The sequence below is a fragment of the Centroberyx affinis genome, unplaced genomic scaffold (assembly GCF_046629955.1).
Source record: "Centroberyx affinis isolate AG114_WGS23_722 - 3 ecotype Tasmania unplaced genomic scaffold, CSIRO-AGI_Caff_v1 ptg001306l_1, whole genome shotgun sequence".
NCBI lineage: Eukaryota > Metazoa > Chordata > Actinopteri > Beryciformes > Berycidae > Centroberyx > Centroberyx affinis.
The window spans coordinates 1-121,743 of record NW_027279812.1 but is presented as its reverse complement, the minus strand read 5'-3'; the positions used below and the strand labels follow the sequence as shown (position 1 = coordinate 121,743).

The 121,743-nt window shown below is 41.0% G+C and overlaps 10 protein-coding genes and 1 non-coding gene across 12 annotated transcripts in view; 8 read left to right on the top strand and 3 right to left on the bottom strand.

The window, feature by feature from the left end:
- The window catches only part of LOC139649247 (phospholemman-like), a 16,792-nt gene extending 10,788 nt beyond the window's left edge, over positions 1–6,004 (top strand). The window contains exons 2-8 of one of the 2 annotated variants that reach the window (XM_071525596.1): positions 1–55; positions 1,110–1,142; positions 1,809–1,832; positions 2,022–2,096; positions 2,257–2,293; positions 2,543–2,583; positions 5,223–6,004. The exon at positions 1–55 is cut by the window's left edge and continues 2 nt beyond it. In XM_071525596.1, coding sequence (XP_071381697.1) covers positions 22–55; positions 1,110–1,142; positions 1,809–1,832; positions 2,022–2,096; positions 2,257–2,293; positions 2,543–2,583; positions 5,223–5,242 — 264 coding nt within the window. In that variant the 5' untranslated portion in view covers positions 1–21 and the 3' untranslated portion in view covers positions 5,243–6,004. Of the gene's footprint in view, positions 56–1,109; positions 1,143–1,808; positions 1,833–2,021; positions 2,097–2,256; positions 2,294–2,539; positions 2,584–5,222 lie in introns of both variants that reach the window. The other variant, XM_071525595.1, reaches the window with a different exon arrangement.
- Positions 6,005–13,820: 7,816 nt separating this feature from the next.
- On the top strand, positions 13,821–38,038 carry LOC139649245 (proline-rich transmembrane protein 1). Its single transcript, XM_071525593.1, has 3 exons — positions 13,821–14,123; positions 15,508–15,744; positions 35,681–38,038. The coding sequence occupies exons 1-3, from the start codon at positions 13,989–13,991 to the stop codon at positions 35,831–35,833; spliced, it is 525 nt and encodes a 174-aa protein (XP_071381694.1). The 5' UTR covers positions 13,821–13,988; the 3' UTR covers positions 35,834–38,038.
- A 10,327-nt stretch (positions 38,039–48,365) lies between these two features.
- On the bottom strand, positions 48,366–59,935 carry sdha (succinate dehydrogenase complex, subunit A, flavoprotein (Fp)). Its single transcript, XM_071525573.1, has 15 exons — positions 59,858–59,935; positions 58,934–59,017; positions 57,517–57,678; positions 57,067–57,210; positions 56,229–56,393; positions 55,910–56,058; positions 55,580–55,704; positions 53,825–53,993; positions 53,243–53,438; positions 52,261–52,432; positions 51,604–51,722; positions 51,073–51,184; positions 50,690–50,820; positions 50,039–50,152; positions 48,366–49,818 (listed from the first exon to the last, which is right to left on the bottom strand). Exons 1-15 carry the CDS (start codon positions 59,918–59,920, stop codon positions 49,732–49,734), a joined length of 1,992 nt encoding a protein of 663 aa, XP_071381674.1. The 5' UTR covers positions 59,921–59,935; the 3' UTR covers positions 48,366–49,731.
- A 268-nt stretch (positions 59,936–60,203) lies between these two features.
- ccdc127a (coiled-coil domain containing 127a) lies at positions 60,204–64,104 on the top strand. The gene is made up of 4 exons (XM_071525586.1): positions 60,204–60,280; positions 61,086–61,220; positions 61,612–61,856; positions 62,218–64,104. Exons 2-4 carry the CDS (start codon positions 61,091–61,093, stop codon positions 62,656–62,658), a joined length of 816 nt encoding a protein of 271 aa, XP_071381687.1. The 5' UTR covers positions 60,204–60,280; positions 61,086–61,090; the 3' UTR covers positions 62,659–64,104.
- A 1,283-nt stretch (positions 64,105–65,387) lies between these two features.
- LOC139649246 (telethonin) lies at positions 65,388–66,705 on the bottom strand. Its single transcript, XM_071525594.1, has 2 exons — positions 66,572–66,705; positions 65,388–65,754 (listed from the first exon to the last, which is right to left on the bottom strand). Exons 1-2 carry the CDS (start codon positions 66,703–66,705, stop codon positions 65,388–65,390), a joined length of 501 nt encoding a protein of 166 aa, XP_071381695.1.
- A 4,130-nt stretch (positions 66,706–70,835) lies between these two features.
- Positions 70,836–73,051, bottom strand: mrpl32 (mitochondrial ribosomal protein L32). Its single transcript, XM_071525592.1, has 3 exons — positions 72,893–73,051; positions 72,318–72,538; positions 70,836–71,740 (listed from the first exon to the last, which is right to left on the bottom strand). The coding sequence occupies exons 1-3, from the start codon at positions 73,002–73,004 to the stop codon at positions 71,492–71,494; spliced, it is 582 nt and encodes a 193-aa protein (XP_071381693.1). The 5' UTR covers positions 73,005–73,051; the 3' UTR covers positions 70,836–71,491.
- A 1,343-nt stretch (positions 73,052–74,394) lies between these two features.
- On the top strand, positions 74,395–79,557 carry psma2a (proteasome 20S subunit alpha 2a). Its single transcript, XM_071525588.1, has 8 exons — positions 74,395–74,454; positions 75,082–75,158; positions 75,650–75,782; positions 76,106–76,228; positions 76,602–76,683; positions 77,069–77,142; positions 77,911–77,968; positions 78,271–79,557. Exons 1-8 carry the CDS (start codon positions 74,414–74,416, stop codon positions 78,385–78,387), a joined length of 705 nt encoding a protein of 234 aa, XP_071381689.1. The 5' UTR covers positions 74,395–74,413; the 3' UTR covers positions 78,388–79,557.
- A 467-nt stretch (positions 79,558–80,024) lies between these two features.
- Positions 80,025–99,196, top strand: LOC139649229 (ATPase family AAA domain-containing protein 2-like). The gene is made up of 30 exons (XM_071525571.1): positions 80,025–80,357; positions 81,025–81,164; positions 81,707–81,762; positions 81,932–82,130; positions 82,682–82,763; positions 83,584–83,671; positions 83,889–84,071; positions 84,477–84,597; positions 85,844–85,858; positions 87,005–87,106; positions 87,838–87,946; positions 88,128–88,243; positions 88,403–88,577; positions 88,936–89,024; positions 89,724–89,883; positions 90,447–90,537; positions 90,982–91,159; positions 91,317–91,453; positions 91,598–91,733; positions 92,194–92,380; positions 92,920–93,105; positions 93,555–93,690; positions 93,955–94,151; positions 95,181–95,340; positions 95,556–95,678; positions 96,315–96,488; positions 97,198–97,851; positions 98,238–98,371; positions 98,613–98,741; positions 99,015–99,196. The coding sequence occupies exons 1-30, from the start codon at positions 80,163–80,165 to the stop codon at positions 99,045–99,047; spliced, it is 4,485 nt and encodes a 1,494-aa protein (XP_071381672.1). The 5' UTR covers positions 80,025–80,162; the 3' UTR covers positions 99,048–99,196.
- On the top strand, positions 92,433–92,569 carry LOC139649257 (small nucleolar RNA SNORA5). The gene has a single exon (XR_011695595.1). It is a non-coding gene; the product is annotated as a small nucleolar RNA SNORA5 (small nucleolar RNA).
- Positions 99,197–102,728: 3,532 nt separating the features above from the next.
- LOC139649230 (zinc fingers and homeoboxes protein 1-like) lies at positions 102,729–111,664 on the top strand. Its single transcript, XM_071525572.1, has 7 exons — positions 102,729–102,942; positions 103,251–103,717; positions 105,388–105,591; positions 106,426–106,641; positions 107,497–107,661; positions 108,055–109,293; positions 109,631–111,664. Exons 1-7 carry the CDS (start codon positions 102,729–102,731, stop codon positions 109,925–109,927), a joined length of 2,802 nt encoding a protein of 933 aa, XP_071381673.1. The 3' UTR covers positions 109,928–111,664.
- A 5,012-nt stretch (positions 111,665–116,676) lies between these two features.
- On the top strand, positions 116,677–121,742 carry LOC139649240 (fucolectin-1-like). The gene is made up of 7 exons (XM_071525587.1): positions 116,677–116,726; positions 116,982–117,022; positions 118,254–118,277; positions 118,744–118,999; positions 119,712–119,869; positions 121,261–121,610; positions 121,710–121,742. Exons 2-6 carry the CDS (start codon positions 116,989–116,991, stop codon positions 121,527–121,529), a joined length of 741 nt encoding a protein of 246 aa, XP_071381688.1. The 5' UTR covers positions 116,677–116,726; positions 116,982–116,988; the 3' UTR covers positions 121,530–121,610; positions 121,710–121,742.
- The last annotated feature ends 1 nt before the right edge of the window (position 121,743 follows it).

The following is a 121,743-nucleotide window of genomic DNA, read 5'->3' as shown; positions in this document are numbered from 1 at the left end:
ATAACAGCCTGAAGCCTGAAGATGTCAAAGATCTGTGCTTTGGTGTTGATGACACGTGAGTAAATAAAAAAAAAAACTCAGTCTTTTAATTTAATCAAAGAGCTGCTCAACAAGTCATTTATTTCATCAGTGAATTGATCTATTGAAAAGTCTATTGATTTATTTGTCCATTGTCAATGTGTGGATCAATTTTAGTCAGTCGTCCAGCCGATCACTTAATCAACCAGCCAGTCAGTCAGTCACTCATTCAGTTTTTCATTATTTAAACAGTAATTTTTATGTCAGTATTTGTCAGGAACCCAAACTTCATGATCTGTTAGTTCCACTTCCTCTTTAGTCAGGAAGTGCTGTTTCTGTCTGGAGGTCAGTCTTCCCACAGCACATTGGTCAAGTTTTGGTCAGTTGGTCAGTGTTTCCACCACACTAAATATGTCTGGAGAGCGAGAGAAGGCAGCAGGGTGTCTGGTGGTTAGAGAGAACGTCCGCTAAGCTCACAGGTTTGATCCCCACAGCAGTTAATATGTCCAACCCTGCTTCAGCAGCGGCGGTCCTGGTCACCCCTTCTCTCTGAGCCCTATGTATATGTAAGTGTGTCCCAATAGTGTCTAAAATCAGAGAGAGACCAGAACGCTTCTACAATGTGGAAAAGGTGAGGGAAGTAAGAGGTGCAAGAGAGAGAGAGAGACACAGAAACAGAGAGAGACGGGATCTTTGAGGTCTATGCCACTTGTGTGACAGGGGGATAAGGGAAAAGGTGGAGGAGAGAGAGACAGTGAGGTTTATGTAACACTTTAAAACAGATCTGGATTGTGTTTGGTTCCCTTCCAATAAACGGAACAAAGATTTATATGCTTCTAAAGATGTCTTTTATTCACTGACACTTATAAAACTTGTGCAGCAATTTGAATTTCTAACTTATTCTAACCCCCAAAGTAACATAGTAAACTACCTGACTTGCATCCTCAAAAGTACTAGTACTCTGAAACTGTAGGAAGCAACTTCAATATGTCATTAAGTATGTACATGGTCTTAACCCTGATGAGCTAATGAGACACCTCCAGCTGTGTTTAACTATTGTAAAGTGTGTCTGTCTCTCTGATCTTTTGCAGTTGTGTCCCTGGTGTTTGCAGAGGAACAGAAGGGTAAGGACACTGACTTTTCCCTTGTTTGATTTGTTAGTTAGCATTTTACTCAGTCAGCATTTCCACCTAAACACATTAATAATAAGGATAATAGGTCATATATACTGTAGTAGTAATACCGGTGGAGTCAACTCAGTCAAGAGGGGACTTCAATGAATTCAATTCAGCGATTGGTGCTTGTTCTACTGGTCTTTTGTTCACCTAGGAGTTTAACATGATAGTGAAGGCATGCAAGCACAGGGAATCGAAACTATGCAGAATATTTTCACTTTCATAGAACCGAAAAATAAAAATAAATGTTCTATATTAGATAGTCCCAAAAAGTTGTAACTTTGTTTAAATTTCACCAAAAAAAGGTTCCCGTATGTTTACATCAAAAAAAAAAACTCTGAGGAATCATCTGTTGTTCAGAATGTAGTTTGTAAAATGTGGTTTAAAACATATATATTTTTGAATCATCTAAGTGTCTTTTTTTTTTTTTTGACTTGACATGTATTGATCTGGACGGTCAGTTATGTCAATCATTAGTTAGACAATCAAACTAGGCCATCGACTATATGCCCATCTCAGTTTGTACTGTTTACTTTCTTAAGTCATCATTATTTGATGTCTAGATGTTTACATCAGCTTTTAACTGACCTTATTCATGTGTTTGTGTCCCTACAGCTGAAGATGACCCATTTACCTTTGGTAAGTTTATTATTTGTTATTTTCATCAAAGTATTTCTAATGTAATGGAAGTGTTGATTTTATGTTTTTGATTTATGTTTTTGTGAAGCCCTTTGTAAATTTGTTATTTACATTATGGGGTTTACAGTAGTTTCACTGTAGTACGACTGTCACAGCACTTCATACTGTAACCATGTCCTGTGTGTGCAGACTACCACAGACTACGTGTTGGAGGCCTGATCCTAGCTGCCGTCCTCTGTCTCATCGGCATCACCATCCTGCTCAGTAAGACAAACACACATTCATCCACACATACACAATCATAAACAGACTGCTGCACATACATACAGACACACTCACACACATGCACCTACACACATCGGGGCATGAGCGCACAAACACACACAAACACATTAATTGTTTCTTGTCTCTCCTCCTGCTCCAGGTGGCCACTGCAGGTGCAAGTTCAACCAGAACAAGAGGTGAGAGTTTCACATCGTCAACAAACTCAATATAGACTTTGTGATTTACAATATGCTGATCTTAACCTGGTGCCTGGCTGTACTTGGTGCACTGCACTAAAAACTCCATTTTGCTATACATTCACATAATGTAACTATGTGATTACCAAGTTGGCTAAGCTCTTGAGAAAGGTTTGATCGAAAAGAATGAAGGAAGTCTACTGGTTTTGCTCTTTTCTTACTTCTCTCCCTCTCCTCTCTCTGCAGAAGGAGGACAGGAAGCAATGCTCAGCAGATGCTCAACGAGCAAGGTAGCCTACATTCACCTGCCAGTAAACTCTTCTGCGATTGGCTCTCATCAACTACTGAGGATGTGACACCTCCTCATGAGATGCATAAATTTATTTCAAAAATGTATCCAAGACTTAGGCCCATCTAAAAGGGGAAATCCACCCCAAAAGAGAGCTCCTGTACGTTATTATGATGACATCCTCTGGAGATGAAACCTGCATTATTCTATTCTATTCTATTCTATTCTATTCTATTCTGTTCTGTTCTGTTCTGTTCTGTTTAAATATTCATTTTCCCAAGAGAAATTGTGTTTGCAATAATGCTTTAAATGTAAACGGAAAATTCAATCAACCACAACCACAGACGCATCACAACAACAACAACAATGATAACAGCAAAAATAGAAGTGCAAACAGAGATCATATCCATTACAGAAATCCACAGAGCAATTATTATCGATAAATACCCATCATCCCACTTTCTCCTGCTCACTGCACTGTTCATGCATCTCCCAGAGAAAAAAACTCAAATACCAAAGCAACATACTGTAGATTTCTACAATAACGTCCACTGTAGCAGAAAGATTCACAGGTTGTTTTATTCTCAAGTATCTGTGATTTCATTTAAGGTCGTGCTGCTATATTGTATAACAGCACTCCCTCTCGTGGGATATTGCTTTTATACACTTCTATAAACAAAGTTATTTATCATGTAAGAGTAATGGTAATTTGAGACACCAGATTATGATTTTTGTCTTGAATTCATCTCTGCCAACAATAACAGTTCCCTCAGGATTCCACTAACAGTTCAAGTGTTGCCTGTAAAGTGGAGTGACACATATAGTAAAACGTCCCAGTGCTGTTATTCTGTATATCAGCACTCACGGAATGCCTCCTGTCCAATCAAATCACTCGACCGGAACTAACTGTTGTATAATACCCGATCAACTGCCTGCCATGGCCGAAGGTTATATTTACTCTCTCCATCTGTTTCATTACACACGGCCTCATGGCGCACACACACTGGCACAATATGGAAGGGGTCCGTTGTGCTGAATGAGATGCGTGGATCCTGCTGTCCCACAGGTGGCGGGGCTCAGGTGGTCTGGCAGGGAGAGAAGGAGGGAGGGAGAGGAAGAGGCAGCTACACCCATAGGTGGCACAGCGAGTGACCAGAGGGCCTTAAGCTAGCTCAATATCCAAACCTGACATAGACACGCAGGCATTAGTCTGACTAGGGAAGGTCGGTAATTTGATTTTACCCATGCGCCTCGGTCATTTCTGTCAGTCATCCGGATGGTAAAATAATTTATGTGGACCGTGGTAATTCAGACTTTATTGTCTGACTGCTGCAGTACTACTCCATGATACTGCAGATGCAAGATGGAGGACTTCTACTGTTCTTCTTCTACTGAAGTGACACAGGATAGATGCAGGAGGGGGACTTTTACTAAGGTTACCACATTCGCACTAATACAGGATAGATGCAGGATGGCAGACTTGTACCATGGTTACTAATGCAGCACTAATGCTAATGAGAACCTCTACAATGGCTTCTACTTCAGAACTAATGCAGGATAGATTCAGGTTAGAGAGATTTCTGCCCCAACTACCACTATAATGGTAATACAGAGTAGATGCAGAATGTGTTTGCTGCCACTGTAAACCTGTGAGCTATAGCGTGAATATTCACAGCTTTGGTATAGATGTAAATGCAGGTAAGGGAAAAACACAGAGGGCGTGTCAGCTTGGCGACTTGGAGGAGGCCTGGAGGGACAAGCTGCACTGACAGGGCAATTTCCATTACGACTCAGACACACACACACACACACACACACACACACACACACGCACGGCCACACACACAAACACAAGCATAAACATACACGGATACACATACTGTATATATACACACATGCATACAGTAAGACACATGCACACACTCTCCTCCCTATTCCTCTGAGAATGAGCTGTGGGCTTGTTTGTTCTCCACCTCACTCTGTTGTATCAAAACACATATAGAAGATTCTGGAAGGAAATGTGATTAAACGATGATCACATGACAGAGGATGACCCAAAAATATGAGATGAATTTCAGATGCTAATATTGCAGTGGATGTTAAAAGACAGAATAATATAAAGGGATGTGATTAAACACTTTTCATTTCCAGTTTTCTCAGGAACTATGACTGACACGGGCTCCTGGTTGCATGGTTGGGGAATAAATGATTACATGCATAATGGGATTATAGTAATCTGATTACCAAAAAGCTTGTAACTGTGATCTGTTGCAGTTACAGAAAAATAAAACACAGTAACTCCCTACAGATAGTTTTAAATAAAATAATAATTGTTGGAATTACTGAGAAATATGTCTGAAAGTTGGTTGGCTGTGAGGTTATGGATGTAAACATTGTGTTGTACATCTTGAAAGATAATCATAGCTTTAAATAACAATAAAATCACAGTTCAAATTACATTGTAAATTGGATAAATTGTCTAACTCATTAATTTTGACTAAGTAACCCAAAAGCAACTGAAAGTAATAGATTATTAGTTTGAGTATTCGACTGTATTATGTTATTGATCACAGTTTCAAGCAGAAAATCAGTCATCTGAATTCCATGTTGAAATTCACCTCCCAACCCGTCTGTCTGCAGGTCGTGCCAGCGAGTGCTAGGAGCCAACCAGAACTTGGCAACACATTGACTTCCTGGATCTGCAACCAATAGAAATAGATAACACGGAGGGGCGGGAGCTGGCTTTGTGACATCCAATGAGAGGCTTTTGTTTTAGAGAGCAACAGGTAGTCTGCTGTGTACCTGCAATGAGGTGTGATGCGATAAGCCTGGACACCTGAGCTACTGATCTGCCGACTGCACCTCCACACACACACACACACACACACACACACACTACAGACACACATGTATGCAAGCATAGATTTTTGTCACCCAACATCCCATGCATACAAACAAGGATTGTGTTCAATTCACTTTCACGTCAATCAACTCAATTCAGATGTTGAAATCGTCTATCATTCTTTAATAAATTGTGGTTGAAGTGAGAGTTGTAGTTGGTTGAACTGAAAGTGACCTGACAGCAACCATGAAACAAACTTATTACCAAAAAAAACCTAATATAAGTGTCCACATAATTTGTCTCCATGTGTTTCACCTCCTCTGCTGTCTGTACTGTATCTATAAGGTAAACGTTGATGTAGATATTAGTGTGACTTACTGTGACCATCCTAACCCACTGTCAGTGCTTTTGTGTCAAATATATTGAGTCTAAATAGCCATACACAACTAGCATGGCACTATGATAATTCACGATAATCTCTTGATTCATGTGTTTAGCTTTACAGAAGAATGTAGTGTGTTGCACTGGTCAGATAGAGAGTCTGTTATGTTTCTATAAAAGAACCAACTATTGGAACCACTTTGGCTTGTGGACTTTTCTTGTGTTCTTGTTGTGAGGGAGAACATGTGTATGAGTGTGAGTGAGTGTGTGTGTGTGTGTGTGCGTGTGAGTGTGTGTTTGGGGTCCTGAGATTCCTAAAATAGTCGTACAAACACACATCTGTCAACGTTTACTAGACATTGTTAGCAGTTTTTCACGACTGAAATTCTCATCTACGTATATGCATACAAAGATTAAAGATGTTTGTTAAAATTTTATTGTGTTACAGTTAATTCAAAGTTATTGCATCCATCCGTTTTTAAAAGCTGTTGCAGGCTAAATCCAGTCAATGCATAACAGCTGGACTTGGATTTGATTCGCTCTATTCACTAAACTAATTGATAAAATCCTTCCAAGCAGACAAGTTTGCAGCGTTTGAACTGACACCCCCCTAAAACAAGCCTCCACTCAGCTGCCCTGCGTTCAGCCCCGACAAAGCGTAGCAAAACGTTTATTTAAACGGAAACGGTGGTGCGTTGAACACCCTGTTGTGTTACGCAAGCGTTGCAACTACAGCAGCTGAGGAGGCCATTCTTTGCGTCCTATAATACTACAAAATACGCTCAGTGTTACAGTCACTGCCCTTGCCGTCCAGAAAAGCAGAGAACATCCCAATGGAGTGAATGGGTTTGTGGAAACTGTGGTTCCTAATTATAGTGATCCAACATTTGCCTCATTTGCATTTCAGGATAACGAGGCAAACATTTCAGGTGAAGGATAATCCACTTCTTACCTTCGAGACTGCGTTAGGATCTATATGAGCTAATTATTTTATTATGAGGCCTATCATTATTGCTGATCACTGTTGTTGTGATATGATATTGTAATATTTACCATTATATATTTAGAGGAGTAGAGTGGAGTAGAAACGTTTATGAAAGTGTCACTCCACAATGGTACAAACAATAGCAAAAAATATGTCTTCTAATTAGTTTAGTTGTTGCAGACACCAAGCTGCAGCTGACGCATTTGTAAAGGACTTTTGTTGGATCCATTGTGCGCACTGCCTTTTTAATGCGGCGGGGTTTATATACACGTCGCTGCTGATTGGGTAACACCTCTGACACACCCACCAAACGAGAGACAACACCTCAAAGCCCGTTGCACACCGTTTCGAGGAAACATGACGTTCAACCCGGAAACCGTAGCAAAACAGTGCACACCGTATTTAGATTGAACGTGCCCCTGGTTTGCTTCATTTAAATCAAAGGAGATGGTACTGCTGGCCAATCAGAGTCCAGTATAGTCCTGGCTGTGAGGACTTCAAAATCTTAAAATTCATTCAAGAAATAGCTCTTAATTAAGATATATTTATTTATATATTTATTTATATTTATTTATATAACATTATGAAGAACGTAATTTGTATACTGAGCCAATGTTTATTGTAAAATGCAATCATGAAATATGAATAATATTACGACTTTAAAGCAAAGCAGAAATTCTGGCTCTTAAAAAATTAAGTTGAGGGTGTAGTTGAACCTCCAGTTCATGTTTTTGGAAGGCTCTGGGTCCATCTAGTGGACATCATTAGTTACTGCAGTGAGGCCCGTGTGAGGTACAACACCAACATGGGAGAGTTTCTGCCTCGTTGTACGAGCTGAGAGGTTTTCACTGTTTTGTTGCAATTGTTGTGAAACTGAAATTCTTCATGTATTAAAATTGTACCTGCTGGCTTTTGAACGTCCTGTCCTGAGGAAAATCGAGTATTTTACTTCCATTTCAAATAGGCAAGTTAGTAGATAAAAAAAAAAAAATCCAACTTGAACGAACTCCTTGTTTTATTGGAATATCAACAGAAGATGGCGCCATGAGGAGGCGGTATGGAGTGAGTGTGTACATGTGCTCTATTGACTGGTTGATTGATTGATTGATTGATTGATTGATTGATTGGTTGGTTGGTTGATTGATTGTCGCCCGCATTCAATTACATACATCGTTTTTTTTAATTTCTCATTTCTACAATTATGAGCTTCTAAGCAGCCTCTATAAGACTATAAGCACTACAACATATTTTCTTGCAGGCTGTGTGCACAACTTTTGATTCACTTTTCATTAACGGACATAATGTTTATGTAAATCATCTTTATTTTCTCCAGTAATAGGCTAGGGAATAAATTGAATTGCTGTTTTCAATTCTTTGAATCTTCAATTTACCAGCCTACAGGCTATGCTATTTAATATTGGTCACCATTTAATAGTATAGGCGATCTAATGGATCGCATTAGGCTAAATATTTTACTATGCAATAAACATCATATGTATATATTTTGCTACAGTGTTTGGCATTTTTAGGTGATTAGTAGTAAATGGGTAGAATTAATGCACACTGTTCAATTGAATTTCCTTTACTGACCATTTAGTTTACATTCAGAGCAATTTTCAGACTACTGTGTCCTACTGTTTCACCCAGCAGTGTTTTCATTAATTCTATGACATTGCCCAAGGTCTCCTGAAAAAAAACTAGGTGTAGTGATTTGTAATTAGTGAAGGGTGTTTGTCTCTTTTTCAAGTGTATATAGTCTCTCTTTCTCCTGATTGCCTCATTCCCTCTCTCGCATGTCTAGTGTTGCTTTTGTCAGGTCTGACGCCTCAGTGTGTGTAGAGCTTGGCTGGATCTGTGGCCGAGTAGCCCCTCCATGCGAGCTGAAGTGGATGGGGTTTTCTTCTTGTGCTTTCAATACTAGACTACACACTGCTACCCTCTGGTAGAATCATACCATTACAGCTCACACACCTCTGGACTTAATTTGTAAACCAGTCATTAAAACGTTTGCAAGAAATTAGCATTTAAAAATTGAGTCTTTAGGTAAAGAACCAGATTACTAATATCTTACTATTTCCATATCTATGGTCATTATGTTGATTCTATGGGATATGTTTACTATATTTTGTGGGCCAGTGTAACAGTGACATATCTCATATCCTATTTCAGGTACAGTCATGAAAAAAATGTGTGCATCTCCTAATGTGAAACAAGTTGGTAATGAGGCATGGAAGAAATCATTAACTTTTGGTGAAAGTCTGACATGTGGAACTGGCATATCTTGACAATTCAATAATTAATACTATAAATACATTGTAGTCTAGGTCAAGGCTGTATCCATGTTTGAGCAACCAGCCTCTTATAATCATATGGGCTAACATACAGTATGTATCACTATAGGTAGAAACATAGATGAACTGTGAGGCAGAAACAACATAACACATCATTAAGAAGTGGTCACATCCATGTAAAATATCCACTGGAATGTGGCCACATCCACATAAAGGTTTGATAAAACTGTTTTTACATGGGTTGGCTATATGTGACCCTATATGTAGGCATGTCAGGCTCATGTTCTCTACAACCAGTAGTCGATTTGAGGAGGGATGCGAGGGGATGTCATCCCCCTTGAAATGAAAATTGTCAAAAACCATCCCCTTTGTAACACTGTCATCCCCCTTTCATCCCTCTTTATGGCACAAAGATATAATTTAATCAAGAAATATGTAAGCCACTTATTATTGATATGTAATCATTTAATATAGCACATCTGGAGTTTACAGCAAATCCGAGGGCGGGGGGGTCACACGCACCTGTTGATACGGATGCATGTTTTTTTATTGGTTGATGGCACAGCAAAACCTGCAACGCGGCTATGACACCTTGAGGATATTATTTTGGCTGTTATAAATGGGCTGGTGGGCAGGTAGGTCTGCGGGAGTCATAATGATTATTTTCTATAATTTAGCCTACACTGTTTGAAGTGGGGAAAAAGAGAAACAGAGATTAAGCAGAGATTAGATAGCTAGTTGACATTTTAACACCAAAATTATATTAATGAAGAAAAAAAAATACACTAGGCCATACATTAAGCTACATTTCATCTTCAGCGGGATGTTGCCAGGCAACAAAATAAACGGGAAGTCAAGATTAATTTGAATTTTGATTGAATTTTGTTGTTCAAGTGGCAGGTAGTCACCGTCAAAGGGAGGAAGCTCTTTGTGTGTCGTTCTCACATAAACCCAAATAAAATCTGACTAAGGATCACAGGACTTAGAGCACAAAGGTGTTTACAGCGCTAGTATGTGCTGAATTTTGTGCAGTGGCTCCTAATTTGATTACTGCAATGCAGGGACCAACTCCAGTTCTGAGAACAGTGCCTTGGTTCAGGGCATTGGCAGGAGTATCTGATACCTAACATCCCTAACTTGCATGTCTTTTGAATATAGCATTACCTTTGTGCTGTTACAATATAAACAAAAGGGTAAACAGCTGGTCTCCTACCCTCCATGCTGTCGCCACTATCAAATTGTTTGTCCCCACCATCCCCCTTGAAATTTTTGTACAAATCGACTACTGCCTACAACTGTAATTTTACTCAGTCGGTCAGTCTGTCTAGTCTGGTGCGTGAGGTGAAATCCTCTGCAACATATACTCCAAATGAAACATGTCCAGTCATAGTGCAGGAACAAACCCTCAAAAAGGGCCGTAGTTTTTGTATGCTATTCATGTCCTAATTAATATTCTAGGTCAATATTAGATTAATCTAAATATTCTCATGAAATACTTAGGCCCATAGATTCAAAATGTTATTTTATAATGTTAGGAGTGTGAACTGGTCAAGATGAGCTGTGATAGTAGGACTGCTGGTAGCTGAAGTTCTCCCTCAGTGTTATGAGGAGTTTTACAGGTTTTTGAGGTCTTTGCCGTCTCTTATGTTTCCTCTTCTCTCCCTCTCAAGACACTTAATTGAAAGCAGGTGGATTTGAAAATGGCCAGGAGGATTAGAAATGAATGAATGAAATGAATGAATAAATGAATGATTTAACTAATGCAAGCAAAATAATTGTTCTTTGGAAATGTGTCTGTCTGATGTTTCCACCTATGACTGCACTCTATGTTGCTGATTCACAATGAAACCATATTTCGAGGGCTTGGAGCCAAAGGGGCGTAAGTGCGTTATAGTAGATTTTACAGGAGCGCCAAAACAAATTTTGATCAAACTTGGATCAGCTGCTGTTACCACATACTAAGCACAATATTTTAACTTTTTGTTAAAAAAGATTGAGCATTACTATAAAAACAATACTGCTACAGTTTAAGTTGAATTATATTTGTTAACTTTTTTTAAAATGGCAAAAGAGTGAAATACGCCTTTTTGGCACAAACATTGTCCCAATACAGCCATGCAGAATATGGGCCTATGTAAGTAAACAATTGTAAAGCACATTCATTTTAATACAAATCTAGCAATTACACTTCAATCAACACTGAAATATCAAACAAGATCAGAATGAATATCTTTATCTTGAAGTCAGCAACTTTCACCTTTAAAATCGGGCCTTTAAAAGGCCTTTAAAATTGTAGGCTACATGGAACATTCAGCTACCAGCAGTCTGACTATCAGAGCTCATCTTGACCAGTTCACACTCCTAACATTAACTAACATAGCATTACTTACGTCAGCATGCATTTTGAGCTGACCTAAGTGCTGTTAGAATCCTCTACCCACAATGCTTGTTCAGTGTCAAAAGTGGGGTTCTGCTTGGTGTCAAAAGGGCATAAGTGCAGTTACGCCCTTTTGACAGCAAACAAAACCCTACTTTTACTGTTACGGCTTTCAGTTTTTGGTTCACAATAGAACCATATTTTGACATTCTGGTTGCTTTGGAGTGTAGGGACACTACCTGTAGACCACCAGTGCAAATATGATGTAAATACAACCAGTAGGTAGAAAATGACATGGGATTAACTTGGTACTCCCTCTTTCAGGGCAGGCGTTTTTTTTGCACTTTTTTGCCTATGTGGTGAATCACTTCATTGATGAATTTAATGACTTCTGCAGTAAAAAGAAAAATTAGGACCATCCATTTCATGAAGGGGACATGTCAAAGTTATGAAAAAACAAGGTCATGTTTTGTTCTACCCCGGGTAGGGGTATCTCAAAATTTTGTGGGTTTGGTTCCTGCTCTATCAGTGCCACAGACAACAGTCAAGCGGCCCTACTCAGTCTATACCATAGACTGTAATTATGTTTCTCCACCTTTCCAGAGTCAGTGTGCATGTGTTAAGCAGATTTATTTGGGTTTTTTTTTTTTTTCAATTAAATGCTTTTTAAAACTCTCCATCTTGCCCTTGATCAGTGGTGTTTGATATCATCCAATCAGCACCATGGACAGTGTTCAAAAAGACCGGTGTCTGTTAACCTCTCTTCACTTCACTTCACTTCACATCACATCACATCACATCACATCACCTCCCTCCCTCTCTCGCTCTCTCTCGGCTTTTTTGGAATAATTTATGTGACGTTTTTTGTTTTTTTGTTTTTGAAAAGTAGGTAATAATACGATGGAAACAATATTACTTTTTTTCTCTCTCTGTGGCCCCTCCCGGGCTCCGTAACTAAATGCACCACACACACACACATACAGCTATAAGTGCCTATAGCTGTATATATGACTGTGATTTCCACTCCCATCGCCCCACCCTCTCCTCGCAGTAATAAATGTGAAAACAGCATCAAGCTAGTCAACGGTAGCAAGAATAAGACCGGAAGGTAGGCGATGTTACCTTCAAATTAAAAGCGTAAAATATGGCATTTTCCTCAGGCCTATTTGCAGTGTCGTGGAAGCTACTTCGAACATATACTAGCTGCCAGTTACTTCACATTAGAAGAAGTTTACTATGAAAGAATAGAATAGGTCATTTTCACAAACATGGCTGCCGTACTTCCGCAGGGTAAATTAGGTTATACATCGGTTCTCACCATTGGCAGCAGGATTGGCAGCGATGTTAAAAAACGAACTTTTTTCTCACCCATAACTGTGTGATCACTTATTTTGTGTTTCACCATTATGTATAACACAATACAGGTGTTGTCACTGACATATCTTTCTGTCGAGAGATTTGATCGAGGGTCAAAAAATGCTAACTACAGAGACAGAACCGTTAGCCAGTTAGCATTTTGTGAGCCTCGGTCACATTTACTATATATATCGCCCATATAGTCACAGACTATGTGGGCAGCCATGTTTGTGAAAAGGGCCTATCTATGGCCGTTGTATTTACAGCAAGTAAACTATAGACGGTGTTTAACTTTACCAAGTGGATTCCTTCTTGGGTTTTGATATCTTTCCAGCATGATTGGAGTTTTAGCTAATTTCCTGCATCCCCTTAATTATAATTTATTGTTTCCTACCTCACTGTAAATCGTTGACCAGAGCTTTTATCACATAGGAGTTGTGATGTGAGCTGTTATCCAAATAATTACTCATTTTTAAAGACTAAATATTTTGAAATAAAGTCTGTCTAAATTTTACGAGGTACTCCCAGATTGTAAAAAAAAAAAAACCCGCTAACGTTACTGAGTGTGACTGACGATTTACGATCGCCGCCATGTTGACATTTTTTGGAGCCAGTTAATATATAACCTCCATAGTTGGTAACAGGTAGCAGGGGGCCTACTCCCCATCCATCCCCGTGCTCCCAAAGAAGAGGGCGCCAAATTTAAACCGTTTTTGTGGAAAAATAGTTTTATTTTCCGTTTCATAATACATCTAGCTGGCGGAAGCGTCTTGCTTTGGTTTGTCTGTTGGGTTGAATTGGTTGTGATTGACAGAAGGCGGGTCCTAACTGCAGAGAATGTTAGCTATTGGCTATATTAGCTTCAACATATTTTTTTTATTTTCTCTTTGGAACAAACACGCATTGCAGCGCATGTCCAGCAATAATTATTTTATTTTGAAAGTGTTGACCGGAAGTGTCCTTCTTTACGTTGGCTGACTTGACACTGGTGAGTGAAACTTATCAAACCACCAACTTGTTCACTTCACCGCAGGGGCGAAATCAAAAAACTAGAGTGGAAAGTTACCCAAAGACAAACAGCAACACCAGGCCACTGTGAGAAAAGGGGGCGTGGACGTGGTGTAAAAAAGCGACAAAATCTTTGTGAGAACTCAGAGACCGAAGCTGTTGCAGGATGGACCCCAGCAAGTCACCGAACGCTCCTGGATGGACCTCTGATGAGAAAACCACGATGGGCCAAACGCCCCCTCCACCCTACCAAGACCATCCCCAGTACCCCAACCCGGGATACCCCCCAGCTAACCTGCAGGTAGGCAACAACCACCAGGCCCTCACAGATGAAAACCACTCAGCCCTTTTCTTGGCATGAACTAGTACATCATTCTTAGAAAATATTAATCCTATAATAAAATTTCGAAGTATACTATACAGTTATTACAGCAATTAGGCCTAGTCCATACACACAGCAAAAGATATCTTAACAAGGCATTTAGTCTTTTTTATTATGTATCAAAATCTTTTTTTTCTTAAAGCAAGTGGAAAAAAAAATCTGCCAATAGGGAAAGATAATTTCACATGCTTCCAATGCAAAGCGACTTGTTTCAAGAATTTTCTCGACGAGTGATCTGCTTTAGAAAGATAGAAAATAAAAAATGACTGACTCTGTGACTCTCAAAACGGCTGTGACTGCATTGGCAACAAGTGAAATTATCTCACTACTTATTAACGCGTTGCAATTTTTGTTGATGCTTGGATTTAAACTAATTTACTGATCCAACCTACTCAATAGTGAAATTATATAGACTTTTCCGAACTCTATTTTATTGTTTTCACTATTATATTCCTATAGCCTGGTATTCTTTTACTATACACCGTTTATCGTTACATCATCTGTTATATAAAATGCACCATAGCTCTTTTAAGTAGAATAAGAGCGCCTACTGATTGATTAAAAGGTAAAACGTTTGGAAAAGTTTTGAAGAGCCTCCGAAGTGAGCAAACGACAGTTAAAATTACGACATTTATGGCGCACATAAGTAAGGCAACTAGAATAGAGTAGAGCTCCTGATGAAGACCTTGAAGTCCTGTGTGACGTTCTCCTTTTGCATGATTCATTTTAAGATGCTACTCTCCAGCACCTGCTAAACACTGTCATCAGGATATGCATCTGTACTTATCTCCTCTTGAAATCAAAATAAAACCCTGTCTTACATGTCAAACTTGGAGTATGCCTACATTGTTTAGAACGACAAGAACTGGAGCAGTAATGGCAGTAACTGTTGTATACTTTATTGCAGTGCAATAAAGCAGCACTAAAAGAGACTTTGTACCTTGGTTTACATTGCTTAAAATGAAGATTATCTAGTGTATAGTGTCTCTGCCTCTATTTTAAGTTCAGGAACCACAGGAGGAGCTTTGTTTTGCTAAATCTGATGTTATCATGAATGAATGAAAACCTTTATTGCCCCGGGGGGAATGTGATGTGCACATAATGGGCACATACAATAATTATTTCACCATCCATCCGGACTCAAATTGCAGTTTCATTTCTAGTGAAGGTTCCCAATGCCCTGCCCTGCCCCCCCATGGCTATCTGCTTTTGGCAGCCACCCTGTTTGCTCTCACATTGCACAAGCCTGTTTCGTTTTACCAGAAAATGGATTTGAATTGCGTGTCATGTCTTTGGCACACAGGGCTACGGATCCCCGCAGTATGGGGGTCCAGCATATGGACAACAGCCATACCCCACGGGCGCTGGGCAGCAGTACCCAGGATATCCTGGGGTCGCCACCGTCACTGTCCAGCCCACGGTGTACGTGACTCGCCCCCCGCTGGAGCACCCAGTCAACGACTACCTTTGCTACTCCGTCTTCACCCTGCTGTGCTGCTGCCTGCCACTTGGAATAGCTGCCCTCATCTACTCCATCTCAGTGAGTTTCACCGCTGATTTCAGTAGGATTTATAGTCTGTCAGAGTTGCATGTGGTCATGGTAGTGGCCTGGTGCAGAGCCATGGATAGACAGAGTTTGTCCATTGCAGTTTCCCTTGGCAACCATGTTAAGGCCCATTCACATCTAGATGGATAACTATAAAGATGACTATAAACTATAAAGTAGGCTAGGCTGTTGCTCAAGTAGGGCTGGGCGATAATTCAATATTATCGTTTATCGTCTTTCAGTGGAATCATATTGTGATGATATGAAGATATTTTGATATCGTGACACATTTCTGCTGTCTAAATTGATGATGACAAGCAAATTTTACTTAAAAACTCTCATAAAATGAGGTATGGTAGAAATATTATTTGAATATTTCTGTTTTGTTTGACATCACACCTAACATTACCATTCGATTCAATGAGATGAACATTAATTTGATTATTTAATGTGATTTTGCATACATGAATCATATCGTGATATATATTGATATCGAGAAAAATCCTTACGATTATCATGATATTGATTTCAACCATATCGCCCAGCCCTATGCTCAAGCATTGTTGCTCAAGCATTCATGCTACAATGAGTTCAAACACGAACTACTAAGTTCCTCAGAAACAAAGCCTCACTGCTGTGAGCTACCGAATTCTCCCGCCCCCTTCCTCCTTAGGACTTGAATTTGATTGGCTGAAAATGTTTTATCATTGTGTCTGCGTCTAAAAAATAACTGAGATCAGACCAAAAAATATAGTTATAGTTTTGGATGTTTAGAACGATTTAAACCTTTTAATAGTTGTAGTTATCTTAGTTATCTTAAGGGCTTTTCACACAGCACACGCTACAGTTACCCTACAATTAGCCTACAGTTATCTGAACCCTGGGCAAACAGTTGGCTGAGAGTTAGCTTAACCCCTTTTCACGCACAGACATTTAACCCATGGCTAACTCTCAGCCTAGGGCTAATGATTCACACAGAGTTCTTCTTAGCCCCGGGGCTAAGTGAAAGTACATGTGGTCTTGTGGTTGGCTAATGACAGTAGATTGATTTGCAGAATTCTCACTTTTGTACTGTAAGCAAATCATCTTCTCCTTAGCGTTAGTGTTCACTGCACTGTAACGTCCCTGTTTGAAAAAAATAATGTCAAATTCAGACTCAGTTCTCTTTAGATCTACATTACTAAAGTGAAAAAGTGGCGTTTACAGTGCTAATACAAACTAGAAGACTGTTGGGAAGCCTTTGCCATGGCTGCCACTGTAGCATTAATGCAGGATAAATACAGACTTGATTCATGAAGGGGAGTCTTGGCCAGAAGCAAGACTAAGATAAATACTTAATTATTTTGGCCAAACAGTGTACTGTGTGTCTTGATACTGCTAGGCTAAGTGTCAAGTCACTCATTTCTGATACTTGTAAATAATTTATCGTGTTTATAGCAGACGTGTGTGTGTGTGTGTGTGTCTGTGTGTGTTTGTGTGAGTGTAAGAGGGCAAAGTTTGGGAAAGCGAATGAGAGTTCCAGGAATGGCGGGAGGGGATGGGAGGAGGCGGGGGGAGGTTTGGAAGAGAGAGATAACAGGGAGTGAGGTAGATGTCAACAGGAAAACGGTGAAGAGGATCTGTCGTCCCAAACGTTGTATTGTACAGTATATTATCCCCTACTGCTCTAGACGGTGTCTTGGTTCAGCCTATCATCAAAATATCAATTTCTTCTATTCCAAAGTACACACAGTGGTTAAGTAGTTGTGGGAGAAATTAGTTTAGTTTAAAATGAGTTTAGCAAAACAAGTGCCATGGTTCATCCACCAGCACGACCCAAAATATTGTTTTAATTTACTCCTAAATTCATCAACAAGTTCTTAATTAAACCTTACAGCATGTCTCATTATTTGAATCGTAACCTTTCATGTCATCCCTATACGTATGTCAGCCTCACTTTCTTGTTTACCAAACTACAGCTTGGTGGTTTTTGTGTGTTATACAACAAACAGCTGGTTTAAAAAAAAAGTACATGATTAGATATTGATGTTAAATTACTGTTTTGAATGACAGGAGCAAATAAAAGATGGGAGATTAGTGAATAAAATCATGGATACATTATGAGAGGTCTTCAAAAAGTGTCAGTTTCATCGCATCCATGAGTGTAGTTTGGGTCAACTGTTAGTTTTCAACAAAGCATGCAGTAATGTTAATACTTAATGGATTGTCCCAAGCTTTATTCACAAATTTGTTAAACATTAGACATGCCTTTCATATTACATTGCCTCTCCAGTCCAAAAGTAGCCAGATCTTTTGGGTCTGTGAGGTATTCCAAAAACTTAATGTGTTTGTTTTTACCTTGTGAGTCATGGACGTGGAATGCTGAATGGAAAATACACTTCTTCAGGAAGAGAAGTTGGTTGATTGCAGCCATGTGACTGAGTGTCTTTAATCCTCAGAGTGGAAAAACTCTTATGGGACTTCTTACAGATTTCCTAAACTAATTAAAGCCCCAATCCAAAATGTATTAGACCATATAAATAAAAAGTTTATTCACCAAGATTGTTTACGAATAACCCATCTTAACTGAAAATACAAGTTTTGCAATTTTTTACTTACTGATTACAAACATTTAAAATGCAGTTTTTACAGCCTTATATAGATTCTGTGGGTCCTTGTATCAATATCAATGTCAATCTATTTGAGATTGCCTAAATGACTTCAATACAACAAAGATTATGGTGGGATGCTGGATAAAAGTAGACCTGAATCACAAATGGGAAAGAAATTCAAGCTGGATATAAGAGACTTTATTTCAATTAAGGATGGCACGAAAAAACACATAGAAGCAAGATTTTCATACGGAAGGGCAGCATTGTGTTTAGTTTAATCTGTTGGTGTTCTTCCAGCATTACTTCCTGGTTCTCTGTTGAGTGCTGATTTTAGGTTTTAAAGGTTTCTTATTTAATTATATGTTGTTCTCATCCTGTGTTGGCTGTGGGTGTGGCGAGATACCACCTCCTTCACTGTGTTAAAAGCTTGGAAAAACACTAGCTGCAGAGTAACATCTGCATATTTTGTTAGGCTACAAACATATTTTTCTTAAGATTAACACAGTGTACATAGATCCACAAATTCTGAAAGGGAAACATACAAGCGGTTAATACAATCTAAAAACAACATCTGAGTGGCATATGGTGTACAGTGCTGATGGCACAAGGCAGGGAGTGAACCCAAATGCAGAGATAACGCAGGAGGCAGATGTAGCAGGGATCAAGTAGACTTTATGGGAATCGGTAGGCAGAATATACGGTCAGCCAGGCAAGAGTCAACGACACAGAGATGACATAACAAGATAGACAGACGAAACCAGAGAAGCAACAACTATGCCAAAGCAAAGGAACTAAAGACTGGCACAGACACAGAACTTACATGCTACTCAAAACAGGTGAAAACAATCAAACCTAATAGTGCAGGACTAAACCCTCAAAAAGGGCCTTAGTTTTTGTTCTACCCCTGCCTGGGGTAGAACAAAACATGACCTTGTTTTTTCATAACTTTGACATGTCCCCTTCATGAAATGGATGGTCATAATTTTTATTTTTACTGCAAAATCATTAAATTCATCAATGAAGTGATTCACCACATAGGCAAAAAAGTGCAAAAAAACACCTGCCCTGAAAGAGGGAGTACCAAGTTAATCAGGGGGTTCCCCAAATTTTTGAGTAGCCAGCCAGATGGGAAAAGTAGCCGGCTAAGGGATGTTTGCGATGGCAAGATACATTTTTCTGGTGATGCATTTTTACCGAATTAATAAACAAACCTGTTGTTTGTTGTTTATGAAAGCATGACTTAAAATAACATAAATAAACATTTTTATTACAGGACCAATGCTCAATTGAAAAATAAACTGATAATGTTTTTTAATTGTGAATGTTTAATGTACTTTCTTCAGTCAGTGCAGAAGAAATAAGTAGTCTAAAACAAAAATATTATTACAAATAGTAATAAATATAATACCAAATGCATATTGTAGTCTTCTCAGAGCAAGACTGGATCTCTCTCCTACTACTGCAGTACTACTGCACTCACAGAACTAAGATCCAATAATTATGGAAACATAAATCAGTTTAAATAATGATTTTACATGGTCATGGTAATGAAGCCCCTAAAATGATCTCCTCAGCTAAGGCCTTGTATTTAGCGTTATACAGTAGTTTCAGCTGTAACACTTCAGTTGAGTCCGTCGTTACCATGGCAGCCGTTCGCTATTATTTTGAAACATCTAAAAAAACTCACAACTCCCCTTGCAATTTCACACACAAGTCAGTTCTTAAGGAGAGTGATAACCACATTCTATAACCAAACTACCTGAATTTTTCACTACCTGAAAAATTCAGGTAGTGATACTGAATTTGAGAGCAGATTCGGATAGTCCGAGTAGTGTGAACCAGAATCTGTGAATCAGCAGCCTTTTATATAAGGCCTTATTATAGGTGAAAATATCAAACATCAATTAATATCAATTATGCTAATAATTCATTTCAGGTAGTCACTGACATTGTCTCATCAAAAACAAGAAGTAATAGTTTGCCACTGAGCACTATTATTGTGACTATCCAGTGAGTATAACCCCAAAAAGTACACAAAAATGCCTGCCTTGTAACAGGGAATACAAAGTTGATCCCATGTTTTTTACCCACTGGTTGTATTTACATACTTCATATTAGCACTGATGGTTCTCAGGTAGTATCTCTAGACCTCAAAGCAACCTTAAATTAACCACAATTTCCAAATCGAGGGCTTGAAGCCAAAGGGGCGTAAGTGCGATTTTGGTCGAATATGAGTATTATATATCAATTGAAAGGTCTCAGTGAGATCTTTTCAGTGCCAAAAGGACACAACTGAAACCATGACCCATAAGTTTTAATTAAACAAAAACTGAAAGCCGTAACAGTAAAAAAAGTGAGTTTTGAAATCCAGAAATTTCAACAGGTGGTGAAGTAACCGTTGAGTCATTGGTACTGAGAAATATCTGCTCACATACACACACAGTCATATGCATCGACATGAACTCTGTAATGAGATCACCATTGCCTTCCTCATCATCACATGACACTGTAAAATCTAAATAAAGACAATTATGACTGAAAAAATCCTTTTATTTCTGAGGGAAAACTAAAAACAAAAAAGTGCAAACCATAAATAGGGTGACTATAGGTTTCTGCAAGTTAAATTTAAACTTTATAAGCCCTTTTTAATGCCAGTTAAATATCATTTTAGAATTATTTCATCCCCAAATAAGCCTGAAGAGTAAAAAACAAACAAAACAAAACAACTAAAAAACAGTAAAGTATACATCAGCGCAACCAGTGAAATTTCTCACTAGAAAAGTAGTGCAAAGAGACACTGATACGTTTTTAAGTCTCTGAAACCATATTTAAGACTCAAATGCAACATTTAGCCATATACCACCAACAGTAATTTTTCATTGTGATTTTGTTGTACATGGTGCAGCAAGTTACCTGCAAGGCAAGCTCATGTTTACCAACCCGGCTGGTCTGTGATCACTTTATACCAAAGGTTACCAAATGGCAGAAAAAGGAACAAGATCTTGCATTCGTGAGACCAGCTTCCTCTGGACAGAGGGCTAACTCACTGCTCTTTAGGAGACAGTTTGTATTTTGCAGTTTGTGTTTCAGTGCATCACTACCTGTGGGTGTTAGTGTCCTTACCCAACACCAGAATTTCATTTGGGCAGCTAGGGCGAAACTACTGGGTCTCAGTTAGGGGAATGGGACGCTCTTCTCTGCTGCAGCTCCACTTTGTGATTCAGGCTGATAAGACGAGTGTAGTTTTTATATAAAATCTTGTCCAGTGCAGCTTTAAAACATTAACTAACACTATTTTTCAAAGTACCATTTTGCCTGTGCCTTTTCATTTTATGGTCATCAACATAGAGTTCATAGTTTGGCCAGCTTCTATTTTACCACTACATTATATGGCAGTTGCTCTGCTGTCACTAATGGCTGAGGAAGTCCAGAGGCCGGGAGAAAATATTTTTCTAAAGTAGTCTGAAATGTTTAAAGTACTTGAGTAGAGCTTCACTGAACCACTGAACTAAGCACCAGAGCAGCCTCATAGCTCTCAGGGTTTCAGATAGTGACGGCCTGCTATGAGGAGCATGAAGGGAAATATCATAACCATTGTTAGGAGATTCTGTTTCACTCAGCCTGACTCATCTCGCCTCAGGTTTCTATAGACTTACAACTATAACTCTCTTCACTTGCTAACCTGTATCTGACCCTGTACTCCACCGGCCCACATCCTCACCCCCCTCCACTACATAGGGTATGATTTACAGTGCATGTGGAAAGGCCTAATCTATTAAATATTGAATATCGGATATCCACCGCCAATGTGATGGAGGTTCCACCCTGACCACCGACACATAAAAACTGTAACTGTCTGTACCTGCAATTATGATTTTTCACATTTTATTCTATTTAATTATGAATTCATTCTTCATTTAAAGGCAATAATGTTAAATAGTTGTCATTTTGGGGGGCATAAAACAGTCACATTTAAAGATATTGAATATTGGCACAAAATATCGACTATTGGCAGCATCAGGTAAAAAAATATTGGTATTGGCATCGGTATCGGCCTTCAAAAACCCATAGTGGTCGAACCCCAGCCTAATCGCACCACATGCCTCATTTACGAGAGATTCTTAAGACCACATCCAAGCCAGAGTCTGTGACCATATACAGACATAGTCATCATAGATGTTCCGCTCAAAGTTTAGTACAATACACAACACTGCGGCATCTATCACCGCAGCTCAGTTCAGTGAATTTAACTTTGGCTGCATTTACACGGCAACAGAAAAATCTTTTGTCTAACTGTTTGCAGCATAGATCGACTCTTTCATGGCACACACGAATCATGGCTGTCTAAACAGAGGAAAAAAATTCCATGTGGTTTTGCTGTTTAAACAGTCACGGCGAGATCAAGTGTGTGCCTCCACACAGATCTTAAGTGTTGCTGTGCATTCAGCTGTAGCTAATAGTAGTTTTAGCTAGTAGTAGTACTTTTTTTCAGTTGAGCCATGTGGGAAGTCCCAATATGAGTTGATGTGTTGCTTTATTGAGTTACTCAATCTGTGTAGTCACATTCTGTTCGCTGTCAACAGGATGTCAGATGGAGTGATTCATAAACAGGTTCCGTAAACTATTGATCAGGGCAAACATTGGTCATATGTCTATCTGTGGTAACCCACAAGACATATCTACATGTATATTTCAAGGGTGTGACTAAATCTCTTTTCTGGATCCTATGTTGAAAGTTGAAAAACGTACTAACTTGTACTCTTAGCCCAGTGGTAAAGGACTGATCTAAGAGAAAGGCACTGGTCAGATTTGATTCATTTGACTTTAAAACACATTACATAAACAAAATCATTGAGGATATTACAGTCAGGGTCAGGGATTCACTTCATATGGCAAAGCTTGTTAGGTAAAGGACAATCAACATCAGCGGTAATGTGTGAATTGACATTAAAAATCAAGTACAGTCATAATCATGATACATAAATATAGATCAGAATTGACATGATAATACCAATGAAGTGTGGTCAACAAGGAGCCATTTCTCTGCTTGTTATATGTTGTTTATCTCAACATGGGTCTCAGCCCAGTTATCCATCATGAAGCCTTCACTTAGGTTTTGATTCCACCAATTGCCCAAGGCTCACACCCTCATGCTCTCTCCGTAGGTTTCCTTTTCTTCTAAATTCAGTTCAAGGTAATCTGTTGAAATGTGTGTGTGTACGTGCATGCATCTATGTGTGTGTGTGTGTGTGTGTGTGTGTGTGTGTGTGTGTGTGTGTTTGTGTGTGTGTGTATGTGTGTGTGTGAGAGAGAGAGAGAGAGAGAGAGAGAGAGAGAGACGGGGGGTAGTAGCACTCAGAAGGCCTCAGAAGGCCTAGGCACCTGTGTGTGTGTGTGTGTGTGTGAGAGAGAGAGAGAGAGGAGGGAGAGAGCTGTGAGTGAAAGAGGAGTGACTGACTGTAACAACTTTCATTTTCCTTGAAAAGACACATGCCATTCCTCAGTTCCTCAAACCTGTTTTCTCTCATCGAAATCAGAAATACTTTTTGGATTTTTTCCCAGGTGTGTGTGTGTGTGTGTGTGTGTGTGTTTGCTCCATGTAACATCGGTGCCTCCCATGAATCACAATACCAGTATCAATCACCGTTCTTGCTTCAGTCATTGTTCTGGCAGTTATAAGTGATGAAACGGCAGTGATGTAACAGTGGTGTTGACAAACAGCATGCGTGCTCAGTAAACTTTCCAAGCTTACATAAAACTTAAAAAAAAGAAAGTATTTATAGAGTTTTCTGTGTGGTGAAATGAACACACAAACATCCCTGTGTCTCAGACTCACCTTCTCTGAGGTGTTTTGGCCTGATGTGAACTCAATAACAAGGAAAACCCATTGAAAAGGGAAATGTTGAAATATTGTGTGCAAAGGTTTAGTTGTGGGAGGGTTGAGGTTCTGTCTATGCCGTTTCTCCTCAGTTCACACCACTGTAGGTTACTGAACTTTCCTGTTCCTCTTGTGTTTGCTGGAAGCCAAACATGAACTGATACTGTTGATTTTCTGTCCGTCTCTCTTTCTCTGTCTCTCTCTCTGTTGAATGAGAATGCCCACTCCCACTCAAATACACATGAAGGCAAGGCCAGGCCAAGCAATGGGAGGGTACAGCAGCACATTGGCACAAACACTAATCAGCTGCAACCTGAACGCTACAATTTCTGCACAGAATTACAACAATAATGCTGTTTGAAATCTTAGTTTAATTCAGAGCTTGCTCTCTTTTAGATTAAGTTCAAGTTCAGGTTTATTTATATAGTGCTTTATAAACAAAACAAGTTTGTACCAAAGTGCTTTACAGAGATTGGTTAAAAAAAGCAAGAATAAAAATGCAAGGAGAATAAAGAAAAACAATAAAATAAATAATAAGATAAGGCTCTTGGTCACTTGTTTTCTGAGACTGTGTTGTTTTATTTATTGTTTAATTGTTTAAATATTTGTTCGGTCATGTCTCTATGTATATGTGAGACTTGCATAATTTGCTGGTTATTACCATGGACTTCACCATATGACACATGTGATAATCCATGGACCATGGTGTGATATTGCTGTGAATCATGCAAATGCTGTCAGTTGTTGAATGTCTCACTGGATGATATCAGCAAATGCCTTTAACTGTAAATTGCGTAAACTGAATGTTGCTGATCACATGCTCATGAGGATCTAACCAGTCTGACAGAGGCAAACAGAGGAGGGAGAGAGAGGGATTGGCTAACCGAAGGAGAGAGAGAGAGAGAGGTGAGGCGAAACAATATGACAGAGAGGAGAGACAGACGGACAAAAGACAAAGCAACAGAGTGGAAGGCTAATTGAAGGCTGTGGGATTTTGTTAAAGTTTAACTTTAGATTAGATGAGACATTAATGATCCTTGTGGGGAAATTGAGTAAGAGCAGATTAGAGATTAGAGATCAATGCATGGTGATAAACGCTTTGTATTAGCCGTTTCTGTTTCCTGTCCATAGGCACTCCTTTGACCGCTTTAAGTGAAAACAGAGAGAGAGAGAGAAAGAGAGAGAGAGCTTATGGCCCAGTTGTTTTCTGAAGAGCTTGAAGCTGCTTTGTATAGATTGGTGGGAGTGGACACCTCACTGTTACTCCATTATGCTGTTATGCAGTTATATAAAAACAGGCCTGGATAATTGGGAGGAGATAGAGCCTAGTTTTCAGTGAGACGCACAGAGGAAGAAACAGAGAAAGGACAAGAGGGAGAGAGAGCAAGAGAGAGGAGTTTGGAAAGGAAGGAAGGAAGGAAAGAAGGACAGAAAGATAGAGTGGATAGCGAGCGAAAGTTGTGGAGAAAGGGATTGGCAGACAGTTGAGGCGACAGTCGTGTTTTGTTTAGGATTTGCGTCAGAATGCCATGTGTGTGTATAAGCGTTCGTGCGGAGAGCAGGTGGAGGGCCAAACAGAGAAGAAGGATACAAGATAGAGCGAGAAAGAGAAACAAGGGGAGAGGGGATTGGATAGAGAGAGAGAGAAGTAGATTGATAAAGAGAGAGGGGGGGGGGGGGGGAGATCTGGAATCTGTCTCACACTTACCATTCTCTCTCTGGCATTTCCAGTATGGTGGACAAAAGAGCAAAGTCACAGCACAAACAATCCCCGTTTAGAAACTGACCCTCTCTCTCACACTGGCCTAGAATGGATAGAAAGGACTCCTCCCGACATATCACGCTAATCTCCTTTTCTTCTGCCGTAGGTACCATAGAAATGCGATAATATCAGGGAAATGTGGATAGTTTCCTGTGTGGATGACACACTCGGAAAGTTGGAATCGTAAACACAACCGCCACTGGAGCGTGCGGACAAATGGCGCTTTTGTCACGATAAGACATCAGCCCTCTGTGACTCCCACTCCAACCCGTCGCCTCATGTCTGTGACAGATCATCAACAGTCTGTGGAGCCTTTGTTGCCCAACACATCAACTTTTCCTCGCAGCTCCGCTCTCATAGAAAGTGGATGAACTTCCAGTAAATGACTGGTTGGGCTCCTTGTGGTGTGAGGCCATGGTTTCCCTCCCCATTGTTGTTTATTTTTTGCTTATCACGATAGAGTTAAGAGTTCATATCCAAAATAATATGTATCCATTTTGGGGAAAAAAACATGAAGTTCATCATTTAATATGTCTAAAATATACAGAGGATCGTCCGTAAAAGTTATACTTTTGCCATCATTTACTGGATGTTTGTGGTATCATTTTTTTTAGGAAGTGTCACTTCTTCTAATAGTCTCATCTCATTGTCAAACAAACCGCTTCATTTTTAAACCAGGTTTTCTAACTGATTCTGGGAACAAAAAAGTAGAGTAGAGCTTCCTTGTTTCCCTACTGATGTGATTCAGTTTGATGAACAACAGTTCCACCTGGCAAGTGCAAAATGGATGAGAGACTGATTACAGCCATTTAAAGCTTCCCAGCTCTCCACAACTAATTAGCGCTTAGTTTCAATACAAAATGATATCCACCATACGAAAATGATGTCTACTCTTACAAAATGATTGGTGGAATAAAAGTAAAGCACATTACTTGACATACTGTATATCAAGACTTTAGCATAAAACAAGTTATGGTTTTCACCATAGAAGCCATAATTGAAATATTATACATTAAATAAATAAAATAAACATGTTTTTTTTTTGGTCAAATATAAACATTTGACCAAAGCACTGCATGTAGTTGTAGTATGGGTGGCTGCAGTGGGACTGGAATCTCTGTCTCTCGCAGTGTTGGCGCTAGAAGACAACATGATTACAAACACATGTCATTAGTCAGGCAAGATGGCCGTGAGGTCATGAAATACTCCATAGAGTCCTCTGAGTACTGTAAATTGAAATACTACGAATACACAAGAACTCAAGCCAGCAGCCTTGCCATCACTGAGGTGAAAATAGGGAATTTTCTTACCTTACCTTTTCAAAAGATCTTTTCCAACTTTTTCAGTTTGAGACAAATTCAGTTATCATTCTGTAGCTCTAAGATGTATAAATATGATCTAATCTTATATTCTGATTGGCCGAATCACATTTGAAGACGTAATATACCAAACACACACCTAGCTGTGACCACATAAAAGTGAACTTAAATATTAATTCACCAAACGAAAATCGCCACTCATACCACTCATACTCATATTATCTGCTGTTGACAAACCACATGCTTGGCAGAAGCATAACATCTAAAAATTATTGTCATTTAATTACTGTTGATCAAAAATAAAGAGTTAAAGAATCCACTCTGCTTTACGTCATGCCTTATCCTAGCTGTAAATCACTGTGGCGCCTGGCCTCTCGTGCCTCGCTGTTTAAATATATCTAGTCTCACCTAGGGACTCAGGCTGATGGAGACATTGTGCTTCTGTTTTTTTCTTGTGTGTGGAAGCACCAGGGAAAGGCTTGTGACCCCTTCTAGCCAGACTGTAATAAATCCCAGATGGCTTTTTAAACAGCTACCTACTGGACCTTTGAAGTTTGAAGTCACACAGAGCGCACTTTGAGGAGCCAGACGTCCCTGAAATAAGCTGCGGCCTGGAGGCTGCGCCTGTTTAGCCTACGTAAACAACAGCAGCCGTGTGCACGTGAGCCCCGGACGCTTTCAAAAAAACCTGCTAAACACAGAGCCAGTGTTCCTGTATCTGTGTGTATCTGTTCTAGTGTGAAAACAGCTATGTGTGTAGGGTGCAATTTCATGGAATGGAATGCGGTCGCATTTTCCCCACCATTGGCCCTTGCTGACCCAGCCGTCAACCAATCACAGAGGGGAAGGCTCAGGATGGAGTCATAGGTCAAGGGGTGGGGGTGAAGGGTGGGGAGCGGGCAGCTGAGGTGTCACAGAATGTTCCAGCACATGTGGACTGATAGGGCACCCATACACACAGACAGGAAGACAGACAGACAGGCTTGTGGACAGAGTGATACTGAAAGTGTGGAACGAATGACAGACAGGCGGATACAAAAACAGTAACTGAACATCAGTTCAGTTCAATATTATGTTGCACTTTCCACTTTTGTGTTTTTGCACAGTTTAGCACTTAATCTTTATTTTACCTGAACTGAAAGGAAATAGTACAGGACTGTGTGACAGTTATGTTATCATAATGTCTCTCTTCTCTCTGGTTAGAGAGATAAACATTTAACAGGCATCTCTCTCTCTCTCGCTCTCTCTCTCTCTCTCCCTCTCTCTCTCTCTCTCCCTCTCTCTCTCTCTCTGAAAGCCCATGCTTTTGATATCTGTTCCGTCCTGTCTTTCATCAACAGTATTCAGTTCTGCGCTCAGGGATTTTCTCACAAATATCACCCACCACTCTCTCACCCACTCTCTCTCTCTCCCACTTTCTTTTTCTCTCCTCCCCATCTTTCTTCACAATGGCACAAACAGCTTTCACATGAAGTAGGCAGAAAACCGCAGGCAGACATATCGACAGCCAGACAGGCAGAGTCACGCAGATGAAACAACAAGAGCGATAGACAGACGGCCAGCTAGGCGGAGAGACAGACAGGAACAAACAGGAAAACTGAGCCAATAGCAGAAAGCATCAAATAGAATTGAAGTGCCAGTGTGTCATTCAATATAATAATATCATTATAAGATATTGGTTAAGATTCATACAAGGGGCTTCACACTGATTATTCATCTGAACTGACTCTCTAACAAAGATTTTCACAATGCTCTTATGTTCATTAGATATTTCACTGTAAGTCTTAGTTCAGATTTATTGTATAAAGTAACAAAAACAAAAACATTAGAAAACAATATTCCTCCAGTAGGTTTTAGGCCATGCTAACCTATTGCGATATATTGAATTTCAACACATCCTCCCATCCCTTTACACTTTGTATGCTACACGTCAGTTACTAGGTTGAACGCTACTGCAAAATAATCAGCTGGTAGATCCTATGCTCATCTTGGCTTTAGCCCCCCTCCCTGTCATGGTTGTGACTTTTTGCCGTGTTCATTGTCTAGGTTTTGTATTTCTTTGTGGATTTTGTGGATTATGTTTCCCTGTCTAGATCTTTTAGTTCTACGTGTACCTCGTTTCCTGTCTGCCCCAGCTGTGTCTCATTTGTAATCACCCCCCATGTGTATATTAGTCTTGTTCCCCAGTCAGTCTTTGTCGGATTATTGTTCTGTTACTTGTGTCAGTTTGTGTGACGTGCTCTTGTTTTTGGTTTCCTGTGTCACCTGCTATATGTTCAGTAAACACCCGGGGTGCATCCCAAGTCTCTTATTTGATATTTCCTCGCTCGAGAGGAAATATGAAATATCCCTCCTAGAGAGGAAATATCAAATATCAAATATCTCTGAGGAGCTATGAGCGAGGAGAGCAGCCTTCCCGGAAGACTTTCAGCTGAACACCATGACGTCAATTCTCCGCCCCTATATCTGGCTAATTTGAACGAGATGGCTGAGAAACAGTACAAGTGTAAATGCCTGTTATTTTATGCTTTTTGTTATATAACGTTAATGCATGTTGAAGTTGGACTCACTAAAGTATTAAAATATTCTACTAAATCCTTCTTGTAATGCGTAGACGAGCTGGGAGCTCCCAACTCGTAGTTTGAGAATCGCTTATGTAGAGATTCAGCCCAAATTAGTTATTTACTTGCTGAAGACCTGAGTGAGTCTTTTAGTAGTTGAGCTGAGCAACAAAGCTGTGCTGAGTGCTACAGACAGATACAGGCTTACTAACAGGCTCGACAGTTTGGTGTAGTGGAGACATTAAAGATCTCTCACACACACACACACGCACCATTCATGATAGTGGCTGTTAGGAGAGACGTCACTCAGGAGTATATAAGCCCAGACGGCTGTGAGCATGCACACAAACACACACACACGCACACACTCACAGTCACGGGATTAATGGATGTAGAGATGACGGTTATTGGGGTTGTCGATTCAATATGTCTTCCTGTAATACATCTTTGGATGAGGAAGCTGTGCGCCACTTTGAGGTTTTACAGCAGTAGTGAAATTGATCCGAGGGTTTGTTAAACTTTAATGCTCTCTCCCTCATATGATTGCAGTATGCTTCGTTTACTTTGATATCTTCAATAAAGTGTTCTGCCTTTAATATCGCTGATGACAGATGTTGCTTCGAAAAAACTTCTTTCAGGAAGTATGAGCCTGAATTTTAGATTGATGCTAATGGATTTTATGGCTTTTATGGCCCACATGGTCATGACATTTTCTCAGCACATAATGGGCTGTCACTTTAATTCATTTAGGCCTATCAGTTAAAGAAACAAAAAGAAAAACACCACAGTTTAAGTTGGAAGAAGGTTTTCATGCCACGGTTTTGGTTTACAAAGTGTTCCACAAACACTGCAGAAAAATCCTTACCTACCCTGATATGAGTGAGATTCCTCTTGGAACAGCAGATTAACAGACATGACCAGTGTGTTTACCATGTCCCTGTTCTTGTAAAATATATTTTTACCTTCTTTTATCCTCCTACTAAAGAACTATAGATGTTGGGTGTGTCCAAAAGCACACACTGCATACTAATTGATTTTCCTAGCTACAGTGCATGACTGTAGCTGCTGATTTTGGATTAGCATTGATAAGTGTTGAAAGTCCTTTTGCCTTCCTACTGCTTAATAGCTTTTAGATAATATGCAGTATGAGCAGGAAGATATACCTGTGGAAGTAGAAGTACTGGAGAGATGGAAGTAATGCTAAACAACTACAGATGTGATAACAACTTTCCCCTTCTTCTGAGAACGGATTCATTTTGTACCTTTGACCTTATATCTACATATTATCCAGTTTGGAGACTACGGGTGCCTATAGCACAAGACTGCCACCCAGTATTATATGTTTGCTATACCATTTAAAGATTATGTTGCTCAAGATGCCTTTTGATATAGTTGATATATTTACGAGCACAAGAGTATTATTTCCTTCTTGAGGCTGAAGTGTGACACGTGGGAGTTCAGATGTGCAGCTGTCCCTATCTCTTAGATAAAGGGAGGCTATGAGTCATTGGAGAAAAATTTGTGTGTGTATGCCTAGAAAAGGAGTTCACCTTTTTCTTAGAGTGTGCATGTAACAGTAATTATTGGACGGCATAATGAAGAAGTAACCTTTAATCAGTGGTAATAATAGAAATTACCTGTATTATCATAAACCTGAATATTCAACACTATAAAATTTGGTTCCTTTCAGAGTTTGAGTTTCTTAGCTCCCAAGCTGCAGCTTGAATAAACTGTTTTCTTCAGCATACCTTTTTTGAAAATCAGGACCCTCCCTCACATGGTGAGGATGGGAATGTGAAACTAGTCTTGAGGTTAGAGCTTCTTCCATTAATGACTGTTTATCAAGACCGCTCAGGGAATTTCCACCTGACTCTATTAGCCCACAGGTAGCAGTGATGTATGACTCACACGTGATTTGTTTGGTTTAAGTCACTCTGGCAGTTTGGCCTGCTGCTTACAGAGGCCTTCCGGACCTCTGACCTACAAGCGTCTACAATCCCTGACTGTCAAATATTCTAGCAATGAAACAAAGTAAAAAATCTTAAAACCGAGAAGAACAGAGCAAGTGGTGCCTAGCTGATCCAATACAGAGGTTGTTGTTATGTAAAATGAGTTTCTAAGTGAGTAGGAAGGCCTAATTGGTGCTGAATCAAAGCCATCTTTTGTAGTGTTTCTACGCCCCTTGATGCCACAATCCACAATATATTTGACCATAGAAGTCTACGTACATTCATAAAGACTCTTGACTTGTGCATGTAAACTAAGCTTTTTGCTAACTTTCATAACCTATTGTAACTCAAGACACAGATATGTAAATAAACCTTTTGGGAGCTACAAACTACATGTAAAAAAAACTTGCCATATACTATCATATAATATCAGTCCATGTTTCAGTCCATGTTTCAAATGTTCAGTCAGTTAATTTGACATTGACAACAACGGATGCCATGCTGTAAAGACAGATTGGGGCTTTGTTGAAAAAGAATCAGAGCAGCTCCTGACTGTCCTTTCATGACTTCTCTGGTTCGAGCTTTGAGAGGGAGTTGCTCATGTTTACAAAAACTGATTCTAAACTGAGTCTAATTTTACTGAAATAGGGCAGATTTTTGTTTTACTGTAACAGAGTGGCCATTTGAGAGGAGGAGAGACGAGGCAGTGGCATCTAGATGATCCAATAAAGAGGTTGTTATACAATTAGACCTCGGCCATGTTCCATTCCTCGGAGATGCTGCCTTTGTTAGTGTCCTCGACCATTTAAGTTCACAGATCTGAAAGGATTATAAGCTGTTATAAACTGTTTGACAGGTTATTTTATAAACTCGTTGATAAAGAAAAATTGGTGTATTCCTTCAAGGGAGTGAGCAAAAATGCTAGAGAGCATTAGGAGAGAATGCTAGAGAGTGTTAGGGAGCAGCGGTGTTGGAATGGGATGCAGCCATGTGTAAAGTGTGTAGGAGCAGGAGAATGGAGCCACATTGTTGGAACGGGACACAGCCGTGCATGAAAGCAAGCCAGACAGCTGCTGGTAATCATGACCGGCTTTACTATAGTCGACAATGCCTTCTCACGGCAGCTACAGAAAATACACACACACACACACACACACACACACACACACACACACAGATGCATTCAAGTACACACAGAGACAGGCGAGTGCAGGAACCAGAGCTTGTTTTAATAGGGGTTTGTGAGAGGGAGTGGGAGTTTGATTAGATTAAAACTGTGGACTGGTTTCTGGTTAAAGACACAGAGCGGCTTTATAGACGAACTTGGAACTTTGTTTCTCAAACCAGGAGGATGGCATCCAAAATGGGTGGCAGGCCAATTGCTTGTTATCTTTTTATACAGAAATTTAGGCACGTGCCCAATACTGAGGCTCGCTCTCTTTTTCATAATCCTGTTTATCAAGGCCGAAAAAGTTCCTCTTAAGAAAGAAAAGGTCCAGAGTGCTCGGAAGTTCAAACAGGTGTGATGAAGGTGCTCTTTGGTAGGGAACACAAAAGTTCAAAAAAGAAGAAAGGTCCAAGGCACTCTTCTGGCAAAAAGTTTAAAAGCCTTTATTCAGATGGCTATTTCATGGTGAAATTCTTAAAAACATAGACAAAGCTTGTGCATGTTAAAATAGAACCGGGTTCCTCTTAAATCTTTCTCCTCCCCCTCATCTACTGTACATTAAAGCTTTTGCCTGGATTCACCTGGTCAGTCTTTTTCATGGAGAGAGTAGGTGTGCCTCGTATTCAGCACACTCAGCGCATCTACCATATCTCATAACCAAGGCTGTGAAGGTTAATTTGTAAATGTAAGCTCCTGCAGATTACTGTTTACCTGATTAAACCTGTAACTGCTAATATACTCTGTTACCCTCAGTTCCTCTTGGGTTACTTTACCTACAGACTCTCGTGGCGCTGGGAGCCAGACTGCTGGCTAAAGAATGTGTTTCATATCCTCCTGTCGTGTTTGTTTGACTCTGCTGCGTTGAATCTCAATGTTACGCTCGCAGGACGATGCTCTTTGTGGCACACAACTGTTCCTCCTGCCTCAAAGTATGCTAGATAGAAGAGAGAAACCAGACCAGAGCAGATGAGGCCAGGCAGGGGTTCTTCTTGTGATATCATTATTATTTGAAGCCATTTCTGTCTCATTTGCTAATAGTGTAGAGATAAATACTCCCAACACTCCCTTTCCAGCATGAATACTCTTATCAAAATGTTTGGTGTGTAGGTTAATATGCTGGCTAAAGCTTTAGGAAGTATTTAGTATAGTAGTTCTGGCATTACTGTGTGTGTTTGCCCAATGGGTGGATTTATTCCAGCTGTTGTTTTGGGAATGCACTGCGGCCATAACACTTTAAACCATTGTTTCTGATTGCAAGGACTCATAATAGTGTGCTAATACAGTAGAGAGAATGTTAGGAAACGCAGGAGAGTTATAGGGGATGAGATGAAACATTCATCTTTAGTCATACTCAGACTCTTTACTTTGCAGTACAATGCATTGTTTGCACTTTAGCTTGCTACTCCAGGGAGTTTCTCAGGCCAGAGCATTTCTCATGTCAACATATGAAGTAATTTGCTGGTTGTTTCCCAGACTGCTGTGTCTGTGTTATCAGACTGGCATTCTGCTACCCCTCCTGACACTGGAACTACCAGGCTATCATGGCTCTGCCCTCGCCTTTTTAACATATTAATGTGTCTACCTAGAGAAAAGACACATCCCGCATTACTTTTCAATGCGTTCATAAAATAATGTCATGATTAACCCTTTAACACACGTTATGTTGAGAAGTAACACAGGATGTGTTGTCCCCAGAAAGACTCATGGATGTGTTGAGAAATGACGCATCCGTTTTTAAATGTATGTTTGCATCTCTGTTATATGAAAGTTAATGGTCAAAGATGATCTCAGGTTTAAGATGATCTTATCAAAAAAAGGATAATAACACCCTCAACTATGATTCTGCCTGTTGACACTACTCAAGAAATCTCTTTGAAAAGAAATTTGAAAAGCTGCATTCATCTGACATTGAGTCTTGCTGTGGCTGCACTCCTTTTGTGTGTTAGTCCTTCAGATCTACAGTATTTCCACAGCCAAGCTGCTAGTGCTATCAGGCCAACATAATACCATCTCAGTGACTTGCATGCAGGGTCCGAAATCAACAGCCACCCAGCGCCAAATACCAGTAATATTAGTCTTTGGCACATAAATCAAGGTCGTTAACTTTTTAAGACAATAACATTTGAATGCCTCAGTTATACTGAGTTCAGTTGCACTTCATGATAAATTACAAAATTGATCTATAGTATATAGTGAGTCATCTTAAACGTTTTAAATTAACACAGTATCTGATTCTAAACATGAAATAGCACTGAAAATGAGTAGGGTGACATACTGTATTTCTATGAAAAATGTATATTAATTATTTTGGCCCATTGAAAATTATTCTTAGCAGATTCATTTTTTAGGTGATCAGCCCTTGGCAGGTGGGCCAGACAGTGAATTTCGGACTTTGCTTGCATGGCCTGCATGGTCATCCTCATGCTCCAAAATGTTCAGTCTTTCTTTCCTTACATGTTCCTCTTCCCCATCTGTTTTCTGTCTCCTTCCCTCTCTCACTCTGTACCCCTTTCTTGTTGTTCACCTGTGTCTATTTCCCATTCCTCCATTCACTCCTTCACATCTCTCCCTCTGTCGCTGTCACACATATTCTCCCTTTCACTTTAATTTTGACTCTCACTGACACGTCGCTCCCCCTCATTCATCTTTGCTAATTGTTTTTTTCTCTCTAATACCACCCATCCCCTCCCTCCCTCCTTCAGGCGCGTGAAGCCAACCACGCGGGGGACCAGCTGGCGGCGGAGCGCAGCAGCAGGATGGCCAGGATACTGAACCATGTGTCTCTGGGAATCGGCCTCACCCTCGTCATCCTCTCCATCATCTACGTCGTCGTCGTCTCGTCCTCTTTGCACTAATTCCCTTTTCCGTGTCTTTCCCATAGTCCCAATCCCTTTTCTCATTCTACACTGGCTAACATTATTGATCTTCATGAAGCATTTCTATTGGACATTGGTACCCCTGAAGAAAAAATCACCCGATTGGTTAAACTGCCCCATTGGTACATCACCAATATCAGTTATGTGTTTGGTTAAATTCATTCCAGGGTGTAAAATGGAGTGAGTACCTCTCCACCACAACCAAGGGGTTTGGCAAGGTTAGTTTCAAGATGTAATCCATTACAGATGATTAATTACATGATTAAAATTGTAATCCCTTTTGAAATGAAATAGATTACTCAAATGATCACACTGCTGAACCACTAGCACCCAGTGTTTCAGTCAAATGCCTTTTTGCCTTCAAACATTTTACTGCGTAATCTAAATATCTGCAATTTAGATATCTGTACTCTGAGATCCTGCGTTTTTCTTATTTCTGTGTCAATAAGTAATTGATTATATACACACACACACACACACACACAACCAAAGGGAGCAACTGCTACAACTTTTCCAAAGATGCATATTTTCATCCAAATTGTTTGTTTGTGACTTGCTTTTATGTTATCCCACGTCTAAAATTGTTGTTAATGTTGATGCCTTAAAAATTCATCTGAGGAGTTCAGCTTCAGTTCAGTGTCATTCCACCACACATGTAGATTTCAAGCATTATCCAAAGCAATTCAAGTTTTGTGTTCAGTCTGTTAAAATTGCAATATTTTGTTTTGATTTCAGTGTTGCTTAGCTCAGCCTCTGATAACAGTTTGATTAGATTGTACTATGGGCAAAATGTAGCTGCCCCTTTAATCGAAGTTGCTGGCTGTAAATATGTAACAACACCCTCTATAACATCAGCATGGTGAGAGGCCCGACATCCTAAAAATATTCTGACAGAGAATAACCAATATAGAAACAACTAATGTAGGACACTTCAAAAATGCCCATGGAAAGAGAGACAAAGGCGCTGAAGAGTGTGTCAGCCTGTTTGTCATTAGATCTGATGTGAAAGTGCTGTAGCAGTACTGTAGAGAGATTTGTCTCTCTTCCTCCAGTCATTTTTGAATTGTCCATGACATGACACTTTGGGCCAGAGTTGAGCACCAGAGTCAGAAGACAGAAGCACGCTGCTTCTCAGAGAATCACCAGAGACTTGGCAACAGCAGCTGTGAAGTAGGATTGTGGAGCCAACATGGCTGCCGCTGTCAGCTGTATAGTGTTAAAACTCTCAATCAATGGCTCCGGCTCAATTATTTTGAAAGCTGTAGTGGCTTATCAATCACCTGACTGGGTGTTGTTCGTCACGCCATGTGTGTATGTTCTTTTCATAACCATAACTGAAAAAGGATTTTACTCTATACTGAATTTCTTTATAAATAAAGTTCAAAGTATATTGAAAGAAAAAACCTCTTGTGCTCTCTTGTTCTTTAATATGATATTTACCAGACCAGCACTAACGAAGTTTGTCCCATTACATAAGAGCATTTATCTTTGTCCCTCTGCTGTAGGGGAAAAATAAAGTTGAAACTTATCTGCTTTATCTACTATTTGCATCTCTGCAGTAATAACACGGCGGGCCAGAAGCAGACAGAATACAGTGTGTAGTTGGCTGTGTACTTAAACAGCCTTGTGATTTCATGCCTGACCTTGGCAGCAACAGTGCTGAACTGTAGATGAACATAATAAAGCAAAGATTTCTTAATGGAGTTTCAAAATTTGGTGCTTTGAGTTGTAATCACATGAACTGCTCTTTGGCATTTACAGAACTTGTTGGTACTGTGTACAATTCCTTTTGATGGATTTAATTTAGTGTCAAACAGCAGTTGTTTTCCAAATTTACTGTTTGATCTCACTAGCCAGATTGTTCCCTCTCTCTCTGTTGACTTAGCGTTTGATGGAGAGAATCTGGCTTCATTAGAGCAAGTTAGAGACGAGAAAATAAAATAACCAGCTACTAATTTCAGGATGAGTGTCCTCTTTCCTGAAAGTGTCGTACCAATCGTCCATGTCTGCTTCTCATCTGTCAACTTTATTCTGTAATTCCTGAGATCTGAAATTTGTCTGGATTTGGTTTTAGATTTATTGGAGATGCGATGGAACAAATCAGTATTCTTTGTTGACTTTTACTAGACAACAGGCTGTAGGACGGGAAGAGCTGTGTGCACAAATGTTTTATATGCAAAATACTAAAAATAAAAATTAAGTATTTTGTATTTCTGTCACTGATTGAGCTTGTAAGGTCCAGCTGGAACTTTGTATCCAAAAAAAGTTATGCTTTCCCCACAACAACTCTAACACAGTTGGTCAATATCAAAAGCATAGATTTTATTTTACATTTATATCCAGTGCATGAGCATATAATCTTGTATTTCTGTGACATATCAAGCATTTATCTGTCTCTGGGCTTGTTGCCAGCAAGAGATTGTATATTTGGATATTTCATATATTAAGATATCATGGCTTATTCCATATTTGTCATGTATGATGCAGTTGCAAAGAACTGAAAACAAAAAGAAATTTGGTTTTAAATGTTTAAAAGTGTATATATGATGATGAATGATAAGAGGTCTCGATATTTAGATTTTTTGTTTCTTATGGAAGAACATTTCTACTGTAGTTGTTCAGCCAGTGGGTGCAGCTCGCTCCCTTTGGTTTGAATAAGGCATGTTTACAGTGCTGAAATTATAAGTAACAGTTTCAGTTGATTTTAGTGGCAGCACAGAAGCTTTTCCCCACATTGTGACGTGTCTGGTGTAGAGAAAGAACAGACTCAACCTCAAGATGTCAAGGCAACTCTGTAAAGCAGCAATGTATGATCTGAGGAAGAAGAATAAAGAAAAAAAAACCTCCTTTCCTGTCCCTTTCCCCAGCGCCCATCCCTTTCCTCCCCTGAATATCCTCAATTATGTACTTTTCTCTCCCCTCCCTCTCACCGTGTCCCCTTCTTCTCCCTGACTCTTCCCTTCTCTCTACCGCCTCTCCTCTCCTCTCCTCTCCTCTCCTCCCCCCTCCCTCCGCTCTCTCCCTCTCTTGCAGACCAGGAGAGCGGTGCAGCGCGGGGATGGACTGGCTGCTGCTCAGAGCAGCTCTCTGGCTCGTCATTTCAACAATGCCGCCCTGGGCATTGGGACCGTCCTTTTGATCTACTTCTTCTTCTGCATCTTGTAGAGTTTTTAACACCTTAACACTTAACACTATAGAGACTCACGAGAATTAGGACAAAAATGCCCCCAATTAAAAGCCCCAATTCTGGACTAAATTACAGCAAAAGTTATTTATCATGTAAGGTTACCTAGGCCTTCCCAATGTCCTCCATTGTACGGTTGATTGATACTGTGGACAAGTACTGTAGATTAGCCTGAAAACTGAGTAAATGATGGCAACTAAGTTATGGTAGAATGGCCTAAATGTTTACTTGTGAGACAAAATATAAATGTGGGGCCTTAGAGAAAAAAAGCCAAAGCATAATAGCCTTTTAGATGAAATGCTGCTACTATGGCCTAATTTCTAATCATGAATTTTGTAACACTTTTATACCATTTGAAAATATTTTCTTATTTTACCATATTTGTGTGCTGCTGCCTATCCTGTATGCACTAAATGCCAGTTGGCAAACATGATTTCCTTTTTATATGTTTACTTTCTGAGGATGTTTTGAATGTTGATTGCTGTCTGTAAAATATTAACTCCTTAACTCCTCTTTTCCTGTTTTGCCTATGTATACCTATGTACCTATGCCTATGTATAATGGTTTATTTTTGTAAGGGACAGATACATCCACAACAACATATTAAACATATTAGAGAAACACTAAAAACAGCTATAGTTTTAATAACATTAGAACAGTAAACACACGCTGAGGCTCGGTCTCTTTGCTCATGAGGGCATTTTGGGAACCTGTGACCTCTGACGCCTGATCATGTTGTTTGTGGTAAGTTTGCACATCTTAGGTTTTTATCCAGCTTCTCATAGCAAAAGCTGACGCATTTAAAAAATAAGTTAAATGCCTCAGGTGCATAAAGATGGCCGCCTCCTGGATTGACGCCATTCAGTCCTCTTGGTCCAAGTACTGAACTGTTCAGAGCACTGATACTGATGTTTGGACGCTTTGCACTGTGGGACACTGGGTAATGATGTTGAAGAAGGCAAATACCATTTTTATGCACCTGGTCCTTTAATTCAATCTACATGATCAAGACGACTTCTGCCACAAGGCAGCATATTTTAAAATCGATCTCCAGATCATATTGGTACTGTACAGCATATTCATGGTGCATCACTTAATTCAAATCTTGAAACCAAACAAGACTCACAATAAGCTTAGAGGGGAATGGGCAATTTAAAATTTTGAATTGACCATCTAAATTTTGGGTCTATTGACATTATTGACATATAAAGATGTAACATGTAGATGATAAGTTTTTGGGAACTTTCTTAATGCCAAAGAATGCAAAAACAGGTCTAATTTACCCCATTGTTTACAATTATTATGAATGTAAACAAACCGTTTGTAGCCTCAAAACACCATTTTTAAATGTTTTTGTTGTTCCATACCATACACATCTTGTATCAAAAGCTCCGACTATGAATTTTAGAGTGAAAAAATGTCTGAAATCCAATAAATCATTATGTAAAAAAAGGTTTTGCAATGTGGGGTGCCATTCTACAGTTATGGATTAGATCTTTAACAGGTTAGCATAGCAGTGACATCATAGAGTGGCTCAGGATCACATTGACACTTTGATGACATTCAGTGGGAATGTCATCTATCAATTCCAGTGCAAGAAAGGTTAAATTGGACATAAAAGCTTCTTAAGTACAAGCTGATTTATTTTATCATACCCAAATATCTGTAATGGCCTCCATTCTTACTGTAGGCATGGCTCCTCTGAGGTTTCCCTTTATGAAAGCTGACATGTAATTTAATCACTGACACACATAAGCAACAACAAAGGGTGTCATACTGGTTTCCCGGCACACAGTTGGCTTAGGGCTAACAAATCTTATATTACATTATTACCTTCTTTGAACCATGCTTGCACGAAGCGCCACTCGTCTGGTTGGCCCGCGTCTCTAATCTTTTTCACCAGAAAAATTGGAGTACGTACTGGGGAGTTTGGACATGGAATGATTACTCCGGCCTTCAATAAATCATTGAAAACGGGAGTAATGCCATCAACAGCCTCTTGTTTTAGAGGATATTGTGGTTGGTGTGGTCTGAAATCAGATTTAGGTGTTATCACAACCGGTTGTGTATTTTTTTTATTAATCCCACATTGTGTTTACCTTGGGCCCACAGAGTCTTAGGGACATTCTGTAAGGCAGGATGTGAGGTGACGTCACATTTTTCATGTAGCATAGCAGATGCATATTTAGGCTTTTGTTGTTGTTCCAATTGAACAGTTCGAACTGTCTGTACCATAGAGGTGTATTTTTGCCTATAAACCTTAATGGTAGGGTTGTATTGAACATATGGATCAGCAGTGTTTTCCCATGATGTTGCACTCAAACAGCTTTTTACCCATGGTCCTAAATCTTGCCATCTCTCATTCTTACGGTTTGCCAATGAAACATGTGGGCGAGAACAGGGAACATCAAACAGAGATTCAGGGACTGAGTTTGAAAGTTTTACCTTTGGTGAACTATTAAAGGGGAAGAATGGAGAGCTATACATAGGGAAGTGCTCATTAGAGTACCGTAGCCCCCCCTTCTTCATTCTTTAAAAGCACCGCACACCGCACATCTATATTTTGTCCAAAACATACTTCTTAATGCCAGCTTCTCCTATTATTTACAACGAAGCCTTAAAGGACAGCCTGAGTTCTTTAACTTTGACTCCAGGCAGCGCACTGTTGCAATATGTTGATGATTTGATGATTTGCGCACCCACCAAAGAGCAATGTGAAAATGATACAGTCGCCCTGTTGAAACATTTGGCAGCTGAAGGCCACAAGGCCAGCTTGTCTAAATTACAATTTGTGCAAAGACAAGTTACATTTTTGGGCCACGTGATCACGGCAGAGGGCAAATCCCTCTCCCCCAAACGAGTTAGAGCTGTTCAAAATATTCCAAAACCTATTACTAAAAAACAGGTTATGTCTTTCGTAGGAATGTGTTCTTACTGCAGAGCCTTCATCCCAAACTATGCTGTTCTTGAAGCTCCCCTTAGCGCAATCGCTCACGGGAAGGGACTTCAAGCACATGACCATGTGACCTGGACTACAGAGGCCGAAAAGGCTTTTACAGACTTGAAACTTGCCCTACAAACGACTTCGACTTTAGGCTTACCTAACCCTGACCGACCTTTCACTCAGACAGTTGACGTTAGGGGCGGGTGCATGACTTCAGTGTTGCTCCAGGAGCATGGAGGACGCCAAAGACCTGTAGCTTATTTCTCATCTAAGCTTGAACCAGTATCGGCAGGTCTCCCCACATGTCTCAGGGCTGTGGCAGCGGCAGAGGCGGCTGTCGTGGCCTCCAGGGACATTGTGGGCTACTCTGATCTAACTTTGCTGGTACCACATGCTGTGTCGATGATTTTGCTTGAACAAAAAACCTCTCATCTCTCCGCAGCGCGCTGGCTCCGGTACAACACCATCTTGCTTGATATGCCTAACATAACTGTGAAAAGATCTAATGTTTTAAACCCTGCTACTCTTCTTCCTACAGAAGGCGATGGAGAACAACACAATTGTGTTGCCACAATTGCAGAAGTGTGTTCTCCACATCCTGATTTACAGGAAACGCCTTTGCAGAATGCAGACTTAGAGCACACGTTTGAACCAAGCTGGTTATGCAGTGGTGACGGCCCATGAAACATCATAGGCAGGGCCCCTTCCAGGCTCACTATCAGCTCAAGCTGCAGAACTTGTAGCCCTTACTGAAGCATGCAAATTGGCTAAAGGTAAAACAGTCACAATTTATACTGATAGTAGATATGCCTTCGGGGTAGTACATGACCCTCTGGAAACAGACAGTTTCTGACCTCATCTGGCAAGCCTATCTCGCTCCACTCTCTTGTGTCGCAGTTGCTCGATGCTGTGCTACTCCCAGAACAGGTTGCTATTTGTAAATGTGAAGCACACACTTCTAAGACAGATCCGGTCTCACGAGGTAATGCGTGAGCAGACGTCGCTGCCAAGGCTGCTGCACGCCAACCTCTGACTGAAACTAACCTCCTCTTGCATGATGACATTGATCCACCCTCTACTCCCACAGCTGATTTGCAGGAACTCCAGCAGCGGGCCACTCCGGAGGAACGCCACCTCTGGCGGAAGTGTGGTTGTAAATTCACTGAGGGGGTATGGTACGGCCCCGAGGGCAAACCCTGTTTGCCCAAGTATTTGTTTCCTTCCTATGCAAAGTTGACACATGGGTTGGACCATGTGTATTCACGTGAACCACTGCAAAAAGATTCCAGAACCCTTTGATGATTCTGCACCCACTGTACACACACAACTGTGCATACACAACTGTGCGTACACACGGTAAATAAGAGGGGCGGCGTTGAACGACACAACTAGGGTGTGAGCCTAGCGCCGCCTTGAGTTGCACCGGTGAGTCACAATTGCACATACACGTTCCAGAGAATAACATTGCAAACGAGTGATCCTGTGTCACCACCGTTGGACAACGATGGACCGCAGACGACCATGGCACCCATTCCGACATCCAGGCCTCTGTGGCCTGCTAGGAACGATCTGACAAAACAGCACTTGCTTTCCTCCGTAGTGTGTTAATGATGACGCATCTGAAGTCTTAGTGAATTGATGTGTTTGATGTAATTTTCACTATGTATATATTTTGGTTGTCATAAAATGACAAAAAGAGGGGAGATGTAATGGAAAATTTTATCATGTGCTTATAATTTTGATAGGTACTTTCCTAAGTTGATTTTAACTTATCAAAGCTATCTCTGTGACCAGGGACATGACCCTAGCCAAAAGGGAAACTTCTGCTATCATACTTAGACTTCTGTTATCATATTCAAGACATATGCTATCATACTCAGACTTCTGCTATTGTCCAGACAGAACAGACAACAGAAGATGCTATTTAAAGGGAACTTCACCCTTTGTCTGTATCAGTCTGCCTTGAGATCCTTTGAACGCTCAGTAGCTGATCCTTCCCTGCGCAGAGAAGCTCAATAAAGAATAACCAAGAGAGTTGTTCAAATTTGCCTTTATTACCAAAATTTCCATCACAGCTTAAAATAAAATTATAAAATGCCTTCCTCAGCCAGTGACTGCAGTCTACAACATGGATATTAACATGAATGAGTAAGTTATGTAAATGGACTAAAAAACACTTTAGATTGTACCTATATCCACCTTTAGCATGCCGTGGTTCTTGGCTGATGTGCTGACGCAGCAAGCATCACTGCAAGGCCTCGTTCCTCACCAAACGCACCCAGAATCAAATCATAGCAACATGAGAGCAACACAACACACCAAAAGAGCTGGAACAAAGAGACCAAGGTTAGATTTCCCCCTCTCTCCCGAGGCTCCTCGATCCTACTGCTATCCCTGTCACACTGGGTTACATTGTTCTTATCCAGGACACTGATTTGTCCGTCCTGCAAGCATTTGGAGGAAATGTACTGACACATATTGGCATCATCCCTTTCTTTCTTTCCTCAAATCTAATATGGCCACAGTCCCGCAGTGTCTCCTCTTCGTTCTCTGCATGGCTCCCCTCATGTCACCCGCCGCTGCCATGGTCACCAGTCTGCTGTTGTGCTGACAGCAGCATGCTGTCACACTCTCTCCCCTCTGACTGCCTCGTGGAAATCAAATCTTGGATGCAAGCAAACTTTAATCATTATTGGGCTTAAATTTCTTGTCCAATTAACACATAATCTGCATCGTTTGTTTGACCCTTTTTTGTACAATTTATTTTTGTTCATGTTATTTTTCATGATATTTTGATATTATGCAGTTTTATATTTTGCTATTAATTCTAAATTCATGATAGCATTATCCTGCTGCTGTTCATATAATAATACTATAATAATACTTCTTATTCTTATTATTTTGTTTTTAGTGTCTCTGAGTGTCTTTTAAAATGCTATATAAATAAAATGTATTTTTCCCCTTGTCCTTAACGTAACCAGAATCAGAATCAGTTTTATAGAAGCCATAAGCAGAAGTCGTCTTTCTGCGTCAGCTGGTGTGATTTCCACAATCCCTATGAGAAATATGAATAGCGCGTGTGTGTGTGTGGGTTCCTCATTCTTAATCTGTGTGTCATCTTGTGTTCGGCAGCAAAGGTGTGGGAAAATCTCATGTTGATAAACTGTGGTGAAGAGTGGCTTCACCACACATGCCCATGCCCAAAAGAGGAACTAGCTGGTGGTGGACAGTTTAATTGAATCATTACCCAAAAGACAGTTTAAAATCGATCTAAGAGACACATAGGAGAAGGATGAGACCAGGATGTCATCAAGTGGAGGAAGTTCAGCAGCGGTGGGAGTAGAGCAGGACCGGGGCCCAGATTCACAAGGCCTCTTGGACAGGAGCAAGTGAGAGAATCAGTGTATTGAGCAGAGTGGAAGATACTCAGTGCATTAATGAAAATAGTTATCCACATTATTAAAAAGTGTGTGTGGGCCTGCAAGGGACAGCTGTCCTGGATTACTCTCTTCATGCTGACCTTCCCTTCACCCCACCTCAGCTCAACCCACAGCCTCTGCTCTGGACGCAGTATTGCTTCCCCTTCCTCTCCTTCCTCCTTCACTTCTTCTTCTAGTGCTGAGTACCAGTATGTAACAATGAACTCCATATATCTCACTTTTAAATCAGTGACTGCCTCACCCTGGTTTGCAGGATGTGATTTGTGACTTAAAAAATTATAAGCCCTATGATTCTATGAACTGTCCTGGTTGCCCCTAATAACATCCAATATCTCTTTTTTGTTGACTGAGCATGCAATGCTCTGCTTCTGATGATGCATTTTCTAAATTATAGCCGTCTCCATGGAAATTATCCCTCACATTTGGCTCTGAAATAATAATTGTGACAGAGGGAAACACTGCATGCTATTTGACGGCTAAAACATACTGTGCACTTGCTACCAAATCAGAGTTGTAGACCCAAATATGTATACTGGTTTATGTATAGCATTTTATCTTCTCAAACTTCAACTGGAAATATGAATGTCTTAAGAACCTCCTCCCACATACACACACACACACACACACACACATACACACACACACTCTTTACCTCAATTCATCCAGTGTGAAGGAAGAAGATGTGAGGGCGTGGTTCTTGTTCCAAATGGGTCACTGATCTATCTTTTATCTATCTATCATCTAATTAGTTACGGAAATGACTGTAGGAATTTCCCATGATCCATCTGCCTTGGACATGAGTCATCTCCATTATCATTCTATTACTCCACTTTCTCATAACCGTTGTGCTGCAGCTCAGGGCCGGCCACTGGCATAAACACTCTATGCGGTTGTTTAGGGCCACAACCGCTAGGGGGGGCCACGCGATCAGTGTGACTTTCTGTGTTGCTCGCTCCTCACACTTTGTTTGTACGGTGTCGAGTCGCTCACTTTAAAGTCGAGATGACAACCCTTTTAGATCACATCCCCGGTCATATTGTGCACCTATTTAACAATATATGCCAAAATATCAATTTCTTTGTATTCTTATATCAAAATCCAATATGTTTTCTTCCTGTAAAACAAAATATGCCGTGTGCTTATGTAAGCATGAACCAACCAATTTCAACCAATAATATCATGACATCCACCCATCAATCATTCTTCAACTTCTAGCTAGCCACACCGGTCATATAAAACCGCACTTCACCGTTTCTGGGTCGTAGTAGCTGACAGAGCAATATGGAGAGAGATAGGAAGAGATGTGTGTTTGGATATCAGTGTGCAAAAACTTTGTTTTTATTTCCAAAACAATGTCGCTGAGGTCTAATTCATTCATCTCTCCCTTGTCCTCCTCCTGATCTAACAACAGATGAGGGAGGTATGTGTGGAGCCAACTGTCTTCTGTAGCTCCGTTTCTCTCTGTAGCTCCGTATCGCGCTAAACTCTAAGCCCCGCCCACTGTTTAGCGGTCCAATCAAATGCGAAGGATTTGATTTAAATCCCTCTTGTAACTGTACACCGCTCAAATATTCCGTTTCACTGGGAAAATACGTCACAGTACAGAAGCTAAAGACCAGCAGCCAGTTGCACATGTTGTAGTACAGTACCTACAGTACTAGGACTGTACCTTGAACTTACGTTCAAACTAGCCTACAACTGTAGGATAGAGAGATATCTAGGTCCCCCAGGCTTTCCTAATTATTGCCCGATCACAAGTCACGACTCTTGCTGAGAAAACAAACAAATAAACGTGACAGCTTTGATATGAGGGAGTTTGTGAAGAAAGGGAGAAAGTGAAGAAGATGGAAGATATAAAGTTCATCCCTGATGTGGAAAGGTACAGTGAGCTGTCAGGATTGTTTCTACAAGGACAACAGTGAACAGATGAAGTTTCGGTGGCAATTGGCGCACAATGTAAGTAGCCTACAGCTGTTTCCACAGGGTTTTCTCCTCCTGTAATATATTTATAATATAATATGAATAATAATATTAATATATTTTTAATATACATTGTTTTCAAATAAAGTAAGAGATTTGTTGTTAATTCATTTGTCTATCTCTATTGTGTGTGTGTGTGTGTGTGTGTGTGTGTGTGTGTTCATTCAGTTATGAGCAGTGTGTGTGATTTGGTTGCGCTGGGAGTGTTTTGGGGCCACAAACAAAATCTTGTTTAGGGCCACCAAAATCCTAGGGCCGGCCCTGCTGCAGCTAGTCCTGTGGTTGATGCACGCCAACTTCTCACTTGTCTTTAACAGTAACGACCAAAAATAGATCTGAGCAAATGTTTAACGTGATGTGGTGCAGTTCCATTTGGGCGAAGAGAAAGAGTGCAGCAGAAATCTTTGACATTCTTTGATGTTGTGATGACCCAATTTCCCCATGCCGATCATTATAGTGTCACCTTACTTCTCCCGTAACATGTTAAGATATCAAGGGAAATGCTTTTATGACTACTTTTATGCCACCCACCTTCACCCCCACCTCTGTCCCCTGGGTTTGGCATAAACTCAGTTGGTCATGATGTGAAACTCTCTCACATTTTAATGATGCAGGCTTCCTCTGCAAGATTTCCAGTCTGAGTAAACAGTTCAAAACAGAGCTGAAGTGTTTAATTACTTGATTACTCCCCTTCTTCATAATAATGTAACACTGCCATAGTGAGATGCCAAACATTCATTATAAGAGAACAGGCAGAGTCATGGTGTAAATATAGGCTATGCATATGGGTGGAAAACACATGCACACAAATTATGTTTAACTTTACTAGATGTTTTCCTGTAGAGGTAGCCCTCTGGCTCCACACTGTGCTTCTGCTGCCCCCTACTGGCCTTCTTATTAGACAATACAGACAGACCAAGACCAAGACCAACACCAACCAAGACGCTTGGTTTCAATGCATAAGCTACACTTTATTCAACATAATAAAATGAATGCCAAAATCTGAAGAAAATTATCTTCACATTTTTTTGAACAAGCAAATAAATTAAACAGTCACCCTTGCGTAGATACAGTATAGGAAGCACACCATCTCAGTTTGATAAATACTTCAAATGACAACATTGACCGAGTACATCCTTCAGTTAAAATGCAGCAATCACTACTGGAGTTGCAGGAACACTCAGGTAAAATCCTGTCAGTGGGGATCACCCCTCTGCCCTTTTTAGTGTTTTAGTGGCAGCAACACTTACAGCACTGTGGAGCTGGCACTAATGTTGGTGCTAGGAGTTATAGATAACTGTGGGAAGCACACTTATCAGCTAACTAGGCTAACTTCCCTGCATTAATCCCTGCTGGAATTTATCCTTAGTGTTTAGATTTCAAAAGTGATGCCCAACTGTGAAAAGAAGTCATTGCTTCAACAACTGGTACACCATTACAATATGAAGTAGATTGAAGCTTTTATAGGGTGAAGCCCCTTAGATATCTTATCATCTACAACTCTATCAAATGAGTGTATCTACTGAACATGGGCTCGATGAATATAATGCACTATATTGTGGTTTTTGACCGCACACAATCAGCATACACAATACTGACAAAAGCCTGAAGGCCATAGTGAATGAGCAAGAGCAAAAACTACCTCATACATTGACAGTTATATATAATTAGCCATGTTTATTGTAAATATTTACATACTTAACAAAACTTCCCTCTGTGGCTAGACTGCGGTGTGCGAGTTTCAAAGAACAATCATATCCACAATCTCTTTCCACTTCAGAGAGCCAAAGGAGGGATTTTAATTCATGAAGAAGCATTCAACGCAGTACGGGACTGGGAAATGAGAGGACAGTGTGGTCACAAAAGTGGCGCAACACATGGTCAGTGTGTCTTTTCTCCAATTTTTTTTCTTCTTAGAAGGTCAGACATTCCCCAGTTCCCAGTTGTCTTGAGTGCATTATGACTATGTACAAAACCAGCTCACACAGTGTGAGGGTCACAACAACCATGTTGGAGTTTAATCTGCTGCAAACAGATTAAATCAAGGCAATACATATATGGAGGAGAGGAACAGGAAGGTGACAAGAGGGAACGAGGTCCAAAGACAAAGACATTTTATAATTAACTATTCTAAATGGAGACAAATGTGGAATCAAAACAAGAACTACCCCAAAATGTCACCACTGTTACAAGAAAAGCACCTGCATGAATGGGGGGATGAAAGGACGTTCAAGTTGAGCAGGGTGGATGTGAGGGGAGTGGAGGGGGGAGGGAAGGGGAGGGGGGGGACCAGTGGACAGGAGAGAGGAGGAGCAGTGTGGGAGTCTTCTTAGTAAGAGCGGATGGCGGGGGGGATGTGGGCGCAATCCTGCTCATCCAGAGAGCTGTCAATCACAGGGCGGTACTCCAAGGTCACCTGTGATTGGACAAGAGCACAGAAACATTAGAATACTACTGACCCTTAAAAATAATAATGAACAAGAGGCACTTGAGCTGCCTATGGCCCTGCCATAATCACCACCATATATTAAATATAAGAAAATGTGCTAATTAGGTTCTTAATTAAGCCAATTAATCCTATAAGCAAACACACACACACACACACACACACACACACACACACGACTGTAGTGTACCTTGCCAGTCTTGGGGTCGACGTAGGACAGAGTGTGTTTCCTCCAGTGCTGTTCGAAGGGCTTCTTCTCCTGGCCCTGCAGGGGCTTGGAGTAGTCGTACTCATCGACACGGTCCTGGAGTATAGTAAAGAGAAACGATGTCAATGGAGAGAATGACGGAGATAAAGAGTGAGTGGTCACACTCATCTACACAATCATCTACAAGAATGATAAATACTGAGTGTGGGAGAGACAAAGGTTAAGTGAGAGAGGGGGAGACAGAAAATAAAAATAAAAGAGGGAACAGACAGGAGGAGCACAAAGCTGAGCAGAGTAAGAGAAAAATAGGGAGAAACAGATTGAGAGAGAAAACATATCTCAGCATGTCATAGAGAGAGTCTGAGAAAATGTGTTTTTGATTAATAATTGATTGATTTACTAATTTGATGACTTATCTACCATATGTATTGTTAATTGTTACTGTCCTGTGGTTAGATTTGGTTCCTGTAATTTCAATTGGTGTTTGTTGACTTTGCTTTGGCAAGAAGTACTTACTAGTATTTCATGCTAATAAATCACCTTCGAACTGAATTGAAAGAAAGAGAGAGAGACAGAGAGAGAGAGAAAAAGAGAGAGAGAAAGGGGAAAAATTTAGAGTATGGTAATCCAGACCTTGAAGTCCTCTCTGGCGTGGGCTCCCCTGCTCTCCTGTCGCTGCTCAGCAGATTGGATGGTCTGGACAGCGTTCAGCATCAGGTTCTGCAGCTCCAACGATTCCACCAGGTCTGTGTTCCACACAATGCCTGGAGAGGAGAGGAGAGGAGAGGAGAGGTTAGACATCCACAACCAAATGACAACTTTTATTCTGAAACCAGAGAGAGGTACACCTAGTTAAGAAGGAAAAATAAGCAGTACTTCTGTCAAAATTTATGTCCGGCTAGGAAGTACCACTACCATACCTCTTCTGAAGAAACAGAGAGGAAAAGAAAGAGTGCTCATGACAGTGAAACGAAGTGAAAGCGAGAGGGAGACAGAGCCCGAAGGTGGTGCAGTACCTCTGTCAAAGGTCTTGATGTTGTCCAGGGTCTGGTAGATGCCATCCATCTTGTCGCAGCCCTCCTTCAGGACAGAGCCGGTACGGAACACAGCAGCGTGGTTCTGCATGGTCTGGATGGAGGGGCAGGGAGAGGCACGTGAGTTATGTTTGCATACAGGCCAAGTCAGGGGTGGCAACGTTTCTGAGGGACTTAGAAATAGCAACACAGTATAGATACAGGTTAAGTGATCATGCACTGTGTGAGGGACTTTAAAATCACTTTGAAACTAGAAGAAAATGGAAAACTGTTTACCAAAGCAGAGGATCTCATGTACAGTAACTATAGCTTGTGGTATCAAACTATAAGGGCGAGTACCTATGTAGAAACCTGGCTTAATACAACATAAATCTCAACAATAGGCTAATGGGATGGCTGACCCGCTCATAAGTAGTTCTAGTTCGCTATGTGAAGAACTTGTCTACAAACAGGTCTCATCTGCATGTTGAGCACTGATGGACGTGTGTTTGTCAGCATGTTTGGTGTGTGTACCTTCTGCATGTTGAGTCTGATCTCAGAGGTTCTCATACTTCCGTTGGCAAACCTCAGCTTATCCAGGTTGGCCACGGACTCCTCTCCTGCGTTGGGCTTCAGAGGGGACAGCTTCTCTCCTGAAGAGAATACAATACCAATGTCAGCAATAGGGTCAGACAGATGCTCTATATTGGGGCACCGATATTATCAGCAGATATTTTGTCTGCTTAATCAACTTCAAGTTCAGGTTTATTTGCCAATTACATCAGTTCACTTTTACAGATCTTATCCTGCTTGTAGATTATAATAATTTTGTCAAGAGAAAGTATTGATGGTGCTAATTGATACAGAAACAGAAGCAGATTTCTCAAATGTACAGAAATCCGACATCAGAGCACAAAGCATCTTGGCATCTGAATTTTCCTCTGCTTCATCTAAATGAGCAATGCAAAAAAATCAAATGTTACTTAAATATCAGTTTTGATATTGGACTTGAAACTTCTGCATCATTAAGGCCTTAGCATGCAATAAAAGTGGATGTTTCACATTGCAAAATGTAAACACAACTTGGAGACTCATCTTTGCTAAATTAGCAGCTTTGTAGATCACTTTCTGCAATCACAACAAAATGATCTTTCTTTGCATACTGAGAAACTGACTGAGATTTTTCCTCACCGGGTTTGTCCTCCTCAGCGATGGTGAGGGCGCAGGCTCTGCCGAACACCACCAGGTCCAGCAGGGAGTTGGCGCCCAGCCGGTTGGCACCGTGGACACTGGCAGAGGCTGCCTCACCGCAGGCGTACAGACCTGGAACCACCTTGTCCTTTCCGTCAGTATAAGTGATCACCTGGCAGGGTCGAGGGGAAAAATTGAATGTGTGTGGGTATAGTATCCATGTTCCTTACAGGTAGAGGAGGGATGCGCACTAGGGTTGTCGCAGTGGGCGGTGTTCCTGGTGGCATTTGGTCTTGGACTAATAGGACCAGTCTTATAAGCCCCACACCTGGAACACCGTTATTTTGTAATCAAAAAACATAAAAACACAAATTCAGAGTTTCCATGTTCAAGTTAGGCTACTAAATGATAAACGCACATACTAGCAAAATACTGATCACTAAAATGACAGTGTGAAATATTTTTCTGCACTCTGCGTCAAAGCTATGTGCAGTTGGTGTAACACCAGTTGGGACAACATTTCGTTACCCAGAGCAGCTATCAGAAAAGACCACACTTCCTTGGCTGCAGCAGCCATCATCTGTGATGGCAGGCGTAAAAGAACACAGAATGCAATGCATATTTTGATAATAAGGTGTATAAATTGTATGAGAAATATTTTGATGCAATACACTAAGAATTAAAACTTCAGCATGGTGATTCCACACAAGACCTGCTTGTTTGCAAATCACAGCAGTGACTCTGACTTTGATTGGGGCTTAGATCGCTCTCTAGTGGTGAAAGGTGGTATAACCGGGGGTGACAAGGGAAGCAAGACCGCTGTAAAAATGGCACCACCACAACAACAACCCTACTGCACACACATTCATAGTATTCCCCCATCCCTTGTAGTTAGTTAGCTTCAATTCTTCATACATCATAGTGAGAAGCATGTGTGATTGTTATAAACAGTAAATCGGTGTGCAAATCTGAGTGCACCTACTTGTCCTTTGTAGTTAGTGGGTACACCCCCCATATTATAATGAACGGTCGGCAGGACAGGGATGGGCTCTTTAGTGACGTCGACCCCAGCAAAGATCATGGCCGTCTCTGAGATACCAGGCAGCCTGGTGGCCAACTGCTGGGGAGGCAGGTGGTGCAGCTGGAGGTAAACGTGGTCCTTCTCTGGACCAACACCCCTGGGAGAGGAACGGGCAGGAACACAGGGAGAAAGAGAAAAAACAAACACGGTTACTCAATTCTTTCTCTATTGCTGCTGGGGAAGCAGGACCTTTCTGGACCAAAAACCTAAAACAGACCTTTATTTTGATTTAACTTCATTTACAAGTTTTTAAGGACTTTTGATACTTGTTTCAATTCTGTATGGAACTAGTAAATCTATTGACAACTAATCAAGCAAATCATATTCAGCCTTGTGCGTTTGACACTGACACGCAACCTGATCTAAATTGTTATAAAATAACTAGAATTGTGACACAGCACACCTTCTCTCCATTGCTGCCTACTTGCTCTCTTGGATCTCAGTGATTGTGAATCTAGACATGCATGTCCCCTTGGTCCGTACCTGCCCTCTCTAATCTCTATGGTCATGGAGCGGGACACTACGTCTCTGGAGGCCAGGTCTTTGGCGTTGGGTGCGTAGCGCTCCATGAAGCGCTCTCCTTCACTGTTGATCAGGATCCCACCCTCGCCACGGCAACCCTCTGTGATCAGGCAGCCGGCCCCGTAGATCCCTGCAAGGATTGACACGTTAAAGGGGAAGTCCACCCTATGGCAAAATTCACATGTTGCTTGTACAACATATAGTTCAGCAAATATTTAAATAACCCAGCAAACAATAGATGTTGATACAACGGCCTGCACCAATGTTGAAAACAAGTTTGAAACAAGTTTTATTTTTTGAAATTGGAAATGAAAACGGTAGAAACCCAGCCCAGTCTTCCCATATTAGTATCATTATATCTTAGTAATATCACTAAAATCACTATATGTAAAAGGTAGTACCAGAAGAAAAAGATGCATCACTTAGAAGGTGAGATAAATCAAATGCTCTGTGTTTTTGGCCATACACTAAACTCAGTGAACAAAGTTATTGATCTATTTGAAGCTCTAAGACAGTGGCCAGGCCTTCTGTGACCCCCACAGGCAACATTACTGCGCCAGTCCATACATAACTGAAGAGTCAGGTGTCAAATATCCAGCAGGGACAAATGTAAAAATGAACGCTTGGCTTTACGTAAGTGAGGCCCGTTACTGGAACTAAATGTAAACAACCTGCCCTGAACAGACTCATGGACTTGCTCAATATTGTAAATATGGGATAGCAGACATTGTACAAAGCTGAGTCAAACGTAAACAACAATATAGAATTAGGGAGCTCAAAAACAACAGACTGACTTAATTACAGTCCTTTGTGTTGAAATGGGACTACAGGTGTCATATTATTAAAGCAGGCCAAAAAAATTATTATGGTGTAATTTGCCACATTGACAATAAACTTAAGAGTTTTATTTTTTGCTAAAATTATTTTTGGTGTCCATTTTCCTCAACCTACATAAATGCAAACAAACAATCAAGCAGCAGAAATAGGATTGCATGTTGTTGACATACACACTCATTCAGAACAGCACAAATAATGATGGGATGTAGCCGCATCCAAATATTTTGGTTGGCAAAGGACAGGTAATGCGTCCTGTTCCACCAAAAGACAATATTTAGTTTAAAATTTGTTTGTTTAAAATTCACATGATTTCACGACGGACAAAACAGAGAAATCATTTGATTTAGTCTTTGTGCCTCAACACACATTTCTCTTCATCTTCTCTCCTTGTGCTTTCTCCTAACTTGCACAGAGCATGCAAATCAAAATGAGTTCAGACTTTTTCATCAGCCAGTTGACAGAGCACCATGCTACAGCAAATAACTCATATCTCAAATGTTGTTAATGGGTTACTCTAGTGGCATTAGGATGAAGTAAACACAATGTAGACATTGTCTTATCAAGCTATTATGATTAGCCAATAAAGGAATTCTTTGGACTTTGAACTAGCATTGATAGAATACCCATAGTAGCTCCAAGTACTATATTATAATCAATATATATATCTCAATTAAATTAGGCTGAGCAATCACGGACAAAGCAGAAACATCTACGTTTTTCAACATAAGTATGTAGCTGCAGTGAAGCCCTAAAGCAACTGCCATGCAAAATAGGATTCAGACTCTCCTCTGTTGCTTTGACAGCTCAGTAGTAGAATTGTTTTACTCCACGGTGGCCATGTTTGTCTCGCATTAGAAGGTAATACTTCTTTTTTCTCACCAGTGGGGTGGAACTGTACAAACTCCAGATCCTGGCAGGGCAGGCCAGCTCTGGTCACCATGGCGTTACCGTCTCCTGTACTGGTGTGGGCAGACGTACAGCTGAAGAAGGCACGTCCGTAACCCCTGGAGACAACAGTTAGAGATATAACTCAATTATTACCATAGAAAAAAACACTGCTGGTTACACATGCACAGCTGAAGTAGGCATGACAGTGAAAACATCTTGATGGAACATTTGTGTAATAAATAGATGTAAATAAAGAGATATAAATAAAAACAGAGTGACTATTTTTTCCTCTTTTCTGCAAATGGCGAGTGTGTTGCCTACCCAGTAGCGATGACGGTATTCTTGGCTCTGAAGCGGTGGATAGATCCGTCCTCCATGCAGAGAGCGATCACTCCTTTACACTCCCCATCCTCCATCAGCAGGTCCAGGGCAAAGTACTCCACAAAGTAGCTGGTGTCATAACGAAGTGACTAAATAGGAGAGAGGGGGACAGACAGATACATGAAACATACAATAGATCTGAGTGCATGTATACAAATACTACTTAACTGGTTTCATAATGCAGGGATTGGGTCAGGGAAAGAGAGAGCTGGAAGGAGGGAGAGAGAGGGAGTGAGGGTGTGTGTATGTGTGTACTTACCCGTCCATAGAGTGTGTGCAGCAGGGAGTGTCCCGTCCTGTCTGCCACACAGCAGCAGCGGTGGGCCTGGCCTCCTTTTCCGTACTTCAGACTCTGACCTCCAAATGCCCTCTGGTAGATCTTCCCATCCTCGGTACGGCTGAACGGCATGCCGAAGTTCTCCAGCTGGGAGAGAGGCACAACAACTTCAGTTCAAGAAAATAAGCTAAAAATAACTATGATAAGTAACATAAAATAAGACTTGACTGCCTGCCAAAGTTCTCTAGCTCAAGGTAAAAAGGAAAGGTATGAAAAATGGAAAACTTCATCATAAATCCTCACAGATTATCAAATACAATAGAAGTTAAACCTGAAATATCAGACCGGTGAACACAACCAGTTTGACATTATCAGTGCAGGTAACTGAATGATAATTATTTTCAATTACTTTCTCAAATATCTTCTATCCATTTGAACATTCATATGAGTTAGCATACATTACCACATACTGTCTGTTTGTGTGTGTGTTTGTGTGTGTGTGTGTGTGTGTGTGTGTGTGTGTGTGTGTGTGTGTGTGTTTACAAGACTGGGTTCAATGAAGTTTAAGAAGCAGTTTTCTTCATAATACAAATATTGAGGAACTTTTGGCATAAGAAAGTTGTCTTGTCCATCCCATTAAGAAATATGTGAGAAAGAGTTGAATTTTCTGTTTACATTTTTAAATTGACTTCAAAGTTTAAAATCATCAAGTTCAAACTGAATATGAATTGTGTTGACCCCAGTACTACTGTGTGTGTGTGTGTGTGTGTGTGTGTGTGTGTGTGTGTGTGTGTGTGTGTGTGTGAGTGTGTGTTGTTACCTCCACCACGGCTGCAGGGGCCTGCTCTGTCATGTAGTGGATAGCGTCCTGGTCTCCCAGCCAATCAGATCCCTTCACTGTGTCGTAGAAGTGCCACCTCCAATCGTCTCCCTCCATGTTCCCCAGAGCTGCATTGATCCCGCCCTATCCAGCCAGATAACATGTAACACTTCAGTAAAACAGAAAGGGGAAAGGGCACTACTGCTGAGTATCTGTGTGTGAAGCCTTGCTTTGGAGATTGAGTTCACAAAACAAGTCTTTGTTAATAGTTCATTAGATTCCTGTCAATGAATGCTGAAGGATTTGGACTCTTATGCGATTCAGTACAGGACAGTGTATAAAATCTTATGTCCGCACCCTTGATTAACATGATTTCACAATACAATGTTGCCAGGACACCCCACATCAGCTCCCCTTATTAGGAGAAAATGAAACAATGTGTTATCATACCTGTGCAGCTACAGTGTGAGACCTGGTAGGGAAGAGCTTGGTGACGCAGGCAGTGTTGAAGCCGGCCTCTGATAGGCCGAAAGCTGCTCTCAGTCCCGCTCCTCCAGCTCCCACCACCACAGCATCAAACTCATGATCCACGACTGGGTACTGGGTAGAGATCTAAAGACATAATGAGAGAGTGTCAGAGAGAGTGTGAGAGAGTGGGAGAGAGAGAGAGAGAGTGTTACTGTAAAACTTCCAATAGTCAAATAGTCTACAATAGCTGGGGAGTGTTGTGTGTACATGCGTAAATAAAAGGTGGCTGATTTATCAGAACAAAGTCTGAATTGATTGAATATTTATAACCTAAAATATCATTAAATGTACTAAAATACCACAGAATATATTATTAAAAAGAGCCGTTGCATGAAGTGGAACATGCTGGTTTATCTTGCCATGGACACAAGAAGTGGTGTGAAAGCCTTGAAATTCATTACGTAAACATAACTCAACTGGTTGGACCGCTATACAGCATTGCTACTGTTATCAGTACATGACAGAGTTTTTTGTTTTTTTTCACTTTTATGGCTTCGGCAGTTTTTGTTTCATACTGTTTTGATGAAATGATGCTTCATTTCCAAGACTGATGGCCAGTACATTCTGGTAACCTACCAGAATGTAACATGTTACCAATAATAAATTACATTTTTGACAGTTGATAGTTTTACATGATTATTCCAGCCAGATAATCATTGCTGTTGCTGTTATTATCATCATCATCATCATCAGTAGTTATAGCAGTTGTTGTGGTAGCAGTAGTATCTGACAGCAGTTGTCTACACTAGTAATATTTAGCCTAAAGATCTAAAAAGGCAACTGCATGAATTTGAGCAGCACAATTCTTTGCAGAATACCTTTGTTTGGCAGACCAGGTACTGTGGACCTGCCAAAAGAAACAATGGCTTGTCTCTAAAGACCTGTCACTCTCTTTTGTTCAGGTAAATAAAGGCCCTGACCGTTATTGAAAGTTTTACAGTATTAAGATACTGAAGCCAGCTGCTGCGGTGCAGATTTGACAGACAGACAGACATACACATTTGCGTACACACACACAAAATATCTACAGTATATCACAAAAGCTGAGATAAGGACAATGAGAAACATCTGGTAGATATATTTAAAAACCCAGAAATACTGCATGATACAAGGACACTGATCATCAGAAATCCAGCAGCAGGATACAGTATAATGCCATAGGGTTACACTCACATAACGGGCATATTCTAAAAAAACAAATAGGGTTTTAAATCAAAGTATTCATAGTATGATGTGTGTAAGAGAGGTGAATTTCTACCTGCATACGGTATCATATCATGCAGCCTTAATGATAAACCTAATGAATACTGATAGAAAAACAGCAGATTGTGCAACTCACATCATCTGACACTTTGGCGGTGTTCTTCTTGCCATAGATGGAGAAGTGAAAGCTCCTGGTACCCTGAACTGCAGCAACAGGGACCTGGGAGAAAAGAATGTAATGTTAACTAATGACAACCGGTATAATCAGATTTTTCTTGTCAGTTTTCTCAACCATTTATGTTGCATTTAGAGATGCATCAAAAGGGTTAATATAACACATATAGATGGTCAACAGTCAACAGATCAGATTTACATTATTGATCTTAAGGGGCTACACGTATCCTACACATACATATTACACATACATATACTACAAATACATACTACACTAGTGCTCATTCCATACTGCGGTATTCATACACATATTGCAATTGGCTTTACTACACATTTCTAATCGCACTTCCCTTTTGATTCATAAATGGACAAAAGGGAGGTAATTATTTGATAGGGGGCCCATTTTACAGTAACCTTTGTACTTCATGGTAGTTTTTAATCTCCTGTGGTATCAGTATAACATTCCTCTAGCGCCATGCACCTTCTTTAAGATATTTATACAGCATCTTTCTACAATTCGGCTATTATGATGGCTAGTTCTTTTTCGTAAGGGCAATTAAAGTAACTGGTTCTACACGTTGAAATGCCTTCAATAATGTTGATGATTTTGTGAAATCCTTAGTCTTTGTATATAATGTAAGACAAATAGACAGTGTAAGATTCTTTTAAGGGACCTGCAAGGTACTTTGTTGTTCATGGAGTCACATTCAAACACCCTAAGCTACATAACACTCGAGTCTGAGGTTACGCAAGTCAAGGTCTGCCGGTTACGAAAGCTGAAAATGCAGCAAAAGTCTGCCTTTTGACGTGCAAAAGACAACAATCACACAAAAACGAAACATATACAGATATGTAGAACATCTAAAATTAATTTGTTATAACTCACTGTGTTAGTTTTGGGCAATACCCTTCTGGAGAGGAGTCGGGATGCAGCGCGCACACTCGCCATGTTGTTAGCTGAAGGGCCGATTCTCTGTGACACAGCGGAGGGTGAAGTATTTCTGTTGCAGCCCACTGGACCAAACCATGTTCCAAACCCGGGGGTGCCAGATATATCATGACTAATGTTCAACCTTCATACACATTTATTAACTGTTTTTAAACAGAATAGCTTAATTTACTTTTCAATTCGAGTCCAAATTTATATGTAGACCTGTTCGTTTTATCATTTGAAGAGATTGATAGATATCTACATTCGTCCGGAATACCCTGTGACAAAGTACAGAATGACCAATAAACTTGCGTAGAAATTGTATAATCTGGTGTACACAGGAACAAATGTATAAGTGACCTAGACTTTTCATTCAAGGTGAGATACAGCACCGTATTTCTAACAGACACACATCGACTTGTTGTTGGACTCAAAAAGCTATTCTGCCCAGTGTTATGTCAGTGTGCAATACACTAGCACATCCATGGCAGGAGCTAGCAAGCTACCAAGTTAGCTAAGGTTAGCTAGCTTGCTAGCTCATAGCTAACCTAAGTTAGCTGTCATGAACGCTAGCCTTGTTTGTGGATAGCTGAGCTGTCAAGCTTGCAAGTCATGTTATACTGGTATTGCCTCTGTGTTGCAGTGTATTGGTAAATGCTAGCAAGCCAATTACTAGCGGGCTTGCACAGCTACTGTATCTTTGCAACACTGTTCAGATGCCATGCAGATCTAACCCAGAGGTGGTTATGTAACGTTTGGTAGCTTGTCACGAATTGTGTTATCCATTGTAATATCAATTGTGAGCCGAGACAGTCATAAAACCCATATCTTTCTAAACTCAAAATCAAATTGATACTCAGACAATCACCAGGCATCGAAAGTCTGTCATAGTGTGGGAAGTAGCTTTAGTCATAATCACGTGGCTGTGTTTATAGCTACTTTATAACTAGTTTATAGCCAATTTATAGCCAATTTATAGCTAGTTCCTAAGTACTGCTACTAGCTACGACTACTGTTACCCAGTTATAAAAACCTGCTGGCTACTGTACTAGCATTGTTATGAAAGTGTGTGAAGGAGACACTGCAGCCCATGAGCAACCTGAGCGTACACTAAATTTAAAAAGCACTTGTCACTGATGTGATGCTAAGTATGTTTTGTGTGTGTCTGTGTGTGATACTGCAGCCTCCATGAACAACTTGAATGACCCCCCCAGATGGAACATTCAACCAGATCCCAGAGGAAGGGGGGCGGGGGGCGGTGATGGGAACCAATGGAACTACGCCCTGCTGGTCCCCATGCTGGGACTAGCTGCTTTCCGTAAGTTGAAAGAGAAGGTTAGGACACAGAGAGAAGAGTATAAAATTTGAGTTATTGAATGTATAGTTATTGAATGCTTTAGTGCATAGCAGGGTGAGTCTGCTTTTGAATATATGAGACCCACAATTTCCCTCTGTAAGGTGAACATTTGTTCATCTATCAGTCATCTTAGTACTTAACTCTCCAGGAAACACACCTTCTCAGAAAAAGGTATAATATTATACATCTTCACTAGGGCTGTATCTTTTTCATGAAAAAGCAAAGTCAGATTGCCAGACATGATGTAGTGGTTATCACATCCTGCTTCTTGAACAACATGTATTCCTGCTGGCCTAGGACTGAATCCCGCCAATCCTCTCTCCTTTGTCTCACCTCCCACCCATCTCTGCAGGTTGGATCTGGACCAGGGAGTCTCAGAGGGAGATTCAGAAGGTCAAGGCCCAGTATGACAAGGACGTGCGCACAGTTAGAAGCGAGATGGAGGCTCGGTACCGGGAGACACTGACAGAGAGGCGCAGGGCAGCGGCCACGCTGGAGCTGGAGCTGGAGAAGGAGAGGCAGAGGGTCAAAGGCTACAAGCAGGCCCTGGTCTCGCAGAGCCAGCAGCTAATGGAAGAGAGGAAACAGTTACAGCGGGTAAAGATTGTCTCTCCTTCCCTCCCTTCTCCTTCTCTCCCTCTCCTCCTCTCTTTTTCTGTATCCAGAGCAGGAGAAATGTCTCTACTTTTACTCTTTTCATTCACATCTTCTTTTCCCCTCCCTCCCCACTACCCATCCTCCTCTTCTTCCTCCTCCTAACAACTACGTATATCTTTTCTCCTCTGTCTAGAAAGTGAGGCCTTGGAGCAGAAGAAGTGGCTTCTTTTTTTTCTCCTCAATTTACCCTCCCTTCCTCTCACTTTGGCTCCCCCTTCCACCCCTACTCTTCTCTGCTTTTCTCTCCTAATCCGTATCCTCTCCTCCCTAAACCAAAACTCTTCGTCTTCTCCCCTACAAGGAGCGCGAGGCCTTGGAGGAAGAGAAGCGAAGGCTGGTGGAGTCCGGAGCCACTGGTGCCGTGCTGCACCAGGCCCTGGAACGAGAGAAGGACTGGCACCAGCGAGCCACAGTCACCCTGAAGGAGATAGAAGGTCAGCTGATAGAGCGACAGAGTGCCTACTGCTCCCTCCTCCAACCTAGAGAGCAACGGCTGGAGATGGAGAAGAATATGCTGCTAAAGGTTGTCAAAGAACCTATCGGGGGAGAACTGGATCTAGAGACAGGTCTGAAGGATATTTTTAAGAACGATAAGCACTGCGCTGACCTGCTGAATATGGACAAGAGGAAGAATGGCAGCCTCATGTGGCTGTATCTCAAATACTGGCAGCTGCAGGTCACCGTCCAGAAACACAAGCGAGCTGAAGAAGCCATTCTAGGGGGGAAAACGCACACCAAGTGACCTTAGTCAAAGACAAGCTGGTATTTTTTATTTGATTTTGTGTGATGTTGAAAACATCTAGATCAGGGATGGAAATGGCATGTTTTGAGTGGCAAGTGGCAGGAGAGATTATCTGACACCAGCCAGATAATCAACATCCGTAAATTCCATCCCTGATCTCGAAGAATTAGAAAGGGATTAGGAAAATTTTGTCAGGGTTTGAGCATGTGAAATATAATATTTGGATTATTTCAGAAGCCCCTAAACGCGCAATTTAGTGTATAAACATGAAATTGACTTAAATTGACTGTGTGAAAACAAACGTGATGATAAGGAATGCATTGAGGATAATTCAGGTCATATCCATATTGGATACTCAACTGATGTTCACCTAAATATATAGAGATGTTTTGTTTTGGTTTGTGTTTTTTCATTTAACACCTTGGGAAATTTTGTCCGGAAGGGTTTGTCAATTATACTCCATGTTCAGTTAGTGCCATGAATTACTGACAGTTACCTCTATCTCTTGATCCGTGCTTAAATTATGAAATTATTTTCCCTCTGTCTTGTGGTATGACTCACGAGAGGGCTCCAAATAACTTATTATCATGTTTGAGCCATGATATGATAATGCACTTCTCCATGTTTTGCAAGATACTGTGTTTTCAATCACAGGAAATGGCTAAAATAATATCATTTATGGTGATAAAATGTAACAAATCTATTATAGTTTTGAGCAAAACGGCTGTGAATGAAGAATACCTTTTCGAGAACATCTTGTCAACACCGCCATTCAATGAAAAAATCACTGAGGTCTTAGATATCCTTGATGCTTGGCATTCAAGTATTGATAGAATAGTGTGGGGGATATATCATGATATTAGTGTGTTTTTGTTTTTGTCAACCTTTCTGTACATTATTTGGACTGGCCTTCCACCCTTGGTGTCTCTCCTTACAGTCTGGTGTTTTTCCACTTAAGATATATGACAAAAAGCCAATAGAATGGTGCGTCTGACTCTGATCACTTGTAAGTCACTTGTCTTTTAACATTGTTCAGTCCTTAGTTGTATAGCAACTAATGCATGTTCATGGGTGCTTCATAAGCATGAGGGAACCACCGGAACATACTGAAGGTGTTGCATGTGTGTTGACCTGAATCTGAATTAAGAACATGGGGCATACAGTAGTCCTCCATACTGCAACCTCTTACCACATTACTACTACTTAACAATTCCAACAGCACTCCACTATTTCACAGCTTTACACCTCCTGTGAGAGGCATGAGTAAACTCGTAGCATTTTTATTAGGATGCCAGGCCTCTCCTTGCTAAGGTAACATTTTTGTTTTGATTGTACCTTAATGTATGAATGATGGATGTAATGGCATAAATTGAGATGACTGACGACAGACACTGTAAGAGACCATTCTGTGCAATCCTCAAATAAATCCTTGGTTTAGGTACTTAATTTTTGGTCTCTGTGTTTATTACTGGCAATGTGGCAAATACTCTTCGTAGTTTAATACCAGCTTACCGATTATGATGATGTTATCTTACCCAGTGCCCATTTCATTTAATACATTGACTGTTACTGCATAGACTAAATGGTATGTAGTAGAAATACACAGAAACAGACGATACATTAACCTCCATCCATAATACCAACATTAAGATCTAAATTTATTTGTGGTATTTTCTCCAACAAGGAAAGCAAGGAAACTGCAATCACTGGTAGAGACAATGGAAAAAAAATGCTAATTCTGCCTGAAATGCATAGGATGTCCTGAATGTTTAAGATAAGTGTTTTTAGCTTAATAAAGAAGCTTTATCAGAATGGTTTTAGCTCTGCAGCCACCACTAAACCAAAACCAGGATAGACAGAATCAAAACCAAAACTATCTCAATCCCCCACGAGTTCCAAATTGGGTGTGAATTACAGGTTTTGCAGAATTATAGATTATACATAACACAACATATATTTACATAGCTGCAATACATGTTTATACTGTAACTATACAACTCATACAACAAATTGTTTGAGAATTAATTTATTCAAAATCATTCAACCTGTTTGAAAATACAAACATGGTAATTTAATAGTTCAATAATTTGTAATAAATGACCTCTCCCAACATAAGCCAGAACACTGCCGGAAATCAAGAATGTTTTTATTTTTGATTTTTTCCTCATAATAATTCTAGTTATACCAAAAAAAAATAGCAAAATTCTTTAGCACATAATGATCTAGGTGTTCACCATGCATAAATACGATACTATATACTGTAGACATTATTCAGTTCACAGTATTTGTAGTTGTAACATCTTCACATTTACACCTCAGATTTCATTTTCGTTACAGCATAATATTTCAGAGTCTCCCAGGACTTAATGATTTGAAGTCTATTAATTCATTCAACTCTCTGAGCTCTATAATAAAGGCTGCAAGTTGAACAATGTGCTCCAGTTTCTCTCCTTTCTCCACATGATACATTCTCTCCAGTGATATGTGAGTGGTACCTAACAAAATATCTACTTAACACAATTTGTTTTCTATCATATTATGCATTATATTTCATCTGCAAATACAGTATCGTCCTCATGTCTTAGATCATATCAACAATCAATTCAGGTGTTATTTTTCAAAAGTACATTTTTTGGGTCAGATATCTAGTTAATAAGGACAATTATTAAGAATAAAGGCTATATCATTATATTTTGTGAATTGCAGTTTCAAATACTCCCCTCCCCGCTTCACTCCCTCATCTGCACCCTATGAGAGGTTTCCCTTGGAGAGGACATCAAGCTGGAGGCTCTGAAGTTCTCTCTGATTGGCTTGGTCACTTGCTGTTTGTCCACTCCACTATCCTCCTTCTCTAGTATGACAGGCCCCCGCTCCTGCAGGCACCCAATGGGGGATCCGGTTGGATGTGGGTGCCAGGGAGACTCTGCCCTGGCGGGGGCACTCCTGGTCCTGAGGGGCAGCTGGTGCTCCGTCACGGCTCCCCCTTGGGTGCCCAGCCTCAGTATCTGGCTGGGACTCCTCTCAACCAGGAAGTGGACCACCTGGTGCTGCTCATAGCTCTCTCTACGAGCGACGTCTTTCTCTGCCAGCGTCAGCCTGGGATACGTTACATTGCATACTTTAGTTAAATGATTTTGGTCGAGTTTCAGTAATAATGACTCCACAGCAGTTCACCCACAACAGTTAAGAGTACAGAGAGACTTGAACAGCTGCAACGAGCTGTTGGGGCTGTTTTCAGTCTGATGTGAAGAGCATAGACTCCAATTTAAATCATGCTGTCCCTCTTTCTCTACCTTCTCTCCTGTCTGTTTTATTGTCTTAAAAACTTCAAAGTATTCATGGAGGGTTAAAAAAAATCCTCTATCCACAGTCTCCGTCAGTGTGCTGTTGTCTTATTTTCATCTTATAGATTAAATATAGAACAGAGCCACGGCCTGCAGGCACTGAGGAATCCTTCTAGCTTATTCTGATAATGTGTATAATACAGTATGTATTGTGTAATATAATACAGTATGTGTCGTGTGCTTATGTGCAATTGTGCATAATGAGTACATGGGCTCTAACCGCTGTTTATGTGATGCTGTTCCAGCTTTCTCAACCATCTTTCCTATCTCTCCCCACAATACCTATCTGCAACTGAAACTAAGAACAATACCTAAGGAACACACTTATTACAATAATAGAGAGAATGTAAAACAGTACATGCACTGCAGCAACTCATTTAAACGGTTAGAATACATAGAATAAAGCAGAATTTCAGCAAAGTGGAACCTCCATCTATCTGTCTTGTAACAGTGAAGGATAGAGTATAGATCCTAGGATACAGCCTCCACCTGCTGTACTTGTACTGAAATGTTGTCTCTATTATCAGGTAAAATAGAATAGAATAGAACAGAATAGAGCTTCCACCTACTTGTACTGTGGTCTTGTCTCCATGACCAGGCTCAGCCAGCTGGCTTGGTAGCTCTCTCTCCTCCACTGGTCTTCCTCCTGAAGATCACAGTGGGAGTTCACCAGGTAGCAGCCTCCTCTGCTCACACAATGCATGGTGAGGTGTGTGTGTGTGTGTGTGTGCGCGAGTGAGTGAGTGTGTGCGTGTGAAGAGACAAGGATCAAGTTGAAGGTGTGTGTGAATCTATGTGATTGCTATGCCCATACAACTCATCTATGTAAGTTCCCTTTGTGTCTGTCTGTCCTACATCACTGAGTAATCAATAAAACTTGAGAGAGAAAGATGTGTCGGGTCTTGGGTTCTAATGTGTGTGAGTGTGTGTACCGAGGAGCCTGAGATCTGTGTGTTAATGCGTGTGTGTTGTGCAACCTCTTAAATATCAGGTCTAGTTGCTATTTTTACTCTTCTGATTCATATCATGGTGAATGCAGTGAATGACCCCACTTCAGGCATCCTGAAGGTTGGTTTTCAGTTGTGTGTGAGTGTGTGTGTGTGTGTGTGTGTGTTCTGTTGTGAGAAGGAGATGTAGATGAAAGGGAAGAATCAGGTAAAATGTGAAATGAAGATTGTTTAAAATGGAAAGCCTTCAGATGTGTCTGTCACAGGTATATGTTTGTGTTTGTGTGTATACATGCGTGTGTGTTGGCAGATGAGATGTAGAATTACTAATCCCCAGGCTATTTGATTGAGATCCAGGGTTCAGCCCAGCAGGTCAGAGGTGACAAGCTCCCGCTCCTCAGATGTCTCTCACATAGACAGCATGTCGCAGGAAGGAAACAGCTGAGGGCAACCGGATCACTGACCACAAGAAGAACTGAACTCATCGGTCAAATGTGATGTCAGTTCCTTGGCCAAAGTCATGTTTAAGACTGAAACAATGATTACAGATTTCAGTTAAAAGAATGCTTAGACTAGAAAATAATGGACAAAGTGACTGTTGACTGTTAACTGGCCTGTTTGAAGCTCAGGATGTGGGATTTCTGGATGACAATGTATTTTTGGAGCCAGAGTTTGTGGGTGAGTAAAATGGTGGAGCAGGAGATGAGAAATATAACTGAGAGGACAACTGACTGACTTCAGGATTTTTTTCACCACCGCCAATATATTCTGCAATTCACCCATCCAAAATTCAACAATTAATTTTTAACAAATCTTTGAATTTAGCAAATAGTGGGCAGAATAAGGTGGTGAAGATTTTTTTCAACCTCCTGGTGTAGTTGCTACTAGGGGACACTGTGGTTTTAAGTCCATAGTCTAAGTTCAGCAGGCGTATAGATCAGTACTGCAGTCTTAAAGGAGCACGTTTCTCCTGTGAATGGTTACCCTCTCTGTTGATCTGCAGGCATGAGGTAGAGCGATGGTCACTGTTGCACTGGGCAGCTCCCACAGCTGAATTTTTATAAACTTGGGAATATTGTTCTGTACGGTTTTACTGAGAGTAAGTATGCTTGCTCAGTCATCCTGTAAGGTAAGTAAAAGTAAAAACACACAAAAAAATATGTTCTATAGGATGGGATTTTAAGAATAAAGAATATCTGTTACAGCAGGTAAGGGAGATTCCTACAGTCACGTCTCAACAAGCTGCAGCTACAGTGTTGCGGCCAAAGCATTTATCACACACACACACACACACACATACTGCTGTTATGGGGCACTGCAGCAGTGTAAGTGATGAGCACTGATGTCCACAATGCCTCAAGATGAAAGTTTGGAGAGAGATTGGGGACACCAAGCAAGATTTAGTCTGTACTATTTTGTACACACTACAGTTGACTGCTGAGGAACTGCTTTGAGAACATGAGTAATAAAAACTCTTGTTACACCATGACCAAATATCACTTTAAACCTCGATGGCAGACTGTCGTGGTGACAGTGGCAAGGGGAAACACCCACTTTCATCTAACTGTGAGGGTGAAACTGAGTAAGAGGGTGTATGATGGTGTCAGGCAGTGGAAGGTATGCTGGTCTGATCCCAACAGGAACAGCCTGTTCCACTCCGACACACTCAGAGGCTGATATTCCATCGAGTTCATTTTGGCTCTGAAACTGCAATGATAAATATTTGTCTGGAAACTAAATACCGATTTATAGATGTTACCGTAGCAACCTGAATGTACATGCGCAAACACAAATAGGTATCCCTTCCAGTTTAGAAGTGATAATTACTTTTCCATCATAAGTCAGCTCAACATTAATTAAACCAATTTACAGTCTAAATGAAGAATGTTAATGTTAATATTCAGTATTCAATATTACATTGTTGTGATATTAATATCAATCTTTAGTAATTATTTCTCAACAGATCAATCAGATGTTTACCTCTTCATGGCACAGATCTGATCTTTTTCTGGTGGTCTGAAGGATGAATCCATGTGGTTTCTTCCTCTTTAGTCAGCCATGAGAAAACCAGATTAGTGCCGCTAATACTTAAAAAAAACAAACAGATGGTGCCTGTCTAAATCCAGCCTCTGTCATGAGTTCCTTGCATTATAAGGTTGAGCCACAAAAATCATTGACAATAGTGACACAGAGGATGATAAAGGTTGTACTTTTACTTAACAGTGGTTTCAGAGGAAGAGGAAGAGGCTGAAAATTCATATTCCTCCTTGCACTGTAATAGTGATCATTGTTGACTGAGATGCCAATATGATTTGAGGTGAGATATACATCATAAAAAACATTCATTTTACTTTTTTAAGGTAACATCAAGTAGAAGCACCAGGTCCCCAGCACACAGAGAACTGGATGCTTTGCCGTGCCAATCACAAAGAGAGCCGATGGTATTACACTAAGAATTAGTTAACTAGACCAATAATATCGTACACAATACAAACCATGGCAAATGTGGAGAGATACCTAGGCTTCAAGTCAAAATGGCACAAACATTCACCTATCTGGCATAACTTAAATCTGTTGTCAGATGGCAAACCCTTTGCTGTGGAATCATGGGCCCAAAAAGGCATAAGAATATTGGATGATGTTTCAGGTCAGCAATCAATTCTTGACTTCCCAGACTTGATATCCCGCTTTGGTATTTCAAGAAACTCGTTATTTTTCTACTTTAGGCTGAGATCAGCTCTTAGGGCATACAAAGTTCCCTGGGGACCAGACTTAGCTAATCACCCCATAGTGTCTTTGATAGAGAAAGCACCACAAAAGGGGATAGTCTCTTACATTTATGACTGCCTCTGCAAAAATATCTGGGTTTAGGATGTGGGAGAACGATCTGCCCCAGTGTGAAGGGGTCATAGACTGGAGTGTTGTATGGGATAATGTCTTTGGCGCATCTAAAAACCCAAATCATCAGTTAATTCACTATAAAATCTGTCACAGAACATACTTGACTCCACGTAAAAGACACTTGATGGGTTTGGCCCCCCACCCATACTGTACATTTTGTGGTCAGGGGACTTTGGGTACTTTGATGCATGTCTTATGGGAGTGTCCAGATGTGCAAAGGTTCTGGGTTGAGGTAGTGAAAAAGGTGTCTAACTTGGTGGGAAAATGCTTCCCCTTAGACCCTGTTCTCCTCCTGTTGAGTGACAACTCCAGGTTCGAGATCTCAGAGAGAGAGCGCAAACTTTGGTTGGCTGGCATGACGGCAGCAAAAAAAATCATAGTTTTACGTTGGCTACCTCCCCACCAATTGTCATTAAAGCATTGGTTACAAGCTCTCCTTGATGTGATATACTTGGAGTTGTCATCAGCAAGGGTTAATAGAGTTAAAACACAAACATTGGACATGTGGAGGAGTGCTGCCGAGAATGTTAAAACTATGTTATTGGCATGAATTTAAAGTGTCCTTTTGAATTTTCACCCCCCCTTTTTCTTTTTCTTTTTCTTTTTCCTCTTTGTATAACTGCAATTTTACTTTGTATGTACTTAATACCCTGAGCCTGATTATTTTACATTTAACTGGATATTGCTTCTTTTATTTTAGGACCTGTTCTCTCTGTTTTGTGTGCCCCTTGAAGGGAGGGACAGTTGGTGGGAGGGGGGTGGGGGGTAGGGGGTGAAATGTAATGTAATCTGCACTATTCTGTATGCTCCTATGTATGTCATTCACCCTCTAAAAGGGAAACTTAAAAATCTAAAAATAAAAAACATTTAATTACAAAAAAAAAAGAATTAGTTAACTAATGTAATCATTGATACTTACACTGTAGATTAATTTATTTAAAAAAATAAAATAAAATAATAATAATAAAAGCTGGGCAAAAAAATGAACTTACATTTTCCAAATAATGGATTTATTTTCAAACAGTGACGAATATACTACAGACCAAAAAATCTGACAGACTTGGCTTCAAAGAGCAACTCAAACAACAATCAAAGTCATACTGACACTATAAAATAAACCATCAAAGAACAATGCCAATAACTTTTGTCATTTTTCCATGGTATGAGCCCTAAATCTTTACATATTTTTTTCCTCATACAGAGCATGATAGTATAGTATGTGATTTGTGTCTAGAGGAGATTTACAGAGATAAGCCAAGCCTTCCTGACCTGCGACAAAGTATTGCCATCCATAGCTGTATTCATATCTGATGTACCAATATCTATCAAGGCTGTAAGTATCAGTGCTGATCTAACATCAGCAAGCAGATCCCTCCATACAGTTTGTACATGAAGACAAAACTGATACATTCTCCTCTTAAATTTACTGAACAACAGACTGGGCAGAATATGATGTTTAATATTTCAAACTTTTTCAAACTTCCTTATCTTGCAACTGATACCTAAACAACACAGTGCGAGTATCTGGCAAGACAAAACAAGCACTCCTAGGGTAGCCCAAATATTTGAAACCATTTCTAAATCTAAATCTGACCAGATCTGGATCAGACTGAAAGTATGTACCATGTGCAGCTGTAATAATTAGCTGAACCAGGCAGGGCGCTTCCTGGACCTCTCCACTACCCTCCTGTCTTTGTCCTGTTCGCTCGGCGTCTCACCCTCATACAGGACGACAGTCTCCACGGCGGGAGCCTTCAGCGGGCCGCCCTCCATGGAGTTAATCTGCCCACGAATCAGAGCGGTCTCCCGACACACCTTCTGATAACAGAAACCACACAGGACGTGCTTCTGCTTCAAGTGGCCACACTCCAGACACGGCTCGATGTTGGTCTGGGAGGGGGAGAACAAAACAGAGTGTGTGTGTGTGTGGTGGTGGTGGTGGTAGTGGTGGCCGGGTCACAGGGACAGAGAGAAAAGAGGGAAACACAGAGAGGGGGACGAACAAAGAATGTGTGTGAGAGAGAGAATCAGAAATAAAGTTAGTTCTATGAATAAGAACACTGTCTGAGTAGAACTGCTTGGTCTCTTTCAAACAAGCGCCAATTAAATGCAATTGTTAAATAAATATCATCTACTGTTAGAAGCATGCTAGATCCAACCAAGACACTGGACAAAAATTAGGCCATATATAGCATAGCGGAGAGGAAGAAAGAAAAAAAAAAACAGCTTGTGTTACACTGATAGCATTCAACAAAGAATATCATCATCCACTACACTGAATTTGAAATGTTACATCTAATCTGTGGTTCTCAGAGGTTTGGCAGGTGAAAGAAGCATATTTAGATATTGATGTATGAATTCTTTTTTCTTTTGAAATACTTAATATGTGCATTCTTTATGTTTCCTCCCACAACGGATCAAGGGATTCCAAGCCAAAGTATTTGATGCCCAAGCCTATTCCCTGTACCTTGACTTTGAGGAGTTTGCTGTCGGCTCTCCTCCTGGTGCGGTTGATCTCTATCGTGCGTCTTTTCTTGGGTGCTGCCATCCACAGGATGCCGTCCAGGACGCCAGGCGGCTGCTGCGGGCTCTGCTGCTCCTGTTCCTGTTCCCCCATGGGACAGTCCTCATCGAGCGGGGGCTGGAGCTGAGGCAGGAGGCCGGGCCCGTTCACTGCCAGCGCTGGACCTGGACAGAGGGGAGCACAGAGACGTACTGTTACTTCCAATACAGTGCAATATGTTGGAGTGTGTATGGTGGAGGGGTGAGGGGGCAAAGACAGAGCACAGGACAGCAGGTAGTCAAGAGTACTGTAGGTCAACAACAAAGCTCACATGAAGGAAAATGTGTAAAAGAGATATATAACCTAAAATATCCTTAAATCTACTAAAATATCACAGAATATATCACCAAAAAGAGGCGAGAGAGAGACTGCATCTGACTCCATCAGGACCATGTTAGTATTATCAGGAAAGACGCTTAGCTTGTTAGCATCATGTCCAGCGGTAGCTAACATAAACATGTACAGTCATATAAACTTACCCAAATGTCTGTCAAATCCTGCTGCCTGCTGAAGCCTGCTTTCGATCTGGAGCAATGACCGCCTGAGGCTCTGCACTAAAGCGGCTAAATTCATCATGTTTGGTGTTTGCATGCCGACTTCCCTCCTGCATGTCAGACAGCTCACGGTCACTGAGACTTCGTACGTCATTGAACTGCGACGGTGCACTTCTTCCTTTTCTCTTTAGACAGTAGACTAAACGAGCCGAAGCCTAATGCTGCCATCCACCGGTAGAAAAAAAAGGAAGAAAATAGGCTACAACATTTATATCCAATGATACTGTATAAGCCCATGGAATGGAAAACAATATAATTTTCCTACTCACCATTGGTGCTTATCATGTCGTCTTAAAGTTTTGAAAGAAAAAGAAGAAACAACCTAATGCCATAACTCCTTGAACAAATCCTCTAGATAGATAGATAGATAGATAAGAACTTCATTAATCCCAGAGGGAAAATCAAATTGTTACAGCAGCAAGACACTTAAGACCCCACATATATCCAAAACAAAGCACAAATCAGGTACATAATTAGAAGAATAAAAAATAAAGAATAAACGATGTATGTATGTACAACGTGTACAATGTGCATGTAGCCTATAGGCTATTTTGTGCAAAGCAGTATGGTGTACAGTATCTGTGCAAATTGTTACATGTCACATATTGTTACATGCAGTGGATGAGAAACATTGTGACTGTCTAATACTGACTGTTCAGTTCTATCTGTTCAGTGTAGTATTTCATGACCACAATCACAGACCACCAGGATGCTTAACTACCTTTAGACCACTGTTCAGTGCACAGTGACCTGACTTCAACCTTGTCAGAGTCTCTCCCATAGGACGTAACCCCTCAATTCCACTCTGATCTTTCAATTTATATAGCCTAGGATTTTGAGATCATCAAGACCCAATTTTCCTGACCGTATTCCCTTCTCTTTCTGCAGACATAGCTATCTGTCTCCTCTCACCTTTGCTTGGCCTCATCACTCATCCCGAATTTCCCCAAAGGGATTAATAAAGTGACATCTTATCTTATCTTACTTTCTCTCACTGCCTCCTTCACCTGATACCCTGTCTCCACCTGAGGCCGAAGCCATAGGCTAAACCTTGGGCTAATTACGCCTACCAAGAGAATCTTCACCCTTATACTAAAATGTAAAAATCAAACAAATAATGATGATGAAAACAAGATGAGATAAACCAAACCAAACAAGACGAGAAATGTTTAAATTAACCGCTCTGAACAAGAAAGACCGCGACGCATGCGCTCCAGTTCCGGGCATTGCGGTTTCCCGGTACCAATCATTTCATAACAGACAAAAATATATTTATTTCATTTGCTGGTATTTTAGATGCGTACACAGTACAACTGAACAAAAGTAACATTTTATATTTATTGGATTTGAAACATAAACCACTGACAGACTGTTTGACCCCAACTTGAGCTCCACCAATTACATCTATCGTTACTGCGTGACGTAGATTCCCCTGACAAAGCAAAGATGGCGGAACGAGGATACAGCTTCTCCCTCACCACATTTAGGTAAAGTTTTTCAGAATACTCAGGAATTATCATAAATAGGCACGAACGCATGTCCTGTAATGGTAGCTCTTGGATGACTGTTTCATAAATTGTATGTCCTTTTTTTCTTTTTGGCCTGTAATGAAGGTTTTGGGTGCAGTTGTACTTGATGCACTGTCATTGCCGGGCACGGATGAAGCGTACCGTTAGCATGTCTGCTAAATTTGTCATGTTTGCTTTCAAAAACTCGGTGCTCTGTTAAATGGTATTGTAACGAGTCGTTTTGTTTTAACTGTGATAAATACGGTTTAATTATTGGATTTTTGATTCCACCCTGGAACAGACGGAAACAAATCTGTTTCACACGCTAGCGGGCTAGGTTAGCCTAGCTAGCTCAAATGAGAATGAAGCCATTCAGCTTTTGCTTTCAGTTTTGTATGTGTGTTACAAAGTTAGGCAGTTTGGCTTGCACAGTGCTGTCTCTGTGTCAGTACTTGTACGAAAACATTCTAGTTGATGCTCTACTCTTGCCCCTCTCTCCCTCCCCTCCACCCTAATCCTTATAGAGTTTGTAGTTTATTTGAACACCTATATTATACAAAGTGCTTCACAGCAAAGTCATGAAACATCTTGTATTTCTCCCCACAGCCCTTCGGGTAAACTGGTCCAGATTGAATATGCCCTGGCAGCCGTAGCAGCTGGAGCCCCCTCAGTTGGGATCAAAGGTAAGGATTCCTGGAAACCTGTCTCTCTTAAACTATGGGTTTGGGGCCCAAAATGGGTCATGAGCCTACTTCTGGTGGGTCCTCATGTGAATAGCAATATGTTTTCCATGAGCGTTTAATTTACATCTACCTATTTGGGTCCCAAACTGACACAATTTAAGAACTTTGGCTGTACCAGAGGGAAGTTCAAGGCACTATTAATAAAATAAGTTAAAAAATAATTACAATGGCTTGTTATTGTTAAGGAGAAAAAAAAAAGTTTTGTCATACATCTTTATGATATACCTAAACATAACATCAGGAAATACTATTTTTTGTGTGTTGAATCAAATAAGTTTTTGTTTTGTCTTGCTTCTAGCTATTGATCCGCCTGGGCGTGTCAAAGCATAGTTGACACTGATTAGAGAAACTATTAAAAGTTATTATAATATATTTGGATTTGGATTTTTGAAGACACTTGACTTATGGTATATATTCTCTTTCACTTTCAGCTTCCAATGGAGTCGTCCTGGCGACAGAGAAGAAACAGAAGTCCATCCTGTATGATGAGCAGAGTGTTCACAAGGTGGAACCCATCACCAAACACATAGGCATGGTCTACAGCGGCATGGGACCCGACTACAGGTAGGGAGTGTGTCCACATGTGTGTTTGAAAGGAGAGTGAGTGCCACTGGCATAAGACTTTCTACAAGTGTGTGTTTGAGTGTAGTTGTATGTGAGTATGTCAGGAGAGAGGGTTAGAGGGAACAGAATCAAGGTGGCTATTTACAGAATGACTCTATGGTAAGTAAGTTATGCCGGTGTTTATTGTCAGGTGTTGGTGGTTATTCTGTACCAAAGACTGCCTAAAGTTGTGGTCATTGGTGAGAAAACCCCAAAGCTAGCTCTACGTCTTGTGTACACACACACACACACACACAGAAGGTTTACTTGTGTCCTCCTTGCAGGGTTTTAGTACGTCGAGCCAGGAAGTTGGCCCAGCAGTACTTCCTGGTTTACCAGGAGCCAATCCCCACAGGTCAGCTGGTCCAGAGAGTGGCCTCTGTAATGCAGGAGTACACGCAGTCTGGGTGAGTGTACACAGACACACACTAACACACATTGCTTTCAGACATGCCACCACACACTCACAGTGGTAAAACAGACTCATTCACAAGTTGTTAGATATTCCTTTGCCTATGACCTTGATTGGATTTTTTTTCTGTATTTCTTCAAATACAAGCCTGTGCAATAGCCATCCCAGCCATACTAACCGTAATAAATAAATGGGCTCAGGCCTACAACATAATGAAAGATGTAGTCTCTCATCCAGGCTGATGTTGCTAATTTATCGTATGGTAACCAACCAGAGAACGACCTGTGACCCATAGTTAAAGAAACCAGTGGTCAAAGTAAGTTATGCCAAGCCATTTGTTCCATATTCTCTGTTATTTTCTCCTCCAGTGGAGTGCGTCCGTTTGGGGTGTCATTGCTGATTGCTGGATGGGATGAAGACCACCCCTACTTGTTCCAGTCAGACCCATCTGTAAGATCTATTATTCATTCTCATATTAATAGCAAAACAACTCATGTGTTTACTCCAGCACAGTTTTGATGATTACCAACATTTAACAGCAGACCAATACCATCATGCTGGGATAATATACTGCTCATACTTCCGGTCATATTTATGTATTGCTCATACACCAGGTTCGTTCAATAATTTACCCCCATATCTTTTACAGCCATACCCTTCTGTAAACACGGCTTTACTCATATTCCCCAACTGGTTTGGAATATGCTTGTTCCAGTCAGTCTCTGTCGGCACTGATTTTGGGATACAGATCATATTCTTCATAATGCCTTGTTGTGTATCAGAAACAAAGCTTACTGTTGGATTAAGATTTGTTTTTGTTTTTCCTGATTGACAGGGTGCATATTTTGCATGGAAAGCCACAGCCATGGGAAAGAACTACGTAAATGGAAAAACATTCCTTGAAAAAAGGTACGAGTTTACAGTGAAAGACATTTTCTGTATTTAAATTATGCCACGTTAGAATGATGTTATGATATACAGTATATGTTTTGATGTGGATTGTGGTGTGTCTATTAATGGCTTTTTGCATATAAATTATATTTTACCTCAGGGATCAATGAGACACACTCTAATCCATGGGGACAGTCTGGTTCAGGAATCTATCAGAATGTATTTTTTAGCTGATTTCACACATATTCATTGAATTAGATTATAGTTACTTGCTGTATTTGACATTCTGTGGCCACTTTTCTACAGCAAGGCCATGTAACCTTCAAACTTAAGGTCATGGAATTGCTCCAGCACAATCACAAAAAGTCATGGAAAAGTTAGGGAATTTTACATGACCCAGGGTGTGGATCATCACTCCAGGGGCTCCTTTTTTTTTTTTTTTAGCTTGTGACCTAAATTGAGCGAATTTGGTGTCACCCCGGCTCATTATAACATGCTACACTTCTGTCACATGCAGAAATAGACAACAACCAGCAACAAGCTGGAAAGGATTGGGTACATTTTTGGATTTTTCATAATCAATAGCCAAATAGAATAAAAGCTTTTTAACCATTTTGGAATGATTTGGATCACTTTTTTCTCAAGCCATGACCCAGTTTGTACCCTGGCACATTCTTTAATAAACACTCTTAATACTATGAGTGCACATGAGAGAGGTGTTCGATAGGGTATATCAAGTGAAAGAAATACAAGAATTTAGTTGACCATTTTATCCACTCTCTCCAGGTATAACAATGACCTGGAATTGGAGGATGCCATCCACACAGCCATCCTGACATTGAAGGTATGGTGTTTATTTCAAAAATGCAGTTGCATTGAAATATATCTACAATGTTGTCATGAGTCTTGGGGATCAATAAACAGCTAAATAGAACTCCCCATTGCACCAATACATCACTTGCATGAATCTTACTCAGCCCATAAAAAGACAACCAACTTTTAATTCAAATAAAGAAATACACCAAAATTGAGGCTACAAGAGTAACAGCAGGTGTATTTGTGTGTAGTCTGCTCTATTGTTTGTTTCTCATTGTTTCTTTCCTTTATTATCAGTCATTTACGCTCCTATTTCCCTTTGTGTTTCAGGAGAGTTTTGAGGGTCAGATGACAGAGGAGAACATTGAAGTGGGGATCTGTAATGAGGCTGGCTTCAAAAGACTCACCCCGGCTGAGGTGAAAGACTACCTGGCAGCCATTGCCTGAACACACCCTGCCTACTGACGGGGGTCTCTGGCCACGTTCCAAGTCAAAGACATAGCAGCGCAGTAACCAATAGTTGTGTGACACATCATTCAGATACCACAGAGCCATAAATATAGAGTTTGACCGCATTGTCCAATGGCCGCTATGTTTCCGACTCTTCCCTAGAGCTAAGAGTTATTGCAAACATGTGACAGTGCCCCCCATAACATCGCTATATCTAAGATTATAAATGTCAGCTGACAGAATCAGAAATTCTGCTTCACATTCAGAAATGATGTCCAGGCCTGAGCCCATCTACTTAAAGCGATGGCCTTTGTGCATAACTGTGTAGCTAATGTGGCTGCCACTCAGAACTGCACTGGCTAAACTCCATCAATGGCTCTGAGATAGCAGACTGATGTATCATATGACTGATTGGCTTTGGTGTCAAACATGTACCTTGGTACTGTGAGATATGGCAGCTGGCTGCTGTGCAAATGAAGTGGAGGGTGGTCTCTGATTTGGGTGAAATCTCAAATCTTCCATTGAATCCTTTTATCTTCTCATTCCTCAATTCTATTATAAGCCCAAAATGTTTAGAAATCAAGACTGATACCACTGTTAATTATTTGAAAGTATTCAAACCCCTGGTTTGAATACTTGATTACTTAACAAATCACTTATAACCCTCACCAAGTCTGATAAATTACCTCCGGTGCAAAATCACAGAAATTTTGCTTTGGAAAAAACTAGCATAAATGATATGTGAGCCCTGGTACTGTTGGGCCTTGTAGTGAAAACCATTCTAGCAAAGTAGCCCTGTTTGATCATTGATGACCAGGCTAACAAGTCTCAGTCATCCTATCAACAGAGCCTTGGTTTCACACCTGCAGTCTGTGGGTGATTTATTCATCCTAAACATTGTGGTGGTTTCCCCCAAATCTCCCCTTGACTGCATTGCAGTTGTACCCCTCAAACACATTCTAGAAAGGAGGTTTAACAAAAGGAAGCCAGTAGAGAGAGGATCCAGGGGAAAGCTTTGAGATTTTACTGTGGATCAGTTTGCCTGTATAGCGGTTTTACACAATGTACCAGAAAAGTTGTTTTTCCAGGTTAACAACGTTTCTATAGTTTGTATTTTCTCCTCTGGTATCTGTCTACATATTCAAAAAATAAAAGATGATGCGTTGATGTCGTCTCCGGTGTCTTAAATTCTTTTTAGAAAAATAAAATGCATGACATTCCTCATGACCTTTGTTTGGAGACGGTAGATTTAAGTCATGTGTTCATTAAACATGTAAATGTACATTGTATGGTATCATGACATGGCCTGTGTACATAATTAGAGCGCGCAGGGATGCGCAGTTTGGAGCGCGCTCTAAAAACAGCCGGAACATCTTTCCTAGGTTATACCTATATCCTTCCGCTTACGTGATGTTAGAAAAAAAATGCAGATCTTAATTTCATTAGTCGACTACAGACACGAATTTAACTTTGTGAGTCAGCTTGATGCAGTACAGTTATAATTATTAGTAGAGTTTGACCACGCATTATTTTTTATTCACAGATCTATGTTTCCACGCGGCAGCTCACTGCAAGCTACCTCACAACCTATGATGACGTTTGTGGCGCCAGAAATCAAGGGGTTTTGGAAAGAGGCTGTGTGTATGTCAGCTGGCGGATATTTACTATTATCTTGCTATGTTGGCGGTATCGTAAATGATAGGCCATTTTTAGTCAAAATAGAGGCTGATCGTTTGTCGTTTATGCTAGTATAAGCTCGGTTTGGAGTCAAGATGGTGATACTACGCAGCAGCGGCAGTGCCGGAGCTGAACCGGCAACAACTCCGAAGAGGAGGTCGTTGAAGTTGGATACTAGCTCCGAGTTTCTGTCGCTGCTTCCCGCGTCGCAGAGAAAGTCCGCCCGTCAGACACGGTCCTCCCGGGGCCTGGATGACAGCTTCAGCAGCCCTGAAAACAACACGGCCAATGTGAGTATGGATAGCTAGACAGCTGGCAGGTAACTAGATCACGATCTGTGATCTAACGGTAGGTGGATAAATTATCGATGAGCGCAACTTTGCTGTGCTATTTCTGCTAGCTTGCTAAGCTAACTAACGTTAGCTACATTGTCAAATTGTCACTGGCAGACAGATTTATGACTGAGCGGCCAGAGTCCCTCTAACTTCTCACTGAAACTCATGTGGTCCCTCCTGGACATGTATCCGTTGATGTATCCATTCAATCATTCATTCAATCTTGCAAAAACTTATTAGTTTACAAATCAATTAACTTTGAATTGTCTTTGCCCTGTGTTATCTCATACAGCCGTTTAATAAGAGTAGTAACCAGGCTACCAAATATATGCGTCCTATAAATGTAATCATTGTCCTAGGCATTGTGCTTTGGTTAGGGTATGAAGGGGGTGGCATCCAACTCATCAGAATCTTTTTTTTTCTCGCTCGTAAACTAGTTGTTATGGGAGAAACTGTGAGTGAATTAAAACCTGTTTATGAACTGTGGGGAAGTTAGTGTGAAGTTTGATATTCACCAGTTGATGCGCCTGTTAACGTCAGTAGCTCCGTGTCGATTGCATATTATTTTGCCTCCTCTCTGCCATATTTAAACTATTCACTCATTATGTGCTGACTGTTCCAGGGTCATGCTGATATGAATGAGGAGGGCAGCGGTCTGAGGACCAGAGGACAGAGAGTTAAACTGGAGGTCTCCTTTGCTGAGATGGACGGAAAGACCAGCTCCCCTCTGAATGAGGACAAGACTGGAGGATGCTGCACCAGGTAATGATGTCCCACTCACTTTAATAACAACTATTTTATTATTATTATTATTACTATTAAACCCATTACTACCCATTACTATTACTATTATTAGTAGGAGTAGTATTTGGGCTTTTATTGTTACAGTTCACTTCATAACAGACAGACAAAACATTGGAAAGACTATGATCTAAGGCTGCACAATCAACCAAATCTGCTATTCTGATTACTGCAATTTTCAAGTTGTTCTAAACTGTTTCATATGACAAACTAAACATTGTTGTCTGATGCTCCCTGGCCTACAAATCAAGAAATGAAAGTTGAATAAAATCTTACAAATCAAGCAAACCGAGTAGCAGAAATCAATCATCAATCACAATTCACCTTGCAGTTGCAAAAGGTTTTTTTGTCAATATTGTGCAGGCCTACTTTTGAACTTACTGCAGCAAAATGTGTGCACATTATCATGCACATTCCTAATATGCACACAAATATACAAAAGTGACACCATAACCTAAAAGGAGGCAGTGGTGGTCAAGTTAATTTGTCATTTCTCTCTAAAGGAAATCTCCCAGGCTGCAGAGAGAGGGGAAAGCATCCAGCGGTAAGCAACAAGCAGGTACACTCTTCAATTACAAAGCACAAAAAACACATTTAGCATGAGTTTGTTTTTAGGAGGGTATATGCTTCTAAAATTGGAGCAGTTAATGTTTTTGAAAAGAGCAAATGTGCTCAACTTTACCATTGTAATTCAAGGTAGGAAAAAAACGTTTCTGTTGGTGTCTCAGATGTGCCAGACGAGGTGGAGGAATCATCCACTCCCAAGAGGAGCCGCTTCAGTCTGCAGAGCAGGGAAGTAGAAGAAGAAGAAGAAGAGGAGGAGGAGGAGGACGAGGAGGACCACTCGGTGCGGCGCAGCTCCCGAATCACCAGATACAAACTGCATACCCGCAACCAGTCAGTCCTGTACGACCGACTCATCACCAAGTGAGTCCAATAACATTCACTCGGGTTTCTTTCAGCTCCCTCCACCACTGCTGCAGTTCCAATAAAGCTACCGCACCATGACCAAATGATCACCTCATAAGGAGAAGTATCCAACAAATAAAGACAAGTAAACTTTTAAAATGAAACTGCACACTAAAACAGGTGAAGTTGTAAACTGATATATGACTGAACATTGTATTTAAAATCTTGAGAATTATTGTCCTATTTGACACAATTCACACAAATTACTGAAAGGCATAGTTGGGATAAATTCGAGCAAATAATGAGTCCTCCCTCTTCCATTGAGGAACCGGTTCTAATGTTTCCAGAACCAACCAGATTGAAACATGTTTGCCTTGTGGATTCACATAGACAGTGTATAGTTGTGTAATGTGTGTACAGTATGGGAATCGCGTGTATTGTGAATGGCACAATAAAACAGTATGCTAGGAATCAATAAGTAACCTACATTGATAAAATCTTATCAATTCCCAACCTTAATTCCAACAGAAATGGAAATGGTTTTTCCCTTTTCTCTGACTGTCCCTCAGCACGGCTGAAGCTGTTCTCCAGAAGATGGATGACATGCAGAAGATGAGACGCAGACTGAGGAGCAGAGACACTAAAGAAGAGGTAAGGACCCAACCAATTAAATCATATTTAAAATTAATTGGATAAAGTTTAGGCAAAAGATTAAAGCCACTATGGAGAAGTTCGCAGCCTGCTTGACAGCAGTCCAAATTTTGTAACGCAATGCCAATGCATGTATTATATGTATGGAAATACATATACAGTTCAAAAGTTCCACATGGAGAAAATGAAAGAATAATATTCCCCATCTTGCAATCATGACCTCTTTAAAGGACACAATACCATCTTCTTTTCTACTTTTTCTTTTGGTGGTGGTTAAGAATGTTTAGAAGTAGACATTCCTCTACAGTATCTGTTTTTAAATGCCCTGCTCCGGGTCGCTCACTCCAGACTAATGGCTTTGTTTCCCCCTTGTGGATAAGTGGTTTATAACCTCACATAGGGCTCAAAGAGGCCAGTTGGTGTGCATATACTATGTAAGCAGAGAGCTTGCATGTCTCAGACTTGTGTTTATGTATGCATTCCTTTATGTTAACTATATGGCAGGCCTTAAAGCTTGAAGCCACAGTCAACCGAAGTCTGTGATTTCTCTACAATTGGGCTCTGTTGTTAACTTTGAATAAAGATCACAAAAGCGTCAAAAAGAAATTAACGTTTTTTTCACATCCACTGGACCCATGACCATGTTTGCACCAGTGATGTAGTCTTGGCTGCATATTGCATTGTGTAATCCTAATGTTTATGTATTCTGGTTTTGGTGGCTGGTTCTGCTGTTTGACAATGTATAGCAGGCTGTAAACCAGTGTACCACAGGGATAATCAAATCAGTGAAGTAAACACCGTTTGGCCTGTTTCCTCCCAGAAGCTGGGGATGTACACCAGGGGCAGGAGGCGCAGGTCTATGAGGACTGATGTGGAGAGTAAAGACACAGAGGAGAAGGAGAACCAAGGTGAGATGGGTTAGGCCTACTAGCCCTTTCAGGCACACAACCTGGGGATATTAACTTCTCTGTGGGCTGTGACACTGTTTTGTGAACTCGCAATATTGATTTCATTTATTCAGTGACCACACATTGATGTGTGGTGTTGCAGTGATGGATGCAAATTATTGCAACACTAGTACTTGGTACATTCCTTGATATCTCTACTCTTGCTTTTCATTCATAGGAGGGGATGAGGATGATGAGGATGATCATGATGAAGAGGAGGAGGAAGACAGAGAAGATGAGGAGGAGGAGGATGAAGATGATGATGATGACGAAGATGGGGAGGATGAGGAAGAGGACAACCAGAGGCGCTATGACTTCAGACAGCGGAAGACCGTGGTTCGCTACCAGGCCCCTCAGGATGGTATGGCTAAGTTTGGTTCACCTTCTTGAGGTTTCTGTTCAATCCAATCAGTCAAATCAATTTATTGATTGATCATATTAATTGTTTAAATGGTTGATATGCCATGCACACCAAATGTGCTTGAAATGCATAGAATTTTATTATTGTCCTTACAGGATAATTCTGGTTACTGGGCCTTATTTTGTGTGTTGTGCAAAATTTACAAAATACTGTATACTTTCTAGTATTGCTAACATATGCTCACAGGAGGCTGGTACCAGGGAAAAAAACAAAAACTTTGGTGCTAAAACTTTTTGAATACACTAGACATAGGCTGCTAAAAGTCCCAAATCTTCTCTTTGAGGCCCATTCATCTGTCTTCTAGTATTCCATTAGGTTTGACATAGTTTGATCATTTTGTGCTAGAACCCAGAGAACCCAGGAAGCGCAGCATGTACTTCAAGAGCCACTCGTCTCCTACCAGACACAGGTTCAGGTTCAGCTCCACGGCCCCCAGGAGCCCCTACAACAGAAGAAGAAGCAGCCGGTTAGTATGACAGCCCAGACACCACCCATTAACTGCTGACTAAGGGACAATAGCCAATGAGGTGCATGCCAAGATGACTTGTCAAAGACTTAAAGGAAAAATCCACCCTAAAACACATTAAGAAACATGTGACCACTTGCACATATAACCAAGAGCAACCAAGTTCACACCCTTCTCTGGGGGTGAAATGTAGCAACTAACTAACTGAAGCAGAATTAGACGAGGCAGGTTGAAGGAAATTGGGTACACCATAAAAGTAAATTACAATACTTCATGCTGGAAAATGAACGTGCAAAATGGATTGAGAGTGTTTTTGGTACATGACACCACACAAACAGCTTTTAATGGAACTCAAGACATAAAATAAAACACTGGAAAGTGTATATTATGGGACCTTTAAGTGACAACCTTGACACCTGTCAGTCGAGGCTCTTTCTCTCTCTCTCACTTGTCTCCTCAGAGTTGGCAGCTTGTCAAAGCTTGTCCTGCAAAACTCAAGACTTTCTCCATACTTTTCTACGAATAATGTCTTACACAGTGTTAAGAATGGTGACGTACTACTCACTGAAGCACATACACAGTCACACAGAGAGAACATAATGCAAAAACGCACATCAGAGTACTTGTTTCCTCGACCCATGCAGCACTGTTAATGTCACACGCTGCTTACTTTCACTAAAATGGTGTCTGGAAGGTGATCAGGGTATATGGTCTGACAACTATTTGTTAACATAAATATAGGGCTGAACTATTTTGAAAAAATATCTAATTGTGATTATTTTGACTGATATTGCAATTGCGATATGATTTGCGATATTAGAGGGAATGATAATTTTTACATCATTATTCTCATTTTCATTGAAAAACATATTAAAATGGTTATGGTGTGATTTTTGCAGGGATCTGTACCCAACAAAGATGTTTTCTTAAGTCTGTAGAATATGATGTGTAGGCCAGGACATCTCTGCAGCACGACAATATTCAATTTAAAATGGTATTTTGACACACATTTCGCCTTTAACAAATAGTGCGCCTCCTGCGATTTGAATATTGCAGTAGGCCATATTGCGATTTCGATAAAATCTAGATTAATTGTTCAGCCCTACATAACTATCTAGTTGTAGTGTTGGCCCCAATACAAATAATATTATTTTCCATAGCCATGAGTATCATTATTGCATGTACAATCCATCCCAATATTCCTTTTTTCCTCTTTTTTTCTGATTCTCTTGCTCCTCATCCTCAGGAGTAGCTCTGAGAGGTAAGAGACACTCACTACTTGTCTTTGTTGCTGTTTACCTTTTTTTTAATAGTCCTTTTGGGTGCTGTCTGTCTCTACTAGCACTGTGGTTGTCCAGAAGTGTGGCACATTTTGGGTGAAAATATATACAGTAGTCTAAATATTGGGACAGTGAGCCAAATTGAATCTTTTTTGTCTGTGTCATTGTTTAACCATGGTTCAACATGGAGACAAGGACAGACCAGCTGTTCGAAAGCTGACTGTCTTTTACCTCATCTGCTGATGTGAACAGACTTGTAACATCTTGCAACAAATCAGAAAATGTGACTCCCCTGCATTTCCCCTGCAAGTTTTAAATTAATGAATTGTATATGATATGGTATTCTATGATGAGTAGTATATTGCATTTGTTGCTTGTCTTTGAATTCAAATAAAGTCATTTATTTGATTCTTAGAAAGATATACTGTAAATCAAATAAAGTCAGTGGAATCAACAGCAACCTGGACTAGCTCACTATCCCAATGCTTCCATTATGAACTGGAAATCATTCTTATTTACTTTGAGTAAAAATTGGCGTAATCTTATGTGAGTATTAAGTATTTTTCAGGTACATTTAGCATCTTACTGTGTCTTTGGATATTTATTTATAATATTTTCTTGTTGTGTGCTTGATTTGTCCTGCTGATTACACAGCCTTAAATTATATACTGTACGTCCAGCACTCCTGGTGTTTTGTTCTGGTGGTCTGTTGCCCAGGCCTCATGCATGAGGATGGTCTGTGTGTGATTTGGGCTTGTTGGATTAATCATACCTGTGATGGAGGTGTAAATGATGCATTCATGAATGCTATCTAGTAGTGTGTAGTACTGGTAGTGTTTATTTGTGAGTGTTTGTATTTGTTGTGTTTATTGGAATGAGTGTTTGTAGGGTATTGAGTTTGATTGGTTTTTAATCCTTTTAATCCTTAATGTCTTCACTGATCAGAGTCAATTCCTGCCTTAACCGTGTCGGTCTCTAATATTCTATGTGTTTTCTTGCTGAAAGCGACGTGCCTCCTTTTAGTTGGAATTGTCTGTTTTGCTGTAGACAGACAGACAAACTGATAGGCCAGGATGATACAGATGGGATGAAAGATGGTGTTTTTCATGCATTTCTCCTCCTTGCAGAAGGAGACATGCCATCCACAGCAGTGACTCCACTTCCTCCTCTTCAGACGACGAGAAGTTTCAGAGACGGAGAAGTAAGAACAGAAGCCGGTCTGTCAACAGGTGAGTCCGTTCAGCAGCACCTGTCTTAGAGCGCAACTACAAACACACAACAGTGTTTTTTTTCAGCAATAGGTAGGTTGCAGAATAATTAAATATTTGAACGATAATTATTGCAGAATAATTCAAATGGGTCCACAAATTTGCATCCAAAGCTATTTGCTATACTAGGTTGCCTTCTAATCCCTGCAATATAAGAGAGGGAGGAATAAGATAATTTAGGCTTGCAGGTTTGTATCCTAAAATTACAGTAAATTTAGTTGCTCAAACAAGGTTTTAGGGCTTCCAGGTCTCCAAGGAAAGGTTTGAAAACCATTTTTCCCCAGATTTTCCCCCACGTTCTTTCGCACAGAAAGAAACTAAGGTGGTGTTTTCATCCCAACAGTTTTCTGTCTCATAGCAGCCAAATGGTGAAGATGTCTAGGGTGACGCTATGTTGTCTTATTAATTTAAAAAAATTGCAGTGCAAGTTTGCCTTTAAGATTCTTACTTCTAATGGGAAGCTGAGCTCACGAATTGCATTGCTTCAAATGCTTCCCCATTAACCTGTTATTTAATGGTAATAATTACTGATAGGGTGGGACCAATGACTCAGTGCATCCCACATACTTACACTGTTGTAGGAATCTCTCGTGATGCTCTCCTCCATATGCTGTCCAACAAAGCAGAATTGCCAATAAAATGAGTCTGATAAAAAAGGGATATTTATCTTTTCTCTGTTGTTTTTCCTCCAGATGTCTACCCATGAACCTTGTGAAAGAGGACCTGCTGGGGATCCAGAAGGACAGGATGAAGATCGGAGCCAGCCTAGCTGACGTGGACCCAATGCAAATAGACAAGACGGTAGGTTTGGATTGGATGAATGGATGGAGTTAGTCTGACAAACAAGGACAGAGATAGACGTGATGGTACATATGACTGATGGATGGATGATAGGACAGTTGGTAAGACAGAGAGAAAATATCTTCAGTTAGATGGACAGAATACAAGATAACAATGACAACATAACGTTTTTGTGACCTAGGTGAGTTTTGATAGCATCGGAGGTTTGAATAGACACATCTCAGCGCTGAAGGAAATGGTGGTCTTCCCTCTGCTCTACCCAGAAGTCTTTGAGAGGTTTAAGATACAGCCACCAAGGTAAATAACCTAATATACATATATATATGTATGTGTAAGTTGTGTAAGGGACTTCATCTCCTGTCCTTTCCTTTCCTTTCTTCTCTGCTCCCGCCATCTCTTCTCATCCTCCAACTGCCCCATTATTTTCTCTCACTTGTGTTTTCCCCTTGTCTCCAGGGGCTGTCTATTCTACGGTCCTCCAGGTACGGGGAAAACCCTGGTAGCCAGAGCGCTGGCTAACGAGTGCAGTCAGGGGGAGAGGAAGGTGTCGTTCTTCATGAGGAAAGGGGCCGACTGCCTCAGTAAGTGGGTGGGAGAATCGGAGAGACAGCTACGTCTGCTGTTTGACCAGGTAAACCACACGCCTCTACAACATACTCACAACATTCAGGGATGATGCTTTTTTCTTCCAGTATTTTAGGCTTTTCTGGATGCAGGAATTGGTGCCTTTCTCCCACCACTTCCTGCTTTTTTGTTTTGCTGTGATTGCATCCCTGACTGGTTCCCAATATTAATGAAAGACAATGCCATCAACAAAGACTATCCAACAACAGACCTTATAAAGGATATCCTACTATATTTTCATATATGAACTTGTGGGATGGGATAAATCAAATGCCTGTGCCCTTTTTTTCCATCACACCACCTGTAACTATCAAGTTTGAAAAGAACGTAAAGAATTGATGTGATCCCTGCTGATTTCCTCTCAGGCATACCAGATGCGTCCGGCCATTATCTTCTTTGATGAGATTGATGGTTTGGCTCCAGTCAGGTCCAGCAGACAGGACCAGATCCACAGGTGAGCAGTGCCTCACTCTGATTTTTAGGTTATTTGTGGTGGCTGTGGTGAGTACAAGAGTGTAAATGACTGTCCATGCAACACAAGAGGCACTTGCAATTTTATTGTGTTAGTTTAGGTTTAATTGACACAAAAAGTCTGTGGAAAGCATTTTGTTGAGGCTCTTTAGGGAAGAACACTCACAAAATCTTAAATATTGCATCGTAAGAATTTCATCAGCATTTAGCTGATGCTTTTAAGTCTGGTTCATGCTTCATGCGAAAATAATCAAAGTTGAGTGTGTGCATCAAAATGACATAATTGCGGCCGGAATGACTGGGTGCATTGGCTGCATTTAAGGCATGTTTGATATTGTGCACCACCTGAAATTTAAAACAAGCGCTTGGTGATCTCTTGCGTAAGCAGAGATAACAAAAATTAAATTCATTTAAAAATCAGATCACTTTTATGACCAATGTGCAAAGGTTCCATACAGTGTAATCTGTCAACTATATGATGGCACAATACACCAAAAGTAAATACATGTTTTGTTGCTGTTGCAAGGATTGAACCTGTGACCTTGATGTTAACGGATGTCACTCCACTATACCACCCTGCTTCAAGTGAAAGTTTGAAAGGTCTCAACCTTTAAAACATGAGCAATTAACACAATCCAAAATGCTGCATTTGCCTAATCTGAGTCTCTTTATGTCTCCATAGTTCCATTGTGTCCACCCTCCTGGCTCTTATGGACGGTTTAGACAGTAGGGGAGAGGTTGTAGTGATAGGAGCCACAAACAGACTGGACTCCATCGATCCAGCTCTCAGACGACCAGGACGCTTCGACAGAGAGTTCCTCTTTGGCCTGCCGGACAGAGAGGTCAGTATCCAAACAAATCCTGTTGAGCCTGCAGAGTTTGGCCTTGTAATTCCTAGTCAGATCATTTTAAATCATTGTGAATCAACAACACATTGTAATTTGTTAATAATGATTTTTGCCACAAATTTGAAATATGTCGCAGTTGCACCTATCACTAATGCTTCTGCTGTTTTCGTAGCCACTACCAGAGAACTGAACCATGTAAACTAGGTCCTTCGACTTCGCCAGGTTCTTAGACTACTCTTAGGCCAAAGAGCTACTGAACATCATATGAAAATGACAGGAATTATCCTTTAATGGTGGGTATATCACCATGGTAGTGTACTAGTAAGCAGTATTATGTTTTGTTTTATTTTATTTTGAGCTTTTAGTTTTAGAGAAGGGGCAGCAACATGGCAGCCATAGTGCAACCTATCCAAATGCTCTTTCGTTGGCTTTGGGCTGAGGCAGCAGATGTTCTTCAGCTCATGCACTAGTTTAATGCTGTAGTTGTAATATCACAAGAGATTCTGCAAAGTATTGGACCCAAAATTAAAATGCTGTGCTCTGTTTTCCTGCGCCAGGCGAGAAAGGATATTCTGAAGATCCACACCAGACAGTGGAGTCCTCAGCCTTCTGACGCTTTTCTGGAGGAACTGGCAGACAAGTGTGTTGGTATGCATACACACACACTCACACACACACAAACACGCATTCCAACCTTATTTGAATCCACCAATTCATTTTAGTACATACTGTATGCTTCCTCTGACAGTCATTCTTACGTTTATTCTTTCATTAATATACAGTATTGCTATATACTGATGAAACCAGTGTTTCCATTACATCTATTTAGCTATGGTGTTCTCCCACAGCTTGAGAAAAGTAATAGGAAAGTTGATCAGATGGCCTTATTGCTGAGCCCATCCCCCCAAAAAAATAACGTAATAAGTTCAATTGCAATTACAGCACAATTGTCCTTATATATTGGTATACAAATCCAATTGAACCCAACCCAATCTAGAAAAATTCTCCAGGAAACACTGACAAAAGGATTTGGACACTCATGAGAACAGATAGAAAATAGTTTTCTGACAGCAATCTGGCTTTATTGTCCAGGTTACTGCGGAGCAGACATCAAGGCAGTGTGTTCAGAGGCTGCTCTGTGCGCGCTGCGCCGTCGCTACCCCCAGATCTACTCCTCCTCACAGAAACTAGTGCTCGACGTCAACTCCATCGCCATCGGCAACAGAGACTTCATGTCCGCCATGGCCAAGATGGTGCCAGCTGCCCAGAGGTATGACCAGGATAACTTTATTTTATTGTAAATGTTTGTTATCCTTAGTTTCTGTCTATTTTTTGGGATATAAACATTGTCTACAGAAAACAGTGCTTGCGTGTGCTTGGCATACACAGTATATGTGATTGTTTGTGATCCTGTTTGTGATTCCCAGAGCGGTAGTGTCACCAGCCAAGGCCCTGATACCAGTCATCCGCCCTCTGCTCAGCACTGCCCTGCAGAACATCCTGCACACTGTCAGCAGACTGTTCCCCCATGCTGAGCAGGGCTTAAAGAGGAAGAGAGACCAAGGTAGAGTCCTGCTCTGTCTGTCTGTCTGTCTGTCTGTCTGTCTGTCTTCTTTCTTTCTTTCTTTCTTTCTTTCTTTGCACAGATCCCCATGTCTATCCTAATCATGGCTGTTGGGGGTAACTGTTGGTGTGTGTGTGTTTCTAGATGTGCCCTCTGGTGTGTTTGAGGATGATCTGATGTTCAGTGAAGATGAGGATGCAGCAGTCTGCAACGGACTGACCTCTCACTCTCAGCCTCAACCCAAAGCACCTGCCGCCAACGGACTCCTCAACCTCAGTAGGTGGGTTATCCTTCATTCAGGAGGAAATATTAAGCAGGAAGTTTATTATAATTTATTTGTTCATTTGACATTCATTCAGGAAATTAAAACTGTGATTAATTACATCACAGTTTACAGAAGTACATTTTCTACAAATCCTGTCTGTTGCTTTTTGAGCAGTATTTGTTTAATAAAAGAAGTTAAAGTTGTATTGTGAAAGTTTAACTTGAACTATGAATCATCACACCATAGCTGTGAATTTTCACACAACTCCCACAATCCTCTATCCATATTCAGAAAGAACTATATGTCCTTGCCACAAATGTGGAATGGGATTTTACAGAATCTGTACTTGTTTTCTTTCAGTCTCCTTTTTCTCTCCATTCTTTCCTTTATTTCGGAAGTGTTCTGAGCCGTCCAGCCTCCTACCTCCACACCACCTCACCTGTCTCTTATCTCTCTGTCTTCTCTCCTCGTCTAGGAGCGTGTTGAGCCAGCCGACCTCCTACCGGCCCAGGCTGCTGCTGGAGGGCAGACCGGGCTCCGGTCAGAGCTCCCACCTGGCCCCCGCTCTGCTCCACGCCCTGGAGAAATTCACAGTGTACACCCTGGACATGGCCGTGCTGTTCGGAGCCAGCGCCACCGCGCCAGAAGAGACCTGCGCTCAGGTAAACCGTCCACCTATCTGTTCACATTTGCACTGGGAAGAAAGTCGTACTCCGCAGCCTTGTCAAATTCAGTGTGTTCTGTTCAGTGGACCTCACTGGCCAAAATGGCTGCCACAGTGACTGTGTAGTTCATGGGCCCCACCTCCTCACACTGTGGACACTGGGGATAAATACGTACTATGGACAAATAGACCGAAAGAAAGAACTGCATGTTTCAGCTGTGTACAATGTTGTTGTATCATTTCCTATGTTCTATAGATATCTGCCAGTGTGCATTATATCCTGGTTTTTCATGCTGTCCTGATCACACCTTTGATTCTGTTGATAGCAAGTGGGATGTCATCCCCTCTCATCCCCCCTCAAATTGTTCCTTGGATATATATCTCAATCATCTTTTAAACTCCTCTGTCCTATCTTATGTTCTGTAATTCTCTGTAGTCCTGTAAATAGTCCCACTATCCTGTACATTCCTCCATAGATGCACATCCAGCTTTTATAAATATCCATAATGTTTCCTTGTCTTACCTCATGCTCTGTAGATCTTTGTTGAAGCCAAGCGGACATCTCCCAGCATCCTGTACATCCCCCACATCGGACAGTGGTGGGAGACAGTGGGTCCTGCCTTGAGAGCCACCTTCCTCAGCCTGCTCCACTCTATCCCCGCCTTCGCTCCCATACTGCTGCTGGCTACCTGTAACCTGCCTTATGACCGACTCAGCCTGGAGGTACGGACAGAACCACACTGTAGGGTGATGCACTGTGGACTTTGAGATTATGATATGAATGGTGATTCATGCGGGTACAGCGTTTTTCATTTCTTTTTCAGTGTTGAAAAATGTTTAAAAAACATTTGGGTGAAAATATGAATATAAAATGATTCTCTCAGCAGCAGAATACTTTGTTTAGGAGCTTGGCTGGAACACCTCTCCTTTTGAGGTTAAAAAAAATAGTCTTGCTTTCTGGAATTTGCACTGGTCAATATTGCAGTTTCAATATTGCAATTTCAGTATTTTAATTTTAATTGTGCAGCCCTAACAAACACTCATGAACACATAAACATATTGTTGCAGCAGTGAATACTTAATTCAGTTTCTTATCTTTTGTCTTAATTTCCTTGATACAAACACCCACCCACACAAATGTCTTCCCTCCCTCCTCACCTTCCTTTCCCCAGGTTCAGGAGTTGTTTCGTTTGGAGTACGGGGAGGTTTTCCATGTCCAGGTTCCCACCAGCAGAGAAAGGAGAAGCTTCTTTGAGGACCTGATCCTCAGCCAGGCGGCCAAGGCCCCTGCCTCCAAGAAGAAAGCTGGTGAGAAATGGATGAGCTTGGTAACAAACTGCAGTCTGAACTCAGTAATGCAGCTGGCTTTGTGTGGCCTTCTAGTTGAAGAAGCATTTCCCTTATGCTCATGGTCTGCTTGTCCAGTCTTCATACGAGTCCTGGAAAACCTGGAAAGTCATGGAAAATCATTATGGCAAAATCCAGCACTGAAATATCTCTGAAATAAATGAAAATTATGATCGACTTGAAGGCCATAAAAAAATATATATGTTAACCCACGGCTCTCCTCAGCGCTCCAGGCGTTGGAGGTGCTCCCCGTGGCCCCCCCGCCTCCCCCTCGTCAGCTGACGGAGAAAGAGACACAGCGACTGGAGGAGCAGGAGGAAGACACGCTCAGGGAGCTCCGCCTCTTCCTGCGTGACGTCACCAACCGCCTGTCCCAGGACAAACGCTTCAAGGCCTTCACAAAGCCTGTGGATTTAGATGAGGTAGCTGTTCTATTCTATTCTATTCTATTCCATAATAATGTCTTGCTTTAAGCTGTCACCAAGTGAGATCACTGTCGGCCTAGAGGAAATGGATTTACTCGAGTCTAGTGTGTTCTGTTGTCTTTGTCTCTGTCCTGCTTCAAGTTTTTTGTCAAAGTTTTTTTTTTTTTTTACTGCTTTCTATTTTACTCTATGCTGTTCTATCCTGTTGTACTTCTAATTCCTTCACTAACCTGGTTGACTCAGGGGGAAAAGGACTGTCTTTATCTTTCTTTGTTTTGTTCTTTAACAATGTCTGTCTTGACATCATCATGTTGGAGGCAACAAATTAGACCTCTATTAAGATGGCTAGACTTATTTAATCAAATAACAAAGATAGGAAAGGAAGAAATGAGATATTGACCAAACTGTTCTAAATAAGAGAAATCAACAAAGAAAAAAAGACAATGAAATCCTCATGAAAAACATTCTAAATGTGGTGGTGTGATTCTGGTTGTCACTAAAAATAAAATGAATACAGCTATAATCGTGTTCATAGAGTTGAATGTTCCAAAACACCTCTCTAACCTTTGAATACACAATCTTCTTGTACCTCATGTGAAACCTTGGGGCATCCCACAGTTTGACTGTTTTTGTCTGCGGCATCCCTAGAGGACAAAACAAACCCATATGTGGTTTGCATATTATTTATAGCATATTTACTGTACATTGTGGTTCCAAAAATATAAAAGAAATGACACATCTGCAACCCAGTCAGAACAGTCCCACGGCCCTTTTTAATGAGAAACACAGCTCTAAATCATCTCTTGTATCTCTAATAACCTACATCTTTAATCTGTGTTTTTAATAGCTGCTCCTCTTAAATTAATCCCAGACAGCCTGAGGTCAAACTAAGGGATATTACCCACCAAAATTCCCTTTTCAGCTGAAATTCAATCCGTTTGCCCCTAGTATTAGTGATAGTGGTAGTTGTAGAAGATATTATATGTCTTTTTAAAATGTCCTTGTGTTTGTTGTGTTGTATTTTAGGTACCAGACTATGCCGAGGTGATCGAGCAGCCTATGGACCTGTCCACTATTCTCGCCAGGATTGACCTTCATCACTATGAGACAGTCAAGGAGTTCCTGTATGATGTGGACCTCATCTGGCAGAATGCGCTGGAGTACAACCCAGACCGGGACCCTTCAGGTAAACACAATGAACAACTTACTAGTATAATGTAATTGTTTCAATAAAAAATCATCATTGATGCTTATTGGATGATGAAAGAAATGCTAAACTAAAACAATAAAATCAATCAACTTGCCTTGGGTGCAAAATATTGAGTGATTTGTGATCCTGGAGTAAAAGAAAAGGAACACATACCTTAATTATTTGCATCTTGTGTGTGTGTTTCCCTCCAGACCGTCAGATCCGCCACAGAGCGTGTGCCTTGAAGGACACCGTCCATGCCATTATCAGAGATGAACTGGATGAAGACTTTGAGAAGATCTGTGAGGAGCTCAAGGAGTCACGCTGCAAAAGAGGTGAATACTGTGTGTGTGTGTGTGTGTGTGTGTGTGTGTGTGTGTGTGTGTGTGGTAGTTAGAAGGCAAACACAATATAATTAACTTAAGTAATGATACAGACTAAACTGTCATAGGCACAGGGATAACTTATTTGAGCACTGACATTCACTGGTAGCCCTCTTTACCGAAGGGCTGACTTTCACTGACTCTCACTGACTAATATATGGGGTTAATTGTATGAATTTTATTGGCTATGTTTAAAAACCTTTTATGAAGTTGTCAGTGCACAATTGTAATGCTTTTAACATGATACTATTCTGTTTGAATCAAATGGTCACATGCCTACATGTGCATATTTGCTCAGACTCTGAGTGTCTGTAGCCTTTACTATTGTCACTTCTATATTTTGCCCATATGATCCTGTAATATACTCTTGCAGACTTTTTGACGAACAGAAGAGCATGTACACATCACACAGCATGCATAGCATAGTAGATTGCATGATTCCATCCACTGTTTTCACCAATTAGACAGCTAAGGGCCTTACAGTGCTTCAGTCTCAGAATGCAAGGTATTTTCAGGTAGATATTGTTATGTAGAAGAAGAGAAACCATAGGCTAAGACAGTCTGCGCTCTGTTTTTGTCTGACTCCAGGTTGCTCCACCTCGCGGTTTGCTCCCTCCTTCTACCACGTCCTTCCCAAACAGCCCAAACCTCCTGCTGAGGCCAAAGCCGGTGACGTGGCCCCAGCTAGAGAGCCTGCCAGAGCCACAGCTGCAGCTCCTGCCGTCACGCCTGCTGCTACTGTCACCACACCCAAACACAGTGGTTGGTATTGTGGCACTAATAGAATAATAAGTTAGGGTGGCAGTTTTCAGGGTTGTCCTTTTCCCCAGGATTTCAGGGTTTTGGATTAGATGAAACCTGAATGATCTCTGGAGAAATATAGTCATTGCAGCAGAAGATAATAAAATATAGATAAGAATAAGACAAACAGAGGGTACTGAAGATAATAAAAAACAAGTAATTGCAGCGAAAAGATCACAACAAATAAACATTGAAAATAATGCAACGTGTAAACTAGCACCAAAGTGCCCTCGAGCAAGACACTGAACCCCCAACTGTTCTAGTAGAACGTGTGTGAATGTGTGTGACGCTCCCTCCCAAGTCTACGACCACCCCAGGCCATTGCTATAAATAGGAATGTATTCTAGGTCAGATTGTTGCCTGGTTAAATAAAGTGTAATTACAGTATTGATTGAATAATAGGATTAAAATGTTGTTAATGTAATAATAATAATCCACCTTGGTCGAAAGGAAGCAAACAACACATTTGTAGGAACCTTGCCAAAGCCATAATGCAATTGTCTCATTTGGGTTTTAATTTGATGTTTGAAAACTAAAGATATATTGGAATGCGGTGGGCCTAAGAGCTGTGGTGATGGACAGAGCACCAAACCTATTGACGAATCAACATTTTTGTCCATTTTTGTCTTAAGTAACCCTCCCCCTTTCCCTCCCTCTCGTATCCCTCCAGCCCAGAAGAAGAAGCGGCGGAAGAGTCGCTGGTGTAACGGCGTCATTACCAAGAGAAGGTCCACCTCCTCCCCTCATGTCTCCAAAGACGACGGGCACCTCGCCGGGTCTGAGGAGGAAGACGAAGACGGGGACGATGAGGAGGAGGTTGGGAAGGGAGGAGGAGAGGAGCCCGAGGAGGGGGTCGCTGTAGAGCCGGGGCTCGCAGCCAGTCAGGACGTTAGCTGTGGGTCTGATTCGAAGGAACAGGACAGCCAGGAGGAACCCATGGAGGAGGCTGAAGAGGAGGATGTACCGTGTGAAAATGGGAAACCAGAAGACGACAGCCACACTGAGTCTGAAGCAGATACCCAGGGACAAACCAGTGCAGTGGAGAGCAGTGACAATAATAGCCAAAAACTGTCAGGCAGCAGAGAAGAAAACCCTGCTGGACAATCACAGAATGTGGAGCTCCCCGCAGACACTGGGGCTGAGAAGAGTCAAACGGTAACACAGGGAGACGGTGGGAACGGCGAGGTAACTACAGCAGAGGAGGCAGAGCAGAACGGCCATGGAGAGCCAATGGAAGCAGAAGGAACAGAGAGTATGGAGCCTGGGCAGACCTCAACCAAAGACCCCCCTGCAGCAGACAAAGTGGAGGAGGATACTGGCACAGGTTAGCTGGCAACACATTGTCTCACACTCAAAGCTGGGCTCTAAATGTTGGATATAGTCATATATCTTCTTGAATATTTTTTATTACCGTTTTTAGCAGCTTTGTTGGAATCCAGGTAGAGAATCATGTAAAGAACCCTTTTTATAGCTTCAAAATAGATACAAAATCAAAATGTCAGCCATTTAGATAGACACTAGAGAAATGTTTGCCTTCAATCCAATAAATCGCTATGTAAACAAAGCCAGTAGTGTGGTGACAGTGTTTCAACAAGGGGACACCACACTGCAATCACAGACTGGGCCTTTAAGGTTCTGGGCTAGGAAGTGAATGTGTCAGCGGAGTGTCATCATTTATAGTGGTATAAACCTGTGTGTGTTGTGTCTCAGAGCGGAGTGTGAGGCGCATGACGCGGGCTCTAAAGAATGCTGTGCTGCAGCAGCAGATGATCGATGTGGACAAAGCTCTGCAGATCCTGGACCAGCAAACTCCTCCTGTGGTGGTGGACAGAGACAAATTAAAGGTATGGAACACTGTGTGTGACCCCACAGGTCAAGCCAGGATTACTGCAACCTGACTTTACCCAGAGAAACCCTAGAAAACAAAAAGCCTCAGGACAAGTTTGTTTTCCTGCTGACTTTATCCTTCTTTCACCCCGGCACCTCCTGAGGGTGTTCGCCAGAGGATTATGAAGTTCACCAGATAAAGATGTCCTCATCTCTCGCTCTTTCCTCTGTCTCCTGTCACTCTCCTTTCTTCTCCAGGAGCTGTTGGAGAGAGTCGTGACCAAGACTGACGGCTATGAGGTTTACCAGCTGGAGAAACTCTACGCTCTGCTCTGCCAGAGCATCTACAGACACAGACGAGACTACAACAAGGCCACACTACTACAGGTTTGTATTTGATTGTGTTGAGAGAGGGAGATTTTTTTGTTTTGTTTTGTTTTAGTTTTATAGATGCAAAGGGTTCATCTAAGAATTAATGGGTTAGGATAATTTAATGTAGCATGAAAGTAGAACATTGCCAGTCTGATTCATTATTCATGCAACTTCTGGGAAGACTTGTTATGAATGCAGTTGGTTACATTTGCCCAATGTATTTTTAATTAATTAATTTATTTTTTGCTCATAATTTATCATCCCTTCCTTGTGTTTTCATTTGATTAGGAGATGGAACAAGAGATCGAAGACTTCTGTTGAAGAGTTTCTACAGGAACGTTGTGACCCTTTTTGAAGGTTACTCTCCATCCCCCCAGCTGTTTAAATGTACAAACAATACCGCTTCTATTTTCATAGATCATACAGATAACTCTTTGTATACCTTTTTTTGCTTTTATTTAATTAAAGGTTTTTCCTCATAATTCTTGTCATGTGCCTTTTTTGTGCTCCAGATTAAGATTGCCAAGAAAATACTAGTTTTTAGGGATTCATGTCATATGTACTGTGTAGTATGACCTTTTCCATAAATTTTAGCAACCACTTATTTGCCAGCGTGTGATGAATTTGATTCTGTCTAAATTTGAATCTATTTCTATTGTTAGTCATCACCATGTTTACTTTTTAGTCTCCTTTTTCCTTCATGAGATGCAGAGCTACAGTGAGTTCTTTCCAACATGTGCCTGGTTATATGTGCTTCAGTCAGGAAATGCCAGCAGCTCAAGAAGAAGAGTTGGAGAAGCAGGCTTGTAACTGAAAGGTCGAACTGGCTGGGAAAACCTGGGTGGGGGAAATAAATGTGTACAGTGAAACTTTCCCTGAGCAAACTCAACTCTTAACTCAAAAATTATCTTAACAAATTTTGCCTACATTTTGTAGGCCTTACAATCCAATGTGAAATTTAATGTTCCTATTTGTGACAGTTGACCCCTTCATCCCCACTCATTACTCCCCTGGGTGCTCTCACCTGTGCAGTGAGTGCAAATGAATCCCATGTCAGTCTCCCACCCATACCTTCTGCCTCATCATCTAATGTTAAATTTATATCAAATAGTTTTCTGCATTTGGGATACAGTCACTCTGTCTTGAATTTATTAGCTGCTGGCAAAGCATACATTTCTACAGGTAACTTAGAAAGTTTACACCAAAATAATATCCTTCCAAAAAATAGCTATAATATGCCTTTAGGAACTTAAACTGTGTGTCTGGTACTAAATAGTAATTTTATAGTATTTTGTTCATAGTGGTATTACTATAGGATGGTATATTTTTAACCTAGAACTGCAGTTTTTATGGTATTTTTTCATAGTGGTATTACTATAGGATGGTATATTTTTAAGTTATATAAGTTTAGTTCTTTTTCGTAGAGGTATTAATAGAAGAGTATTTGCAGAGCGCTTTGCAATAAAAATAAAAACCAAGGCATAATGGAAACAAACATAAATTAAATATGAAAAAAGAAAAGCATAAAAACAGCATACAAAAGAAAGGATGAGTTGTAGTGATGGAAAGAGTGCTGGTGTTGTCCTCAAGTAGCTTGTAATGCTGTGTCCTACTGAACGCAGCCCGAGATGACAGGTCATGTAAGGACGTTTTGGCAGCCAGCCGGGGCGGTAAACAAGAGATTTATGGCCCCGTTTGCACGCCGTTTAATACCAAATTTCTTACCGCACGGCGAATATCTATCTACCTAATGAAGAACACATTATAGATGTAAAACATTGTACATTTTGTCAAGTTTCCATAATTTTAACAGCACCGAGAGTCGCCGAGGAATGACGTCAGGACGTATCACATTGAATGATGACGCCGTTTGATCATTAAAAAAAAAAATCTGCCGTTAAAAAATATCAGAGAATTAGGTCAGCAAACCAGCACAGTATCAACGGACCAGCTATGAATGTAATTGTCGTGCTTTTGTTTGGATAAGTTTACAAAGGCGTGATTGTGGCTGAAAATACCTGTTTCAAACGGAGGGAGATGTCCGGTGTTTTCAGCATCTGCAGACAGAAGCTGTAGACCCGAGTCTCGTCGATTCCGTCTGTCTGCCTGCCTCCCTCCGCTGGTTTTTGGGAGACCCGCAAGCCGAAATACTGCAGTCCCGGCCGGGTTGGGGTTGAACGGTTGGCCGGGGGCGGGAGAGACAGCGACAGATACCGACAGACAGAGGCTGGAGGCTGCCCTGCCGAGACCCAGGAAATTACTCTTCGTCTCGGCAGCCCGGTAGCAACACTGTGCACATTTCAGTAGTTACAGTAAGTTTACCACCAGACATGATCAATAATAATGACTGGCCCAGCTAACCGGCTAGTTAGCCCACCTCACACACTGGCTAGATGCTGTAGAGCTAAGTTAGGCGTGCTTGTGTGGTCTTTTATTGCTTTTGTGTAGTAATGAATTAGCTCACACCTCAGAATTATTTAACTGCTAATGCAAATTGTCTCATGCTGGCAGTACAGTAATAGCATACTGTATGCAGTTACACAGTATCATTTTTGAAACCGGTTTTGCTAGCAGTCACATCTTTAATCGCAGTCATGAAAAGTTGGTCTCAAAGTTATTGCAGTCATGTCTAAGAAGTAGGCATAACATTTAGTATAACACCTGTATCACAGTGAATGGTGTGATGGTAAATAAGATGGTGGGCAAACCATGACCTTTAGCCAGTGATCACTGGAAGAAACAACCACAAATACACACAAAAATCAGGCTTATTGTCAGAAAAGCATCAATTTATGCTGTTTTTTCTGAAAAGATCATGTCCTCCAGTTACTTGAATCAGTTTGATGTTAATTACTATGATGTATACTATTAATTAAGGTACAATTCCTCTTATGTCAGCCTAATAATGTGGGTAAACTCAATACCATGAATGCATAGGCTGGTAAATCGAGTTGAGGTGGGTTACCCTCCACTACATCCCTGCTCACTGTGTATAATGGGGGAATAAGACATGCATAAAGTTACATTGGTCACTGATGTTGGTATCGAACGTAAATCGTTGAAAACCACAAATTGCACTTGAAATTTGTTTATAGACCCACATGGATCATGCTTTCTGTCAGCCATTATAAACAGTTACCAGTCAAATCACACTACACTTCTCTCCCTGAGCACTTTGAGTCAATGAAGTCTCAGTGTTCACTCCGTAGCAGTTTGTGTAGGTATAGGCTGGCATAGGCTACATTTTAATACACATAACACAATATCAATCTGGTGTTTTTTGGTTATATACTCCAACATGCATTGATGCAATTCCAGAGATATTGCATATATATATATGTGTGTGTGTGTGTGTGTGTGTATTATTGCTTAGTATACAATATTATGGTTATAAGTTTTATAATGCACTCAAATTGTGCTTTAAATGTGCTTAGGATGAGTCAAAATGTCTTATGGGAAAGTAAAACAATACCTGTGTGTGTTTACAAATGAATCATTTAAGAGAGACCATCCCAGTTGAACTACTAAAGATCCTTACTTCATCTGCGTTTATGTCAGTGATATGCAGAGTCCTTGTGTTTTCAATTTTGCCATTTTTAATATTGTTGCTTGCTGACTTTTTGTCCCACATGTAGCAACTCTTTCTTGACGTTGCAGCAAGGCAAACTATTGATAATGTCTTGTTATGCCAACAATACAGCGACACCAGTGGGAAAACTTGTCTACAGTTGAGGTTTTGGTGATGGAAAGTTTTTATACTACACATGTATCACTGAAGCAGCAATGTGAATCTAGTTGTCAAAAGTGTTCTTACTTTTAACTCTTTGTAAGATGAAATAAATATATCATACTTTATCCATATTTGCTTTCTTTCTTACACCAGAAATACATCAATTAAGGACCTGAGCATGTGAACCCAACCGCCCAAGACTCGTGAGCCTCGGCACTTCGATCACAGATCCCCCCGACGCTGAGTAGAAGTTAACAGAGTTTGGTTCCAGGATGTCGAGCCGCCGGAAATCGACCACGCCTTGCATGGTGCTGCCCTCTGATGTGGTGGAGCAGGAGGAGGTGGAGGAGGTGGAGGAGGGGACGGAGAGGACGAGGGAGGCAGAGGCGGAGGAGGAGGGGAAGATGAAGGAGGGAGCGGAGGAGGGTCCGACAGCAGAGGAGCTTGGTGAGGCGGTCGTGGTGGTCCCCACCCCTCCAGACATGGGTGAGAGCCGCGTTGTCACCATTCTTGTCTAGAAAGTTAACACCGAGGGGACGGGTATGAAAGCATCACCGTCCCCTGCGAAGCTAATACATCTTCCTACAGAGCAGTCTGGATTCCAGTTGCAGTTATATATTGTTTTGATCCGTCAATCATTGCACCATCATTGTATATTGCACATTAGACAACAATATCTTCTGAGCATCACTCAAAATATATACGCTCCTTGTACTCAAATGTACTATAGATCTGCATTAACTGGAAAGGAATAGAAAATCTCTGTCAAAATAAAAGCTGTGTTGCTGTTACAGACGAGCCCAGTCTCCCCACTGTGGAGGACAGCGGTGTCCTCCGTACCTCGCTGAAACGCAGCGCCACAAACCCTCTGGAGGATCCGAGCAGCGACCAGCCGACCCCGGAACAACCGTGCGACGCCCCCGAGGAGGGAGGGGAGGACCCCGCCACTGTGGCCGCCATCTCCCTCAGCAAGACCCCCATCATGAGGATGAAGAGCAAATCCGAACCCAAGAGGATAGCCGTGTCCCTGAAATCGGCAGACGAGGCGGTGGAGGGTTTCGGGGGAGGCGGCGAGGGGGAGGAGGGAGGAGAGCAGGAGCCCATCGAGGCACCTCTGGGGCCGATGACGCCCGTGGAGATGCTGCTCCACGACTCCATGAAGTTAGGAGGCGGCGGTTTGCTGGTCAACCTGCCCTCCTCCGAGCAGCAGAAGAAATCGTCCATGCTCAACCCCACGGTCCTGCCTGCCGGCCTGGCACAGGTACAGAGCTAAGATGAGAAACTAAATTATACAAGGGTTTAGTGAACTATTTCATATTTAATGATTTTTTTCTCTCATTACTACATAAGATTGTCTTACAAGACTTGGAAATCATTTGCTATAGCTTTCACTGTCTGTCCAGACCCAACATCATCATCGTCATACCTCTTTGTTGGCCAACCATTTCATATGTGAAACTCTGGCTTTGACTAACTTTGGTATGACAGTGGTTTAGTGGAGAACACGCACTTACACATACAAAGACGAAAGGCATTTACACGAAAAGCAAAAGATTAGTTTAGTGACTGCAGTGATGAGAATACTTTGGCTTTTGTAAAGGTCTGGCTGTATTAATGAACCATATTCAGGAGGATGAACGCCACCAAAGAGATTTTGAGGCGGTACTATAGTTGCAGCAAAATTTAAAGGTGCTATATTATTCTGTTTTCATGATTTTGTGTTCAAATGCTGCAAACTTGCCTGATTGTTTAGTGATGGGAGCCAATCAAGGCCAAGTCCAGTTGTGATGCATTAAACATCTTTGATCCTATATGTATATAAGTAGAGGAAAATTTGAATTATAATATGGGACCTTTAATTGGAAGTGTCATGACGTGAGAGGTTTCATGTCGAGACGGTGCATGGTAACACACAGTGCGATGTCGGAGCACTAGCTTTTATGCTGAACAGGGAATGCCATATTTGGTCAGGTTCTGAGCTGGCTTGTTTTTTATTCACATACTACTGGCACAAGATTGTAAACTGTGTATGTGGGCTGAGGGAAGATCAAGAGAGTGTAGCTTACATGTTGACTGCATGTGTGTTATGTATATATAGGGCTATGTTTATGTGACCCATGTAAATCGAGGCTAAGTCAGGGATAGGTGCAATTGTGTGAATCATCCTGCTGACTGGGAGGAACAGTTGAGTAAAACATACAAATTATATGACAGACACAAGCACAAAAATGAATGATGTTGATTAAGGTTGATGGTATGAAAATAAGGGTATATGATATATTCTGAGTTTGTGGTAGATAGGCTGGCAGTAGGAGGTAGGTTCATCAAGAGTAAGTGGACCTCTGACCTTTCTGTGTCCTTTTAATTGTGCTTCTGTTAGTGAATCCACAAGTTCTTGATTGTGTGTGTGTGTGTGTGTGTGTGTGTGTGTGTGTGTGTGTGTGTGTGTGTGTGTGTGTGTGTGTGTGTGTGTATGTGTGTGTGTGTACATGCAGCACAAATTTTTTTAATTTTAAATGCTCAAAATTCTTGTTTTTGTATTATATTTTATATCATTATTATTATTACTATATTCTATTCCCCCTTTGTTATTATTTTATTAGTATTATTATTATTATTAGTACTTATAGTAGTAGTAGTAGTAACTTGTAGTAGTAGTAGTATGAGGAAGGAATAATAATAATTTGATACTTTATTATAGGGAAAATTTGTCTTTTCACTTAACTCTCTCCACAAGGAGGTCAGAGGTCAGGCTCAGCTACAGAGCAGCACCTGTGGAGCTGGTAGGGACTTGGTGTCTTGCTCAAGGACTCTTCAGCAGGATGGATGCTTGCCAAATGGGGGGCTTGGTCCCGGGTTGTATGCGTAGTAGTAGTTGTAGCCCTGGTTTCTGTTTACCTCCCTCCCTCTCTTCCTGTTCCTTTGTCCCAGGTGCTGTCGGCTCTCCAGGCCCAGCAGAGTGCAGCAGCAGCGCAGCCCCAGCTCCTGATTCCCCTCAGCAGCATCCCCTCCTACAGCGCGGCCATGGACACCAACCCTCTGCTGGGCAGCACATATAAGAAGTTTCCTTACCCCTCCATGGCCGAGATCGCCAGCCTGGCTGCACAGACCCAGTTCACAGAGGAGCAGATCAAGGTAGATAAAAGTTGTCTGATTTATCAGCAGATATATTTACCTTTTTGTTTTTCTGTTTGTTAGCAAGATACCTCAAAAAGTTACAAACGGGTTTGGCTGAAATTTTGTGGACGGGTAGCCCTTGGCCCAAGGATCAGTTCATCAGGTTTTGGTGGTGATTCGGATCTGGGATTTCCATCATTAGATGATTATTGTTTTTAAGGAACAACTGCTAGGCTGTGTTCATGCGCTGGTGGGAAGGTCCTGGGACTTCCAAGTCGGCTGCTAGACAGCGTTGCATTCATGTGCTATTTTATCACAAAATCAAACCCAGAAGGTAAACAATAAACAAACAAAACTGTTATGGAGGCTGCAGCTTTGCAAGTTGGAGAATTGTCCAGCGTTTATGGAGGTTTGTGCTCTACAGAGCATCTTCTAGTTATTATTAGTAGTACTGCTGTTAGTAGCAGTACTACATATACAGTATATATGTGCATGTGTGTATGTGTAATACCACTAATAATGTGTATCGTGATAGTAGTGTATATATATAATGTGTACAATACATATATACAAAAATGCAATACATACAATACATTTCTACATAGTTCTTCTATGTAGTTTACTTAATTTACTCAAACACATGTTGTTGTTACACATGCATGATCTTATTTCAAAGACTGATTTCCATTGTGGTTTTTGATCATTTTGTGCCAAAAGACTGTGGCTCTACTCAATATACCAAGTAAAAAATAACCTCATTATGAAGCAGGCAGCCTGAAGCCTATATTTTGAACCTTTACCTACTTTTGTACAGGATACAATGAAAGGTGCTTTCTCTGTGTCTATCTCCAGGTGTGGTTCTCAGCCCAGCGGCTGAAGCACGGCGTCAGCTGGACTCCAGAGGAAGTGGAGGAGGCCAGGAGGAAGCAGTTTAACGGCACGGTGCACACGGTGCCTCAGACCATCACTGTCATACCTGCTCACCACCTGTCAGCAGCCGCCAACGGCCTGCAGTCCATCCTTCAGACCTGCCAGATAGTGGGCCAGCCCGGCCTGGTGTTCACACAGGTAGGTAAGGGAAGAATATGTGCTATATTTGACGAGACTCGTCTCGGCTTTAACTTGCCTTGTTTTGACCTGACTTGACTCCACCTGAACTTTGATTTGACTTTGATTTGACCTGATCTACTCTAGATCTTGTTTGACTTGACTCGGTTTGACTTTGCTTCAAACCGCTTGATTCCTGCTTGCAGTGTGTCACCTTGCCTCAAATATCGTTGGGCAACATATATGATGGTGCACCTGCAGCTGGAATGGGCAATAATGCCTTCAGTCTGGATATGAACTGGTATCGAGGACAAAATAAAACATGTATAACATAATTGGCTGTAAGGGACAAAAGTAAGTATTATTTAAAAATACTGTTGTTGACAATATTATGTGTGTCATGTCTAAGGTTACATGCGTCTCCACATCTTATTGCTTTTTTGTGGTGTGATTCTCTATTCCTACTCTATTTCTTTCAGCTCATAAGTGCATAGCTTTTTTTCATGTTCACAGAAAGGTCTCTAGTTTATTATCCATCCACTGTGTGGACATTTTAGTCTTTATTCATGCAGTCAATTTGTTGTTGTTGGTGTCTCGCTGGGCTCTTTATTTTTTACACATCAGAGGAGAGGAAATTGAATCTTGCCCTGGGTGGCAGGTGCAAGAAAGCATGCTTCCACTCACCCAAACACATAAAAACATTGCAGTGCTTTAATCATTTGGGGATCTACCATGCCCAAAACCTATTTTGGGTCCCGGTCCATAGGTAAAGGGCTTTAGAATGAGAACTATAATCCCTTTAATCAGCAATGAATTTGCATCTAATTTGTCTCAGCTACACATATCCATTGTTCCTGGTTTTCTGTCTCTGTGTAGGTCGGCCCAGGTGGCAACCTTCCAGTGACCAGTCCCATCACCCTGACTGTGGCAGGGCTGCCCAGCCAGTCCCAGAGCTCCAAGGGAGCTTCCTGCCAGCCCACCCCAGGGAACAGTGAGCTGAAACGGGCCACTACTGTCCAGCCACCCTCCCTTTCTCCACAGGTGGGAACTCCACCAAATTGAAAGCACACAGTGCTGCCTTTTAGACAAATTCTTGTCTGTTTTTGTGGCTCTGAACTCCACTGTGACATTGTTGCGTGAGTGGTCAAGCCAACCATTTCCTAAAAGAGTTTTCAGGCTATTTCTCCAGACAGTTAGGCAGCAGGTTGTCAGGCAGCAGGTTGTTGGGTGATAGAATGATTTTCCCACATGATGGCTGTAGAAGTAGAATGCTTTTTTTGTATATTCAGTTGTATCTTGTGCCCATTTTAGCTTAAAAAAATCACAGGTCCCATCTGCAGCCATTTTGCCTCAGCCATTTCCTCTGGTGATGCCAATGATATCAATCTGTAAAACTCTTTGTCTAATCTATAACTCTCCCCTCTTCCTCCCCAGGAGAACTCGGCCCTCAGCGCTGACACATTCAGTATGCGGCCTAAAAAGTCCAAAGAGCAACTGGCAGAGCTCAAAGCCAGCTACCTGAAAAACCACTTTGCCAGCGACGCAGAAATCGCCCGGTTGATGAAGCTCACCAACCTGACAAAGGGAGAGATCAAGAAGTGGTTCAGTGACACCAGATACAACCAGCGCAACTCGAAGAACAGCCACGTCATCGTCTTCCACGATGGGGGGGGAGGGGGCAGAGGGAGCGGCGGCTGCAGTAGCAGCAGCAACACCACCATCGTCATCGACTCGAGCGACGAGACCCCCACATCTCCCCATCCTCCACGCACGCCTCCCGTGAAGGAGAAGGAGACGCGGCCAAAAACATGGAACCCATTCCCAGACTTCACCCTGCAGAAGTTTAAGGAGAAGACACCGGAGCAGCTGGTGGTACTGGAGGAGAGTTTTGAGAAGAACAGCACCCCGTCAGATGAAGAACTGAGTCGACTGAGGACAGAGACCAAACTGACGCGGAGGGAGATTGATGCCTGGTTCACCGAGAGACGCAAGACGCCAGCTGCCTCCTCCTCCGATTCTACCGAGGCAGGAAGGACGGAGATGGAGGGAGGAAAAGGAGGAGAAGGTGGAGGATCAGGGGGAGTGAGCTCTTCTTCTCCTTCTGCCTCCTCCTCTTCTCGGAGAGGTAGCCAAACTCCTCCTGGCGGCCGCAGTAAGCAGCTGCCCGCGTCCAGCAGCGGCAGCAAAGACATAAAAGATAAAAGTAAAAAGTCTCCCGAGCAGCTCCATGTTCTGAAGAGTGCCTTTGTGCGGACCCAGTGGCCCACAGCAGAAGAGTATGACCGGCTGGCAGAGGAGAGCGGCCTCCCTAGGTCCTACATTGTCAACTGGTTTGGAGACTCGCGCTACTCTTGGAAGAATGGTAACCTGAAGTGGTTCTTCCAGTACCAGAGCGGCGGCGGCGCCGAGGGGCTGAATGGCGGAGGAGGCAATAAGACGGGCAGCGGCAACAGTCGGAAGAGGCGTGTCCGAAACCGTGGCTGGGGAAGGTCCCGAACCAGGAAGCAGCCGAAGAGGTCTGCCTCCTCCAGCGCAGAGGCCGAACGGTCTCCCCCGTCAAGGAAATTCAAGGGTGGGCGGGAAATCCTGAAGGAGTACTACCAGAAGCACCACTTCCTCAATGAGCAAGATCTGGACGAGCTCGTCGGCAAGAGCAACATGAGCTACGAACAGGTAATGAAATGGTATTTTGCTGGGAGTAGTGGACTGCTAAATATGGTATTCCAATTTCTATAAATGAAATGCACAATTGCGAAAAAAAAATGTCATTGCATCCAAACAGAACAAATCTTAGGCAACAACATCTTAGCGTTTCATTAAAAATGTTGCTTGTTTGCTCTGTGTAATACTGAATTGCACTTAAAATTGGAACTGCAATAGTCAGCAAAATAATCACAATATGATTATTTGTCAATATCATGCAGCTCTAGAATTTATTGGGATGTGAGATGTGAGTGTTACAGTTTACCTCGGAGCTGTCAAGTTAAGATATTTCTCTCCCCCTGGAAAGGTGCGGGAGTGGTTTGCCGAGGTCCAGCGACGGCTGGACATGGGCTCAGATCCCTTTCTGGAGCCAGCTGCTGGGAGGATGGAGGGAGAGGAAGCAGGAGAGGAGGAGGGAGAGGAGACGCAGGCAGAAGCGGCGATGGCCACTGAGGAGCAGAGCACCACAGCGGTGGGGGATGAGGATGAGGAGGATGATGATGAGGAAGAGGATGAGGAAGACGACGTTGATGATTCTGATGACAGCGAGGTTTGGGAACCGTCACGCAGTGTCAGGAAATCCCTGTCAGGTTCTGAGGACTAGTGGTGGAGGGAAACTGGGGTCTGTTCAACATGGTGAAACGTTACAGAATGTTACAAATAGAAATATAATCAGTAGTGGAAGTACTAAGACAGTGAGCTAAAGTTAGTCTTTTTTTCCATTGATTTACATGTGTATTCATTTGTAACATGAATTCACCATACTGTCAAAATAAATGTGAATAACTTTTACATGAGGATAACAGATGGACTATTAGCTTTAGCTCACTGTCACAATAGTTCTGCTATTGACTGTATGTAAGGTATAACAGATAAGAGTCATTGTAAGGAAAGAGTTCCTACCAAACCAAGCAAACGTTGAGCAGCACACCGAACTTTGATAAAACAGTAAAAAAAACAACACCCCAGTTAGACCATATTTCATCACCAGAATATTATGAAAGAGGACCATCTTTAAAATCACTGGAGGCTGGATTAGACCTAGTTTCCTTGTATAAGAATAACTGAGAAGCTGCCTGGCAGCTGAAATTGTTCCAGGAAATTGAGATACAGCCCCTCTTTTATAAGAAATTGTTGAATGCAGACTGTTAAGTAGAGAGGAGGAGTTTGCAGTTTACATGTCCACCACCCCCCTTGTTAAAATTGCAATCATTGCTTGTTGGAAATGGCAGGATAAGGCAGATCGATCCACTCAGTGATGCTGCTTTCTCCAGTTTGACTCTCTAATATCTCTAATAGCCTCCAACATTATGAACGTTTCACCCCTGGTTTCAAATTACCAGCACAGACAGACTAAAAATATGAGTATCTGTGGTGTTTTTAAGGGTGCTTCGGTGCTTATAGATCTCACAGCAAGACGTTTCAGCTGCATAACGTCCCCAGTGAAAACACACAGTGCTCACCTTGTTCATTTCTAGCATACATCTATTTGTGGAGCTGGTTGATTTTACTGTTAACTATTGTTATCCTTTTGCTAACACCTGTGTAGTACGCCCCAAGGACCAGATGTTAATCAGTGCTGAAAGTCACATGGGCCTAAGAAGTTGATTGACTTGGCATAGATTGATAATGTTGGTCCTTTGAAGTGTTACCGGCCTAAGAGATGAGACAAAGTACCTTAATGTTGAATGAATGCCAAGAAAGAATATACTCTTTAAAATAATGCTTTTAAATAACGCAGGATGTGTACTCAAAAGTCTTCCCTTTATTATAGCTAATTGTTATGTTATTGTTATTATTATTATTATTGAATTTTTAAAACTGAAAACCTACAGATCTGTTGAAAAATGACACAATATGTGTTAAATATGCATTGCTATTAACATTTTTTCAACACATTTTTCACCTTCCATATGTTGGAGGACACATCCTGTGCTATTATTACCTTTTTAAAGGGTTTTATGTAGATTCAGACAATGCGAGAGACTGTTGTGCCAAAGTTAAATTAGTGAATGTGTGTCGTCTTCTTCTAAGTTGTGAGGAGCTACAGCTGAGGCAGAGGCACAGTGTGTGAACTGAATAATGGCCACTGTGAGGCAGACCTCTGAGTCCTCTCTTTATCGAAATACTTCACAGCAGTGTTTCTCTCACAACTTTATTTCGGTGGGCCTTTGAAACTGGATTTTAAAAGTCTCCACTGAAACCAATGCTAACAAAGTCTTGTTTCACAGGGTTTTCCCTAAACCATGAAACTGCGAGCAACAGCTGCAGCACCGCTGTAAATTTAGAGTTAGTCCACAACTCATTACACTGACAGGAGTGCAATTTGATATTGTGAACAGCACCCTAACCTCACCAGCACCTTGCCTTGAGGTCCAGGCTCAGTGGAACATATCTCATAGCTCTTGTCAGAATTAGGCCTGTAAATCATTTTGGGTCTTGACCCATACTTTAAGAAGCACTGTTTTACAGTATTTCAAATAGTATTTTGACTCAAGTCTGCAGTGAAGAGCAAAAAGTGAAGCACCTAAACTAAAATAACCATGCACTTTGTCCACTTCTGTATGTAGTGGAATAAATCCTGATTAGGCACCTTAATCTCTTATGATACCATGAAATGGCTCCGAGAGACCAAATCTGTTTTATATGACTACAAACTAAACCAGTATTTTGCCTTTTTTAGCCTTGCTGTGTTTTCAGGAGGAGGGATCCTAACAATTTCCCCACTTTTCTAATAATATGTATTGTTTGGGAGCTGGATGTTTATATGTCTCAAAAAACTCTTCTGGAACAATCGCCCACTTTCTTTCAACTAAATTGCACAATGAGAGTCCCATTTTTAAACTTCGCTCCTGTTGGAAATGTGCATGTGTTTTATTTTTTTTATTTTTTGTTTTTTGTCTTGTTACTTTAATACAAGGTAATTCTCCCCCATCTCTCTTTCGCCCCCCTCCCGAGACTTTACCCTTCTCCTCCAGTCCACTGTTGTAATACTCATGCCAAGTTTAAAGATGTGCACTTCCCAAGACGAGTTTCCATACGTGTTAGCAGTGTCCTGCTGGCTCTCTGTCTTCTGAAGCTGTGAATCCACAGGCAGACAGATAGACAGACAGGGCTATGGGGACATTTTCAACAGACTGATGGTTAAAACTTGTGTCCTGTTCAGACGATTTGGACATTAGACGTTCTTGGGGTATCTTCTTTGTGGAAGGAAATGTTCAAAATGTGTTGTGGTGCCTGAAGGAACAGCACAGCATTCCCCTCACCTTATTGTGGTGGGAAGTCTACCAAATACTGTTCCTCTCTCTAACTGTTCTCACCACGCTTTACTGTGTTCGGATGGCGAAGACGACAGATGGAAAGCTGTCTGAACTGCAGTTCTTCACCGATAGTGGATGGACGCTGATGAAGCTTTGAAAAGATAAACCTATGTGCCTACATGGCTGTTGTTGTTTGAGCAGAATTTCACCAACTCTTGACAGATGATGAGGGAGAAATTGTGAATCATATGGACATCAGATATTGTTGGGTAATATCTTCATTGTGTACGGAAACAAACCAAGTTGTGATGCATGACCGAGCTCTGCTTTCTGCCGACGCTAAACGATGCCTAGATACTCTGAAGTTGACATCGGAGACTTCTGTATGTCCTTAAACGGATACCTTGGCGTTTTGAATTTTATTGTATTTCTTCACCAGGCACTTGTCACACTCTACGGAAAAGGCCTTGAATTGGCACCTTTAGTTATCAGAAAAGCATTTCATGAATTAAAAACAATGTGTTCTGCTAGCTGTGCGCCAACTGGCTAGGTTGCGGATGATGTTAGCCAGTCATTTCAGTGAGGAATCCTAAAAAGTCATTTTTTGTAGAAACTAAAGGAAAGCTGTTGAAATCTTTACACCGTAATGTGACGGCAATAAGTGCCTGGCAATGAGAAAGAACAGACTGAAATTAAAAATGTTAAGGTATACCTTTAATCTAGTACTGCATGCAATAACCAAGACGATCAACTGCTCATTTTGTACATACAGTATTGGGGCTGGTATACTTGGCACAGGGGAAGCCTAGTCTAGGCTAAACAAGCATTGTAGCTTTATAATACCATTTACTGTAATAGGCATTTCAGTCCACGTTTACTGCAATACAATGAATCCATGTTCTTGTATAAATGGTGGCTATATTGTCCAACCCTTGTTTCCCAAGTCATGGACTGTGTAGACACATTTATTAAGAGCTTTATCACTGTTATCCTGGATGGGCTTATGTCACAGACGTTGTCTAGGCTTAGTTATGGATTTCAGAAGTTTCTTTCAATGGAGTTCTCCATTTTGAGCAACATTTTAGTCTAGGAATCCTTTGCCTGGACTCGATGTTATCACTACCCGTAGAAAGCATTTGGTTCAGTTAACTTGGGGAAAGATTAATCCATGTTTGTGAAGCCCGTCCTTCATGTGTTGGTTATCTGGTTATCCACATTTAATTTTTCTTAGCCCATAGATTAGGCTTAATCCTTCCCCCAGGTATCCAGCCCATGGTCTTTTACAGTGTGCTCTCTCTGTATTACTAGACAGTCTGTTTTAAATGGTTTTATATGTTTCTATTTATGAAAATCATGTCATTACAACTCTCTGTCCAGACATCAATGGATTGCTTGTTAACAATACAGACTCATACAATATGTACAATAGAATAGTGTTTTTGAAATAGATTCAGTTTTAGAGCTCAGTCAGTGTTGCCCATGTGGCTTTTTGGTACTTTGGTTGCACTCTGTGCAAATAACATAGAATCAGAACTCAATAGAAAGACATGCAATGAGTTGAAAGAATTGGAAAGTGTGGCTAACCGACGGCTGTCTGTGGAGTACCGGCTCAAGTCACTCTGATGTGCAGACCTGGGAAAAATAACGGATATAAAATTCATATTTTGGTATTTTGGGAGGGGGGAAAAACACTCAGCCTCAAAAAAACACTTTTGAGGCTGCATAAAGTGTCTGCTAAGATACATTAAATGCACCTGTAGTAGTATTTAAAACCATATTCAGCAGCTCTTTAAATTCAGTTTTTTTTGTCATTATGGTGCAAGTCTACAAAATCTAAAATCTGTGGTAAATTCTGAGTTATTATCCAGAAACCACAAGCACAGCAAAGACAAGGAGACTAGGCTCTGATGTTCTGACTTTTAGTCATGGTTTATTTGTCTCAAACTGTAAGAAAATAATATTCAGTCAAGGCAGGTGGAGGACAGGCCTGTTGGTAGTAACAGAACCAGCTTGGTCCTGTTTTGTTAGATAACGTAACTGTCTAATTACATTGTAATATCCGAGAAAAGGGAGCTATAATCTAAAGCTTTACCCCATATTCAAATGTATTTTCCCTAGGTCTGCTGAGGTGCCATGTCTGCTCCATGAGTTCTGATTTTATATCCGACACTCATCATGTATCCCAGTTAACCTTGTGCAGTAGAGCTAAGAGCTAACATTGTGATCTGAGTAGTTACCTGCTGTCCTATTATGCATCATATCTGTATCCTTTGCTATACTTCTGCTATTTCTCTATAGTCCTCACTTGTTTTCTGTATCTAGACAGATAGTTGGTTGAATGTTGCTGACAGCAGTCAGAGATTCAAACGGTTTCACTATTTAGCAGCCGATTTCTTTGGCAAAAATTAGGCCTTGTCAGAATTGTAATAATATTTTAATGGAATTTTCCATTCTTTTTTACAATGGAGTTTTCCCACTTTCCATCACTCATTGACAATGGGATTTTCTAATCCAATCCTTACCCATTGAAAATGTTTTCTCCAAGTCATTGCTTGTTCTGAGCGTGCTTTGGTGACCGGCCGTTGTAGAAGAGGTTTTTTTTTTTTGTTTTGTTTTTTTGTACAGACTTTACAAACATTAACCACAAATGGTTTTCTCTTGTTTTTCTGCTTCAACACAGCTCATATTACCACACCTGTTTTACTGAATGATAATAGTGGTCTCTCAGTCACCTGCTGTATGTAATAACAAGTGTCAACAGTTGCAGTTGGTTCCCTAGATACAGATACTGTGGAAAGAAGCCCATGATCTAACTCCACTTGCTACCCTAAATACGACCTGCAGCCTTTAATATAAAAATAGGATAAAGTGGAGAAGGCCAACACTCATTTCAAAACTACAACAAATATTTACTGGGCTATCTTAAAATAATGATGCTTCTGATTTTCAGCCTTAATTCAATTTTCTCCGTAAACCACTCCAACTGATGTCCAAGTGATTTTCTTCTGGGTGTCTGTCTATATTGTCCTCTCTGAGACTAAATGGTCTCAGAGATCCTCCAGACAGGCCCAGTCCCTTGGATTCAGGCTTATTAAAACAGGCTGGGATCTCTGCCATGTAGGAACCCACCATCAACTGACAGGTCTTACCCAGTCCCTCTAATTGGCCACTAGAGGGGGTTCTGGTGGGACTTTTTTCCTGCCCCAAAAAGTTTGAGTCCAGGTTCCTGACGAAGCTCCTCTGCTAAACATTTAGGATTAGGCTTATTCTGTGTCTGTGGAACTGACCTTTCCATCTACCAGAAGCATCTTTTTACTCACCGCCTGTATATCCAGTCTCTGTCAAAAGACAAGAGAGTGACTCGTAAGCTTTGTGTGATAAAACAAGGGGTGTGTGGTCACTTCTGCAGGCTTGCTTTACAGAGCTATAAACTCCTTCTGTGGCCCCCCGCGAACATCAGCTTTAGCTACCAGCCCCGAGGCAGACAATTTGTGCAATGTTATTAATTTAAATCCCAACTGTTTTTGAGGCTGTGGCTTGATTTTAGCTTGATTTAGAAAAGATTTATATTTTATACTTGTTTGAGGACAAAATCCAATAAATTTTGATCAAAAGATGTGCGCTTGTGAGTAGTCTGCTGTGTGTTCCGCTTAAAATGAAACCAATCCTGGGAGCCTAGCTGGACTAAAAACATTTGACAGAGCAGAGATCAGTGCATATATAAAAATATAAAATCTATAAAAACCTAGAGTCTAGCTTTTTACTGTACTGAACAATTAAGGTAAATCTAAGTGCTCTGCGTTAGTAAATCCTGAGTCTTTGCCACAGTTGATTATTCTTGCAATGGATAGACTGAAAATAGTGTTGCTTTCTCTGGGACTGACTGGTTCTCATCTTACCTATCAAACAGAAAATGGTTTATTTGACTTTCTTTCACCGGTCCAGCAGCTGGAATACAGCGGCTTTTGTCAGTATGGAAATAGTATTACTTTGAATATTGAAATAATTACTGGGTTTTGAATGGCTTTCAAGATAGATGTTGCTTGTAAGTGCATGGAGAGGCAGGTACAAATATAGTTGCAGGAGGGAGAGGAACATCACAGCAGAGACGAGTGGCCCAGCGCAGAGAGGTAGACCGACAAGGTGAGTGATGTCACTACGGCCTACATGTTGCCACTTTTTCACTTTCGCAGTCTTACAGAGCGCTCAAACAGCCTCATTTGTCTTTTTGTTGGATAGGAGGACTTTTAAACAAATTTGTTTCAAAGTTTACTTCTATACTTGTGTGTCTGAATTAATGCGTTTATGTGTCTAAAATATTAACTTGATTTCATATTTAAATTGTTTCCCTGGGCGAATAAGGAATGATGATTGGTTAATGTTGGTTTTATCTTCCAGAGTGAAGATGCAGTGGAGTCCATTTGTCCTCTGTCTGATAGGTAAGTGACTCTGTTCATCTGCTGTGCTCTTTATGGACATGTGTTCCTGTGCTGTTATCTTTTATGTAAGGGCTGTACAGAACGAGTGCTGTTAATGATGTCATGCTTCTGTCATGGCAACTAGATTCAAAATCATAGGGCAGATTCATAAAATATGAATAATTTTCAATGGCTGCCATGTTAGCTCCATCATCATCATTAATTCTGCTTTACTTGGTGTTATGAAGATGGGAGGACTTTAAATTCTATCGTAATTAAACTGTAGAGTTTAACTGCAGTGGAGTTTAATTGGAAGCTGGTACCACTGTATCGTCTTATGATGGTCTTTAAAGCACTTTGTGACCTGATTTTAGCAAAGTGCTATATAGATAAAGTTGTTATTATTATTATTATGATTATTATTGTTATTATTATTATTATTATTATTATTATTATTATTATTATTATTATTATTATTATTATTATTATTGTTATTATCATTATATTGATTAAACTATAGAGGTTCAGAGAACTATAAAGTTTCAGCTATCCCCACATTTTGAATACCTGGCCTGTGGCCATGACCTCTGTCATGATGGAGAAAAGTTAAAATATAAAGATATGATAAAAACCAGCAGGGCTCCAACACTACAACTGTTTAAAAGTAATATTTCACTTTGGTTAAAGCCTTTTGCTTTCCCTTTTAATAGTTTATTCAATAGTCTGAAAATAATATTAATATGTGGACTAATGCAGATTGACCTAAATATTATTATTATTATTATTATTATTATTACTGTTTCTTCTTTTTCAACTGTTGCCTGTTTACAATTATTTCTATTAATCTATCTAGAATTTGGTTCATATGCCAGTGGTGAATATATGCCACTTGATATCAAAGGTTGGGGACTAACAGCGTCACAAAAAAACAACTACTTTTTATTATTATTATTATTATTATTATTTTTTCATATTTGGATGCACTATCAGGCATTTGATGGGATGGGGGATGGGATAGGAGTTGTTATTGTGTTCTTCGAAAAATCAAAAAACATGTTGTTTGCTTCATGTCTGTCACCTCTACCTTGCTCTCAATAAAAAGTTGATAAAAAAAAAAAAAAAAAAAGCCCAAAACATAATTGTAGTAATTTTGCTGTTACCTTATTCTTGTGTTATTCTTATATCTTTCACAATTCACACTCAGTTCAGATGCTGAAACATTGTTATGTAATGTAACATTATGTTTTCACAGGAGCTGTACACTTAATTAAAGGAGGTAGGAATACCTGCCTACACACACACACACACACGCACACGCACACACACACACGCACACACACACACAGTATGCTGAAAAACTGACTTGCAGTGTCACCCAATGGACAGCAGGTATAAAACAGTAAAAGTAACTATGGGTGGTGCTTCAACCATTTTAACACCTCTATCTCTGTGAACGCTCTAAAAATGAATTGTATTTGTACTATGAAAAATAGCAAATAAACCTGCCTGTAGACACCAAAAAGTTCCAAACACACACACACACACACACACACACTAGCTCTAACATAACTATTAATCAGGGTGAGACACAGGTGAAGTGCTCTCAGCAACTCAGCAGGAAACGTTAAATAAAAGATATTGAGACTGATGGTATTTTTACACTAAATAGGTAACAACCAACATGTCAAGATGAGTGATTGTACATTCTTTTTTTCTGCTTTGCTGTCTCTCACACACTGTAGAGAACGTGGGATTGAACGGGGAAACCTCTCAGTCATCAGACTGTAAGGATGAAAATCTAAAATACAACTGGAGGAGAGACCTCTGTGCCCACACCAATGAAGAGTTCAACCCTTGGTGGCGAGTGGACCTGCTGGGTGTCTACGCAGTCACTTCTGTCAGATTCACCAACAGAGGACACAACGATGACACAATGCTGATTAGTGCCAAGATCCACATTGGGAACTCTCGGGAGAACGACGGCAGCAGGAACACCTTGTAATGTCTTTGCCTTACTTTGAGTCATTTTATTTGACACTGTTTCACACCAGTCAACTTCCAGCAGATCCGACATATTTGGGTAGAGTCTTGCTGGTCATGATTAATTTTAGTTTCTCATGTTTCTGGTGACATTTAATACCAACTTGCTGCTGCTTCGGGCGATAACTGGTAAACTGGAATCTCTCTGGTAATGTTTGGAAGGTTACAAGTCTCTGATTTCCTTTGAAGTTTCATCAGACAGCAAGAAGTGAGCAGTGGGAGCCTAGTTTTCTTTGGCCAGCCAAGTCTTCTCTCTGTAGATCATCGTAACTAATTTAACTAACTGAATCTGTTCTGCTCATTTCATTTTGCCAGTGAGGAGTTAATTTTGCTATTCTAATTTGTTTACACGTTGCTCTTTGGGTTTATATCTACATTATTAGGGCCAGTCGATGTTAGGGGTTACTTGTTACTGTGCGACGTAAAGGTGACTCTAGAACTTCCAAACTCCTCTCTGAGTTTCAAGCAGTTGTTAATCTGTAAAACTCTGTAAATCTGTAAAAACTGTAAACCAGATTAGAGGAGTTTCTGTTGATATAAAGACAGTGCTTCCAGATCTCAACATGCAGTTGTTTTTTGGGATCTTATACCCATGTTCTGTAATTCTCTCTCTCTCTCTCTCTCTCTCTCTCTCTCTCTCTCTCTCTCTCTCTCTCTCTCTCTCTTCCAGTTGTAAGACCATTAATCCCAAACAGACAAGTGAAGCCAACGTATTCACTTGTCCAAAATCGATAAAGGGGCGCTACGTTAGTGTGCATCTTCCTCAGGATCGTGAAAAGAAGCGTCTTCTTCTGTGTTCTGAGGTGGAGTTCTGTGGCAGACAACAAGGTACAAGGAAGTGTGACCTGCAAAATATCAAATATCAAATCATATTGTACATCATATTCAGCATATTTTTACAGTAATCAATTGATGGCCATCAGAGCACACTATTGTGATGAAGCCTTACTCAAATGTTTCCTCCCTAGTTATGTGGATAAACAGTATTTCCGCTAATGTTGCCTGGTTTTCAGCAATCAATGAATCAATGAATTCAATGAATTTAAGAACAATGCATAACAATTTGGAAAATGTGTGGTTGCAGTACAGTAATTTCTTGTTGCATTTTAACATGGGTCCCTTCGCAGAGCAATGCATTCTGCATTTCCACTCTGTCCTGTTTGAGCTTTTACCCAGAGTGGGTTTCTGGGAGATGACAGTCAGTATTTCCCTATAACAACAGGGGTAGGAGTATGACAACAAACAACAACAATATACAGTACATCATATATGAAGGCTGAAACTCACATTTAACTTATTTAGCTGAAGGCTGATGCTAGTTTGAAACAATGTCTCAGTGATGCTAAATCCTAGACAAAAGCATTTTGTCTAATGATCATTTCTCCACATTTCTCTCTATAGTCTATGTTAACTTAGGTTGAGTCATTGAAAAGACTAAGAACGCCCCTGCTAAAACAAACAACAAAACAAAAAAGGTTATGATCTGACCATAAAAGCTGGTTTAGAATTTGTCTTAGCACATTTTGAGAGTTAAGAAACAGTTGAGTTGTGAATGTAACTGTTATGCTAACAGTTAAATACAGCATGCTATGCTGCATACAAGCAAGGTGAGAAAGGGGATGACATGCCACAAAGGTCATGCGCCAGATTTCACACCAACATCAAAAGTCCATGGTATGGGTTGTTACCTGCTGAGCCACCAAGATCATTATTATTATTATTATTATTATTATTATTTAATATTTTCTTTTTTTTTTATAATTTTTATTTTTTTTTTCATTTTTATTATTTTCAAATTTAAGTGGGAAATAAAGCATTTCTGCCACTTTACTCCTAAAATCTTGCTCAACTCTCCACCTGCCTGAAATCCTAGTATCAGCCCCTGTTCCCGGTCAAAGAACAAGAGAACAACACTCTATACAATAATTACTCTACTGCTCTCCATCAAATGGGTAGCAGAGTGACCTGACCCGTCCCGGTGGCTCAGTGGTCTAAGGCGCATACCATGTGACGTCCTGGGCTCAAATCCGGCTCAAGACCTTTGTCGCGTGTCAACCCCTTCTCTCTCCCCACTTTCCACTAATAAAAAGGCAAAAAATTCCCCCGAAAATACAGAATTTGGGTAACCTGGTTTCAAGCCCCCGTGTCAACAAACATCTGCCCTGCTGACACATTAAACTACAGAAAATATATCTATATTTTTTTTTCTTTCAACCTAGACTCACCCCTGGTCCTGGTCAAAGAGAACAAAACGTGGGAAGAAGCCGTGGACTACTGCAGATGCACCACTATGACCTGGCCTCCATCCCCACCGATGACAGCCAGGTGTGGGCGGAGCTGGAGGCCAGGGAGGCCAATTCTGCCCTTGTGTGGCTGGGCCTTCGCTACACCTGCACCCTGGACTTCTGGTTCTGGATCAGCGACCAGTGCTTCGGTTATGACAATTGGGCTCCAGGGAATGGGAGCAGAGAGGAGGAGTGTGACATGAGCGGTGCCATGGAGAGAGGAGGAGAGCACCGCTGGGTCAGCCAGCCTGATACCAACCAGTTTAATTTCATCTGTGAAAAAAGTAATGTTTTCTTTTTCTCTTTTCTTTTTTTTCATCAGGAGAGGGTGTTAATAGTGGTTCCATTGTGCTCTAACAAATTCTCCTCTTACTCCTCTGTAGATGAAGACTTGAGGCCCGATGGACAACTCAGAGG

Coding starts and splice junctions, on each gene's coding strand:
- LOC139649245 (XM_071525593.1), top strand. CDS start 13,989: ATGGACCCCAGCAAGTCACCGAACGCTCCTGGATGGACCTCTGATGAG. Junction 14,124..15,507: donor ACCCCCCAGCTAACCTGCAG/GTAGGCAACAAC, acceptor TTTGGCACACAG/GGCTACGGATCCCCGCAGTA. Junction 15,745..35,680: donor CCCTCATCTACTCCATCTCA/GTGAGTTTCACC, acceptor TCCCTCCTTCAG/GCGCGTGAAGCCAACCACGC.
- sdha (XM_071525573.1), bottom strand. CDS start 59,920: ATGGCGAGTGTGCGCGCTGCATCCCGACTCCTCTCCAGAAGGGTATTG. Junction 53,994..55,579: donor TGTACAGTTCCACCCCACTG/GTGAGAAAAAAG, acceptor CAATCCTTGCAG/GGATCTACGGGGCCGGCTGC. Junction 49,819..50,038: donor TCGACCCCAAGACTGGCAAG/GTACACTACAGT, acceptor GTCCAATCACAG/GTGACCTTGGAGTACCGCCC.
- ccdc127a (XM_071525586.1), top strand. CDS start 61,091: ATGAACAACTTGAATGACCCCCCCAGATGGAACATTCAACCAGATCCC. Junction 61,221..61,611: donor GCTGGGACTAGCTGCTTTCC/GTAAGTTGAAAG, acceptor CCATCTCTGCAG/GTTGGATCTGGACCAGGGAG. Junction 61,857..62,217: donor AGAGGAAACAGTTACAGCGG/GTAAAGATTGTC, acceptor CTCCCCTACAAG/GAGCGCGAGGCCTTGGAGGA.
- LOC139649246 (XM_071525594.1), bottom strand. CDS start 66,705: ATGCATTGTGTGAGCAGAGGAGGCTGCTACCTGGTGAACTCCCACTGT. Junction 65,755..66,571: donor GAGACAAGACCACAGTACAA/GTAGGTGGAAGC, acceptor AACGTATCCCAG/GCTGACGCTGGCAGAGAAAG.
- mrpl32 (XM_071525592.1), bottom strand. CDS start 73,004: ATGCAAACACCAAACATGATGAATTTAGCCGCTTTAGTGCAGAGCCTC. Junction 72,539..72,892: donor AGGATTTGACAGACATTTGG/GTAAGTTTATAT, acceptor CCCTCTGTCCAG/GTCCAGCGCTGGCAGTGAAC. Junction 71,741..72,317: donor GCAAACTCCTCAAAGTCAAG/GTACAGGGAATA, acceptor TCCCCCTCCCAG/ACCAACATCGAGCCGTGTCT.
- psma2a (XM_071525588.1), top strand. CDS start 74,414: ATGGCGGAACGAGGATACAGCTTCTCCCTCACCACATTTAG. Junction 74,455..75,081: donor TTCTCCCTCACCACATTTAG/GTAAAGTTTTTC, acceptor TTCTCCCCACAG/CCCTTCGGGTAAACTGGTCC. Junction 75,159..75,649: donor CCCCTCAGTTGGGATCAAAG/GTAAGGATTCCT, acceptor TTTCACTTTCAG/CTTCCAATGGAGTCGTCCTG.
- LOC139649229 (XM_071525571.1), top strand. CDS start 80,163: ATGGTGATACTACGCAGCAGCGGCAGTGCCGGAGCTGAACCGGCAACA. Junction 80,358..81,024: donor CTGAAAACAACACGGCCAAT/GTGAGTATGGAT, acceptor TGACTGTTCCAG/GGTCATGCTGATATGAATGA. Junction 98,372..98,612: donor TGGACAGAGACAAATTAAAG/GTATGGAACACT, acceptor TTTCTTCTCCAG/GAGCTGTTGGAGAGAGTCGT.
- LOC139649230 (XM_071525572.1), top strand. CDS start 102,729: ATGTCGAGCCGCCGGAAATCGACCACGCCTTGCATGGTGCTGCCCTCT. Junction 105,592..106,425: donor TCACAGAGGAGCAGATCAAG/GTAGATAAAAGT, acceptor GTCTATCTCCAG/GTGTGGTTCTCAGCCCAGCG. Junction 107,662..108,054: donor CACCCTCCCTTTCTCCACAG/GTGGGAACTCCA, acceptor CTTCCTCCCCAG/GAGAACTCGGCCCTCAGCGC.
- LOC139649240 (XM_071525587.1), top strand. CDS start 116,989: ATGCAGTGGAGTCCATTTGTCCTCTGTCTGATAG. Junction 117,023..118,253: donor ATTTGTCCTCTGTCTGATAG/GTAAGTGACTCT, acceptor ATGTTTTCACAG/GAGCTGTACACTTAATTAAA. Junction 119,870..121,260: donor GTTCTGTGGCAGACAACAAG/GTACAAGGAAGT, acceptor CTTTCAACCTAG/ACTCACCCCTGGTCCTGGTC.